This window comes from Leptosomus discolor, chromosome 1 (genome assembly GCF_034619465.1).
Source record: "Leptosomus discolor isolate bLepDis1 chromosome 1, bLepDis1.hap2, whole genome shotgun sequence".
NCBI lineage: Eukaryota > Metazoa > Chordata > Aves > Leptosomiformes > Leptosomidae > Leptosomus > Leptosomus discolor.
This window is the reverse complement of record NC_141391.1, coordinates 217723635-217834149: the sequence shown is the minus strand read 5'-3', so window position 1 is coordinate 217834149 and position 110515 is coordinate 217723635. Positions and strand designations below refer to the sequence as shown.

General features: G+C 54.8%; 4 protein-coding genes across 5 annotated transcripts; 1 reads left to right on the top strand and 3 right to left on the bottom strand.

The window, feature by feature from the left end:
- Nucleotides 1-11352: 11352 nt before the first annotated feature.
- Nucleotides 11353-63193, bottom strand: UBE2H (ubiquitin conjugating enzyme E2 H). Of its 2 annotated transcripts, XM_086481175.1 has the most exons (7): nt 63113-63193; nt 35402-35478; nt 34643-34717; nt 23670-23709; nt 22923-22975; nt 18979-19107; nt 11353-12828 (listed from the first exon to the last, which is right to left on the bottom strand). In XM_086481175.1, exons 1-7 carry the CDS (start codon nt 63163-63165, stop codon nt 12704-12706), a joined length of 552 nt encoding a protein of 183 aa, XP_086337301.1. In that variant the 5' UTR covers nt 63166-63193; the 3' UTR covers nt 11353-12703. The 2 variants fall into 2 exon arrangements, with proteins under 2 accessions (XP_086337301.1, XP_086337305.1); XM_086481179.1 differs by lacking the exons at nt 22923-22975; nt 23670-23709.
- Nucleotides 63194-65963: 2770 nt separating this feature from the next.
- Nucleotides 65964-75350, bottom strand: ZC3HC1 (zinc finger C3HC-type containing 1). Its single transcript, XM_086475179.1, has 10 exons — nt 75229-75350; nt 73871-73982; nt 73547-73697; nt 71589-71672; nt 71024-71151; nt 69438-69592; nt 68403-68628; nt 67725-67931; nt 67319-67528; nt 65964-66437 (listed from the first exon to the last, which is right to left on the bottom strand). The coding sequence occupies exons 1-10, from the start codon at nt 75348-75350 to the stop codon at nt 66369-66371; spliced, it is 1464 nt and encodes a 487-aa protein (XP_086331305.1). The 3' UTR covers nt 65964-66368.
- Nucleotides 75351-75793: 443 nt separating this feature from the next.
- Nucleotides 75794-98324, top strand: KLHDC10 (kelch domain containing 10). The gene is made up of 9 exons (XM_086475169.1): nt 75794-75905; nt 90803-91024; nt 91540-91694; nt 92521-92669; nt 93384-93468; nt 94346-94412; nt 95023-95070; nt 96768-96907; nt 98083-98324. The coding sequence occupies exons 1-9, from the start codon at nt 75794-75796 to the stop codon at nt 98290-98292; spliced, it is 1188 nt and encodes a 395-aa protein (XP_086331295.1). The 3' UTR covers nt 98293-98324.
- A 5183-nt stretch (nt 98325-103507) lies between these two features.
- LOC104349153 (uncharacterized) lies at nt 103508-108811 on the bottom strand. The gene is made up of 20 exons (XM_086475156.1): nt 108751-108811; nt 108299-108445; nt 108096-108217; nt 107871-107979; nt 107665-107781; nt 107416-107483; nt 107187-107324; nt 106869-107054; nt 106657-106759; nt 106424-106565; nt 106147-106330; nt 105919-106018; nt 105710-105828; nt 105535-105572; nt 105214-105326; nt 104972-105120; nt 104694-104788; nt 104325-104403; nt 103948-104056; nt 103508-103581 (listed from the first exon to the last, which is right to left on the bottom strand). The coding sequence occupies exons 1-20, from the start codon at nt 108809-108811 to the stop codon at nt 103508-103510; spliced, it is 2253 nt and encodes a 750-aa protein (XP_086331282.1).
- Nucleotides 108812-110515: the final 1704 nt, after the last annotated feature.

Sequence of the window (110515 nt, the reverse complement as noted above, 5' to 3'; positions counted from 1 at the left end):
ATCCGGCCATTCCCTGCGCCCCCCCCCCCCCCCAACCCCCAAAGCCTGCGGGGTGCCGCATCCCACCCAGCTTGGGGGTTGGCAGCTTTGGGGGTGTCCGTGTCTCCCCCCTCCCCGACTTATCCCCATCCCTCTGCCTCCGCCCAAGGCCACTGCGGCAGCCCAGGGCCCGGCCGGCCCCGGTGCTGAGCCTGCCCCTCTGCGGAGCCGCCGCACCCCGGCTCATGACGTTGGGAGCTGCCGCATTGCGGATGCTGCCCCCCCCACCCTCCCCCCCCCCCCACGGGGCTCCCCCGCACCCCCCCCCCCCCCCGGCCCCGCTCCTGGCAACCCCCTCCAAGGGCTCCGGCGGGCTCTGCCGCAAGGCCCGAGACCTTCGGCACGGGGATGTGGGGGTCGCCTGGTCGCCGAGCCCCGTTTTGGGGCCCAGCGGGGCAAAACCCCACCCCCGACCCCAAAAGGCCACCGGCATCACCTGGGGATGCTCGTGGCACCAGCGGCACCAAGATGGTGCTCGGCCGCTGTCTCTGCCACGCCAGGGGACGGGGACCGTGGTGGCTCAGGGCCGTGGCCACTGCCGATGCCTTTCCCACCATGGGGTGTGGTGGGGGGGTGGGCGCTCGACACCCCAATTCGTGGGGCCGCAGGTCCCCCCGCCGTGGGCATCGCCAGCGGGCGGCGGAGGAGAGCCTGGGTGGGGACGGGGATGGGAAGGGGATGGGAAAGGGATGGGAATGGGGACAGGGATAAGTGGAGATGGTGATGGGATGGGGACAAGGAGAGGAAGAAGATGGAGACAGAGATGGGGATGGGAGCAAGGACAAGGAGAAGGGGACAGAGACAGGGATGGGGACAGAGATGGGGTGGAGATGGGGATGGGGGACAGGGATGGAGATGGGAATGGGGATGGAGACTGGGAAGGGGATGGGGACAGAGACAGCAATGGGGATGGGGACGGGAATGCAGTCAGGGACAGAGATGAGGATGAGGATGGGGCTTGGGATAGGGACAGGGATGGAGACAGAGACGAGGACGGGATCAGGGACAGCGACGGAGCTGCCGTCTGCAGCCGAGAGCCCCGTTTCGGGGCTAAACCCGGCAGATTTGTGCCACAGCCCCGGAGACACTCGCCATGGCCCTGTCGGCTGCCCCAGCGCCTGGGGGAGCCCCTCCCCCCTCGCCCCACAGCATCCCCCAGCCCGCGGTAGGACCCCACCCTGTCCCCTCCGACTGACATTTCGGTGTCCCCAAGCAGAACTGGGGAAACGCCTGACCCCCCCCCAGCCCTCCGGGGGCTCCCTCTACCCTCCGCAGCACCGGCAGTGGACAGGAGGGGGCTTACCCCGGCGGGTGGGGGGCATGGACACCCCCCTCCCAAGCGGCACACCCCCCCATGGTGGGGTGTCCCCCTCGGCCGGGCTTTCGTTACGGGCACTATTTGGTGACACCGGAGCCGCCATCGGGGCTGCAAAGCGGCGACACATCGCAGCGGGGGGTGAGGTGGCTGTGGGGTTCACCCCTGAACCCCAAAATACTCCCCCCAGGCCGAGGGGCGCCTGCGGGCGCTGGGGCCGGACCCCCCATTTCGTTGTCACCCGCTACGCCCCAGTGAGACGCGATCGCTGCGACTCTCCCCGCCCGCCCCCCCCCCCTCGACGGCAGAGGTTTGGGGGGACCCCGGGAAGGATAGGGGGCCTGGGGGGGGGGGTGTGAAGGGGAGGATGAAGTGGGGAGGGGGGCTCAGCACGAGTTGGGGGACACACACACGTCGAGGAAAAGAAGGGAGAGGAGGGACACGCCGCCCCGGGGCCGAATCCTGCGGGGGGCAGAGCGGGGGGGGGGGGGGGGAATCGGAGGGAAGGGGGTGGCCAAAGCAGCGGAGGGGGTGTCCCTGAGCCCCGGGGGGGGGCCCTAACCGAACTCGACCCCCCCTCCTTACCCCCCGTCCCGGGGCCGAGGCGGCCGCACTTACCTCTGCTCCGGGCGCTGCCTCGGCTCCGGGCGGCCAAAGCGGGACCCGACGGGGGCGGGGGGGGGGGGGGGAAACGACGGACACGGGACCCCCCCCCAAACACCACACCACACACCCCCCCCCCCAAAACCCCCGGGGGTGACGGGGGGGTGTCCCCACCGCCGCCCGCCGCCCCGGCTCTCGCCCAAGTGGCGGGGAGCGGCGGCGGCGGCGGCCTTAGCCCGGCCGGGGGGACCCCCCCTGCGGCTCCCAATTGGCCCAGGTGCCCCGGAAGGTGGAGCCGGGCCCGGGAAAGAGGGAGGGGGGGGTTGAGGGGGGTGGGGGGGGGGGGCCGGGCTCACCTTGGGCCACCCCCGCCCCACACACACATAGAGACACACACACACACCCCGTACCCCCCAACCCCCGCGGCTCCCCCCCCTCCAAACTCCCTTCCCGTTTGCCATTGGGGGGGGGCTGGTGGTGGGACCCTCCAGCGTCCCCTTAAAGAGGGAGGGGGGGCTCTAAGACAAGCTGAGAGGACACACACACACACACCCCCCACACCCCTCCCCACACGCACAAACCGCCCCCCCCCCCCCCCCCCCCCCCGCTCCCTCCCGCCATCCTTCCCTTCCCTTAATGGGGTGGGGAGGCGGCGCCCGCCCATCCCCGCGGCCTCCGGGCGGGCGGCTCCGCTGCCGGGCGGGCAAAGGCCGGGAGAAAGGCTGAAACCCCCCCCCCCATTCCAAACCGGCCGTTCTTTCTCCTTCATGGGGGGGGATTTTTATAAGCCGGGTCCGACCCGCCCCGGGGCCGCCGTCGGGGCCGTTCACCGGCTGTCGGACACCGGACACCGGGAGGCGGCAGCGCGATCGCGCACCTGAACCGCCCCGTCGCCGCCGATCCGGTTTCCCGCTCCCTAAACAGCCCCCCCCCCCCCCCCCCCCCCCGCTCCCTCCCCGGGGCTTGGAGGAGGGGGGGGGACACACACGGAAAACGATCCTGATCATCCCCCCCCCGCGAACCGCAACCCGAGAGGCGGCTCCGCGCCCGCAGCTGCCGCCGCCCGCCCCGAGGGGACGGGGATGGGCGACGGGGATGGAACGGAGGGGGGGGGGTGGGGGTGGGGGGTAGGGGGGGAGCACGACCCCGCTGTAGGTTGAGGGGGTGAAGGGGTGGGGGTGGAGGGGGTCATGGCTCCCCGGTTGTCCCCCGAGGTGATGGAGGGGGTCCCCCATCGCAGCCCGCCCCAGCCCTGGAGCCACGGGGATGGCCCGTAGCGGTGCAGCCGCCCCCCCCCCCCCTCCCCCTCCGCTCCCCAAAATCACATCCAACCCCCACCCCCAAATTAAAAAATATCCCCCCCATTTAAACATACCCCCCCCCGCCCCAAATCACACACAAACAACACCCTCACAGACCCAAATCGTATATAGAAACATATATATGTATATGGGGGGGGGGGGGGGGGGGTGTCACTGCAGCCCCACACACACACCCCCTGCCCCAAAAGTGCTGTGCTGTACTGGGCTCCAGTGCAGCAAACCAGCCCGACCAGTTTGGGGCCAGGCTGCCCGTTGGGACCAGGATCGGGTTGCCGCAGGCTGCCGGGATGGAGGGTGGGAGAAGCCGGTTGGTGCCTCCCGGATTTTTTTTTTTTTTTGGGGGGGGGGGGTGTCAAACCCTCTGGGAAGAGGCGTTTTGGGCCTGTGAAGCGTGTAGGGGGGGGGATGTCGGTGGGGAGCAGCCCCCCAAGAGAGATGGGAGGAAACGGGGAGGGACAAGGGGAGGAGGAGAGGGCTGGTATGGGAGCGAGGGTGCTGGATTTTGGGGTGACAATCCAGGATGGGGCTGAGCTCGGCCCTGGGGATGGATTTGGGATGCTGGTGGCACCCTGGGGTGGTGCGGGAGAAAGGAGGGACCCTGGGTAATTCCCCCGGGATGGTTCCCAAACCCTGAGGTGGTCCCCAAGTGGGGACAAACTCTGGATGCTGTTCAAGGGCCCAGGGTGGTCCTCAAGCAGGGAGGCACCCCAGACGGTTCCGAAGACCTGGGATGGTCCCCAAAAGCCTGGGATAGTCCCCAAGAACCCCAAGAACCCAGGGTGGTCCTCAAGCAGGGAGGCACACCAGATGGTTCCAAAGACCTGGGATGGTCCCCAAGAGCCTGAGGTAGTCCTCAAGCATGGAGGCACCCTGGACGGTTCCCAAGAGACCGGGATGGCTCACCCCTGAGCCTCTGGGATGGTCCCTAAGAAGGGAGGTACCTTGTATGGTTCCCCAGAGCCCAGTATCACCCTTGAGATCCTGATCTGGTCTTAGCAGGGAGGCACCTTGGACAGTCTCCAGGTGCAAGGCTTGTCCTCAAGAGCCCAGGATGGTCCTAGAGACTCCAGGATGGTTCCTGAGCCTCTGAGATGGTCCCCAAGAAGGGAAGAACCCCAGGTAGTCCCCAAGAACCTGGGATGGTCCCTGAAACCCTGGGGTGGTCCCCAAGCAGGGAGGCACCTCGGATGGTCCCCATGCCCAGGGATGGTCCCTGAGACCCCAGGACGGTCCCCAAGCCAGGAGGCACCTTGATGGCCTGCATGGTGCCAACCCAAGCGCAGCATGAGGCCTCTTGGCGCCGGGCTCATGCCTCTCCCCAGCACCATCAATATTTTGGCTCCACGAAGGTACGGCCGAAATTTCATCGAGGCCTCAGCCCGTGTAAACCGAGCGGAGCAAATGGCCTCGTTTAAAAATTTACATCGTCTTCTTTTGTTCCTCAACCGAATATTTAATGCGGATGGACCTGGAAGAGCCCCTGGAAAGGTGGAGGGGGGGGGGGGGGGGGCGGTGTCGGGCAAAGTCTCCCTGCCAGCGCTGAGAGGCGGCGGCGCTCGGTGCGGGGGGCTCGGCCGGGGCTGGGTTTCTTTCCACGGCTCCTCGCTGGGCTCAGATGGGGATGGAAATGATAATGCAATATTGATGTGGAGGGATGAGGGAGCGAAACCGAAGTACATTAGCCGAGGAGCCCTCCCCGGCATGTTTTATGGCCCCGGTGAGGCTGGCGCTGGCAAAGCCCACCCCCCCCCCCGCCCCGAGATTCCAGCTTAAAAATGGGGTTGAAGCCCAGGGATGGGGAGATGGTCAGCAATGCTCATCCCGCTGGGGGTCACCCCGAGGTGGGATGCGCAGGGATGAGCATCCCGCCTTGGTGGGTCAAACCACCCCCAGCTTTGTGGGGGATCTTGGTCTGGGGTGGGCGAGGGGTGAAGCGGCTGGGTTTGGCATCACCGTGGTCAGCTGGGGAGAGGAAAGCTTGGGGAGAAGGAAAGGAGTTTGGGAAAAAAGAGCTAAAAATTGGGAAGGAGGGAAGCAAGGAAGAAGAATCCCTGGCTGCAAACGGGTCAGCACCACCGGTTATGGGGAAAACGGAGACATCTCTCAGCAAACGTGCGCCGAGCTGTGAACCTTCGCTGCAGGACCACTCCTGGTCACCTGGGGCGTGGCAGGGGTGCCGGGGTCCTTTTTGGGCAGGTCCCACTTGGCAGCACGGCCACAGCTCCAGCCCCACCATGCTCATGCTCCAGCACATGTGTTAACCGTGCCCCGGCCTGATGCATTGGCCCGGCACGCACAGCGCCAGCCTGAGCCGGCATTCGGGGCCCACATGAAGCAAAGAGGGAGCGAGACCCTTCCCCAAACCGGCCTCTGTCCCTCCTGCCCTCCCTGAGGGGTGCAGGTGGTTCAAGGGGGGGGGGCCCAGCCCCGCTGCGGGGGGTCAGGCACAGCCATCTCCCGCCGGAGCATCATGCATTAATAATGGCCACCGATCCGCCGGCGCTGACGGCATTTCTTCCAGCCGGGAGGAACAATTCGGGCCGTAACCGGAGCCGGCGCGAGGCAGGCAGAGCAGGCTCAGGTGTCCCCCGTGGCCCTCGGGGTCACCGCAAGTGGCCCGTCTCGGTGCCCACTTAGGGCTCGGAGCTGCACGTCGTGTGTGTGTGTGTGTGTCCCCCCTGCCCAGAGTTGGTGGCCTGGGCCAAGCTGCAGCGCTGGCATCCCTTGGGGTCGCATCCGGATGGGTGCGCAGCACCCCTCAGCCTGGCCTGTCCCCAAGGTCCTTTGGGTCCTTGAGGGGGACAAGGAGAAGTTCCCATGATAGAAGATCCCAGCACCCGGCACAAGGACAAAGCTGGGAGGGGAGGGAACGCCCTGCTCACCCCACAAGCAGCCCTGGCACCGGAGCCCTCAGCCCCTGCCAGCGCTGGCTTGTCCCCTTCTGTCACAGGGGATGTGTGGCCATGGGGATGGCACCCAGAGCCCCACAGGGATGGCACCCCAGGCCCTGTGGTGATGGCAACCAGAGTCCCTTGAGGCTAGCACCCATGGCTCCATGGGGATGGCACCCAGAGCCCCAAAGGGATGGCACCCAGAGCCCCACAGGGATGGCACCCAAAGCTCTGTGGGGATGGCAACCAGAGCACCACAGGGATGGCACCCAAAGGTTTGTGGGGATGGCAACCAGAACCCCACAGGGATAGCACCCAGACCTCCATGGAGATGGCACCCAAGGCCCTGTGATGAAGGTACCCAAAGCTACTTGGGCGCAGCACTCAGATCCCCAAGGGGAAGGTACTCAGAGCTCCATGGGGATGTCACCCAGAGCCCTGTGGGGATGGCACTCAAGGCCTTGTGGTGATGGCACCCGAAGCACCGTGGGGATGGAACCCAGAGTCCCACAGGGAAGGCCCCCAGTGCCCCTTGAGGATGGCACCCAAAGCTCCTTGGGCATGGCACCCAAAGCACTATGGGGATAGCACCCAAAGTTCTGTGAGGATGGCACCCAGAACACCATGGGGTTGGTACCCAAAGTTCTGTGAGGATGGCACCCAGAACAGCATGGGGTTGGTACCCAAAACTCTGTGAGGATGGCACCCAGACCCCACAGGGATAGCACCCAAAGCTCTGTGAGGATGGCACCCAGAACATCATGGGGTTGGTACCCAAAACTCTGTGAGGATGGCACCCAAAGCACCACGTGGATGGCACCCAGGAGCCCCATGGGGATGGCACCCAAAGCTCTGTGAGGATGGCACCCAGAGCCCCATGGGGTTGGCACCCAAAGCTCTGTGAGGATGGCACCCAGAGCCCCATGGCATTGGCAGCCAAAGCACCACGGGGATAGCACCCAGAGCCTCACGGGGATGGCACCCAAAGCTCTGCAAGGATGGCACCCAGAGCCCGGGGGGGTCCCTGGGCTCAGGGCTTTGCCCTTTGATGCCCTTCGCCATCGACACAGACGGGGCAGAGCAGGGTGAGGCCTCTGGGTGCTCCCGGGAGCACCGAGCAGCACCCACCGCCAGCTATGGGTCCCTGTCCCCCCACGTCACGCCAGCACCGAGCCCCTCGAGCAGCACCCATGTCCCGGGGCGCCGTGGGAGCTCAGGCCAGGCCAAGCCGAGCCCAAAACCCCGAGGGAGCATCCTGGGACAGCGGGTGGGCACTTGGCACCCTGGGGACAGCGGGGACAGAGCAGCGATGGAGCCACAGCCATGGGACAGGGAGGGCACCCAGCAGCCGGACCAGCTCTGTGCTGTTACTGGGCAGAGTGGGAGGCTACTGGTGTGGCACGGGGGCCACCTGCTGGGCGGAGGGGACAGTGCCACCCCCGGCTGGCCCTAAAAGCCCCCCCTAAATGGGGGGGGGGGGGGGCACACAGGGGGGGGCGGGTATAGGGCTGTCCCCTCTCCCCTGCTGCGTCCCCAGGGGAAGGGGCAGAGCCGGGAGGGCTGGTGGCCCCAGGAGGTGGCACTGGGACGGTGCGTGTGTCGTGTGTGTGTGTGTGTGTGTGTCCCCAGCATCACCCGGGGGTGCTGAGGGCTGCCAGGCTGGGTGCTGGCAGCAGGTGGCACTAGGTGGCACTGGCACGACATGGACCGGCCGCCCAGTTCCCGAGCTGGGTCCTGGGGGGGGGGGGTGTGGTGGTGGGGGGGGGTGACAAAGAGCCCCGGCTGGAGCAAGGGGAGGGGGTGGGAAGGAGGAGGATGGAGAGGTCGGGTCTTGCTCAGCTCCAGCAGCTTTGGGACAGCAGCTGCAGCAAGAGTGAGGACAAGCCACACTCTTGTCACCGTCCCCGGCCCACCCGCAGCCCCAAAAAGCCAGCTGGGAGGTTCCTTCACCTGCTCCCACTCCCCGTCACAGCCCCTGTGCACGTCACCCCAATCCCCAAGGTCGCATCCAGCCAAAAAAAAAAAAAAAGGACGCGCCACGACGCAGAAAACAGCCACCTCTGTCACAACTACCAGCCCAGGCCCCCAAAAGGCTCCCACGACGGCCGTGGCATTTCGGGCAGAGTTACCTGTAACGACTTGTCCTGCTGCGAGAAGAGACCTTGAAAGAAACCCACCCGAGGAAGGGAAGGATGGATGCCCTGCAGCTGCACCGAACGCTCATTTCCAGCGCAAGACCCCAAAACTCAGCTTCGGTGCCCCGGCTGTGGTCAACCCGGCGCAGAAGGAGGAGCCGGGTACCCCAAGCACGATCATCGGCGCGGTGGGTGCGTGCAAAAACCTCTGCTTCCACCTCCAGCAGATTCTCTCCAGGCAGAAGGTGCGCCGGGGCAGCTTTGACCGGGAGCAGACGGGCCACGGGGGAAGTCGTGGTAGGACGCAGAGCCAACGCCGCAAGGTCCGGGGTCTTCCCTGCAAGACCAAGCTCTCAGCGATCAAGCACCAGCCAAGCTTCAAGGTATATACATATTTTATTTTAAAAAAAGTTTACAGTTCTTTAATTATACACAACTATCGGAGAGGTTATACTCTTAGAGAAGAGGCATTTTGTCAGGGTGGCAGATGTGCCCACTACATCAACAAATGCAAGGGGGGGGGAATAAAAAGAGGAGAAAAAAGAAAAAAAAAAATAAAATAAAGAGCCGAAACAAAGGGCAAAACACCCCTGATCTCTTCAAGTATCACACAATAGGTACCAAACACAGGCAGTAAAATCATGGCCATTTCTCATGCTGCAAACACCCCTGCGAAAGTGCCAGCAGAACTTGGACGAGAGGGAAAAAAATAAAAAGCAGCGAAAAAAAAATAAGAGAAAATTGTCAAACACCTCCCGGCCTTCCCGATGGTCTGCGAGGAGGGTCCCTGCCGATGGATGACGCCCGCCAGGCGGGGATGGGAAGGGGGAGCCCCATCCCTCCGGCACGTGTGGAGGGATGTAAAGAAGAGAGAGATGGGTTGGGGTTCAACCACGGACACGGGGGAGGCAGGAGGACAAGCCCGTGCCACCCCGGGCTGATGGCAAAGCTCCGCTCCAGCCTGTCGCCACGCCAGCGTCCTTCTGGGTCCACCAAACCGACCCGTGGGTCGGGAAAAATTCGGCACGGAGGGTCAGGGCCCGGCCCCGAGTGCCGCGGCCACTCGGCTTCTCACGCCACGGAGACCAACCTCCGCGGCAGGAGGAGAGGCGGCGGGAAGAGAAGCCCAAAGGAGGTTTCCAGAACAGCGCCAAGGGGTTGGGGCAAGTTTTGGCAGAGCGGGAACCCACCACGGGCTGGCTGAGAAATTCCCCTCACCCCGCCAGAGCACAAGGTGCCACCACCGCTGTTTTCCGAAGAAGGAAAACCAACAAAAAGCCTGAAGACGACCAAAAAAAAAAAAAAACCAACCCAAAAAAGAGCTATCTTGCTTCAGTATGGCTCCACCTTTTCTTCCAGACAACGTAGGCGCAGTTTTATTTACAAACTGTTTGGGGAGGAAGTTTCTTTTGGGAGGGAGATTTGGAAAAACAACAACAAAACGGTGAAAAAGGATGGGGGGGGGGGTGGGGGAAGAAGGAGAGGGGTGCAAGGGGGCCAGGAGCAGGCGGCCCCGACCCACCGAGCCCGCCTCATCCCCCCCGAAGCATCTGCCATCCAGGACAGACAGGTTTTGTTTTTTTTTTTTTTTGAGGAGCAGCATTTTGGCAGCCGGGTTTTCCACCGCCGCTGCCGGGCACGGGGCGACCCTCCACGCCGGGGCGGGGGGGTTTGCCACAGCTCGGGAGCGCGGGGAAGAGCCGGGGACAGGCGATTTGGGAGCCACCACCACCACCTCATGCCTGGGGCAGGAGTTGGCCCTGGCAAACTGCAGCTTTACTGGTATTGTTTTTTTGGGGGGGGGGGGGTGGGGGGGATCCCCGTGTAGCAGAACACGCGTTTCACAAAAGGAGGGGGGAAGCGTGCGAGCGGTTTGGTGCACGAAATCCACGTTAGGGGAAGAAAAACCTGCAAAGGAAGGGGGATGAGGTAATTAGAACACTATTTTTATACAATATTGAAAAAATACAAATTTTTATTGTGATTTTCTTTTTTTTTTTTTTTTGGCTTTTTCTTCTTTTTTTTTCTTTTTTTTTTTTTTTTTTCTTCTTTTTAAATCTTTTAAACTGATATCACCACCCAGCACTTAACTCTACTCCTAAGTAGCACCTACAGTAAAGGTTATAGCACAAGCAAACTGCTAGGTCAGCAGGTAAGCAAGTTAAACAGTGCCAGCAAAACGTGGCCCCTCCCTCCCCAAAGTAATGAGAAAAAACAGCGTGCTAGATAAGAGTTAAGTACACCATTACATGTTAAATAGTTAATATTACCCTTCCGACAAGCCACAAATGCTAGATAGAGAACTTCAGCACAGTCACTAGCCACAGCCCTAACATCACTGCTTTAAAATAAAAAGGGGAAAAGGAGAGGAAAAACCTTTGCTTCATGCCCGTCATTGACAGAAAGGAAATTCTTTGTGTGTTTTTATGAAGGAAAACCATGCTAAAGCAAAAGGGTACTTCACGAGTTGTGTTTGTTGTTTTGTTTCCAAAAGAAAAGAGGAAAAACCAAAACCAAACCAACCAAACCAACACGAACTGATTGTGCTTTATGAATTAGAAACGGGATTGTAACCTCCCAACCCCCCGCGCCTCAAAAACTCGGTGGCTTTTCTAAAGGAAAAAAAAAAAAAAAAAGAAACCAAACCAACCAACCCCTTTTGGGAACGTGACAAAGGTACCAGTCTGACATTCAAAACTCCGCTTGAGGGGTGCTCAGGGTGGGTGGGTTTTTCCCCCCATGGGCTGTCCTGTAGGTCGCGCCACAAATTAAAAGCATCTCGCCCAAAGCCCTCCGAAAACCCCAAAAGAACACGGCAGGAAAGATCCAGCTGTAAAAATCCATCGTTGTTCGACTCTCCAACGCCCAGCTAGCCCAGCTGGAGCACACCAGCATCCCAGGCAGACGCTGACCACGTGCGATCTCACCGCGTTCAAACCGACCAACGCAAACCTCAGCTTGCGGAAAGACACCCGGAGAAAGCAAACCTTTCGCCTCAGAAGCATCCTCCAAAGGAAACGGAAACAACCCAAAGCAGATGCACTTGCTTCCTCGATCGGTGCTTTTAGGCTTTTTTTTGGTTTAACTCATCTCAAATTTTTCCAGATCATACTCTTTGTTAATTTTTTTTACGGCATTTTATTCCTGTTGCGCACACACAAGTAGATGGCTGCCAAGCTGGTGCAGAAGGGGGAAGGGAAGAAAAAAAAAAAAAAAAGGAAAAAAAAAAATAAAGGAAAATAAAATCGGTGCCGATGGGTTCGTGGCCTACAGCCAACGGGCCAACCTTCGTGGATCTGAAGCTCTCAGCAAGGCTAATCCATCTGGTCAGAGGACCCTCTTTGGAGATGGAGCGTGTTTGCGAGGTGTTTAACCATACTTGAAGCAAGAGAGAGGAGAGGGGGAAATAAAAAAAAAAAAAAAGGCAAACTCGATGCCATTAAAGGGCAACAGTTTCCAAACTATGACAAAGGGAGAGTTTGACTTCAGATGTGCTCCAGCTAAATCAAAGCACTGTTCAGAGAGCATCGTTCGTGGGGGTTTTGTTGGGGGGGGTTTTGTGTTGAGGTTGTTTTTTTTTTTTTCTTTTTCCTCCTGAAAAGGGAACAGCTCGGAATCCAGACCAAGGAAGTGAATAAACATCCAGATGAAGGCTCTCAAAAGTCCCAAAAGCGAAGAGACCAGTGGTTGTCAGTCCCCACAGTTCAGAAGGGCAGGCAGGAGTCCACGTATAAAAACGGACTTAAAATCCAAGTCAAAATTTTTAAGCTTCAATGCTCTGAATAGCTCCATGCATTTGTATTGTTTGTTTTCATCTTTTTTTTTTTCTTTTTTTTTTTTTTCTTTTGTTTTAAATGTGACTCCACATAAAATACGATCAGCAAGGTTGACCTGAAGGAGCACCTTTTATTCCACTGTCTGCTCTACACGGTTAGTCTATCATCCCCCAAATTTCACGCTTTGAGAAAAAAAAACCACGCTGTTCCACGTCAGCATCCAAGGTGGCGTCTTTGGAAACATCGCTAAGAAAGCAAACCTCTTTTTTTTTTTTTTTCTTTTTTCTTTTCTGCTAACTCCCTACCTACCAGGGCAGCTGGTTTAGCTGACAGAGTTCAGTAGCACACAAGTTCACTTGGCCAAACGGAATCTGAATGCATGCATTCGGGCTGCATATTGCTACCAAAATGGAATGTGGGAATATGCTATGCACCTCGGGTTCGAGAAATGACCAAGAAAATCAAGATCTAAAGGGTGATATATATATATATATCAATGCTATTATTCATAAAAACCTTGTTTAGTAATAAAAAAAATTGCTTTGTTTAAATATGAATATTATAGTCTGCTTCTCATGGTTAGGAAATTAGAGTCTCTCTGAAAAGCAGGTTGCCTCTTCTACTACAACTCCATATCCTGAGCCTCATCTTCCGAGAAGTCGGACATGGAGCTCTCAGACGAGCTGTCCCCGGTGCCTTCTTCCTGTTCTTTTAGTGCTTCTTCTGTTGCATATTTCTGAATGTATTCTGCATGTGACAGAAAAGAAAAGGCATGTAAGCAGCACATATTCAACAGTCAGAGGACGAGAGAACTGTGACACAGGGGTGGTCGGGTCACATCGCGTGCGGGAAGTCCTCCCGGTTACCGTACTACCAAAGGCAGCATCGTCCAACAGCACATGGAAACAGCTGAGGGAGACCCTAAAGCCCTGCCAGACCCTCTCCAACAAGTACAATCCCGCAGGTCCCACGTCAGCTCGTAGCTGGAAACAACCCAAGCCCTCCCCAGTCTGGTGTATCTCACTTAACGGGGCAGGACCTGCTGCCCAAGTAGGAGCTACCGTGGTGACCTCGAGAACAAGCCTAAAAGCCATTGAGATGTCACCATTCCACAGCCTGAGGCGGGAAGATCTGAGAGTTTAAACCGACAGCACAGAGCAACCACCCCTGAAGCCAAGCTGAGAGCCAGACTAAACTTCCAGGCTAAACTCTGCGTTAAGCACAGGGTGAAGAAGGATGGCGAGAGAAAGCAGAGCAGGAGACTGGCTGCTGCAGGAAGAGCTGCACTGTTGTTTTTGAAATTTATTCAAATAAAAAGCAAAAGCTCCCTCCTCCAGCCCTAAAACAAACACGGGTCTGCCCCAGGCTCTGTTTTTCAAAGCGCAGCTCTTGCAACCTGCTCCAGGGCAGGCAGCAGCCACAGGATTAGCCGAGAAAAACCCGCAGGGAGCCGGGCCACCGTGCTGCAGGTCACCGACCGAACCAGTACCTCACAGCAGGGTCCAAATCACACGGGCTCTGGGCACCCAGATCAACACCTCGAACTTCAGCCAGGAGCAAGCAGGAACACTGGTGGACTGGGATTCCGGCAGGCAGGCGGAGTAACCGCTGCCAAGCGCGGCTTGCGAGGCTTCCACGGTCACCTCCGCGCAGAGGGCGGGAGCAAAAAGGCCACACGAAGGGGATCGGACCAGTCAGACCCAGTCTGGCAACCCCCTTCCTTCCTTCGTGGCTGCAGTGTCCCCTCCGAGAGCCGAGGAGGGGCTGGTGTCCCCAGCAGGGAGGCCGCCTGGAGCAGGGAAAGCCTGTTCCTGCAGGATGGAGCTGGGGGGGAACGCCGGGCACAGAACCGGGCTAAAGAAGGGGTGCTCAGCCTCAACTTCAAGCCTTCCTCTTCTTTATCTCCCCTTTTCCACCTCACCAGAGAAAGCAGCCTCATAGCATGACAAAGTGATGTCACCTCAGCATCCCGCCAGCACCTCCTCCGCACCGCAGGTCAGGCGCCTCGGGGAGGAGAGGGGCGGTCTTCCCACGCTGCCGTTGGGGAATCTCCGTTGCAACAATCATTCTCTTTCCAGCTAGGAAGGTATTAAAATACACCAAAGCCTCCTCCAAACAGCAGTGTTAAAAAAAAACTGAAGGAAGGAGGAATACCACCATCCCCTCGTGCTCAAAGAGGAGCCCCCGTGCTGAACTGTCAACGCCACGGCCCAGTCCCAGCCCCGCGGCTATCCCAGCTCTGTGGTTCTTTAATTCCTCCCAGGGATCGAGGTCCACCAGGAGCACTTCTCCTCTGGAAGCACAGACCAACTGCTTTTTACTCCTCACCGTATCAGCAGGGGGCTGCCCTGACAAAGCTGCAGGAGGACACATCTGATGCCAGATAAGTGCTACAACCCTGGTTTTAAAGACTTGCTCTGCAGAGCCTGGCTGTTCTTACAGCCCTCCCTCCTTCCCTCTGCACCCCCACCCTTCAGCCTCCTGGAAGGGACAATACTCTGCAAGAAGTTTCCATCATCATGGGGTGGTTTTTTTTCCTCCCCTCCGTGTTTCTGGAGCTGACGTAGGGACGCCGAGCCCAAACGCGTTACTCCGGGTTCAGGAGTACAGCGACACAGAGCCACCCCGAGCCAACACCGCACGGAGAAGTCCCCAGGATGGAGCAGCTGGTGGCCTTGGCAGAGCTGCTCCGCCCTGGAAAAGCTGCGAGAGGTGGCTGGAAGGTGCTTCTGAGCCCAGGGAGCTCCAGCTCCTCCATCTAGTGGCGCAGGCAGCTTCGGTCTGGCTGGTTAACAGCCGTCATTCTGCTCGCTCCGACTGCGGAAGCGGCCGCTCCAATCTGGTTTGCAAGAACTCGTTAAGAACCGATAAAGCACGTAAACAGCGGGAAGCACGGAGCGCCCAAGGTCTCGGATCGCCCTCAGGCTGCCACAGAAAAGCACCCCTGGGCTCCATCCTCGGGTCCCGGCCACCCAGAACCTTCCCTTCTTGGAAGGTGCTTGCCCGTGGCACCGTGGAGCCTAGGTCCTGCCTGTCCTGGAGAAGAGGAGGTGCAGAGTCTGGGGCAGGGCACCATCTGCCAAGAGAGACGGACACACTGCAAAGTGAGAAGAATTGGTGCGACAGACCTAACTGTTCAAAGACGAGAGGGCGCAGCTGAATGAGGGACCCAAAAAAGCAGCGTGACTTCTGAGAACTTCCACGGGAAGGTGGGCTGGCAGTAGCGGACCAGCAGGGCTAAGGAGACGGGATGACGACATGACATGTTCTTGTAGCAGCTCCTCCCTTCCCCTAGCCTTCCAAGAATTCACGTCCCTCGGGAAAAGGGGGGTTTACCCAGGTAAGTTGTTATTCTTGCGCAACCCGGCAAAGGGAACCCAAGTTCCTTCGCTGAAGGACTTTGGATGTCCATGGATGACACCTCAGAAATTCATTCCCTCTACGCTTACCCCAAAACCCAGCTAAACAACTGCTGGGGCTGCCCTGGGAGTCCCCAAACACAGCAGCCACAAGCCCGTGACCACGGCAGGACAGGAGGCCAGCAGCACTTCTTCACTGACTTCAAGTGCTCTCGGGGCCACTGGAGATCCGGACACGGCAGTCACTGTTTCTTACTGTTGGAAAGGGCTTGCTTGAGCCTAAGCTAAACCACAGCTTGAAGCATTTCAAACCTAAAATGCCATCTTCTACCCAGAAAAGCTGCCAAGCCCCTGGGCTGCGTTTTCCTGAAGGTTTTATCTGGGAAAGGTCGAGCTTCTGGGCTGAATGTTGTATTGAACGTGGATCTTCAGTCTCTTAAGGGAAGGAAACGGCAACATCTAAATAATACTGGCAAACCATCTTCCACAGAAGCCTGTCCACATCAAGGAGGGAAAGCCTTGATGCACCCACTCTTACCAGGGTAACGCCGCTCCGATTCATCTGGTTTTAAACCCTGGAGCAACAAGAACAAGCTGTGGTTGTGCCCTGTGGCTGGGACGTGCCTCTGAGCCATACTGGTGCTTCAAAGGACTCTACTGGAACTTCAGAGCTGGCACGTGGGAGAACTGCTCCCAGAGATGTCCTCTGCTCCCTCAGCCTGCCCCTCAGCACCCTGCAGCTGCTGTTACTCACCCCCCTCACGCTCCCAAAAGAAGCTTTCATATTACATCTACCAAAGAGAAGGAAAAAGCAGCACACGTGGGAGCTGAGCACCAATTCCCAACAGTTCCACACAAGCAAATGTTGAGCCATTTTTGCCTATCTGAAGCCCACCCTCTGGTGCTCTTCCAGCGACCAGGCCAGACACCACGGACTGTCAGGGCGATTTTAAAGGAGCCCTTGGCTCTGGGCCCATGAAATACTTCATTCACCTGAAGGATCTAACGCCAAGAACCACAGTCTCGAGCTGTATACTGGTACTATTAGTGGATTTGTACAAATTCCACGATAAACGCTTATCTGTTTGGGCCTCACACCAAGACTCACAGGAGCTACAAATCTTGGGCCACATCTTTAAGCCCACGCCCATCCCTTCACTGCCACCATGTCAAACGACTGTTCCGTGCGCTCATAACTAAAAAATGAGGAAAAGCAGCAATAAATTATGGATCTGCACTACTGAGTTTCCCAGAGCAGAGAAGCTGCTACAATCCAATGCACCAATTTTAACATGTCCAAGGCTATTTTTAAATACGCTACAAAATGAGGAATGACGGTGTTTAGCTCTGTCTTATACTTGTCACGCAAGCCTGGGAAGAGACAGCAGAATACTCTCGGGTACGTGGAACACGAGACATGTTGCAAGCACTTAAAACTCCTTCCAGATCATCTTCACAGCCTGTACCTGGCTATCAGGATGGAAACGAGGGAGCAGACTATCCCATTTAGCCTCCCTGAGGGATGTCCTCAGATCTTCCTGGAAGCACCTGCTGCTGGCCAGCATCTGTTTGTTTGTTTGGGATTGGGTTTTTCCCTGCCCCCCCCCCCCCCCCAGGGTGTATCTTTTTATTCCTGTTTCATTAAAGCGCAGAGGACACCCAAAGTGTCCCTCATGTTGGGCCTGGAGATTTTATCTGACAAATCATTTTGCCTGGAAGCTTTGTCATACCGAAAAACAAAAGGCAGTGGACTTGAGGATGCCGAGCGGGCCAGATCTGCAGGGTTAGTTCTTACCATCCTGTCACGCGGCTGTCAGAGGAGTCAAGCAAAGGGGGTTGAATAACTCGGCATTTAAATCACAGCTTTGCTTGGCCTCATTTGTAGTCCCGCCCTCCAACAAAAAATTGCAGCGGATGAAGAGCCATTTCGCGTCAGAACAAACGTGACTCGAGGTTTAACCGCGCCCGGAGTGACGTGGCAGAGCCGACGGAAGGGCTCCACCACCAAACCCCACGCCTTGCTGGGATACCCGTGCCCTCCGAACACAAGCGAGCTCCCACAACGCTCCGTTAGGAGAGCTGCTACACCGCCTCACGCCGGGAAGGCGATCAGATCACGCCGCTCACGGAGGCTCTCCTCGTTGACCAGGCCCTGTGAACCTTTCTGGCAGGGCTCCCACGGACAAACAAGTCTTAGGGTTATTCAGTAACCAAAAAAGAAAAAAAAAAAAAAGAAAAAAAAAAGTAAAATCAGGTGGTCACAGCCTCTTAAAAAACTTTGTTGAAGATCAAATCTGGGCCAAAAGCTGTAAATTTCCCACCACTGGGCCAAATGCTGATTGTGCTTCACTGGATCAGGGGAGAAATAAAGTCCGTGGCTTTGCCGTCGGCCTGTTGCACCAGGAAACGGCGCCCTGCTCCTGTCTGCAGGCAGCTGATTCCAGGGAAGGCAGAGTGCAAATTTAAAGTGCCATTCTGATTATTTTATTTTTTTTTTTTTACCTGGTTTCTTACGTTTGCAGGACTAATTCAATTTATCTCTCGCTCGCCAGCTTGCTAGGACAGTCCTCCTATCGCCAGGCTTATCCACAGTATTTGAGAGTCCTTCCTTGAGATCCCAGGAGGTACTGACTTCATTCCTCAGCTTGGTAGACCTTCCTTGTCTGACATCCTTCCAGGAGCAGACTCACCAGCACTCACCTACCCTCCACAGCCACTGTTAATGTTTAGCCCGGGCTCCCCTGGCCGAGCTACACGCCTGTGACCACATCCTGCTCACACAGAACACAGGATAAATCACTCCCTCCCTCTCTGAAGGCACCTTGGACACATCAAGCTCCTAACCCTATTGGGTCCCCTAGGTTAAACTCCTCCAATTCGTTCCCTCTCTCAAGACACACCTTCGAGACCATCTGCCCTCGTTACACCCTGCCAGACTTTACTAATTGGTCTTAAATGGCAGCCCCTGAACCAGGCACAGCACTCGCAAGCCTCGGCTTACCTAGGAAGCAGCAAGGAACGATTTACTCGGCATTTACTGAAAATTCCTGTTCTGTCACAGTACAAAAGCCCTGTCTGCAACAGCGTCACCGATTCCTTGACGGCTGCTCCCAGACCCCTTTCACAGAACTGCTAACCAGCCACTGTCTACCCAGCAACTCTGCAACTGGACGCTCCCGCTCCAGTTTAGCGGTTTTCCTCGTCCCTCCTTCGGCCGCGCGCCTTTTCTTCTGCATCTTTTCTTCGTTCTCTCAAAATCACGTTGAATCTTAACCCAGTTTGCTTAGAGCCTTCCCAGCTTGGGGCCTGCTAATGGTTTGAAACCCTCGCCCCACGTACTGCACACACCACAGCAGCAGTTCATCCGCCCCTTTACTTCAGGCTACCCCCCCCCCCCCCCATTTAAAACAAACAGGGACCCTGTAATGGGAAGGAATGGGCATCGACACACAAACGTGCAGCCAAGAGAGTCCCCGTTCCCCCAGGGTGGCATCACAGCCACGTCACTCATTCCACAAGACGTTATTTACTCCCTTACCTTTAATTTTCTGTTTGTACTCTTCTGGTCGGTGGAGGTACATGGCTGCAGCGTCACCATTTAGAGGATCTATAGGGTTAGGATAGGCCAGCAGCTGGGGCAGGAACGATTCAAATATATTGGTGAGATCTGCAAGCGAAAGACACGGTTGTTCACGGCCACAGACCCTCAGTCTGATTCATCACCCCGCAAGTGGAACAGCAGGCACAAAGCTTGAAGGGCAGATGTACTGAAAATGGGGGCACAAGTTAAAATAAAGGAAAGTTAAAAGAAAGGAAACTGCTCCAGGGAAAGGACCTACACGGCTGATAAGAGAGCTGCTGCTGGAGGTAAGCTGCAGCTCCTCAGCTAACTGCACAAGCTACTCGACATCCCGGCGACGTAGATACAGATATCTGGGGGTTAAGCAAAAAAGTGGAAGGACACAATTGTTTCCCATCGAGGCTCAGCCCTGGCTTAAGGAAAAAAAAAGGAAAAAAGCAAAAGAAACAGCGCTGTGCTTCACCCCCCACTGAATTCTCCTCCTATTTCTGCCTCCCTCCATTGCCATCTTTAATTGTCTTACGCTCCATGACTAAACTGACATATCTCAAGCATAAAACATCTTCCCAAGTGGTTTAGATGATCGTGTTAATAGAAAGAGCAACCAACAAGTCCCTCCTCCGACTCAAAACAATCCGCAGAATGTGACAAGCTCCCGTTAACACCTTGGTGCCAGTTGGCATCCATCACTAAATAACCCACAACAGGGAACATACTTCTGGTGGCGATGAGTAATTGTGGATACACGAAACCCTCTTCCCACAGCCCTGAGACGACAAGTACCACACTTCAGCGGTGGGGGTGTTCAGGAACAAGCCTTGTGTCATCATTTCTCCTCGGGAGGGGCTTCAGCAGGACCAGGCACGCCCACACAGAGCGGAGACTAAACCCCCGGTGCGCCAGGTTTCGCTTTAGCCACTGGAGAGCTGCTGATACAGGCAGAGCAGAATTCGTTGCGTGGGGTTTTCCGTTGGGTTTTGCCTGTGAATGTTCCACACATCTTTTAAGGGGATCCCCCTTTCCTCCCTAATTAAACAGAGTGCTTCTTTTCCTGGTGACAGAGAAATCCTGCCGATGGACGAGCATCACCAGTCCCCTCTAACACGGATCAAGGAGGAGCTGTTGGCAGGGAAGCTCCCCAGGATCCCCCACGTGAGCAGTGTAGCCATCTCGACCTGCCTCTTAGAGGAACAAGGTCCCATGTGTGACCATCCCTGAGCCCAGCCACCACCGAGTTGCTAAATCCAACCACATCTGACAGCGGGCAAGGACCTGAGAGCCATCCACTTTCTACAAGAGTCTTCAAAAACGGGTGGGCAGGTAGCGGGGAAGAGATCTCCAAGCGCACTCCCTGTGCTAATGGGTACTCTGGCTCTGGCCACAGAAAACCAGGCTCCAACTCCACCACCAGCGAAGATACAGCTTCAGCAGAGCTGCACCGTCGGTCCAGGCAGATCTTGGCCATTGCCCCATGTTACCACCTCTGCAGATCCACCAATATTCTTCATAATTTCTGCTGCGGGAGTGGCTTGCCCTTGGTAAACCAGTTCAACCTCCTAGGGACTGGGTTCAGACAGTGTCAGCAAGAAGTTGACTTTAGTCGGTGAAACCACCTGCTCTTGGGTCAAGTCTCTCCACGGAGCAGGCTGAGACCAAGGACCTCTTTGTGGCCATTCGACAACTAAAGTTTCACGTAGGCTGAGCAAGCAGAGCCCTAGAAGGCCACCGTGGCTCACACTGCAGGGATTTGATGTTATTTGTGTCTTTAAGAGGCCTCAGGAATTTCCCCCTTCTTTCAAACCCCCAAAAGCAGCATTGGTCTAGCAGGAACTAGTTGAACATGTGCACGAACCCTAACCACTAGCGCTAATGACTTGCTACTTCATTAGGGAAGGCGAAGGAACCTAACCACGAGGCCTTCATGAATTTATTGGTAGCTATTCCGGGTCTCTTCCACCTTAGTCGCTCCTCGAATTAGCTGACCCATATCCTCTGCCAGCGCAGGAGCGCTCTGGTGTAAAGGGGTGACGCTCCAAACACCACAGCTCCGCCGAGAGGCACCCGGAAATATTATTTCCCCCTTTTCATTTCACGTTCAGGAACGGGCCACCTCCTTATTTCACCTAAGGAGGCAAAGCCCTGGAAGCCGCGAGGCGACGCAGGCACTCCTGTGTCTGATGACGGCTGAGCGAGGGGGGCAGAGCGAAGGCAGTCACCCCAGCGTCCTCCCTTTGCAGCAAGAGGCCTGTCCAACGACGCGCTTCCTACCGCCAAGTTTCACCAGGTGCTGTGGAAGGTGCTCTGGGCACAACACACCCCCGATACCTCCCAGTTGCCTGACACCGATGGCTGGTATCGCAAGGAAAAAGGCAGAAGGCTTCTCCAAGCTTGCTGCTACTAATACACCACAAGCACAGCACACACCAAGCTGTTTTCTCCACCTTTAGGAGCAGCAACGATGACAGAAATACAGCAGCACTCGTTAGGAAACCTCTCACGGCAAGCCTTCCTATGAAATTGTTTGGAAATAGTGCAGCAACCCCGCCGGGGCCGTCTGGGAGAGCGGGCTGCGGAACAGGGAGGCTCTCCCTGCGCGCCTCCCGAAGCAAAACCCAGAGCACAAAACCCCGCGCCGCCGTTACGCTGGAGCGATTTTCTTTTGTCCAGCCCTGCCCACGATCTGCAGGTGGCATTTCAGGCTGTGGAACAGCAGCACCCGCTGCACTGAGCTGGATTCTGCTGCCGACTGAACCATGCAGGTTCGTCCCCCGCGGAGGGCTGGGTTTGCTAACGCCGCTTTAACGCCTCCGCCGCGCCTCAGATCCTCCCAGGACACAAGAGCATCCTCTTCCTCCCTCAGCAACACCGCCTGGGTCAGGGCTAAGCTGATCTCTCCTCCCAAAACCACGTGAAGAGTACGCCACGCATCTACCACACGAGGACTTCAGGCGTTCTGATGAGGAGTGAAGTTCAACAAGTTGCTATAGCGATTTCCCACCCAGGATTCACCAAGTCTGGTGATTTCCTTACAAATTGTGCTGGCGAGGAACGTGAAGCAGCTTGTCTCTCTAGCAACTGCTTCAAAGCATAGGTAAAACCAGGTTTTCATCAAAGAACATGAAGGATTTGATGGGCACCCTCCCCCTGAATACTCTTCCGCAAAGCGCCATCGGAACATTCGAAGAAGTTCACGTTTTTAAAACGCAGCCAACCCAGACTAGATCCTCAGCTCTATTCCTTTTAGCCACTTCAGCTTTCCCCAAAGGCATTTTTAACGGGTCTTCAGCTACCAGCTGAGCTTTTTATCTCTAAAAACGAGAGGTCACAGCCAGAAACGACCTAACGGGAAAGCCAAAAGGTTCTGCAGCGAGCAGCGCGGTCATCGGACGCCACACCGCCTCCCAGCCTGCACTGAAGCGACGCTGCCACGACAAACGGGAACGGTTTCTGGTGCCATCTTCTGTAGAAGTGGGATCACAGCCCCGTGCACAAAGAACACCCAGCTTGAACGCACGTACAAAACACGGGTGGGGTAGCCAGAACTCTGTTTCCCCTCAGATACAGTCCCTCCTCTCTTTCAACGCTGAATCATGGCGGGGTGCTGTTGTGCAGTTGCCAGACAACACCAAGCAAGGGACTGAGCGATCCTTTGTGAGGTTTAGGGACTATTTTCACGCCTCTGGCATAAAAACAGGTCGCCAAAGTATTTTCACATGAAAATCCTATTGTTCACGTGATCTTGGCTCAGTGAAGAGTCTAAAACTTCAGTAAAAAAAAAACCCAAACAACAACAAAACCCCCCCAAATGGCCCAAGATCATCTGTCTCCAGCAAGCTGCATTATGTTAACACGCCAAATACGGACGTTCACGTGCCCAGCTTTCAGGGAAGTGCCAAACTCACCGTAGAGAGCTGTCCAAGTTTGATTGATTACATCTAGACATACAGTTCCTGACCTGAAACATATGGAAAGGATGGAATTAAACACAGTCACACTCAAAAATACGCCAGGGATTTAATATAACCTACCCTCTCCCTTCCCCTGCCCTGCCTCTGCCCCGCTGTTCCAGATAAGCTGTGGTTTACCTCTGTCTTGTGGTTAATGGAGGGGCAGCCTTTAACTACATGAACCTTCATATTCTGCACAAAAGAGAGTAAATTGGAGCCTTTAGTGAATTAGTTGGTCCTTATGGGGCTCTGCTGGAGAGACTGAAGCAGAGGGGGCTCCCCTTAACTGAAAAAAAAAACCAACCCCGTGGCAGAACATCTTCTGGTTTGAAGAATTTTACAGAGACCTGAACTTCAGCTAAAGAGGGAGCTACGGCTTAGCCAACGCTGCTCCTCGTGTCTAGAAAGCCGGCACAAGGCCAACGAGGAGGGGGATTGGCAACCTTGAATTCTCTGCAAATGAAGCGTGCTGCAACACAAAGACCACATCTGCAAGAGTCTGCAGCTCTCCAGTCCTGCCCACAGCCTGACCCACTCCTGAAAGTCAACTTACGGTAACATCTACTTCTCTCAAATCCCCCACTCTGGACTCTTAGGTTGATGAAAGCAGGATTCAACTCACCAGCGCGTTATCATGAAGCCAAAACACAGCAACAATTAGACAAACTCCTTAGAAAAACCACACGCTAGGGATTTACTTACGCTTCGTCAATGTTGGGGTGGAAAATTTTATTCATGAAGCCTGCAAAAGAGACACACGGGTAAATAGCAGAAAACAGCCAAAGATTATTTTTTTCTTTTTACAGGAGAAGTCTGGAATTTACTGAACAAGGACTCAGCTGACTAGTTTCAAAGAAAACCCAGCCTTAGCTATATATAGCTATGTAACCTTTAAAATAGGCAGGCAACATTCTGACCCTAGGGTCCTCGTCCGTTCCCTCGAAATTCAGCAAAACCCTCTGCTTACACCGCAAAGCTTTTGTGGTTCAGTATTGCCTTGAAAAGAACTGCCCAGCAGCACAAGCGAGCACCCACGTCTGATGAAGTGTTTTTAAAAGCTGCAAGATCCTCTTGAATAAACACTAGCCACAGAACTTAAGCTCAACATTTGCTTTATGATCAGTTTGGGGATTTTTTTTTTATGTCTCCCAACAAAGATTTTGTAGGAACTTGAAGCTGCAACATCAGCTGTAAGTCATTCAGGGGCAGAGACCGGTGCAGTGAACTAATACTTCAAGTTTTGCATCAATACAGCAATTAATTCATCAGTTGGTGCTTCTGGTCTCCTAGAAAACACCTCAGATGCGAGGTCTTGAATGAGAAAGCTTGTCGTGGCTTTGTCCACATTCCAGACTTCTAGATACGACAGGGCTTTTTTTGTTCCAACTTGCAGATTAAATTGTTTAAAAAAAAAAAAAAAAAATCCTGTGGTTTCATGACTTACAACATCACAGCAGAAGATGTCTCATGCTTTAAGGACTGTATCTGGTAGAGGTAAGCCACGCTTCACAGCTGCCTACTTCAACTTCAAGCTCAAGACAAATGGCACCTCAAAACCACTCCCCTCTTCTCCCACAAAGAGAGAGATACTAAAGGAATTAAACCCCACCATATTTGGCACCATAACCTGTGTAGAAGTAGAGCACATCCACCCCAAAAGCAAAGTGTTTCAGATGATGGCGGTGAGAGGATGCAGAATTCAGCTACCAAGCTCTTCCCTTTCCACAGGAGGAACCCTGGGTGTGGGACACGTCCCCAGCACAGAACAGATACAAACCCGGGTGTGGGACACGTCCCCAGCACAGAACAGATACAAACCCGGGTGTGGGACACGTCCCCAGCACAGAACAGATACAAACCCGGGTTTTCACCTCATTTCACTGCCAAACGGATGGAGGATTCCCATATGCTTCTGCTGGCTTGGCTGAACCCTTTGGGCTCTGCCCAGAAGGGCTGCTGCACCCCTTGTTTCCGTACCAGGTTAAGCTGCTTCCGAATCTTAACACTGGTTTGGTTTTTTTTTCAGAACTTAAATTAAAACCTTCTTTCCTCTGCTGTCCCACCACCCCGCAGCCCCTAGGATATTGAGGCAATCCATTTAAAAAGCTCCTTCCAGGACTCAAAACACACAGCAGTTTTCTCTCCAGAGCAGCCCAAAGAGCGAAGGAACACGTCCCCTGTTCGCCGTTCAGCAAAGCCCCTGCCTTCACCACCTTCCTCAAGCCGCTCCAGGCGAGACCCCGCAGCAGTGCTGATGGATCATCCCTGCCCAAACAAGGAGTGACCGTGACTTGACTGACAGCATGCTTCCCATCTGGGGTAAGAGCTGACATATGGATTTAGCTCCTTTTCTTTCCATGTATTATGACACAAATACAAGTTCATATTTACTCTTACTGCTTGGATTTTGCATAAATACAACACGAGGCTGAAACGACGTCCGAAGCCAGGACAACCTCTAAAAGAAGAGCCGAGAACAACTCCACGGTAACAAGTGTCTTTCAGGAATACCCTGCCATGATTTAGCTTGAAAGACTGAAGCAGACTTAAAAAGGGAAGCTGTAGTTCCATCAAATATTTACGTTATGGCAGCTCTCACAGGTTTAAATCAGGTCACGGATCCATTATGCCAGCGCTGGAGAGCTGCAGCGAGCACCGATCCTGATTCTAAACCATCCCTCTCTTAAAGGGGGCAGGGGGAAGTGAGGTCTCTGATAAAGCAGAAGAGAAGAGAGGATGGGGGAAGACACCAGGTAACAAGAATAGGACGGTTAACGCATAGACCTGCTGAATTAAACACTCTTTGTTCTGGTATCTGGGAGACAGACTGGCTCTCTTTAACCCAGCAGGACGCAAGCATCCCTCTGCCTTCCCTTATTTTGGTTTTCTGATCATCTCACCTATTTCCTAGGGCCTTCTACCACAGCCACCCCTCGCTGGTTGGCCAAGGCTGTGCTGCAAACCCACCTGTAAGGTTTTGGTCAACTCTTCATTCACAGACTTCAGCAATTTAAGCTGCCCTCGATATCCGGGGAAACAAGATTAGGTTGTCTGCTCAAGCAGCTCCTGGGCTAGAGATTTGTAATTCTTCTCTGTCATCTCTGCATTCACCCGGGCAAGGAACAATCCCTTCTTTCACATTGTCCTTGGCCTCGAGCTTTACAAATTAAACAGTTGTTCTTTAAGAAGGGACACGAGCAGCCTCTCCCTGCACTCCTCGCTTCCTAGGTTGGCGATTTCTTGCAATTCTTCAAGGTCCCCCCAGTCTCATCCTCCTACAGACACAAACTGCCCAGGCCTCGAGCAGCTCTGTTCACATCTTTCTTTTTCCTAACCCAGAAATAAGCTCAGACTACGACCTCCTCCTTTATTTCAAATGTAAAGTCACTTGCAGCGACAAAGCACTAACAGCGCTCCAATAACACTGCCTCGCTCTGTATTTACTTTTACAAATACAAAAGACAAACCAAGCATAAACATCCACGTAAAAATGAATTTCCAATTTAAAGAGGAAGCTAGGAGCAAAAAAAACCCAAACCTCCCAAGCCAGCCCAAACACGGGGGCAGGTTTACAGCCGTAGCGTTGAACACAGCACACCCCACTGCTCCAGGTGAGCACACCACGAAGAGTGCCAAGGGCCAGGCTCTTGATTTCGGGTTCTCACCGTGGCCTGGAGCATGAAACCAAGGTCTCAGCCTGAGCAGCCATGATTCCGTGTGCTGGGCTGGATGTAAACGCTTCCCACTTTAAAACAATATTCATGCTGAACGCTGGAAAAGCCCAGGCTTGGGAGGAATGTGAGCAGCAGAGCGGCTGCAGTCCACCCTTCCCATACAGAGACACTGAGGCCCGGAATTGCCTTTAAAGGCCAAGCAGGCCTGCCTAAAACCTGTATGGACAAAAAGCCTTTGGGTGATAACGGAAAAAATCCCCTGTGCATCCACAAAAGAGTTGCACAACAGAAAGGGACGCATCTGTGCCGATACTGGAAGACGCCGAGACCAATATGCAGATGCTGACCTTCAAAAACGCTGGTATTTCAGCAATAGCCCTGGAGTAATCACTCCTGGGGTTGACAAAAATCTTTGGAGAGAGACACATTCTTAAATTAAAACCCAGCTCACTGAAAGGCTGTCAGTCTTCCTTGGTGCTGCAAACACGGGAACATTCGTAAAGCCCCAGCAGCTGGACGTACGCCAGCATGAAATGAAGTTCTCTCACAGACCAGCCGTGGATGGGGCCGAACACCCAGGGCGCTGACTCGCAGTTGGGTGGAAGCAGTTGCTCCGAGGAGCTGAACGCACTCTCCAGGTGAGCCAAACCACGGCGGAGAACCAGGGAGGAATTCCAGACTTACGTGGACGTCAACATCTCTCTACAGTTCCCGGGAAACGACTAGAAGGCGCTGCCAGAACCAACGGGCTGTCGTGAGCTGCTTTGCCAGCAAGTTCTCCAAACACCTGGATAACTTGGTGAACACTGGGGCTTCCCAAGGGACCCCTGTGGAGCCATTAGGCAGAAAGGTCCTGCACGAGGTTGTTCCCCATCGATCGCTCCCCTATCACTACGCCAACAGGGCTGGACTGTGAGTTAGGACGGGTCCCCTCCCTCGGTACAGCCCCCATACAATCACAGAATGGTTTGGGTTGGAAGGGACCTTAAAGATCACCCAGTTCCAACCCCCCTGCCATGAACAGGGACACTTTCCACTAGACCAGGTCGCCCACCTACCATTCAAGCAGAAAGGACTCAAAACTTGGAGATCAGAGGGATCAGAAACCTGGGCTGGAGCCTGCCTCCCCTCTCTTTCCACAGCTCCAGCTACACAACGCCGGCCCGCAGCAGCAGAAAGCTTTCTGCGCTCCTCGGCGGTGCTTCTCCGAGCCAGAAACCAGTTGCAAGCCAACACGTGGCCCGTTGCTTATCTGAGCTCAAAGTACAGCCAGCTTGGATGGTAGGTTAGGCCAGAGGGCCCCAAAAGTGACTTCTTTTTTCCACCCTGCTTCAGCAGGCAGGCAGGAAGGAGGAGAAGCAGCGTGCCAGCCAACCCCGGCACATCCCAGCCAACCCCGGCACATCCCAGCCAACCCCGGCACATCCCAGCCAACCCCGGCACATCCCAGCCAACCCCGGCACATCCCAGCCAACCCCGGCACATCCCAGCCAACCCCGGCACATCCCAGCCTCCCGGCTTCGCCTCTTCTTCCTCAGCGGGGAGTCAGCCGCGTGGCCGACCCGCACCAGCGAGAAAGGCAAGGGGACTTGCCACCAGCTCTGGGGAACGTGCCAGAGGAGCCGGTTTATAGCCGCTTACCCCTCCCAACCTCGCCACTGCGTGCCCACGGGGCGGCTCTCCTGGCTCACAAAGCAAGGCCAGCTGGGCGCTTCTCCACCTGACCCACCACCGTGAGGGCAGCCGCGCACCACCGCGGTGCCGAAGAAGCGGCCGAGAGGAGAAGCGCGTGTAACCGCTCCCGACTCTTCATCACGGCAACGCCGGCAAGCCTCAAAGTTTTATTTTGAAGGAGAGATCAAGGCCAAGTCAGGAAACCGTTCGGACTGCCTGGCTGGTGAGGTGGGAGGGTCGTTACAGCCTCTCTGAAGCAGGATGCAGCGAGTTTTAAATACCCCACCAAATCAAGGGGGCTTGGGTGACCACCCCAGGCTGAGGGCAGACCTGTGCGCGCAGAGATGACGGTGCATAAGCGAAAGAGCTGATGCGCAGCACGGAGAAGTCAAGAGCGGTGTTTTTCCTCTGCCTTTTTTAACCACTGGACAACCGACCCAACGGAAAAAGATCTCCCAAGCACTCACACGGTGTTGCCAAACGGCCAGATAAGATTGGGCTAAACGTTAAGTTTAGCCCAAACACCCAAAAGCCTGCAGGGGAACATGCATTTGTTTCTTTTATTTTCAAAACCACACTGCACTCATTTCGGAGACGGCCTTCTCGTGTAACTGAACACGAGCCTGCCACACACCACAGGCTGAGAAACCGTGGTAGGCGATGGGGGAGAGGGCGTGAGAGCAAGACCTCTGCCCCAGTCCTCAGCTTAGTACCTCTTCCCCTCTGCAGACAGGGACAACTGGTTTAGCACGTGGCTGTTCCCCATTTGAAGGGCATAGGATCTGCCCGCCTCGGAGGTGCACACCTTGCCCAGCGCTCTCAGGTCAAAAAGCTCTCGCTGGCAAAGGCAATCATTTCTTTTTTTTTTTTTTTTAATGAAATTTGGAGGTTAGGAGCCCATTCCGAGCACTCCTGACCGAGTCAAAGGTAACGCTGCGCGCTCACCGCAGAGGCATTCGCCGTGCAACGCCAGCTTGCCAACAGCAGAGCAGTTCTCTATGACCATACTCAAATTCTAGTAGCTTTTCAAAACAATACCACAACCAACCCCGCGGCAGCTTCACGAGGGAAAGATCAGGACAGAAAAATACGGCTGTAGCTGACCAAAACCAGCGGCAGAGCTACAAAATCTGGACCTGCTGCTCAGAGCGGTCCTTCTTGGAAGCAGAAAAGCAGTATCCACAAGCTTACAGGGCCGGTGCTACGCAGCAACCTCTGGAAAAACACGCAGAGCTAGCACAAAGCAATTGCCCAATATCAGTTCACTTCATTGCTTAGGTGCTCCGTCACCTGATGCCCGGGCTTCAGAGACTGGCACAGCAGCAGCGAATCTGTGCCAAGCCCGCCTGAAAACACCAACCCCGCCTGAAAACACCAACCCCATTTTGTCAGCCCGTTCCCATTCTCCGACTGTAGCGGGGAATCTGCGGAGGGTGCACAGTCGTGCGTCAGAGCAGGCTGGAGACAAGGCTACGAGTTACCTTTAGGCGTCTTGTCTTTCCCCTTAGACAAAGCCAAGCGTATCTGAACGAACAAGCATCTTCACATCGCTTATAGGGCCGAATGAGGATCAACACGCACATGCAGGGAAGAGCAAGCTCAGAACGGTCACAGGCGATAAGTGACTCATGAAATTCTAAGTAGCAAAGCGTAAGGCAATCCAGAGAGGAGCCGAAAGTAAAAATAGCAGCTGCAGCTACAAAAGGAAAAATAAGCACAGGCCAGGAGAGATCTGTTAAATCCTGGCTGCAGCTAAACGCTGCTCCGTTCCTCTGCTGCCACAACGTCTTGTTACACACATACACGCACACCCCTCCATAGGTTTCGCGTACGTACGAGGCATTTTGTTTTGCAAAACACTGAGGAGAAAAGGTGAAGCATAAATGCAAGATAACCGGGCCAGGGATGGAAGGAAAAATGAGCACTGTGTCTAAACCTACAGAAGTTATTTGAGAAATGGAGGCTCTGAGCGTATCGTACGCAAACTTTGCAGCTGTGACATTTGATTATTAAGAAACCAGAGTGACTCAGTGCCAGCCTAATATTCTCTGCAGATTTTAGCAATAACATAAATGCCACGGTGCTTCCAGGTAAGAGCCCAAGCTCCCAGGTTCACATGTTTCTACTGCTCCTATCATCTAAGCAGGGCAGGACATTCACACTCCGCGCTTCCTCCCATGTTTACGGCATCAAAGAGCATTAATCTCCGGCTCTTGGCAGGCGTACGGACTGATGAAAAACATACAAAATCTGCACAAAGTGTTCTCGTGACTCGGGAGCTCAAAGCAGTACTGAAAGTACTTCGCTACTCCCCTCTGAAAAAGCAGGAACAGACTCGGCAGAAAGTTCCCCTGAAGATACTAAATCCCAGAGGGAAGGGGAAAGGAGCGAAGCAGTGCCAGCAGAGTTACTGAAATCATAAACAGCTCAAAACACATTGTCTAGGAGACAGCAAAAATGGAACCAAACATCCAGCAGGGGAGTGCTTCGGGTCCTCATAAGCACGCAGGGATATTTACATTAATTGCCAAAAGCACTAAGAGCAGCAGCACTCGCGAGCTTCAGAAAGCAACTGGGTATTTTTCAAGACTTGGTTTTGTTCTGACAAACGGCTTAAGTTCAGGAGGTTTGTTTCCGCCCTGAAGACGGGGATATCTAAGGATCCCAGGCTGAGTTAGTTCACCTCAAGGGGACCCCTCGAGCCCAGAGCCAGCACGACAGCCCTACGCCCGGCTCCGTTGAGCTTTGTGTTCTTCTGGGATGTGCATTTCCCTTTTTACTTTAGGTTGTACAGCTCTTGTCAGGAAAAACCATCCTGCACCTCTACGGGATCTGTCTGATCACACGGCAAAGACCAAGCAAGGAACAGGCAATGCCAGAAATCCTGGAAAGGTCCTGCAGGACATGACACCACACTGGAAGCTCTCCCAGGAACTGCTCTTCTCACACAGATCTGAGGATGGTTTAGGTCTTTAAGCAGAGGCACTTACCCGCATTGTCAGTCACCGTCCCTGGGGCGGCATCATTTAATAGACTACAGCCACAACTACCGACCTGAGAAGGGCAGGAAATAAATGCCACACATATTTGAGAAGGGAGCTGTGGGTGGGACAAGGGAGCAAAGATTTGGCAGGAGAAGAGCCACCACACGGAGTGAAAGCTGCTGCTAGAGCCCCTCAAAGGCGAAAAGGACCACCACCCCTTTAGGGTTTAAGAAAAGGTCCGCACCTTTCCCCACGCCAAAATCTGGAACCCACTTTAAAACCCTTTCCTCTTCAGGTTTGCCAGTCGGCACTTTAGAAGAGAACACCAAGCTCCCCTGTACCTTATACTCAGAGCCACGCTGGGATAAAAGCAATTTGAACAGATCAGAAAGCAACTATTAGCAGTCACTTTTCAGAAGCGGCTTTCGAGAACGCACGGATATGCTTCAAGCCATCATGTTATTTGCTGCAAAAAGCCCATGCCATGTTCAAGACTGCATTAAGTTCTTCTAAGATGGAAAGAAAATTTTAGCCTACAGTACTAGAGGAACAAGGAAAGCTGCAAGGACAGCAGTTTTGCTTTCAGCTTCAGCACAAAAGTGCAATTTATTAAAGGAAAAGAAACGGCTGGATTCTATACTTTACACACGCCAGAGACTTACACAGACAATTTGAACTCTGCATGTCACCACCCCAGCGGGAGCTACGCGGTGCTGAGAACAGAAGGGCTGCAAACAAGCTACATGTGTGCTCTAGATGACCTTCTGCCCATTTACAGGCTCCACCATCTCCGAAATCCTTCACTTCCACCTCTTTACAGATCAGAGATGGCCACGGCAAATGTCTTCCCTACTAATTCCTTCCCCCGTGTTATCCAGAGCTCAAGCTGGCTGAGGACCGCTGGGTTAGGACACCCGTGCTCCCGGGAACAGGCAGCCCTGGGAGAGAACAGGATCTCGTCTCCTTTCCAAGCTTGTGAACGCTCCCGGTTCGGCTGGGACGAAGCCTTGCTCCGGAGCCCTCCGCAGTGCCCCAAACCCAGCGCTATCAGGCACTGCACACCCGCGCTGCCTCCGAGAGCAGCGGCGCGGAGATCGGGCCGGCCCAAAGGAAGGGACCCAGACGTCACTCAGCCCGGGCTGGCCAGATAAGCTGGGCTGGGGCAGCAGAAATGGGAACCAGACAAAGAAAAATAAACCTCTTCCTGCGGCCTGGTGGGAGCTTCCCTGGGTCCTAGCGCTCTCCTTGGCTTTTCCACTCCCCAGCTCTTCCCTCCCCGCAGCAGAGCTGAGCCCCGCTTTGCTAAGCCAGCTCTTGTCCAGCATCTTGTCTGCCTCGCCCAGGAGGTAACCTGCGCTCCCAGCAGGCAGCAAGGCAGGCCCTTGGAGCAAGAGGCAGCTTTTTGGGGAGCTCGGCGAGAGAAGCGGTGGTTTTCAGCCGCTCAAAGACGCTCATAGGGCCGGGGAAGCACGCCGGAAGGCACAACGAGTAAGACAGTCGCGACACAGCGGGTACGAGCGAGCTGGCGGGTGGAAAGGAAGACGGCAAAAGCAACACTAGAAGGGACGAAGCAACCTGAGCCAAAAAGAACCCCCTCCACACCCCCACACCCCCCCCCCCCCAGCCCTCTCCCCAAGCTCACAAGGGGAAAGGCCATCCTCGTGGTGTCAGTTCTGAAAATACAGCTGGGCCAACTCCAGTCCCAGGCTGCCTTTTACTCCCGCCTGTCCCAACTAGCACGAAGCAGCCTCCAAGCCAAACCACCCAAAGGTCACACCTACCACCTTCCACGCCACTCACCTGAGCCTAAATCAACAGCACCACGAATATACAAGAGCCTGGCCAACGTTTAGGTGCGTTGGCTTCAGAGGCTACTGGAAAGAAAGTCGGGTTTTGCTTTAAGCTAGCAACCTTGATTTCTGATACACACAGGAGAGAGAAAAATAACCTTGAGTAGACTAGAACCAAAGCAATTAACAAGGAAACTGGGTTTTACGCACTTTCCAAGCGCTGTCTGTAGCCAGCCCAATGTTTAAGATCGCCAACACGACAGTACCCTGATCTGCTTCGGTTCGTGGCACTGGAGAAGCGGGGAGGGAAAAATGCCGGGCACCAAATAACAACCCGGGCATCTCGTAAACAGTCTCTAACCTAAGAGGTTTATAGCAAGTTTCAGAGCTGACTCGAGAGGAATGAGAAAAGGGTTCACACAGCTGCAGCCACACTGCACCCTTACTCAGTTGTGCGCACATCTCTGGCGTTAAGGGTTCAACAGAAACACACAAGAGGTAAAGGACGGCGTAAAACCAGCGTCGCTCTTTCCCAAAAGGCAAGGTTCACCATTTGGAACGAGACAGCTTATTTCTCACACCAGAGAGAAAGATCTTAAATAGAAGGCACTCCTGGTGTAAGGGTCTATTTTAAGAAAGCGGCCAATACTTAGCAACTCCAAATCAGGATGTTGATATTGGAAGGGACCCATCTTGTCCAACCCATATCGTGAAGTTTCCACATCAGCTCTCCTCAGGCAATTTTCTCCATTCTTCAGAGTGCCCCGGTGGCTTGAGCCGCAAGCACACCCTTCTGGCGTGTTACCAGCACTTATTTCACAAGCTCAGAAGAGAGACATTGGAACTCGATGCATCTGCTCCAGTTTTCCAAGCAATATTGGCGATTTTATTTATAGCTTAAGCGACTGGAATAAAGTTTGGTACCAAAAGACATCCAGGTTAGACCCAAGGACAGAGACAGGATGGCTACAGTCTAAAGAACATTTCCTGATCGAACTTCCTATTTGCTCTCAAAGATCAAACACGGCTGACCAGTCTAGCCCACTGCAGTTTCTCTGGTGATAGGTCCCTGCTTCTGTGTTCTTCCACATATGCATCGCTTCGTCCAAGGGGACAGAGGCTTCAGCTCCACTTTCGGACAAGAGGTTCACCCCAAGACCGTGACCACGCACTGTGGTCTCTGCTCTCCATACTAAACGAGTCATTTCATATAAAACAGGCTCCAGCACTCGCTGCGATATCCTGCACCTCACCCATGAATGGAGAGAGGATTAAAAAACCCAGGTGGTAGAGAGACACAGTTCACCAACACACGAACGTGTGACCAAGCCACATTTCCAGCTCCCAGCCCTTCCGCCAAAAGACCAAACTTCCTCTCTGCTTGGCACATGCCATCTGGAAGTCTGCGGTCGAAGCGTTCTGCAGACTTGAAGCCAAGACCTTATGAGTGCACCAAGGGTTGCTGCAACTTCACCTGCAACAGTGCTGCAAGCAGCAACATCTCTCCTAAATAAACAGTACCACGATTTTGACTGAAAGTGATTTTTGGTTACCTATAGACGGGGATTTGAAGGGGTATTTGTCAGGAAGGTCGACTCTAACTTTCCATACTCCACCTTCATATGGTGCTGCAACGAAAGAAATGCAGGTATTAGACACTTCATCACTCAGGAGAGAATAAATAGAACTACAGCATTAAGCAAAACACATCTTTGGAAGAATACTTCGTTCCATCAGGGGGTAAGATTTCACATCAAACCTCCTACGGTAAAAGCCTTTTTCCTGCGCTGCCTGACAAGAAATACATGATTTTAACCGATACTGCAGCACATCTCAGCACAAAGACACAAGAGCCTTATTCAAAACACAGACTTTAGAATAATCTACTTACCTTTAGAGATGTTACTAAATTAAGGCACGCTGGAGACCTGACTGGTGATCTAGTCCCTAGAAAAGCCTTCCTAATTACAAACTCTGCGAAAATTCAGGTGACTGATGCAAAACTTACGAGCCAGGTCTAGAAAAGCTAAGCACCAACGAGAGCGGGCTGAAGGCCACAGCAGGGGGCTTAGTCGTCCCGAGGCGGCAGCCAGCTCTGCTCAGCTCCAAGGGAGGTGGTTCACCCGCACGAACGCTCACAGCTGGATTTCACCCCGCCCTCGAGAGCGGCCTTCAGACACTGCTACCCTTTGATTTCTCACCCCCACTGACATTTGCTCATCTCCTTCCCCTCCAGCAGCATGTGTCATTTCACCGTTCCCCACCACGAGCCATTAGTTTGTTTTTGTAGAAGGGCTGGGTCGTATACTTACTTCCTTGTGGTCCATAAAACTTCACAACAAATTCGTTGAGTCCTCCTAAGATTGTGACTTCGTGTTTGCTCTCAATACTGATACGTTGAGTCAAGGAAAAACATTTAGTCCAGGAAACGAAACGCACGTACTCAGATACAGGTGACTTGCTAGAAGCCTGTCGAACCAAATAGTTTAAACCCAAATATTCTAAATATTCTGCACCATGCAATTTAAGCGCCTTGACACATCTAAGTGACCACACCACCACGACGACGTCAGTAAAAGCCAGTGCTACAACCGAAGAATCCCTTCCCCCTGCACTGAGCAATCTTGAGATGATGCCTCCCTTCCCCTCAGAGCTGCTCAGTGTTCTCCATCTACCCCTGCACAGCGTAAGCCCTGACTGAAGAAAACGCCGAGTCCCCGTCAGCAACGTATTTGGGAACATATTCGGGCTGTGGAGGGGAGATAAAAATCTAAATCCAGCAAGAGAGCTCCAAAACCTCACCGCACCGAGGCGCCAACACCAGAGGCGAGGCCAGGACTCGGAGAGACCTCTCCCCTTGCCAGCGCTCGGGAGATGAGCCTCAAAGCAGAAAGTCACCCTTGCCCACCACCCGCGCTCAACGTTTATCCTCCTGCCCAGATGAGAGGAGCAGAACTCGCCCCAGTCCCTGCTCTGACAAACGCGAGAGCTGATGAATTCAATTTTCCTTGGCTGCCTTCGGCGCTGTCAGATGGCCTCCCACAGCTACAATGCAAATTACGGCGCTCTCACGTTAATTTGACTTGCAAGACCAAAAAAAAAAAAAAAACTCTGGAGAGACGGCAGAAGGGCGAGATTATGAGGCACTGTTAGAGTGTGAAAAGAACAACTGGATTTCTCCACATTTAAAAGAAAGAATCAAAGCGCCAGTGCTTTGGGAAGAAGGGAATACAAACGGAAAGGCAAGAAATCTTCATTTCAAGTAAGGCTCGGTTAAGACAATTAGCGGTGATGTCTCAGCACCCAAGCTTGCTGAAGAATTCTGCTATAAATCAGGGTTAATGGATTGTGAATAATATCCTACAGCAATTACCTTTAATCAATAATCTTCATATGAATTACGAGGGAACCATCAGAAAAGAAAAAAACAGAGCAGGAGAAAAAAAAAAAAAAATCAAAAGGTTTATTCCCACCTGAACTTCAGACTGCTGCAGCTCCGCGCCGCAGAGGCTGCCCCCGTTTGAGGGAAGGCGGCAAGAGCGCCGAATAGCTCACAGAAGATCCTCCACATCGCCGCAGCCAACTTGGCAGAAACGCTCCGGCTCAGAGGATCTGAAGCCAGGTTCCCTTTTACAACCCAGATTTCTCACTCTGATGCAAAAGGCTTTCTACTGTCAGGGCACAAAACTTGCCCAGGAAGCTCTCCACCTCGCAGCAATTACGCAGAATCCCCCCCCCTCCTTGCTCCTTCACGGCACTGAGCAAACAGGCACCTCTGTGCCCAGCCACACACATTATACGCTCACTTCAATATTCCTGACCCACCAGGAACGCAGCTGCCTGGGACCTACCACCAGGAACAAGGAATTCCCAGCTCAGACCTACCCCCAGTCTCACATTACGACCCACGAAGCCTGCGCCACGGCTTCGAGAGAAGAGGCTCCCGCATCCAGAAGCGCCAATTCAACCCCGGGCGTCCTCGTACGCAGGAGCTGCAAGTCCCATCTGCGGGGTCAGGATTTATTACAGTTCCTCAAGTACAATGGCTCCCAGATTGGACAGAGTTTTCCCACAGTGCCAGCTCCAAAAGAATTTGGATGCAATAACCCTCTTCCCCTCGTTCTCAGGGGGAGGGAGAAAAGTTTATAGCGGTTTATTTTGGCTCAAGAGTTTTCTCGGTTCAGCATAAGCTGCTCTGCCCTACAGTGAAATGGCAAGTCGCTCGCTGCACCTGGCGGCCACCCAAGAGCGGCTCACAAAGGGCAGATCGATGCCTGACTGTCCCGAGCGCAAGTGATTTCTCTCCTAAAAGCCATCTCAGGTTTGCAGAGCAGCTTAGCACCCAAGTATGGCAGCTTGCTTCGGACCTGACGTGAAGGGACACTTGTCACCAGCCCTTTTCGTGTCACCCAGTACCATGACAGTAAGTTTTAAACACAGGCTCGACTGAGTTTAAAATTCCTTTGAAAAACACACGCAGTCATCTAAGGGATAACTATTTTGGGTTCAGAAACGAGCTCTTACACAAACCCACCGTGTATGATGATGCCCAAGAGTGAAACGTTTAATACTGCAGTATGTTAACACTTACAGCAGCTCGGCGGATCAGGTTAAATACAAATGGTTTTACTTAGGACTAAATCAAGTCCCACTTAATAAAAAACAGCTCTCCCAGCCTGATCTTCAGAGCGAGCTCCTGAGCAGCTGCAGCTTATGTGCTCTTCGGCTCCACAAGCTCTTACCGACCATAAATTAAAGCAGAGCTTTCTGCACTCAGACTCAGCTCTAGTGCTCCCAAGTTCAAAAAAAAAACCCCAACTATTAGTAAGTAACGTGGTGCCATATTTGGTTATTGTCCCTGTTGTGGCAAGGACCTAAAATTCCAACAAAAAACCCCAGCGAGTGAGTTAGGCTCATGAAAAGGTTACATGCCAGGATGCGGATGCTGGGTTTGGGAACAACCGCCTTGTTTATTAACAGGGCACAAGAGTCTGAGGACAGGCTGAAAATAAAGCGAATTTCAGCAATAAAGCCCTTGTCATGACACAGGGGAAAGCTCTGGAAATGCATTAGCAGAACTGAGGAAGCTGGGGAAACCCTCTTTCCTGGGCACCAGGTGAATTCCACGTCATCCCCCACCTTCCAACCCAAGTGAGGTGAACCATCTTCCCTTTCCCCTCTCCACCAGGTTTCCTCTGAAAGGTAGAGATGCCCAGGAATTCAAAATCTTGAAATTCCCCCTACCAAAATGATGGAGAGCATTCGTGGGAGAAGTGCATGGAGCAATTACAGGAAGAACACCTAGGCCCTAGGAGCTCTTTCCATCTCCAGCAAGTCTTCAGAAAAGGAAACATTTATTGCACGAGCTGGGACTCCAGGAAGACCGGGAACCTGAGGCAGACCTCAAGGCTTCTCCATCCCACAAAGCCCTACCAGGGAACCCTCTAGGCACAAAGGAAAAGCCTGTGGGAACAGAAGGGACCTGACACAGTCAGAGGACTCTCTGGAGCACGTCCCCAGAGAAAGCTCCACCACGGCTCACAGCAACATATCTCAGAGTAAAGAACACAGGCTCTGACCCAACTATTTTCTCAGCTCAGACAGATTTTTTTTTCCCCCCCCATAAGGCAGAAGTCTCACAACTAAACCCCAAATGAATCCCATTCCAAACACGCCAGCAGTTAATCAGCCACCTCAGATCCAAAAATAAAGAGTTGCCAGTTTGGAGACCCACGAGACTTAAGGAACCCAGTTGTGCCTAGGGCACAACGAACCTCCCCTCCTGCATCCAGAGCTAGATGGTGCCTGGTGCCGCATCCTGCAGCGAGCCCAAATAGCTCCCAGGAAGGAGAAACACTCCAGCAAACCGAGTACAGCTTCAGGAAGCTCCAGGAAAAAAGCATGGAGAATTTGGAGTCAGGTTTCCACAAATTAAGGTGACCAGACTGTTTCACAGCAGCCCCTGCGCGTTTCTCCCAGGAAAGCTACGCTCGCATCCAGGATTCCCTTCCGCCTCTTTCAGCAGCTACTGAACGTAAACCTGCGCAGAGAGCGAGCGCTCAGGACTTCAAACACGCAGTCAGCACTTACGGGGAAGACCACAACCCCCTCACCTTGTTTGAGACTGCTCCGTCCAGACGGATTCCTCTGTGCCCACGCTCGCCCTCGCCGCACTTCTCATTATTCAGATTTATAAAGAGAACGAGCACTGCACGGATAAAGACTTCAACGTTCTCGATTCTAACGGTAATCCAGTGGTTCATACTGGTACGAGCAGTCTGCCTTGTTTCCACAACTGGGCACACGGCTACACCGTGTGTATATGGGGTCAAGACGATAGAGCTACAAAACCAGCCTGGAACAACACATCATATGCGCTCAAACGTTTAACAAAAAGACAACCAAATCCCTTTCAAGACTCCCAGCTTGCCCCTACCAGGCTAGGTGACTTATGGCCTTGCTGCTTTTATCTCCTTACCATCTCAGTACACCAATTTGACTTTGTGTCAAATATAGCCAGCGTAAAAGTCAAGAGAAAAAGAGCAAGATGTGGATACAAGTCAGGTTTCTAACAGATAAGAAGTTCAAAAGCTTTACCTTAACACCACAGAAACCAGAAGGGAGCCCTGAGGACCCGAAGATAAAATTATCTTCGTCCCGAGACTATTAAGAGAATTTTAATGACAGTAAGTGTTGAAAATATTTAGATGATGATATGGAAAGCAAACTTATTTTCAAATATCAGTTCAGAAAGGGTTGCTAGGAGAGAGACAGAAGGGAATTTTTCTGCAGCTGATTACAGACTCCCTATATAGTGCCTGAAATGCGCCAGAAGCGCAAAGGCCAACCGCGCCACGTATTAGCATTACAGTAACATCCACAGCCCCCTATCAAGATCAAGGCTCTATTGTTCAGGGTTGAGCTCGTAGGAAATTGTTTCTTTGGTCAGAATGAAAAGTGATTTAAAGCATTTTGCCCATTCTGCACCGGGACAAAAAAAAAAAACCCACAAAACCTTTCAGATCTGGAAGAGCGAGAGACTGCCTGACCATCAGTCAGAAAGAGTGGCCACTGTGGATTTGCCTGTTCCAGGGTCGAGTTCCCACTCCCTCATCCTTCCACGGGGCCACCCACCACCGTTAGGGCTGGATCTCCCCTGCAGTAATTTAAAAAAAAAAAAAAAATTTGTTAGGATTGACTTCACACCCAGACCTCCCAAAATCCCAGATGAACATCGCAGCCAACAGATGGCTAGTCTGTTTGCAGGGTTGAGTGGCTTTTTCCTGGCAAACATTTAGCCTGGAAAGAAAAAAAATAAAATAAAAATCAAATCCCTTAAGTTCCTTTAAAATTAACAGAAGTTAGAAGCTTGGGCAAATCAGGTTTCCAGCTAAAAATATTTCACTGAAAATATTTTCGCCAGCCTAGCGATCCAAACGGCCGCGAGCAGCCTGCCCCAGAGGCGGACAGAGCGGAAAGCTGGAAGGCCCCAGGGAAAACTAAAGTTGTCTATTTATCCACGCGCATCTCCACACCCGTGGCAGACCGGCTGATGGTGATTACCAGAAAGCAAGTCCCTGCTTCCTAAGGATCTCTGCCCTGCCCTCTCTTACTTCCAGAGACCTGTCTACAGGTATCCTTCCTGAAGGACCTCACTGGAGAGGACATCCTGAATCCGAGGGAAAATCATAAGACCACACCTATGTGTATTTAAAAAAAAAAAGCTCTGCCACCTAAGCAGTTGAGAACCCATCTCCCACAAAAATAACTCGCCATATTTTGTGACAAAGGGTGTTGTAAAAATAAAATACAGTTGATTTTTTTTTTTCCCCCCTTTGCAAAGAGCTTTGCAGGCAGCGAGTGCCGCCACACCACCCGTGCGCTGGAAGCCGCTCGCGGTACAGACCGCACCGCTCTGCTGGTTCGAGGCATCGGAGGCGTGAACTCTCCTGGAGTATTTGCAGAGTTTTGCAATATAAATATATACAAATACCCTCTAATACGGGGACTGAGGGTTCTTCGTGTTTATTTTCTTACAAAAGCGAACGACTTCCACTCCAAGAAACACTTCCAAACCCGCGCTTATCTGCGAGGAGCCCCACGATTTAGCAGCGGTACCGGTTACACGGACACGCGGGCAGCAAAAGGGCAAGTTCAGCTCCGTCGCCTCCCTGCCTCCAAGCCTTCGCAGGCTGCCTTGCCTCCTCTAAACCCCCTGCCTTTATCTGGCACAAGCTACCCCAGGTGCCAGTGGCGCACGTGAAACCACAGCCGGCACCGCGACTTTGATGCTTTAAGCACCGGGAATATTTATTCTTATTTTCCCCCAAGTAAAAGTCCCTGCCCTTTGCTCACATTTAACTCTCTTCACGCTTCTCTGTCTATCCCTCCAGCGCACCAGAAGAAAGGACGCTTAGTCAGAAACGAGAAAGGTTATAAAGGAAAAAAACCCAACCAAGCTCTCGCGCTTTCTTCGAGCAGCGAGAGGCAGCACTTTTTAGTCACCCTGTTTCTTGCACGCTTCTTGAGAACTCCAGGCTAAACCCACTCCGATTATTAAAATCCATCGGTTTTCCCCCAAGCTAGTTATTCTCCTTGCCACAGGGCACCGCCCACAGTTTCCAGCTTCAAGCAAAGGGGGTTTCTAGCCCCAGAAATGGGTTCGTTATTTGCCGAGGACGTCGTGTCGCACAATTGCTGGTGTTGGTATCCAGCGGTCTGCCCCAGCCCCAAGAAGGGAGGACACCGCTGGGGCGAGCTGGAGCTCGTCTTCACATCCCTGGGGCAAACCTCCATCTTCCTCTGTCTGAACTGGGCTTGCCCAATTTGCTTCAAAAGACGCAAAACTCCCTTAAATCCTACCACGTAAAGAACAGCAAGTCACCGGCAGGCCGTCGTGGAAAGCTCTGAAGCTCACCCAACCCTCCACCCTGCTCACCCCTGAGGCCAGCGAACCGGGGACTGCATTACAGAGGTGGTTTCACTCATTGCAAGATGATGCCTGGTTATGATCACACCCAAAAACGCTCTGGAAGTGAGGGAACAGCGAGTGAATAACTGAACAGCAGCCTGCGCTTGGTCGCTGAGGTTTTATTGCACACAAGCGTTTTCTTGTTAGAAAGGCACCTTTGCTTTGAAGAAAAACCCCTCACTCGCCGCCTCTTTACCAGATTTTAACCGACCAAGATGAGAAATCACACAAGACAGAGGATTCTTAAGCTATTCTGCACGCACCCTTCACAATCTCACATCAAGGCTGGCAAATTCCCCCAAGGTAAGCACCCTAGTCACCAGCAACCCCACCAAAAGGCACCTTCCAAGCGCAGCCACGTGTACTGAAAGGCACCTCCTGAGAAGGAACTGCTGCTCCAGCAAACCCCCCCAGTCTGCCTTGCTTTCTTTGGAGCTCCTGGCCACTCTCCACTAAACTTTGTGCCAAGAAACTGGAATAATACAGAGAAGGTAGAAGGAAAAGCCAGCTCGCCCCAGAAGACACTTTGCACACGAGTTGCCTGCTAGGAACCAATTAGAAACTAAGTCAGCATTTTTCCTACGCTTCCAGGCTTCAAATCCGATCTTCCCTCACCAGAAGTGAAGGGAACTACCACAAAAAGACAACAAAGTACACCTCACACCATGCTGGATCGAGTAATACCGCCCTTTTCCTTCAAAAGCAAAATTAATTCATTGCCCTCCCCGACTCTGTGCCGTTCCCTTGAAAAGTTTCAACTTGTTTAGAGAAAGAGATAGACAGATACATTATTTTTTTTTTGCTGTAGGGAAAACAGATTGGAACAAACTTGCTCAAAACTGTGCTCTCAAGCTTCCGCTGGATGGGTCACCGCTTAATTGCGGCGGTGGCACCAAGAGCTCCTTCCCCATCAGATTAGACGGGAACACAATCAGTGTCGCTCTGACAGCGGATAACGAGCGCTGTAGGCCCGCGGTGCTAATTGCTGCGCAATTCATTTGCATTTACAGACAAGGAAGAACACGACAGGTACAAGCATCAGCCCAGGTACCGGCAGCCAAGCACAATTCGGGATGAGAACACGTACGGGCCCAGGGTGACACACGGCAGCAGAGCTTTGCTGGCGAGACGACCGTGTGTCACTGCTACACGTGGTGCTGGTCAGCCCCAGGAGCAGCACGCTGGAAGGAAATGGCTTGAAACCACTTAAAACCGTGGCCCACACATGAGGAAGGCCTCCTACCAGGAAGGACTAGGGAGGAAGACTGTGCAGAGCCACGAGGCAGGAGCGTAAGGCCCTGGGCTTCTCGGAGAGAACCAGAAAGGCAAAAATATCCCCACAATACGATTACGTTGGTCTCCTCTGACCCGATGCTGGAGCCTCCCAGAAGAGTTCCCCGCAAGCTGCTCACCCGGTGGGAACAAGGCAGAAATAATCGGGGAACCTCGCGGTCTCAGCCAGCCACCGAGCCAGAAGCCACAGAACTCACTGCAGCGGCATTTACGGCCAGCCAGGAGGGAAAGCAAAGGCAGATCCAGAAGCATCGAAGACGACAGCAGTAGTAGGTGACATGGGCCACACACCCATCTCCAAGCTAAACCACGAGATACAACATTTGCATCGCTACAGCTTCCATCAAGGAGTCTGTTACCATGGTGACTGTACATACGGAGTATTCCACGTACGAACAATAAACTTCTCACAAGTGAGAAATTTCAAGCGTGTTTTAAGTGAAACATCAGAAGGAGAAAACACAACCATTTCTCTTTCCAGTTCCACGGGTACAGTTGATTTCCTCTTCGTGAGGACTCAAGTGCCAAAATGTTTCTGAACGAGGAACCGCGGTTGTGAAACCCCAGAATTGAGAGCGTGACCCCAAATGCGTGCCAGACCCGACACCAAGCCTAAGATTTAAGTGTGTTTGGGGGGGCTGTGCCCCATCACACGATTTACAAGAACGCACCCAGTCTGTTAAGAGCAAAACACCTTTCATGTTGTCCGCCCAGTTGGAATACGTCACTAATTTAGACTTCCCAAAGACACATGTTATTTTAAGATGTGGCCTTTTCCCTCAAGTGAAGTTTGTCGGGGGTTTCCGCGGACTTTATTGAAAGGCTTTTTCACTCCAAGAAACCTACGCAGTCATTTAGAAACCGCAAGCGTCTCAAACCACCTCAGCGGCAGCGACACAAACCGCCCCCCCCCAAACGTACAACCAACCATCTCCGCAGGCTGCAAAGCCCTTGGGACGCGACGTGTTTGTAGTCCAAGCAGACAGATGCAGAGAAGGTCAGCAGCTGAGCTTTGGCAGGAGGTTTTATTTAGGGGAAAAAAAAAAAATAAAAAAAAAAAATCTAGAAGTATCTCCAGTTCTTGATTTTAAAGAAGGTAAAGGTTTAATGGGGGGAAGGAGAAAGTGTCAAAGCAAGTATTTTCACTCTAGCAAATTCAGAGTTATATTCTGTGGAACATAAGCTTAATTTTAAGACGCTTTGGCACAGAGCAGTTACCAGTTCTGGAGCCACAGCCTCCATCCTCCTTGCTCCCCTTTACCAGGATCTTTTCCTGCCTACAAGGGATAAAGAATTGGGTGTCAGAGACTCACCGAGGGGCTGCTGATCCCCTGCATTGGCTACAGCGGCCTCGTAACACCGCGCTGAGAAAGTGTTAAATACGGGAAAACTGTGAACGGTTTTAATAAAGACTTCACACCGGGATGTCTCTTCACCAAAAGTCCTGAAGTCCTCTCTGAAAGAGGCTTTGCACAAACTCAAGCTCCAACTATTAAAACACCCAAGGGGGAGGAAGCAGATTGGAAACCCTGTCTGGGATCCCGCTCCCTTGAAATCGGGGTATCGTACCACGACTGCCCTCCATGGCCCGCCAGGAACGGCATTCAGGGGGATTTTTCCCTTTTTTTTGTGTGTGGGTGGGTACAGGCACAACAGCGGTGAGGCTCACCAGGAAGTGCTGGTTAAGCACAACCCCCCTGGCAACACACCAAGAGCTGGTCCGTGTGATAAGCGTACGCGACGAGAGCAAGACGGCGAGTTGCTCGGGCGGCCTTCCCAACCGGCACAAAAGGGTTGGGCACGTATCGCCCCCGCCTGCCTTAACACCGGGCCGATGGGAGAGGTTTGCTTTGCCGACCTTCGCCACAAACCCAACGGAGCCAAGAGCTGGAACAGAATATCTGAAACATCAGAACAAACGACAAGACGGAGCTGCTCCGTAAGCACCTCTTACACCGAGGATACCGAGCTCTACAGCGCGGCGGTGGTCCGCAGAGCTCCTTCCAACCCCAGAGCACACGGTCATACTTCCTGACGGAGCTCATGCTCACTGAGGCCACCTCTGCACTGGGTTTGTGGGGTTTTTTTTAAAGAATTTTGTAAACTGCAGTCTTCAGAACGGAGACAGCCACAACCATTTGAAACGGCAGCTAGAGCAAGCTGTGCTTCAACTGCAAACGAGACTCAAGAGCGAGCATCGAAGCAGACAGTGAAAATTAAGCAGCGCTGGTCCTCACAAAGCTTCTTCAACTTTAAGCATTCAACAGCAATTAATGTCCTGAGCTTATGTGCTTAACATCAAAAACCCTAGCAGCGAACTGTCACCCGTACAGGGGTTCTCTGTACCACCCAGAAAGGCAGTAAGGTCTCTCAAAGACATTTTGGCAATTATTTCTCCCGCTGAAGAACTGGGCACAACTGGCATTCGTTCGTTATGGAATACTTTCCTACTCGAACCAGAAGCTCCAGCATTTCTGAGCTTCCCGGAGGAGAGCTGTTATCTGCCAGTCCTCAAAGAAACGAGCTTTGAAACAAATCTCGGAAACCACTGGTATTTCTACAGCACGGGTGTAGGAAATAAAAGCAAACTGAATTTGGAAATTAAGCTAGAGATTAGTACAATTCCCTTAATCTAAACTAACACAGGAGAACAGTCACCAGGAGGGTTCAATCCAGACTCCCCACCGCCTGTAACAGCCCAGTTTGAAATAACACACAGTGCTCAACCGATACAGGTGCTTGTTTCAGGGTGGAGCACACCCCGAGGCACCTGCGGATTTCTGTTCCTCTCAAACCACTTTACTAGACTCGGGGCTTTTTCAAGAACAAGTTAAATTCTGCAGGCAATGCGCAGACCCCTTCACTAGCAGGTGGAAAGTCATCACCCCTGGGCTGTCCCCCTCTTGCCTAGGCAAAGGGGCTTACGCTGATGTGCTCATCAACAGGACGCTGTCGTTAACAAGTCTGCAGATACGGCACCCACACCTTCGGAGGGCGCATCCAAAATCGGCGATGGGGGACCTAAGGGCAGCATCTCTTCCACAGATCACTTGCAAAACCACGAGGATCAGATTTGTCCTCTTCTCTGTGCTACAGCAAGGAGCCAGAACTTCTGGCAACATCAGATTTGCTTCTCTCCTCCTCCTCGGTTTTGTTAAAAGGCACCTCAGGAACAATGTTTTAAAGGAACAGCTCAGACAGGATTTTAGACATAATGTTGTTGGGTTTTTTTAAACCCAAACAAATGACCTTAAGGACAAAGCGAGTGACTCCGTATCTGAATCAGAGAACCGGTGAGGTGACACCAACCACGACCAGAGTTTCCAACGCAGACCATACACTGCTTCCTCTCAAACCAAAGCAGGAAAAAAAAGTGATTTAGGAACATGCACCTTTCAGACCTTGGTGACACACAGCAACCGAAGCTTAGAGACACTGTTTTCCTTCTTTCTAGGTCACCTGCCACACAAAGAGAAGACACCAAACAGCCCCACGTACCAGGAAACCCCCGTTTTGCTAAAAGAAAAGGTGTAGGAGCTTCCTGCATGCCACAGCTCTGTGCACAAATGCCTACAACAATCCCATAGGCCGCTGTCATCGCTATTAAATCAATTCTCCCCTTTATTCTCACCACGTAACGAGAGCAGTGGCGCACTGTAGCCTATTCAGTGCTTCCTCAACAGAGCCCACAAACGAATCCAACGTCTCGGCGCCGGCTGTAAACAGACAGGACGCACCGGGGCAAGTGGTTTCGCCCCGGGGCAAGTGGTTTCGCCCCGGGGCAAGTGGTTTCGCCCCGGGGCAAGTGGTTTCGCCCCGGGGCAAGTGGTTTCGCCCCGGGGCAAGTGGTTTCGCCCCGGGGCAAGTGGTTTCGCCCCGGGGCAAGTGGTTTCGCCCCGGGGCAAGTGGTTTCGCCCCGGGGCAAGTGGTTTCGCCCCAGCTTTATTTTGTTCAGTCCACTCGGCCGTCTGTACTTAAAGGTTCACTTTACACAGAAGGGTCTGTCGCCCAGCTTTCTACCTACTCCAGGTCAGGTTGGCTTATGCTGTACGTATCAGTCTTGAGAAAATACCGGCAGAGAGACGTTTCCAAGGTTCGGCAGAGGGTCAATAGGTGCTGTTCCCACCCAACAAGCCACTAACTCTAACCGCGAACACGGCACGGCTTTGTCGCTTCACCCCCAAACCGCCTGTCAAAAGTTCACCTCGTTACCAGCCAGAAATCAGGCCGGTGCTTCCGTCAGCCTCAGCAATCCCTCTCGCATCCAGCTCCTGCCATCGCCTTTTGCACCACGACGCTAAACGCTCGCCTGCCAACAAGCATTTGTAAGTCTCAAGTGCTTCCGAGGGGTTTTTGGCTTCTCCCAAAGGATTAACCACGCAGGGTTTTCCTGAAGTTTAAGGTATAAAGATACATTGTGCTCGAGAGGAAGACATGAAAGAGCCATACTCGGAGGCCAACAATGATCCCCACAGCAGCTTCCTCGCGCAACGGAAAGGCAAGCTTCGGGGACGTGGCAGAAAGGCTGCCAAGGAAGGAGCCAAACAAAGCGTCGGGGGCTTTGTTTGGCGATGTGAATGCACCAGCAGGCCGGAGCTCGCCAGCCACCAACAAAACCGCGGCGAGGCAGAGCCGGGGTGGCACTGGCGCCCAGAACGGAGGGTGCCCTCCCCCTGGGACACCCGCCACGCTGCATTCAGTCATGTCAAATACCTTTTTTTCTTTTTTTTTGTTCTTTTTCCAGACTTTGAAGACCAGGCCTTCGCTCAGCAGCTGTACCAGAAGCAAGACCAAGTCGTCCAGGCTACGTCTCAAGCGCCACGGCTTTCTCTCGCCACGCAACGCCTCCAATCTCAGCGTCTCCCGGGAAGGCGGGCGTTCGTTAGAGCCGCTCCGGCACGAGCGACACCGTCACAATCAGAGGAAGGGGAAAAAGGTAGGGTTTGGGGGTGGTTTGTGTTTTTTTTTTTTCAAAACATGACCAGCACAACAGCAGAGGGTGTTGCTAGAACACAGGAACACACCGTCCTCGGCGCTGTGGCCAGGCAGTTTCCTCCGAAGCAACGTCTGAGCAGCGCGGATGGAAGGGCTGGAGAGAAACTCGGCAGTTTCCCTGGAAGGTGCTCTCACCGCTGGCCATGGTAAAGCTCTTCGAAGCCAAGCTTCCTACCCAGCAGAAGCACCACCTCCGCTCGGAGCTGGAGTCAGAAGCTCCTCGTCCCCCAGCCCTTTGGCTTCTGATCCAAGAGCTTGTTCTAGCACATCTGCTCAGGCTTAATTATCCCCCTTCCCTCTCAACTCCCTAACGAGAGGCACATCAGTTATCCGAAGACAGAGCCCAGGGGAGTTTTTACAAATTAGCCATCCCGGTTTAAGTCCACGCATTTCTGATAGCTGCAGGAGGAATACTTGCCTCAAGGTTTCCTGCAGGAATAACAATCCCTGAAGTTTCTTAGGTGGATCAGACAGAAAAGCAAGCAGTCAATTTGAGACAGAACTTGGTCATCGAGTTTGTCACTGGAATACAAGCCACACTATCAATATAAATGCTGCTCAGACCACTGCTATTCCCAGCTTTCGGACGGTGTTACTGAGCTTTGGAGAGCAAAGGCAGCGCTTTCTTATAATTAGTCAAATTCAGCTGAAACAGAAGATTCCTTGACATCATCCGTTCAGATCACCATTATAGAAGGGACAAAGGAACACTCCTGCAACTGCACTAAAAACTAATTAACACAGTTTAGTCGTTAGCGGGTGCAGCTGCCTGAAAAGTGGGATTTTGTCACCGAGTTTGAAGTATCTCCTCCTTCAGAGATGAGCTGAAAAAAACCCCCAAAGCTCACCCACTACAGAACAAAAAGCCGAGCGCTGACCTCCGCCAGATGCTCTGAATTACAGGTGACCTCCAGCAGACCCAGCGAGAGTTTCAAAGACACACATTTATCGCAGCCGCCTTTAATAAATCAGAATTAAGCAGACTTGACACACTTTAAGACACTTTTGATGACAATATTACTAATCCACAGAAAACCCCCAATTAACCAGCGTGCTACTACAAATAAAGAGAATCCCGAGACGACCAAGGAAGTTAAAATAAAGGACAGCTTGGAAGCGCAGAGCCAGCCTTGAAATTTCCCCTTGTACTGTCCCAGTGACTTATTTCACCCCCCCCTTTACTCATCTCTGCCATCTTGACCATTTTAACACAGATACAGGGCTGGAAAGAAAGGAGGTGGGAACATTCTCTACTTGAGATGTATTTTAAAGTTAATAAGAAAAGCGCTTCCCCCTTTGCTCCGGAGCACAAGCTGTTCCCATCCCCACGCCAGCGCAGATCTACGGCAGCAACCAGAGTGCAGCAATCCCCAGCTTTTGGGCTGCAGAGGCAACCAAAAACTGGACAAGCTTGTCCTCTTGGCCACCTGGAAGCACTGTCAACCCAGAGGGGCCTCAAGCCCGTCAGCCACAAGGTGAGAAGCTCCACGTCCTACCACTAGTTCAGCAAACTGCTCGCGCTCTTCCCTACAGCTCCACACCTGCTTCCCAGGGTGTTCTTCAGGAATCCGGCAAACAAACCTCAGTGGCGTGATTAAAAAGCAGCAGCAGCCAGGGATTTCACCCCTCGTCTTCAGCAGAGGTAGGACGGGTTGCAGGGCACAGCCCAAGCAGGCAGCCCGCAAATAGGGACCGGGCAGGAAGCTGGATACAAAGCCTCACACTGCTGGCTCATATGCTAAATTTAGCCCAGTCTGGTAATGACCTAAAACCAGTTGATGTGGGTTTCTGTGACGCGCGTGGCGGCCTGGTCAGCTCCAGTCAGCTCCTACGAGAAGAACGTGCACGCTGCGAAGTGCTGACGCCAATTTGGGGGCCTTTGGGAGAACCAAACGGTGGGCAAGGAGTTATCCATTCACGCCCACGCCCAACAGCCTGGAGCCAAGCGGTTTCAGCTTCTGATCCATCCTGTATCTTGCTGAAGAATGAGGGGAACGTTTCCCCCCACCCCCGGTGTTTCACATGCTCTTGGCCACAATTTTTCTGTATTAAGGGCAACAAGAGAAAACCAACGCCAGCGACCACGCACACTTATTCGCAGGAGCACGTAACCTGCCAGCTCAGGACCGTCTTTAAGGGGCTTTTTGGCTGTTTGAAGCACCTTGGAAAGGAGAGTAAAAGCCTTCAGCATCGTAGCACCATACACCTGAGGGCGCAGCCTTTCCCTGGGTGCTCAGCAACAGATCCCCTATATGCTATTTGAAAAACAAACCAAAGTCTACAGACGGTTATGAAGTTCATCGGTCTTCAGACTTGCTTCTTGTGCCTTCTAAGGCTGCAGAAAACCAGTGAGAGCTGCACACAGGATATCCTCCAGTGTCCTAATTACACTGAACTTCAGGTGGCAGTGAAGAAGCCTGTGACTTTGAAAGCCACCGAGAGGCACAGAGGACAGTTTAAGGATTCACTCGCTACTGAGCTGTACATATTCTGAACCACTTTAAAAAAAAAAAAACAACCCCACACTAATGCAACTCCTGACCCTGAAGAATCCCACTGCAACCCAGCCGCAGCGAGCAGAAAGCCCTTGCAAACGGGTAAACTGGAGTCCAAAAAAAGAAGAAACGGCATCCAATGCAATATTCATCAGCAGACAACTAAAACTCTTGGCTCTAACAAGACAGAGACGCTGGTTCAGACTCAAACGAGCTGGTTATAGCTCAAGCTGTTCTCATACACGATCTCCGCTAACACAACCAGCTCCAGAGAGAAACTAACGGAGGGAACCAGTGTGTAAGGCCCCGCAGCCACGTGTGCAACACTGAGAAAGAGGCACCAGCAGCACCTGGGCTCTCTCGAGGCACCTTTGCACGACAAACTCCAACCACCTCCGCTGGAATCCCCGGAAAACACCTCTCTTGCTATGACCAAACAGGTGTAACAGGCAAAGCTTCTTCGCTTAACCCCAAATCTTTTCCCGACGCATCACGCTGAAGCGACGAAAGATTTTTCTTCTTACGGCGAAGTGACATTGAAAAAGCTACAGCAGGTGAGCGCAAAGGGACAATTTCAGAAGTCACCGTGAAGGTGAGCCAAGGGACCGGACCCGAGGATCTGCACAAACCCACGATGCGCCTGCAGGAACCGACACGAAGCAGCTCAGGGAGAGGAGCTCCCCCATCGCCACTTGATCGCTCTGAATCCCAACACGAGAATCTAAGCTTCAAGCACGCCGAGCATCCAACACACCCCTCTCCTGAACAACCTAGACTCTAAATCCGTAAAAATGAGTTTAGCAACAGAGGATGGGCGGATGGTTTAATCGTCCGGCGGTCAACGAGCTTTGCAGGACTGAACATCAAGTCCATCTCAGTGGGCCAGCGAATTTTCCTGTTTCTTTCAGAGAGGCACGGTTGTGACACGCTTTTAAATGCAAAATAGTGCCTTCCCGTGGATGTAAGGGCTTCACATTCCGAGCACATTACTGCCAATCGTTCCAATTTTACCATATTTCCTGTTTCATTCGGCAAGGCGCAAGTCTCCGTATTACGCTGGGGCAAGTCAAGGAGTGACCAGTAACTAAGACAGGGCTGGCAGTTTAAATGACTGGCTGAAACCACGGGGGTGTATTTCTTCGGTCTGGCACTTAACCACAACCAGGGTTTTGAGATCCCCGCCCCGCGCCAGTCGCTAGCGCCGTGGCTCTCCTGCACGTGCAACACGTGCAAAGTCAGCAGAGCGCGGCCATCTACCAGCGAAATCTCCTCCTTGACCCAAACAAGGCAAGTATTTAAACTTACCTTTTCATGGCAACCTTCTGGTCACACTGCCGACATCAAAGAAAAGAAAACACGGCAGAAACCATGAAGTATTAAAAAAATAAAATGGATTATGACTAACTTATCGCTTCCTCAGCCGCTGCAAGCCCGCCTGTTTAAATCCAAGACCTCGGAGCTTTACACGGACGACAGGAGCTCATTATGGTGTCCCCAGCTTTTAAAAAAAAAAAAACAACCCGTGAAGCAGCACTAGCCAGTCGCTCCCGTCAGCCACGAGCAGGCTGAGTTCACACCTCCTCGCATACCTTCCCTTTCAAGGAACGCAGACGCCGCTACTGAGTTACAAGGATCTGATTTCTGACATCTCAACTTCTCAACCGAGCATCGACCCCCCTCCCAGTCTCTCAAAGCCACATTCTCCTCTCGGGATCTAAGCTTACCCCAATAACCGTGCACGGATTCCTCCCCTAGGCCAGGAGTATTAAGTTACCTACAATGCCAGGCCTGTTAAACAAAACGCCGATCATTTACCTTCCTTATTTTCACTGCTTCCCTCATTTCACAACCGACACAGTGGCAGGTTGAAAGCCTTAAAAAATAAAAAAGAAAAGAAAAAAAGTAGGAGGTGGCTTCGGTAGCATGGAGGAGTAAGTCAGCATAACCATGCTGAGTCACATCACAGTTAGATTTGACATTTCCAGGCTAAGCGCTTCGCTCCTAGAAGGGCTGTTTCTTTATTTCAGCCTTGTTTACTTTACGATCCTGTCACACAAACGAGAGGAATTACGAAGTCAGGCCATCACCAAAACTTTTGCAGGCATCAGTCCACGGCGTGTTCTCACCCAAGCGAGCTGCAGCTGCCGCAGCCGAGCGCGGAAGCGGACGCTTTCCCCAGGCATCGCGCCGCTGGGGACCCATCTCTCACGCAGAGCACGAGCTCAGCACGGAAGCAGCCCGGTTACGGCGGGGTTGAGAACTTGTTGGCTTTGGAGATCGGAGGGGGAAGGTCAGCGAGTTTGAATTAACGGCGTTAGATGGAAAAAAACCATAAGCAGGTCCATTTGCCTTCAGCAGAAAGGAGAGTGTAACAGAGCATTAGCTTCCACCAGCTTCCCCTGAGGAAGCAGCTTTCATTGAATGTATTATCAGGGAGAAACTTCTCCCTAATCCTAAAAAGAAAGAAGAAGAAAAAAGAAGGAAAAAAAAAAAAAACAAGGACTTTCGCCAAACAAAACGGCTTGGGGGGGAACAGGCAGGCAAGTTTCGGACTTCAGCGATCACCAACTCCATGCCACGTTCTGCTCCTCCAGGTTTCAAAAGCACCAGGTTCCTCTCAGCGTAGATCACAGCTCTCCCAAGGCTGATGTTGTGTTCTAAAAAAGTCAACAGCCCCCCCTTCCCCCACCCCAAATGCGCTTAAAAGCCCAACCTGGTGCTTTTGAAAATAAAATAAAGATCTGGCTTCAAACCATTCACACTTGACCGAGCAAGACTGAAAGGAGCAGCTTCATCTGCCCCTAAAACCAAGATGAGCCTTAACTCTTCAGCCACGTCCACGCTGGTGACCGAATCGCTCCGTAGCCCAGGTTTAACAGACCATTTCGATCTAGAAACGCCTTTAAGAGCAAAACTGTTTTCAACCTCTGCTCAGACCTCAGCAGACAACCTGGGTTCACGTCCCCACCCAGCTGCCCTGCTGCAGAAGAAGGGGTGTCTCAGCAGACATCCCCCCCTGCTCCGACGCGTCGCTTCGCAGCTCCAGAGCCCGCCTGGTCCCGCCGCCTTCAAGACAAAACAAAGCCACACAGGCCAACCCCGAAATGCTGAAGTGATTAAGTTAATAATTCATCTCTCTCTTCAACTTTGCATCTATTCATCCGCCACGCCAGAGGTTAGTCAGGGACACGCAGGCCTGCTTTAGCGCCGCACACCGCTTTCCACCTCGTTCGCGTTGGTAACTGCGTGAAGCACCCGGTCCGAACCTAAATCCTGTTTGATTTTCATCAAAATCTCAGACTTTACAGACTGCCAGAGCCTCTCCAGTGCTTGAGCTTACTGTCCTACCTTGCTCAGGGGCTGGGAGCCGGCAGACTGGACATTATTCATCCTCTCTCAATACCATTCATTCATTATGCATCCCACTACCTCATCCCCTCTTGTTCACCTCCGTTCGAATATAGTCTGTCCCAATACCGTCATTATAAAAGGTCCACAGACGACTGAGTAGAAACAATCAGCCGCTACACGGCGACTACCCAGGCAGTCGGGAAGGCAGCAAGGATTTGCACATCTATAATTTACATGCCAAGTCCCCCCCCACCGCTCTCGCAGGAGAGAGCGCTCAAGGCCAGGTGAAAAGCCCACTGGAATTCGGGAATAATGCAAAATTTATCTAACAATCAACTGTCAGCTTTTAACCTCCACCTTTCACAGGGGATGATAAATGCCTCCAGGGTTAAGCTTCCCTAAAGGGCAGCAACCGTCATAAATGCGGAGTTTTCCTAATGAAAACATTAACACAAATTTAAAACGTGCATTTTTCAGGGAGCATCACCAAAAAAACCCATAAAAATTAAAGCCAGCTACATCCAGACAGCGCAAAACGCTTCAGAATAATCCACCCAGTCACTCTATTTGTAGAATCACAAAGAAAATATTTCATGCTGCTTTCTTCTAGCGTTTAGTCCAAGGCAAGAGCGCACCAGCGAAATGCAATCATTTCTGGAAAGCAGCATTTGACCCCCCGAAAACAATCAAAAGGGGCTATCCTAAAAATCCCTTCCTCCCACCGAGTCACTAATAGCTGGAAGTCTACACCACCTCCTGTGCTTCCCTGTATGGGGATCACACAGAATAGACAGTCATGCTCTGGAATTCGCAGTTTAAAAGGAATTAAGAGTCAACAGACGACCACAGATCGGGTTAAAAATGGTACAGGCAGATCCAGCCCTCTACCTGCCTCGAAACACCTAATGCCAAGAAAACGGACTGTGAGTGATTTGGCTTCTCTTGGAAGGCTGAATCAATTTGCTCCAGGGAATAGGTCCAATGATTTAAGTCTAGAGGACAGCTCTTGGAAGCTGCAACGGTAACAAGAAAAAAACTAAAATAAAAATAGTAGCTTAGTCCCAAATCCAGTACCAGCCCCAGTTTGCAGAGAATCCTTAATGGCTACACAAGCCCAGTGAAATCACCTCTTTCCAAGAGACTAAATCCACCCTCAGCCTCAGACAGATCATTATCAGAGAGGCTGATGAGCTGGAAGAAGATGGAAGACGAGGAGATCGCCTGCAGTGGTCATAAAGCCACAGGGACCGAGCAGGGACAGGAGAGGGAAGAGCAAAGACCACGCGGGGATCGCCCTAGCGATGAGTGAGCGAGGGCTTGTACCGCTCTGCGGCGGCCGACCGGTGTTCAAAGCGTATCAGCGTCAAGGAACAAACAATTCTGAACACCCCAAGATGGGGAAAAAAAAAAAAAGGAATAAAACATTAGTAGGGGGGGGGGGAGGAAATAAAATAAGTGAGAAGCACACGGTCCTGCCAGCAATAAAACGAACTCGGCCCGTTTCCCTGGGCTGCAGGAGAAGATCCATCATGTGGGGCGGTTCCTAACGGGTTCGGCCGCAAGCCCCCTGCTAGAATCGACCGGCACCGGCCCACGGGCTGCGTGACCCGGTGGAACGCCGAGGTGGCAAGGTCGCCTGATCCTTCAGTCACGCGAGCTCTATTTTGGTGAAGAAAAACAAAGAGCCACGCTCTACGTTCATTATTCCAGAAATACACGGACCAAATCCACAGGGAAATGGAGGGAGTGAAAGGAAGGGAAGCTGAATGCACACAATAAGACACACAATGAAACGCTGAACTCCTATACGCACACCCACATATGTCATTCACATCCAATATTAAAAAAAAAAAAAAAAAATAGATGTTATTCAGCAATCTCTCATTTTTGCTGCCAGAATAACACCCAGGACAGCAGGAAAACAAAGCAGAAGATTCAGACACCTCTCCCTCGGCATCGCATCACCTCTCATTTAAGCAGACAGTAAAACGAAGAGCTGTTTGGCCGGGAACCCGCTCCATACGGGAGCCTGGCGCTTTAACTGCGGGCACTTTCCTGCCTTAACAACAACTTGTTATGTGTTTATCCTGGTTATGACTCCGATTAAATCACGGTTTAAGAAGGGCACCAAGTACCAACAGGTGCCGAGAACATTAAGTTACACTGCAACCAGCAATCGCTCCACGCCGGGGCGGTTTCAGAGGCACCCTTCCCTTCCGAACAGCCCGACTCCTGCTGCTTTACCTGGCTTGGAGGGGGGAAAAAGAAAAAAAGCAAACAATCGAGGAGAAAAGTCTATCAGGATTCTTGATTTAAGCGCTCCTTTGCTTTTACTTGAAACAGGGCACAGGACGGGGAAGGGCACAGGACGGGGAAGGGCACAGGACGGGGAAGGGCACAGGACGGGGAAGGGCACAGGACGGGGAAGGGCACAGGACGGGGAAGGGCACAGGACGGGGAAGGGCACAGGACGGGGAAGGGCACAGGACGGGGAAGGGCACAGGACGGGGAAGGGCACAGGACGGGGAAGGGCACAGGACGGGGAAGGGCACAGGACGGGGAAGGGCACAGGACGGGGAAGGGCACAGGACGGGGAAGGGCACAGGACGGGGAAGGGCACAGGACGGGGAAGGGCACAGGACGGGGAAGGGCACAGGACGGGGAAGGGCACAGGACGGGGAAGGGCACAGGACGGGGAAGGGCACAGGACGGGGAAGGGCACAGGACGGGGAAGGGCACAGGACGGGGAAGGGCACAGGACGGGGAAGGGCACAGGACGGGGAAGGGCACAGGACGGGGAAGGGCACAGGACGGGGAAGGGCACAGGACGGGGAAGGGCACAGGACGGGGAAGGGCACAGGACGGGGAAGGGCACAGGGCTCCAAGAACAGGATCCTTCCCAAGAAGCGAGCGCCTGCACCGTGAGCTGCCCCTTTGGGAGGGGGGGCAGGATGGCTGGGCACCACCTCGGGCAGCCCCCGTCGGCCTCCAGCATCTCCCCCTCGCTGCCACCGCCTTCTCCCAGAGCGATCCCGTGGTGAGGTGCGAGCTCCAGGAGCGCCCAAACCCTCCGGAGGCGGCACTGGGCACCCTGCAGGATTTACTCCCTCTGCTTCCAGATGAACAGTCTGCTCGGCCTGCTCCAGGTACAACAGGCAGGCACAAGGTAAGACAGCAATTAAGCACGTCTTCGAAGGAGCAATTAAGTAATGCTCTAAAAACAAAGTGAGAAAACACGCTGAAAGCGCACACCTCTGCTTTCCACAAGCTCAGGAGAGGAAGGCAGCAGCACAACGTGGAGCACCTCCTCCTGCTTGCCGCCCAGGTAGCAACAAAGCAAGCGTCCAGCGACCTCAAAGCTCTTCTAAGATTGTTTTTTGTTTTTTTTTTTTATAAAAAAAAGAACAGACTTTTAATGCCAGCGCACAGCGATAACCAGAACCAGGACAAAACACAAGCTGTACTTACACGGCGATTAAATGTAATATTTCCCTGGCAAATGAAACAATGCAGAGCCTCATCAGGGGGCATCTTCTCCTTAATCCTACATACGAAGACTTTAACGGGGTTTGCAAGATTCCCAGCCATGCTCCAAGCTAACGTTACGGGCTGCCGCTGCCGAGCAATGCTGAACATGTGGGAGGGCGCTCCGCGAGACGCGTTTCCAAAAGCTTGCCGGGATTGTAAGATAAGTCATGATAACACTTAAAAACAATCACCTACTACAAAGGCAAGCCTGCCTAGATCACAGTAGAGCGTCACTAGGCCAGACAGAAGAAACACCAAGCACGCCCTTCCAGACACAGCAGCCAGAAGGAGAGCAGGGACACCATTTTACACCGTTTCCCTGAAATCCCGCGTGCGCTTTTGGGTTTTTTAAACGGCTAACTCCAAAGCAGCAGCCTCCACGATTGGTTTAACCAGCCCTGAGTAATCTAACGCCAGTTTAGCCTCAAGAACTGGGCACCATAAGCGTAATGCTAAAGCTGACTCTGCGGCGCTGTTCAGCATACCAAAATCACCACTCTGAGACGAAGAAACAGTTAAAATTACCCAAATGCAGAGCAACACAAAGGCTTTATTTTTCTTATTTTAAAGAGGGCCGGGATGTCAAGCTAGACCCAAGCGCTCTGCTCCAAGCTGTCTTAACCAAATTCATATTCTACGGTTCCATCTCAACGACCATCGCAATTAAACGATTAAGCAGGTGCACGGCGCTTTCAGGTCCGTCCGACGAGCCCCAGCTTCAATAGCCTCCGCGAGCAAACTGACAAGGCAACAATGGAAGAGTGAACTTCCAGTCCCAGCCAAGAGCCCGTCCTTTCAGCGGGGGGGGGGGGGGGGTAAAAAGAAATCCAGCCGCCGGCAAAGACGGCGCGTTCAGCTCTAAAGGCAGCAAGACGACACCCTTGAAAGTCGTCATTTAGGCCACAAAGATGATTTTTTAATTTTTTTTTTTTCCCCCCTCCAGTTGGTTTGGTTTTGGCAGAACGACCCGTGGAGTTCAAGTTCTCCTGAAGGCAGGTAGCACCACGGATTGAACTGGATTTTGTTTACAAGCCACCACCCGGGCCGGCATTTCTGACCGCTTCGGGGGAAGCGGGGGGCTCTCCCGGTTCTAAAACGGGGCCGTCGCCGCATCTTTGTGTGTTTTGAAGTACCACCACGCGATTCCCCTCCTCCCTGGAGACCTCATTAAAACACAGCACCAGAAGCAGAGCAGAAAGGAGCGTAGCGTGACATTTTAAAATTTACATTCCGACCCGTAAAAGTTTCCAGAAATGTCTATGCTTTTAAAAAAAAAACCAAACAAAGCACCACAAAAAAAAAAAACCAAAACAAACAACACCAAACCACCACCAAACCCTACCAAAACAAGACATTCCAGCGCACATGCTCTTCCCCCTGGGGACAGGCCAAAGAGAACAAAGCCACGTGACCCCTCCTCTTGCTCAACGCGACTCTTGGAAGGTGTTCAAGTCGGATGATAAGTGCGGTGTAAGCCTATAATGAACATAAAAAGGAATTTAGCCCAAATGTAAACCGTGTCCTACCCTTTACCTCAGCCGATCTCACCGGAGCAAACACGGGGAGTTTGGCGATTACAAAATACTCCGCAGGCAAACTAAGGAGCTTGGTGCCTTTTATTCTCCTCGACTCAGGATGAGCCTAAAATTAGAAGGCAGCGCAACGCTCCGTGTCTTACGCTCCCCGGCGGCTCCGACGCACGTTACCAACGTTCAGCTCTAAACTGGTCGGAACGGGGAGATTCAAATGAAGCTGGGCGCTATTTGTAATTCCTTTCATGCACGCCACAGGGTGACACTTCCCTTTTTTTCCAGCTCCGACGCTTAAAAATAGAGCTCGGGGACTACAACCCAGCCAGGAGCATCTACCCCACAAAAGGAGGAAAATAAATCAGCGCAAAATAAACTCCCCGTCCGAGGGGGAGGCTGCCAACAGCTCGCCCTGCAGCGCCTGCCTCGCTCCCCGGCACAGAACAATAAACCCCGGCTTGGAATCGCCGCGGCCGGCGGCGAATGGCGCGGGGTGGGGGGGGGTGGGGGGGGTAGGGGGGTGGGAGCTGCGGGGTGCTGGGGTGCGTCTCCCCAAAAGAGGGGGTAAACCCGAGGGCTTGGGGCACCCCATCAGCTGCCGCCTCGCTCCGCCCCGGCCTTGGTTTCCGGGTAGTAACAGAGCAGCCAATCCGCAGAGTTGCGCGCTCTGCCCGAGGCCTCTCGCCTGCAAACGGGGCTCCAAGGCCGCCAGCTCGCCCCAAAGATTGGGGGGGGGAAGGAACCACCAGGGGGTGGGATCCCCCACTTTAGCACCCTCCAACACTCCCCCCCCCCCCCCAAGTTGGAGGGGTGCTACCTGGAGAAGCCTGGCCTTGAGCTTGAGCGATTCCCTGTGGGATACCCCTGCGCTTCCTTGGGTCGCCGAGGCGTTTTGGGGGGGGGGGGTACGGAGCCTTCCTGCAAAGCCACGCTCGCAGGTGGGGTGCAGGCAGCGTGTGTGTGTGTCCCCCGCTCTGTGGGTACACAAGTCACCCAGGAAACTTCAGCGAGCGTGGGGGGAGGCAGTAGCCCCCCCCCAGCCCCCCCAGGAGGGGAGGAAGGCAGCGGGGCTCCCCGCTGCAGGCCCTTCCCCGGCGTTTGCCCAAGGTTGCGATCGGGAGAGAAACAACGAGTGACTCAGAGTTTCAGCACATAATCGTCCAGGCGATGATTAAACATCAGTTCGACACATTAACGCGCAGGCAGAGAGAGCGAGCGAGCGAGCTCTGCCCTCCCTCCAGCCCCAGAGAGCCGAGCAACCTCTCCCCTTCCCCGCTCACAAAGAGGCATCCACAAAAGGACACGGACGTGTTAGGATTGAAAATAGGAATCATAAAAAGACCCCACTCGGCTCCTAAACCTGTCAGAGCAGGAGAAGGCAGCAGCGTTATTCACTCCGGCCATCACCCCCTCCCTACTCAAAAAGGTAGCCCCTTGGCAGGCCATAAATCCACGCCATTCTTCTCCATCGGAGAGACGAAAAGGGGCTGAAAAGGGAAACCGTAATGAAAATGGCAGCAAAAAGGGGGAATAATAAAAAAAAATAAAATAAACCCAACGAGAAAACCCTACACAACAACAAAACCCTCGAGCCCCGGGGAGGAGCAGCCTTCAAGCACATTCCTTCAGATGAGCCCTCTCTCTCTCTCCTTTGGTCACCACCAAAACCTTCCTCACTCCCACATCTGGAACGAGACCCTTGTTTCTCGATCAGCTTCCAGAGAGGAAGATTTTCCCCAAGGGAAGCGTCCCGGGAGCCTGGGCCTAGCGAGCTGCGCTCACCCCGGGGCAGGCGAGGCGAGTCGGGCAGACAAACAAAAAAAGGCTGGGGAGGGAGGAGTGGTGAGGAGAGTCATCTGACACATCCAACTTCCTAAGTTTGTTGTCCGCAGGAGACCGACCGCTCTAACCCTCACCCCCTCGCAACACCGGGAAGGTTGCGCCGACAATAACAAGAGCTTTTGCTTTTGGAAAAACCTCGGGTTTCTTTTGTCAGGGGGGGTGGGAGAGAAAGAAAGCAGAGCGGAAACTACCCAGCGTTGGGAGGAATGCCAGATATTCGGGGCTTTCTACCTACCACCCCACGGCCCGGCCACCGCGAGAAATACAGAGCGAGCGAAGCCACTTCAGAAAAACCTGCTCTTTGTCTCCTAAAATGCTGGAGATGCTGGCTACAAACCGAACAAAAAGGGGAGGGAAAAAAAAAAAGAAAGAAAGAAAAAAAAAAAAGAGAGGGGGGAGGGGAAAGAAGCAGCAGATCAGGTTGGGCCTCGGCCCCTCTCCGGCCCAAACCTCTTTCCAGACTATCCCTAAGAAAGATTTTTATTTCCCCCCCCCCCCCCCAGCTGGAATTCCCAAACCCTTCTCCCGGTGCGATTGAGCATCGATCGCAATCGGCGTTCGGCAGAGCATGACATGTGTGTAACTTTAAACCCCCGGATAAAAATAGCTCCGATTCAAGCACGATCGGTAGTCATTTCCTATTTGCTTAAAAAACAGGGCAGAAAAAAAAAAAAAAATATATATATATATACACGAAGAGCAGCTTTGTAGAGAGAAACGCGCAGGCTGAACGTCAAACAGAAGTTTCCTTCGATAAGCCACCCTCACGCCGCAAACAGGAGCGGTGCCGCTCCTCCCCCCCTCCAAAAAAAAAAAAAAAACCCCAAAAAAACCCACCACAAAATCCAAGTAAGTTTGTTTATCTCTCTCTAGAAACTAAATCAGGCCCGTTTCTCGCCCCCCCCCCCCCCCCCCCCTCGCCCCCACCGAGTTAGAGCCGCCAGCCCCGAGCCCTGCTGAGGGAGGTCAGGCACGTTCGGTCAGCAGAGCTGAAAAACATTTCAGCCCCCCTCGTCATTTCTACCCCCTCGCCGCCACCTTGTAAACAAAAAAACTATTAATAAAACAATCCTAGAACCGAATTCCCAACGATATTTTTTTTTCCCCAACGCCACCCACACTCCAGACAAGAGAAGGGGAAAAAAAAAAAAAGGATTCGCCACCCTGTAAAGGGCCAAGAATAAAAATAAGGAGGAAAAATATAAACAGATCGATCACGGAAGGAAGGAAGCAGGGGGGGGGAAATAAAAATAATAAAGCTTAACCCAACCTGGAGCGTTACATAAACGGGACCTCTCGCAAGATGGGCTACAGGCCCCAGAGCCCTTTGCCCACCCTCTCACCCCCCCCATCGTCATCTGCTGCCAGCCAGGCCCCGTCGGAGCGCCCCCCCCCCCCCCCCCCCGCCGTTCCCCCCAAAAATTAAATCCCTAAGCCGGCACCAGAAGCTTCGTGAACCGCAGGCTGAAACCTGGGAGTAAATAATAATAAACACCACAAAAGCCTTTCTTTGGGCTGCGGCTGCTGGAGCTGCTCTCCCCTTCCTCACCCTCCCCCGGCGGCTGGGCCGCAGGCCAGGGCACGAAAAGGGAGAGGGGGGCGCAGGGCACCCAGTCTAGGGGGGGGCCTTCACCAAGGGGGGGGGACACGACAGACACCTGCGGGGACACCCTCAGGGCACCCCAGCTGGTGGCTGTCAAGCCACAGAGGGGGAGAAGCCCCCGCCCCAAAATAAGGGATGGGTGAGGCCTTCCCCCCCCCCTCCCCCCCCCAGTAAGGGGAGGCCCTCACTCCGCGGAGGGGGGGGGGGGGGGGGGCAGGTCCAAGGGCCAGGTCTGAGGAGAGGCCTAGGCCTGGCCTCGGAAAGGGGCGCTGCCGCCGCCCGGGGGGGGGCGGTGAGGGGAGCGACACCGGAGGGGGGTGGTTCCCGGTGCCCCGCCGGTGCAGGCCCGGCTCACCCCCCGGGACTGCCGGCGGAGGAGGTGGGGTGGGGGTTTAGGAGGGGTGCGGGAAGGATACAGCTTGACCACGTCGGTGTCCATCCGCCTCTTGCCCGGGCTGGGGGAGGACATGTTGGCCGCGGCCGCCCCCGCTGCTCCGGGCGGGCTGTCAGCGCCGCCGCCGCCGCGGACCGGGGACGCCCGGCACCGGGAAGAAAAGGGGGGGAGGGGGGGGAGCGGGGGGGCGCCGGGCTCCGAGCCGCTGGGACCCCCCCTCGCCGCTGTCGCTGTCTCGGTCGCCGCCGCCGCTGGTCTCTCCCTGTGGTGGTGGTGCCGGTGCCGCCGCCGCCGCCGGTGCCGGTGCCGCCGCACGGGGCCCCCCCGCGCCGCCTCGCGCTCCCTCAGCCGCGAGCCCCGCTCCGGTCGCCTCTGCCGGAGCCTCTCTCTGGACCCCTGACGTCACCCACAGTGACCTCACCGCCCCGCAACGCTCCTATTGGTTGCGCCGGGAACGCCGCGCAGGCCCCTCCTCCCCTCCGCCCGCCGCAGGGCACGCCGGGAGTTGTAGTGTAGTGAGGGGGAGGGCGTGTTGGAGGGGCCGCCGGTTCGAGACCCCGCCGGGGCCCAGCGCAGGGGTCGCCGTCCGGTACGACGTCAGAGTGGGGTGGGCAGCGTCACCCGGGGAAAGCCACCGTTCGAGCCAAACGCCCCCCCTCCCCCCCCCCCCGCATTACAAACCGTGGCAGATGGCCAGGCCTCGCGGCACGAGTCACCGCACTGGCTTTTCGGTGCGACACCAGCAAAGCATTTCCCGGTGCCTCAGTTTACCCAACCGGATAGGGGAGGCACCCGCCAGCGCCCCGGAGGTGACAGCGGGGTGCGTGACGATGCCGCTAATGGGTGTCTCTCAAGCCGGCGGGGCTCTGGTGTGGCAATCCCACGGCCAGGGCGGATATCCTGCGTTCCTGACCCCAGCATCACCCCAAAATTTGCCCCAACGCTTCCTCCCCGTGCAGGGAGGAGACGCAGCTGAGGAACCCCGAAAAGTCCGAGCAAAGGGGTAACCTCACCCCACCAGTGGGTGGGTGGGTGGGCGCACGGGTGGGTGATTTCCTCCCTTTAATGCCCCTACGCGCCCCTCCAGCCCCGAGTCGGGCTGGGGCAGGGGGTAACGCACTGAGGGGGGGGGGGGTCAGATCCACAGCCCAGGTGAGCTGTGCTGGGGGATTTGGGGGAGACAAAGAGGAATGGGGTTATATTTGAGCAGGGCAGGGGGAGAGGTTGGGAGGAGGGTCCCCCATTTTCCCAGCCTCGATGCACCCTGACCGGTTCCCGGCAACTGGGAGAACAGGAGGGAGAATCTCAGGATTTTCCCTCAATTTCTTTAAATCCTTGTATTCCACCTGTGCAATACTACAGTTTTGCAACAGGAATAATTTGAGGGTAATGGGGACAATGATAACAGCCTTTTGGGATGCCTTAAGACCACTCTTGCAGCACCCAGACCCCTACGTGTGGGTACACAGCGGGTTTGGGGGACCCTCTGAGCCCTCCCGGGTCTGAAAATTGGCGTGCATGGGCACGGGTGGTGGCTGGCCTTGTCCGTCCCAGCATGGGGACATTGTCCTCCCCATCACAGGTGCACCCCACGGTTGGTGGGGTGGTTCCCGGACCGTGGCAGGGATGGGCAAAGTGGAATCGGAGCTGGGGGGGGGGGGGAGGGAAGTGGGGTGTCAGCAGCCACAGGGAACGGGGGAGACGTGGGGAGTAGATGTTTGGGCACCTGAAGGAGGGGCTTCTCCCTGCCCTGCTGCAGAGCCCAGCCCATCCTCACCCCTCTGGGGCTGGGGGTACCCAGAGTGTGTGTGGAGGGGGGGGGGTGTGACACCCCCATCTCCACCCCAAACCCCAGGCCAGCACGGCCATGGGGTGAAGCAGCTCCTCGTTAGAGCCACCCAATTTGGACCCTCTTCACAAAGGAAGGTGACTCACCCAAACTCAAGCCCATGCCCTGCTGCTCCCCAGCGGGGGCTTCCTGCCAGCACCCACCCAAAAAGCTGGCAGGCAAGGGGCGTCTCTCAGAAGACAACCCGGGGTGGGCAGGCGCACCCACAAGTTTTGGGGTTCAGGGAAAGCAGGGATTCTCAAGGCTACCCAAGGCACAGGGTGGCCAGAAAATGCCCCGAAGGGGATGGGGCAAGCTGCGACGCAGAAGAAACCCCAGAGTTGGGACTGGGGAAACTGAGGCAGGGGCTCCTCCTCCAAAGGGGGCTCCTTTGCTCCCAAAAAATCCCAGGGAATGACACGTCCCTGTGCCTTCATCCACATCCGTGTGGCTGTGGCAGACCCGGGGTGAGGATGAGGAGGTCCAGCTGGGCCTGGGTTGTCTGCAGAGTCTCAGCCCTCCCCCAAAGCCCCTTTCCCAACATCCTCGAGGATGGAGACAAAAGATTAGAGTCTCCCTTCTTGGCTTTTTCTCCCCCTTCCACAGAGACCAGTCCCTCCCCAGCACCCAGCCTTGTGGCCCTGAGTCATGGGAAGCTCTAACCCACCTCTTCCCAAATTTTGGCTGCATCTCAGCCTCCCCTGCACTCGGCCTCGGTGACTTATCACCCCGGAGAGGCTGTTGGCCCCCAACTAAATCTCCTTTGGGCAGCTGATTGCTGGGGTAGACGCTGGCAGGCACAGGAGTACAAGGCCAGGGGCATCTCTGCACCTACGGGGGCTGAGGCAACGGCAAAGAGCCCGCAGCAGGCAGGGGAGACAGCGAAACGAAGAGCGGGAAACAGCAGAGGGAGGCAGCTGGACACTGATCCCACAAAGACGAGCATCCCGAGGGATAGAGGAGCCACTTGTTAAGACCAGAGTTCATCCCACCCCGGAGAAGAAGCGTCACACTCGCAGTAAGGAAAAAAAAAAACACCCCAAAAAAACCCCAAAAAGTGAAATGTTTATTCCCACCTGGCATCACCTCCCTGCACTGCTGGTGGCAGGTCACGGCTGGACAAGAGAGTCACCCTCACGAGGTGACGACGTCTCCTCGTTCGCCCCGCGCGCCTGCGGCACGTCCTGGCTCCAGACGGGGCTGTCGAAGCCCTCGGGGCCGAGGGTTACAGCAGCGATTTGGGAAGGCAGGGGGCTTCCATGAAGGCAGTCGGGGAGCAGGGGGGGTCCCAGCAGCTGCTGGGGGCTTCGTTTGGCGTGGACCCTCCTCGGCATCCCCTCCTTGGGGGCACGGAGCTGCCATGGGAGCAACTGCGAAGCAGATCTCTGCCAGACCAACGCCATGCCCCGGGCCGCCAACCAGGCAGCAGTTCCCAGAGGCAGCGGCCGGTTCAGGAGGAATTCAGGCTCTCCCACTGCCGGAAAATGCGGAATACCTTGCAGGACTTCACCGAGAGACTCTGAGAGAGAGGGGAGCAAAGCAACAAGCGGAGGTTAAGGCACTGCAACGGGACCTGCAACCCGCCTACAAAGCACATGAGGGGAAACAGCGGCAAAAAAACCCCATCTGAAACATCCTAATTATCTGCCAGGACATTTGCTCCTCTTCTTCATCAGCCCTATTTACCAAAAAAGCAGCGAAGAGCAAGGTGACTGCAAGCAAGAAGCAGGACGGGACTCCAACCAGAGGGTCTCAAGCCTCTGACTTGCGTCTGGTCCCACAGGACTGGCTGGGGCTTTCCCTGATCCCAGCCAGAAGGGACCAGCCTGTCGGGGACACACCTCACACGAAATCCCCAAGACAAATGCTGACTGTTCCACCAGTCCCTGCAGCTCAGCCCCAAAGCAGGAGGGGGGCAGCTGGCAGGAGGAAGCCAGGGAGGCAGCAGCAGGTACTGGCTGCCCCACAGCTGCTCGGGGAGGGGGGCTGTGGCCTCAGCTCTGCTCCTCGGGCTCGACAAACCCACCGGTTCGTGGGGGCTCGTGGCTGCAGGGCGGCCGCAGAGAGGGCTGGGAGCTCTCTATCAGGCCACGAAATGAAACTGGATCTTGGGCAGCGCTGAGCTGCTCGGGAAAGGCTGTTATTTATAGTAGCCCTCGAGCAGATCCGCGCCCAACGCAGCGCTGTCACGGCTGAGACCCGGCTGAGAGGCTGTCAGCACCGTCAGAGGGGGAACGCTGAGGCTCTGCGGGCGCACGCTTAGTCCTCGCCACCCAGCTTGGCTTTGCATTCAGCCCAGACGAAGCCCATTCACCCCAAATCCCACCCACAGGCTTTCAGCCCTCGGGAAAGCTGGGGCAAGCAGCGTTTTGGGGGGGGTCAGGGCTCCCACAGGCTCACCACAGGCTCGGTCTCAGGCACTCTGTCGCGCTTTCTGGTGGCGAGGAGCGTGTTCAGCACCACTCGCCAGCCCGGCGCTGCCTTCGCGGGCTCCTTCTCCGTCTGGGTCGTGGTATCCTCCAGGGCTTCCCCTCCCTCCACCGCGTTGACCCAAGGGCACCAGTCACGATGCTGAGAGCTGGGGTCAAAGAAGCTCCTCAAAGAAGTGTCCTGGGGGAGGGGAGGAGGTGACAGTGAAGGAGGACAGCAACAGCGTGGTTTAAAACAGACTCCAACGACACGATAAAACCTTGTCCGCGCCTAAACACCAGCCCTGAGCTGGCTACAGGGACCACGCTGGTCCCTGGATCAGGAGCCCCCTGCCCAGATCCCTCTCCTCCCCACCCAGGCACGTGGGGTCCCTCACCGAGCTGCTGGAAGAGCAGAGCCGTGCCCGCTTGGCTCTGCGGAGAGGACTGGATGGCACCTCCACGTTTTCCCCCTGCCCCATGCTGCGGGTGACGGGGCGGCTCCTCGGAGCAGGGCTGGCCACCTCCACGTCACACCGGTCCATGGGGACGGGAGAGTCCCAACCCCGCGGGCGAGAGATGACCGGGGACGGGCTCTTCTCGTGCTGCCAGTGGGGAAAGAACAAGGAATGAAGAGAGCTCCTCTGGTCACCAGCATGTCCTCCTCCTGAAGGGGACAGGGAGGCCCCGCCCAGCTCAAACAAGAGATCAAAGCCTTCTCAGCCATCCTGGCAGGAGCTGTGCCCCCTTCCCTGCACATCAGCAGCATCTCAGGGGTGTCTAGTGGGACAGGAGCGAAGGCAGCTCCTGATTCAGAGCACCTCGAGTTAGACAAGCTCCAGGACGCCGAGCGGAAAGGTCCTTTTTGTGCCCTCCTCCAGGAGGGCTGAGGGAGGGGAGGACAGGGAGCTGCCAAGGGCAAAGGCGGCAGCAACCCGCTCCCGTTGGACGGGGCCTACAGCTGGAGACACGCCACCAAGATGAGCCTCTTTCAAGGGCAAAGGCAGCGGGCGGCACCCAACCTCCACCCCTCGTCCCCCGCGCGCCCCTGTAGCACCCAAGCCACCGGGCCATACCTGCTCGGAGCCCGGAGGGAGCACGTCTTGGCTCCGCGTGAGCATCCTGCGTGGAGAGGTGGGCACGAGCGGGCAGCGCTCGGCGGGCGCCAGCGGGGCGCTGCTAGGGCTGCAGGAGTCCAGCTCCGGCCCCGCAGCCTCCAGCTGGTGAAAGCCCCACAGTCCCACCTTCCTCATGCAGCGGGAGCAGGTGATCACCGAGAGGTGGACGGAGCCGGACGCGGCGCTGCGGGGAGAGAGCCAAGTCACAAGGGGGGGGGGGGTCGGGGATGAGCCTGGGCCCCCTTCCCCCTCCAAAAAAAATCACAGCTTTCAGAACAGAGGCAGGTATTTGGCAGAGTCTCAGTCGCAGCCACCAAGCCATCAGAAGCCCTGGGCTGAAGGTACAGACTTACCGGGTTTGTAGGCCCTAAGAAGTAAAACGGGTCCGTTAAAACCCATCTACAGCGTGGATTTGAACTGGCTCGGTTATGGTTTGGCAGGAGCACGCTCAGTCCTGCCACATCAGCGGAGAGTGGCCCCATCCTCAGCCCTGAACTGCCCAGCCACAGCAGCAACTCCGCTCTTCCCCACCTTAAGCCCCTTTTTCCAGTAAGAGATTGCTTCCCCAAGCTGCCTCAGGCACAAACCCCGCGGCTGCTCTGCTCGCAGCACACCCTTGGGGAAGCTGCAAACCTTCAGGTCACAAACCTTCCCTCCCTTCCCACAGGCCTGACGAGCAAGGACAGCGTTACTGAGGGTGACGTTTCAGGGATGGACTTCAGCAGCTAAAGCAGCAACGAGCCAGGCAACTGACAGCTCCGTTGTTTCAGACTCTCGTCTCAGGGAGACACCAATTTTAGATTAGGTAGCTTTGCACCGGGGGTTCTGGAAGTCCATCAGCTTTAATGGCTGGAGATAGTAATAAAATAGTGAAAAGAGGGGATGCTGAACGTTCCACGGGAGGGACACACGCATTCCTCCAGCCTCTGAGAGGTTTCACCAGCAACCCCAAAGCGTGGCAGACACCGGTATCACTCTTAAACCACCACCCACCTGCAAGTCCAGCCACACAGCGCCAGGATGCAGGCAGGAACGTGCACCGGCAGGATTTCCGTGGCCAACTTCAGCGGTTTCTCTCCCTCCGTTTTGTGCTCTAGCTCCTCCCCGATCAGGTGGAGGAGCAGACTGACCTTCTCCTCCGTTAGGGACTGGGGGAGAGAGAAAGGTGACAGAGCTGGCAGGCAGAGGCAGTCTGACAAAACACACCGCTGCCACTCACAAACCACGTCCCACGTGGAGAAAAATCCCTTTTTCACTCCCCAAAAGGGCTGGGTGCACGAGCAAACCCCCTTCTACTCTGGTTAAAGCGCCATACAGGGCAGCGGCTTCCTCCTGCCTTGCCTCTGTTGGCCTCACCCCGCTGCGTGGACTCGGTTCAAGCACCCTTTGCTCCCCCGAGCGCGCGTGGCGACGGCAGAGCCGGTGGCAGCTCTGCCCCTCAGGGCGAGCACAGCCCCTTTTCCGTCCCTCCGAACCCAGGGAGGGGCAGCAGGGGAGGGGGGGGGGGGTGTTGGCCCCTGCTCAGCCAAACCACGAGGGCTTCTGGGGCCGCGGCTGAAGACACAGGGAGGAAAGTGAGGCCCTGAAGGCTCTGGCGGGCTCCAGACCCCGCTGCTCAGCAGCCAGCTGGGGAGGCGGGTGGGGGGAACGCGATACACCCGGCGGTTTTGTGCTGTCTCTTCTCAGGGGGGGCTCTGCCGGCTTTCCCAGCTCAGCCAGCCCGCGGTGGCAACCGCGCGCCACCTCTGCGGTTTCCGCTGACCGGCTGCAGAGTTCCCCCGCTCCCCCACAGCTTCTCACTGCCCAGAGCCATCTGTCTGCTGGCGAGCAAGTGCCCAACCAGCCAGACTCGGCCGGAGCAGAGCAAGACCCGGCCAGCTCACACAAAGAGGCAACCTCACGCTCGCTCCTGGCTGCGGCTGCGCTCCAGCCTCTTGGGCTGTAGATCCTGCTCTTCCCTCTTCGCACGAGAGGCCCCCTGTACTGGGCTCCCTCACCTTCACAGGCCTCTGCTCACCCCTCTGCTGCGGGGCAGCCTCTGGCTCCCCAAAATCCCAACCCCACCTAACGCAAGGATTGTCTCCCTTCTTGCGGGATCCCGGCTAAAGGAGCGACTCACGGCGCTGCTGCGCCTCATGGAGGGCTTGGTGGTAACGAACGGGGGGGGGGGGGGGGGGGGGAGCTGCCAGGAAGATCTCCTGGAGCGGCCTGTGGGACCCCAAAATCCCTTCTGGTGGGCCCCAGGGAGCACCGTGCCCGCCGGGAAAGGTGCAGAGCGGGAACTGGACGCTACAGCCCGCTTCCCACCGGCAACGCCGCGGTGCCATGAGCCAGCTGGCGTGGCAGGCGAGCCTTTCCAAACCCCCTTTTACACACCTCCAGAAACACCAGGTGAAACCACCAGGCAGGGAGCGTCTGAGGGGAAAGCCAAGGCGATGACAGACCATTCACACACGCAAGCTGAAGTCTCCAAATCCAATCTCACAACGGTTTTGGTCAGGGTTTGCCCAGCGCAGGCGCGACTGGCGTCGTCCCCGGGGACTCAAACGCACCCGATTTTGGTTGGGATGGGAACTCACCATGTTTTTCATGTCTTCTGGTCTGAGGGAGGGCAGCTGCAGCTCCAGCTGACACAGGCTCTGGAAGCGGTCCAGGAAGTCCTGGAGAAGGGCTCTGGGCTCATCCACCAGCAACACGGCAAAGCGATCTGGGGGAAAGCAAAGGCGGGAGGCCTGAGCTGGGCCACCAGCCTTCTCACCCCCTTACTTAGCCCACAGCACAACAGAGTCCAGCCAAGGTCACCCAGTAACGGCCTCTTTGCTGTTAAAAGCAAAGCTGAGCACAGCCTCTTCCCTTCGCCACCACCCTCCCTCACGCAGCGGAGCTCTGAGGACAAAAATCTAACCCCCCTTTGAGCATCCCATGTCACCCAGCCTCCCCTGTATCCTCCCAGTTCCAACCCCAACTGCATTTGAACTGCCCTGGAGGCACACAGAGGCTGAGACTCAAGATCTGAGGCTCCAGCCACGGCTCAGTTGTTTATTTGCCGAGGCTGCTCAGAGGCATCGCTCTGCCACTGCGTATTTCAGCTTCTCCACCGGGGATTGGGATCCTGGATGGGCACTAGGGCTCGGAGACACCAACCTGGGCAAGGGCTGTCGGGCCAGAAGCAGAACTTCTCGTGAGCGGTGCACAAGGCCTTCTTCAGCTCCACGCAGCGCTCCTTGTCTGCAAGGCAAAGCTCCCTCCCAGTCCCCTGCGGAGCCAGCTCCTCGGGGGAAAAGCTGGGAAAACCAACCCAAGGAGAGGAAGGCACCGGGCTGGGAGGGCTCCCATTCACCTCAGGTGACAGATGCCACCTGAGGCTGTAGGTGGCAGAGCCTGAAGCTCTCAACCTCGGGCTCATCTCCCCACCAAAAGGAGCTGCTGCACCTCCAGCCTCCCCGCAGGCAACCACAGAGCAGCGAAGGCAGGCTGGCTCCAGGGGTTATCGCCACACCAGCGGTTCCGCTGCCCTGCGGCCAAAATCTCCTCCCCTTCCCAGGCCCAGCCGGCCCTGCTGCACGGCAGAGCAGCAGAGACACGGCTCAAACCAACCCCTGGCAGAGGAACCGCCTGCTCTTGCCTGTTTTCCCTCCTGGGCTGCTGCGAGAGCCCAGCTAACTCCCCTGACCCCTCCACCCTGGCTGCAGGAGCCAAATCACAGCCACGTCTGGAAATCAAGCTTCCCCCCAAAAGATTCGGTACTTAATTTGACTTATTCACACCTTTCAGAGCCAAATCATTTCTTTTTCTTCAATATATTTTCGAAGCCCTTCTTCCAACCTCCGATTATTTTAGATTTTCCCGATCCAGTGTGATTACCAACAGAATAATTAGGCCAAGGTTTATTTAAAAGAGATAGTCTGACCAAACAGCGGATGCCAGTATTCAGTGACCCGAAAGGAAACGCTCATCCAGCTCCCCACGACCCACACTGCAGCTGCCAGACATCAGGGCTGCGCCCTCCGCCCCCTTCCAGACACCAAGAGAAGCGACTTGCAATCCCAAAAAATCGAGAAGCAGAGAGGAACACTTATTCGGGGTGGGGTAACCAACACCTTTCTGCAGAGGAGAGCTGCAGGGCAAGGGAAGGGAAGGGCTGGGCAGGTGACAAAGCACAGCCCATCGCTGCCGCGCTCCCAGCCCAGCGTGGTCCAAGGTGGGAGAGATGGGAGCTGCTGGTGCTCCCTGCCTGCACCTCACAGGGCAGGGGGCTGAGTAAGGGCAACAGAAAGGGGAGGTTCACTGCTGGTAGTCCTGTAGTTTAAAGAGGGCAGGGGAGGAGATTATTAACTACATTGAACGGGACCCCCTGAAAGGACTGACTTGGTGACCAACAGCTCACGTCAGAAAAGTTTAGTGGAGGATCAGGGCAGCAGACTGAAGAGTCAGGAAACCGAATTTTAAGAAAAAAAAAAGGATATTAAGGTGAAGAATGCGTCCAGAGGGCAACAAAGCTGGTGAAAGGGCTAGAAGGCACGTCCTGCGAGGAGTCTGCGTTTGGCTGGTTCACAGAGGGGGACAAGGGGTGACCCCGCTGCACTCTACAGCTTCCCCAGGAGGGGGAGCGCAGAGGGAGGAGCTGATCTCTTCTCCCTGGGCCCCTGTGATAGGACGTGGAACGGCTCAAAGCCCCCTCAGGGCAGGTTCAGGCTTGTATTCGGGAGTTTTTCTTCCCCAAGGGGGTGGTCACGCATTGGAACAGGCTGCCCAGGGAGGCGGGGGGTGCCCCAAGCCTGGCAGTGCTCAAGAGGCCTTTGGACAACGCCCTTAATAACATGCTTTAATGTTTGGTCAGCCCTGAAGTGGTCAAGCAGTTGGACTAGACTATCCCTTCCAGCTGGAGCTATTCCATTCTAACCCACCCCTGACGACAGAAGCAGGAAGTTTTACCTTTAACTAAAAGGAAATCTATTCAACGTGCACTTTATTTTCAAAACCCACCACCCAGCACCTCCCAGGACAAGACCAGGGAAGTTCTTGACACACCTAATGAGGCACAGACACCCCCAAACCCTACAGCCCACCCCCCCGTACCTGCCAGGCACCGGCTTACGTACACTTGTTGAAGTCGAAGGCGAGCTGCAGGCTCACGCAGAGGAAGGCCTGGCAGCTGGAGCACTTCAGCATGTCGCACTCCACGTTGGTCCAGCCGTACTTGGCACAAACCAGGGGAGAGAGCTCGTGGGGTTTGCCCGCCCACTTCAGCGGGTGCTCACGTTAAGGATAAAACCCAATAAATTGACCAGGCAAAGCTTTGGTCAGGGTTTATTTGGCCAAAGAAGAAAAGCTTCTGAAAAGATAGAGCCCGCGGGGAAGCCAGGGAGAGGGGGACAGCGAAACAGGGTGGGGGACAGCTGGAAGCTCAGCGTCAGAAAGGATATGGTGAAGGTTTCTACTCTGCTGAAATAGGCTTCCTTGCTGGCGGACTCCAAGGAGAGAGCATCCATTGGAGAAGATCCATTAGCCGATTCCGACCAGTCCAACGTGTCCTTCCTAAAAGGAGCAGCCACGCGTCAGCCAGCGAAGCATCCCAGAGAGATTTCATTAATAAAAAACACACAGACCACTTCCTATCCTCCCCTCCTTCACACTTATCCCTACATCAACCCCTTCTCCACAGCCCCCAAGTCCCAACCTTTAGTTACTTTACTAATAAGCCAATTAATAAAACAATAATACAACAAGCCAAGCTGCTCAGTAAACATTTCACAACTGATAGCAGCGGCAGACGGGGATTTGACGTGACAAGGAGGAGACAGGAACTTGTTCTCTGAGCCTGAAGAAGGCAGATCGATGACTGGGGCACGTTGCTGAAGTTGGGGACACCCCCCAGCCCCCGACACCAGCATCCACAGCCAGAACGTGGGCCCCTGGGGCCGAAACACTAGCCCTGTGGCAAGCACTGCCCTTTGGCTGCCCCCCAACACCCCTCCACGGGCCAAAATTCAGGGATGATTGAACTGTGACTCTGAGGGTGACCACAGCTGCTCAGCTTTAGTAGGATACCCCCAAAGCTCAGCCATCCACCCCCCACCCCCCCACCCCCCCCCCCCGCACCTCCCAGATCCTCCAGTGCCTCCCAGTAACTCTCAGTGGCCCCTCAGGGGGTGACCCCACACTTTTTGGGTCAGAGGCCTGGTACGTGGCCAGTTCAGCTCACTCAGACCGCGGGGACACCTGAACGCCACAGGTCACTTCCCTGCCCCTGCCTTCCCAGTGCCTCCCAGTGCACACCAGTGCCTCCCGCTGCCCACTACTGCCTCCCAGTGTTCCAGTATCTCTGTTTCCGCTACTGCCTCCCCGTGCCTCTTAGTTCCTCCAGTACTCCCAATGCCACCAGTACGACCTCACAGTGCTTCCTAGTCCCTCCCACTGCTCCTCAGTCCCACCAGTACCGTCTCCCACTGCTCCTCAGTCTCACCAGTACCGTCTCCCAGCGCCCCTCACTTCCCAGCGCCTCCCCCCGTGCTTCCCAGTCCCTCCCAGGACACCCCAGCACCCTCTTTTCCCAGTACCCCTCCCCTCATTATAACTCCCACTACCTTCCAGTGCTCTCCCGCACCCCTTCCCCCAACGACTCCTGCCGTCTCACAGGACCCCTCAGCATCTCCCAGCGCCCCCCCCCCCCCCAATAACGTCGAGGCCTCCCCAACCCCCCTCCCGCCGAGGCCACACGGCCGGGCCGCCCCCCTGCCCCCCTCAGGCCCGGTGCCAGCGAGGCCCCACCGCTCCCCCTCACCCATCGGAGCCGGCGCCCTCCGGGGCGATGCCACCGTCGATAAGGTCGCGGATCTGCTGGGGGGTGACGGCTGGCGGCCTCCCCCGGCCCCCCACGGCCGCCCCGGCGCTGGGCGCCGCCATCTTGGTCCCTCACTTCGTCCCGGCCCGGGGAGGGGGGACGGGAAACGAGGCCGCGTAGAACCGTTCCGGCCCCGCCGTGGGGCTCGCCATGCCCTCACGCAAGTCCCGCACAGTCTCCTTGGCCCCACGGAGGGTTACCGGGGCGCTGCCGCCTCCACCGCGGGGTCCCACGTCCCTCCCCGGGCCCCCACGCCCCGGGTGCTGCACTCCCACCCTCCCCGCTTTCGGCGCTCTATTGCTCCAGCCTGCCCCCGCAGCGATCGATTGCTCAGCCCTCAACAGTCTCGCCGCAGCCTTCCCCCCCTCCACCTGCTAAGAAGCCCGCGTTTCATAGGCCGCGGCTGTAGAAGCTCGCCGTTGATTGGCCCGCGGCGGGGGCGGGGGGCCTTGCCGCTGGCCGCCGCCGCCGCCTGGGCTCGCCCTGAGGAGGGGCGGACGGGGCCATGTCGGCGGCGGACGGGGCCAGGGAAGGCGTCAGGGAGGGCGCGGCGGGTGGCGACGGCGGCGGCGTCCTCAACCGCTTCGTGCAGCTGCTGGGCAGGCCGCGGTCGGCGGGTGAGTTAGCGACCGGTTCCGGGGGGGGGGGGTGGGGTGGGGGGTGTGACCCCGTCGCCAAGGCCCCCGGGGTGTCGAGGACCGGGGCACCCCAGTCCCCAAGGCCCTGAGGGGACGGATACGCCGCAGTTGGGTGGGGTTTCCCCCCGGCCCTGCGGCTCTGGGATGTTTTGGGGGGGAGCTGGGTACCCCCATGGACTCGGCATGGGGCGGGGGGGGGGCACCCCGTCCCCAAGGCCCAGAGGGGGTGGGGGGTCTTCCCGTCCCATCGGCTCCGGGATACAGGGGCCCACAGTTACGCGTGGGGGCGGTTATTCTTTTGCAAAAGGTCTTAGAGTGCTGAAGGGGACCCACAGTTTTAAGGGGTGGAGGGGGGGTCACCCCACTCGCACGACCCTGGGGGATGGCGGTTCTTCCCTCCCCATTCTGGCGGTCTCAGAGCATTGGGGGGTGCTTCCCCATCGCGTGGACGTGGGATGTGAGGGAGGGGACAGGGTACCCCGGGGTGGAGATCAGCCCCACCGCAGTGATTCGGGATGGGCCCGACGTGTCACCCATGGTAATACCCACCCCACCCTCCCCAATCCCAATGTATCAGGTTGTTAGGGTGGGAGGGCCCACAGTGCTGGGAAAGGGGATCCTGGAATGGGGGATCTTGGCATTTGGGGGTCCAGGCTATCAGCAGGCCCTGGGTGAGATGTCAGCCCAGTCCTGTGCCCTGGGAATGGTGGTTCTTTCTCTTTTCCACCTTCCTTCTGGCAGTGATGGGGTTGGGGGTTTACCCCACCCCAACAGCCCCAGCATATTAGGGGGAGAAGACTGGGGTTACCCCACAGTCACAGGATTGGCGAGATCACCCCCATCCCAACAGTTCTGCAATAGTGAGAGGGAACGTGAGGAACCCCGTGGGTTGGGGGGGGGGGGGTATTCCCAGTTGGTTTGGGGTATCCCTCCCGTTTATCTCCATAGCACCCCCTGCCCTCAAGGCCCACATGGTACTGGGGTGCTGCCACCCAGGAGGTAGGTACCCCAGGCCCAAAGCATCCTTTTCTGCTGCCCCTGGCCCCCGCCACTCAGGTCCCTCCGTGGGGGAAGTGAAGCCCCTTGCTGCCTCGGGGGTGGGAGCCTGTGCTCGGCGTGTTTGGAGCACCAGGGTCCATGTTTCTATCCCTGTGAAACCGGTCACGATCTGGATCTGCAGCAAGGACGCCTTCGAGCCTCGTGCAAGACTGCTGTGAATTTGCCAAGTGGCTCCACACCTTCTGTTTTTGGGCAAATTCTCAGCCAGGTTTCCTTCCTTCTGTGCTAAGGGCCTTTTTCAGTAACAGACCTGATGATCTTCCTGTTCCTCAATTTTAACCGTTGGCTGGAGTGAACTGGTAGCACATCCTTCTGATATAGCTGTCATAATCCCTGTTTTGGCTACAAATGTGGGATCCTGCCCTGTGCCACCTGCCCAAGGGCAGATGCTGCAGCCTTGGGGACAAGTTACCCCCCGCTCAGCTCAGCCTTAGCACTGAAGTCCAGCCTTAACAAACCCGAAGCTGACTGTGGATCTGTTACCTGATGGAAAAGCCCCGTTTGAGTCGATTGCTGGAGTTTTCTCCTCCTCTGACACCTGTTCGTGTCCTATTTATAGAGCTCCAGCCGCAGCCCTTGCGTAACGGTGGAGCTGGAGGAATATTTTTTCCCTCCTTCTTCCATTTCCTCCAGCCAGGTTTGTCCTCTCACCTCCCCGTTCTCTTTCAGAGTTTCCAGGAGGCATTCCTTCCTTTTCCCCACCGTTCAATGCCCTAGACTCTTTCCATAAAGCACGCCATCTCCTTTTAATCCCGTTTTTAGAAGTCATGAAAGAGCTCGTGGCACGCTTTGGCATTGGGTGTGTTCCCTACATCCCTCCCTGCGGAGCTGTTTTGCTCCTGCTAAGCCGTGTGTGGTTTGAAGTAGACCTGGGCTGTCTCTTGGTTAAACAGGGGAGCGTGGGCCTTGGTTTAGGTGCCGCTTTTGTCACGCTCTCCTTTTCCAGCAACTTTTAGAAAAGGTTTCTAACTTTTGTCGCCATTTTCACGCTGGAGAACTTCGTTTGCACGGGGAAATGATAACCAAAGGTAAACAGGCAGGTAGGGGGAGCTGGTGCCAGGGTTGGGCTGCTCTGTTTGCTTTCTCAAGCGAGAGTTTCTCAATAGGGGCATTTCTCAAGCAGCGCTACAAAAGTCTCGTTGATGGCTTAACAGCTCAAAAAAAAAAAAAAAAAAAAAGGCAATTTGTGTTTTTGCTGCCTCGTGATGGGTAAAGTCTTCAAACCTCTAAAATTGTATGTTGGATCAGCGAAAGGAAGAAGCTATTTTTAGGTGTTTGTCACTTTAGAAAGATCAAAAAATGTCGGATATAGGTGGTGTGCGGTTTGTTCTCCTCGTTGGCAAACTTCCTGCCCACATGTAGATTTTCTCAGTGTTTTCATCAGACTCCTGGGGTTAAGTGGATAGAAAGAATCTGGAGACCTAAATATATCTTTCCTTCTCCCATGCTCAGCATTTATGCTCTTGTGTTGAGCTATAATTTTCCCAGTGTGCCTGTCACAGTAGGTTGTGGGTTTTTTGTATGGAGAGGTTCAGAGTTTCTAGTATGTATTTAAAAAAAAACCCCAAACAACAGAAACCCCAAATATCCTGAACCCCTTTGTGTCATGTCGGAGAGCAAGGTGAAAGCCATTTGTTTGAAGACATGTGATACCTTAATTAATGGACATGTGATACCTTAATTAACGTGATAACCTTACAGAGGCCTGGCCAGGCTGGAAGAGTGGGCAAGCGAGAGCAGTATGAAGTTTAGCACAGACAAAATGCCAACTCTTGCACTGGGATGACATCCCAGGAGCCCAGTACAGGCTGGGATCTGTGTGGCTTGGAGAGCAGCCTGGCAGAGAGGGACCTGGGGGTCCCGGTGGGCAGCAGCAAAGGCAAAGCGGGTCCTGGGCTGCATCCCCAGGGGCGTTACTGGCTGTCACGGGTTGAGGCTGGGCCGGCCACTCACGAGTGACAGACCCTCTCTGTTAACCCCTCTGCCCTCCCAGAAGGGAAAAGGAGAGAGAACAAGGGAGAGAGACTTTAGGGTTTGGAAAAGAAAACTGAAACAGCTTTAATGGAACAGTATCAATAAAAGAAAAGATAAGAATAAGGAAATAACGAAATATACACAATATGTACAAATAGATACAAACCCAACACCAAACCCAACTCCCCCCACCCCGATGACGACCCGTCCCCCCCACGCTGCAGGGCTGGCACTGGGGCAGTCCCAGGCCGGACTGGGCAGCCGATGGAACCGGGTGCAGGAGCTGGACTCAGGCCCTGGATTCAGGGACGCACGGGGCGGGATGGACGACAGAAGGACAGACAGAGCCCTCCTCAGGTGTCGCCACCGAAGAAGAGAGATGGACCCTGGGGACCCCTCAGCTTTGCACTGACCGTGCCGTCCGTGGGGTGGAACACTCGGTGGGTCAGGTTTGGGTCCCCTGGCCGGTTCGCTCCTCCCTGCAGGGGCGGCCTTTTTCGGGCTGGGGACCCTTTTCCCTCCCGGCACCCCAACACGGGGTACAAGACTCAGCAGTGGCCTTGGTGGCTCCAAGAACAAGGACAAGCCAGGGCCTCTCTGCAGCCCATCCCTTGGTGCTGGCTGTGACCATCAGGGGGTGGCACTGCTGGAGCAGTCGCTGGCTGGAAACAACGTGCTGCTGGTTCAGAAAGGGCCGTTAGTTAGAGGAGTTAGTTAAAGCACTAAAACAGAATTCGTTCTGATTTAGCCCAAACCAGGACACTCGCTGAGAGAGCTGGGATCAACCCACTCTACCCAGTGCTTGTCAGGCCGACCCTGGGTTATTGTGTCCAGTTCTGGTCCCCACAAGTCAGGAAAGACACAGTCAGAGTGGAGAGGGTCCAAAGGAGATGGTCAATGGGCTGGAGAACCTACCTGTGAGGAAAGGCTGAAGGAGTCTGGTCTCTTCTCCCTGGAGAAGAAGAGGCTCAGGCAGAATCTCATCATGGTTTTCCAGTACTTAGAGGGCAGCCCCGAACGGGACGGTGGGTCTTTCTTCACAAGGAGCCACATGGAGAAGACGAGGGGTATGAGTTGCACTGGGAGACGTTTCATCTCAATATAAGAAACCCCCTCGCTGGAGGGTTTCAAGATGCAGCTGGAGAGGGTGCTGGGTGATCTCATCTCGGCTCTCTTTGCCACGAGAGGTTGGACCAGACGATCTTTCCAGGTCGTTTCCGACGTGGGTTGTTCTGTCATTCTCGTTTTCCAGATTTCCTTTATTTTCCTTTTACAGGTTTTAAAAAAAACAAAACCAAACAACCCAAGGAACACTCAATTTTAGAGGTGCAAAATCTGTAACATGGAGATTTCTGGGACAAACGTTTCCTCCTTTGCTCTGGTTTCTCAACAAGGACAGGTCATAAGGACTCTTTATTCTATTCTCTGCTCTGGGCAGCTGTCTGGTGTGTGACAATCCCATTCCTGTTCCACTGATGACGGGAAATGCTGGCAGTCAAGTGCACGTTTGTAGAAATGTTTGAAGTACGTGATTGCTGCAGGTTTGAAAACAAAAGCCTCCAAGAAGCAGGATGAAGGAGCAAACCTGTTCTGGACGTTGATCTGAACCCGAAAGCTCTCACAGCTGGACGTGAGAATGATTGTTCTCCTAGAAATGCTTCTTTGGAGACTTCAGATCTTTGAAAGGCTCCTGGCCGGTGGCCTGTGGGTTGGGTTTGGCATCCTTGGCTGGATCCTCTGGCCTCAGCCCTGGGCAGAGGCGTCATTCAGGCGTCGGGGACCCACGTGCAGGCGCTTTCTCTCGCCTGGGTACTTTTTGGGCACGGGCAGCCCTGCTACACGGAAAGGAGCTGCGTGAGCTGGGGAGGCTGAGTGCAGCTGGGTGAATGAACGGGTTTTCAGCCTTGTCCTCGGCTGCGTGTTCACATCCTGCTGAGCCAAACGTTTGTAAGGGGTTTGTAGGTTAAAAACTCTAATTGCAGGAGTTACAAACGTGTTTTCTCTGGCTAAGATGAAGCTTTGAAGACTGGAGTCAAAGCCAATATTGACTTGTCCTGTTCTCTCTCCCAAGAGCTAGCAGCGCTTTGGCTTCAGCCCTCGGCCTAAACATCCTTCAGAAGTCTTGCAGAAATCCTAAACGGAAGGGGAGATACCGAAACCTGCTATTCCGGATGTTGAAAAAACAGATAGGAGAGAAAATAGTGCTGATACCATCTTTAGAAAGCCTTAAGAAGCAGCAAAGCAGTTGCTGTTCACCACGGGTATGTCTCTTTGAAAAGATGGGAACCAAAAGCCACGTTGTATTTGTTACCTTCACGTCCTGTAGTTCTTTAGTTTGTATTTCCAAAAAGAGTGCTTGAAATAGGAATTAGATTGCTAGTAGTGACGTTGTGGCGTAATATATGCCACGTGGCATGGCGTTGCACTGGGATTAGTAGGACTGAAGAACACAAGTTCATGGAAAAAGCCAGTATGTTTGGGGCAAGCCTTGTGAGCAGAAGACCCTACACCCCGGTGACAGGACAAAGTCGATGTGGTTGTGACTCGGCGCCCGTGCCGTTCCTTTTCCCGTTATCCTCGACAAGAATAACTTCACGAAACTCAAAATGAGGAAATGGAGACCGTAGGCAGCAGACCTGCCTGAACTTCACGGAGGCAGAAGGAGGCAAAACTCTGAGGCCAAAGCATCTCGCCGTAGGGTACAAAAGACCTGTCCCAAACTAGTCTGTTCTTCTAAATGAAGAACAACCCAGGAATCGTAGCGAGGACTTGGCAGCCGTTGTCCTTTCACCCTCTGTTCTGTACGTAGGTGATCCCGGCCGGATCAGCTGGATATCCTTGGTGCTTGTGGGGATGCACAGCCAGAACCAGCTTATTGGAATAGTTTGTACAATAAAATCACCCTCCCCTCCCGCAGGAGCTCACGCTGCGTTTTGTCGCGCTGACTTGTTGCACCCTCTGCTTTGCCAATGCCCCTCCGGTGGATGTCGTGATTGAAGCAGTTTGAGGAAAAAAAAAGGGAGCGTGTAAAGGGCAGTGCTGGGGCTGCTGTTCTGGGAGGCGTTTGGGGCTACGCCTGGGTATCTGTTGGTTACACTCCAGGAATAAAGAAAACCATGCTTTGCTGGAGGAGAGGGAAAGAAGGTGTAATAAAGAATGGCTAACTAGCTTTTAGAAAACTGGCTTTTAGAAAAGAACTGCTGCCCAGCCTTTAGAGACGGGGAGGGAGGCTGATTTGTACCAACCCTTGTGCACAGATCCATCGTGGACTAACTAACACACGCTGTAAAGATAAGAATGAAGCAGAATCCGCCCAGCGAAGGACGCCCGGTGGGATCCTCCAGTCAGACTGTGGGGCTCAAGGAACACAAAGGGCTGAGCAGGAGAGACAGGGAGGGCAGCGAGCGAGAGCTGGTGCTGCCGTTTGGAAAAGCCCCAGGATGGTGCAGGGCAGGCGCCACAGGGCGAGTTCGAAAGTTCAACCCTGAGGAAGACTCGGACCTTCATCCCCAACGACCACCAAGGACCCCCAATGGGGGCGTAACTTGGGCGGACTGAGGCGGGACGATGGGAGGAACTTACATTAACGAATTCCTGGAAATAATTAGAATAACCCAACCTTTTCTTAGAAATGTAATGAATGAACGTGAAAGCTGTAGATATAAGGCAAGAATCCCGATGCTTGGGCGCGCAGGGATGGAAGGAGCCATCCCCCGTGCTGCCCAGCGCCGCAGGAAAGAATCCCTGCTGGATAACACCGAGTTGTTAGTGAGTTTTCTCGGCTTCAAAGGGCTTGGTTTAAAATACTTTAGCCCAGTCTTCAAATCCACACATAAAGTGGATTCATGGCTGCGATTAGTTTCCATCAGTAAATAGGAAAAAAGCAAATAGTCCTGTAGTTCTAGGAGGAAGATCTCTCTAGATGTAAGTCTTAAACCAGAACGAAAATCCCGGGTATTAAAACCACCAGGGCTTTGATTGCCCCCAGGAATCTGGTTTTTCAAGCAAGGCTGAGTTTGTCTGTCGTAGCCTGGCAGAAGGCGATCCTTGCTTTTATTCCGCTGCCAGCCCGGAATGTTTAAACGAGACGAGATCCTCCACGTTGATCTGTTTCAGGTTGCCTGATGTGCGTGGCCACCTCTAATCCGTCAAAAATCAGAAGAAAGTTTTGTTCAGGGAGTGAACTGGGAGCTTGCACAGCGTTAGCTGGCGAGTGCTGCCACGAAAGCTTGAATCCAGAGGCTTTCTGTCTGCGCCACGGGGCGGCTGCCTCCCCTTGCTCTGTCTTGTATAATATTGCTCGAGGAACTACAGGTAGAGCAGCGTTTAATCTTGAATTTTCCAAAGCCGAGAGTTACTCAGTGGAAGTGTGTGGTCCCCTCGGCCGGGCTGCTCGGGATCCCGCCTGCCGTGTGGAGCGCGCGTGGCAGAGGACAACGCAGCTGCCCCGCTGGGCGTGGCGAGCGCTGCTGGCTCTTGCTGGGACCAGTTTTGGTCAGTCTGTGCGTTACTGGTGACCTGGCGTTGGGTTGTGCAGCGTGGTTGAGGTGATGGTGCTTTAAATAGCTCTAAAAAGGGTGTGTGCTGTTGGTTGTAAACTTCTGGGTGAGCTTACAGTTGAGCTGCCCTCATCTTAATGAGTGATGGTTTGTGTATTTGTTTATCAGTAGGAATCTGTAAGCTTTTCTGTGCCATTATTGCCTGATTTGCAAATATTTAAAGAACTTTGAGGCTCGCTGTGCTGATAAGAAATAAGCTGCACGTGCAAAGTGGTTTTTTCCACATGTGTCTTGGTTGGAAGAGACCCAACGTGGTTGCTTGTCCTGGAGATTCGGGGATCTTGGCAACTTTTATTGGATGAACTTCTTTTTCTGAAGGTCAGAAGCTGAGTGTTTCTTCTGACCTTGAATCCCACCTGCGTGTGGAAACCCTGAACTCGAGACCAGGCGTCTTTTTTAACTCGGGTCGCCTGTGGGAGTTGATCTTGAGTGTGTACGTCTGCTGGGAGGCTGATACCACCTGAATACATTTCACTGATTTCCCTGAGTGTCCAGGAAGGTTTGTTTTACTGGAGGGAAAAAACCTCTGCCCTGAGCAACCCCCTCCCTGCTGCACCAAACTCTGAGCTTCCAGGTGCTGGAGCATCCCCTGGCTGCATCTGCTGCTTTTCCTTTGCTTTTTGGCTGCTTAAACATGAGCTGGGCAGGAGGGGAAGGGAAAAACAGGGATTTGGTGCTTCTGTGGAGAAAGCCACGTGCTATAAGGTTAATAAGAGATTCTTGGGGCCATATGTGGCCCCAAGATTTGAGTGAAACCTTCCACGTTGGCCTTTAATTATGGTTTTTGGCTTTGAGGATTGTTTTCTGTGTAGGGAATAAACGGTTTTCCCTAATTTCTGTTGCCTTTGTCTTATGTGCTTTCTTTTTTGTGAATGGCAAGGTCTTTTAAATGGCCAGATGGACAAGCAATAAAATGGGTGCGTGAGACGAGCAAGCAGTAGCTGGGGAAACAATTCACAAGTGCTTGGACTGCTCCGTTGTTAGGATCTTTCTGCAAATCAGTCATCTGGCGTGGGGCAAGCGGCGTGTCAAAACAGTGTAGCTGTGCTCCGGTATCAGACGGGTTGTGAGTGACCCTTTAAGGCTGAAAGAATAAAGAGGCAAAGCTTAAAGATTAAGATTTTAAGGTTTAAAAACTTTAATCGACACCTACGGCTTGGAGTCTGCTGATTCGGCTGTGCAAAAGGATGGTTTTTAGCAAGCGCCGGGACGCGGCAGAGTTTAGAAGCGAGGCATCCTGAAGCTGGAAAGTCATCGCAGCTGCAGCTCCCAGGGAGTAACCCCCGGGGAAGGGGGCTGTGTTTGCAAGAGGAGCGTGTTTATTTAGTCCTGCTCCTGCCATTTCTGCTGGCTGCAGCCAAATCTCTTTCTGGGAGCTGTGGCGGCAAAAGAGCTTGACCTGTTTCCATTCCCAGAGTTGCTTTTTAAAGGGGGGGTTAGCAGTTTCACTCCCCTCATCTTCTTTGCTCCCAAAGGATGTAGAAATCTTTTTTTTTTTTTTCCTGCTGCAGGTTGCTTTGGCTACTGCTCAGCCTCATACCCGGCCCTGGTGAGGGATGATACGGGGGTCATTCTTCTTTTCCTTCCTGCTGACAGGTTTCTGAGCAGAGGGTGGGACAGCCCAGACCCTTGGCCTCGAAGGGGAGGCAGCAGTGGTGGATTTACCGCCTCGGGAGAACAGCGCTGCCTTGGTTTGCTGCGAACTGGTAACCAGGCGCGGTGGCGATGAGGGAAAATTCCCTTAGAAAGAGAACTTAAATTCTGCAGAACCTGGGGGCATAGGCAGACCTCACTCTCTGCCAAGAGCTTCTCGTTGATTAATAGATGTGGGGGGTTCTCTGGCAGCGTGGGCATGATAAGAAGAAGGATGGTTTCAGGCCAGCTCTCAAAACAACTCATATTCAGCTCTTTCATTGTTTATTTTTATTTTTAAGAAATGAATTCAGCTAATTAGAGCTTTTCCCCCCCCTCTTGTTTAAAAATAAAAAGGCCAGCTGGCTAGCTTACTGCCTCGAATAGCAGGTACTCCCCTCTTGTTTAACCTAGCCAGCGAGATGATGCCAGCGGTTTGGTTTCCCTGCAGTCATGAAAGGCAGGATAATCGAATGGAAAGAAAACGCCTTTGTTCTTCGAAACTTGTCTTTGTGCTGCTCTGTTTGAAGCGCCTCTCGCCTTCCATTTGTGCTGCCTGTGATTCAGGGCAACCACTTGCTGCTTCGCAGCTTCGTTTTCTCCTATAACTTTACTATTAAAGCTGTTGAAAAGCGGTAGAGAAATCCAGTGGACTCGAGCGTAGCTGTTGACACACGCTGTGGTTCCAGGCATGCTGGTAGCATTTAATCTGCTCAATAACTTCAAGTAATCTGCTGATGCCGGGGGATTTTTGTGGTGGTTGGTTTGTTTTTCTCCAGGCCTTCCATAGATTTCTGTCGCTGTCAAGGCCCCCGCCCCCCCAGTTGGAATTTGATAAACTTTTAAGCTGATGTTAGTCAGGATAGGAACGGTATTTCTGCACCAGCAGGCGCCCTGCAGCTTCCTCCTCCTCCTAAGAGGGACATTTTGAATGGGAGGCTTGTGGGACACCATGCAGGACCATTACGCTTTCTCCTCCAAAATCATTTCTTTGAATTTTCTTTTTCTTTTCTCTGTTTTCACCTCCTGCTTGCCCCAGACCTATTCTGTGTTCAGAGTGTTTGGAGAGGTAGGGAACGAACATCTCATGGCTTGGTTGCTGGGCTGTGTCACATCGGGACCCTCGGGGACAGATATTCCTGCCGCCTTTTTGCTTACTCTCCTAGTACTGCCTCTTGCAGGAGAGGTATTCAATTAGGAATCCACTTTACCGAAGTCAATCTGGGCCATCCGAGCAGCTCCCTCTGAAGTCACTCCGTGAATCGCTTGAAAAGGGTGAATTGAAGAGGGCGTTAACAGGGCGGCGCGTGGCCAGCGAGCAAGTTTCTGTCCGGTAGCTTAGTCGTAAATTGGGACATCCCTGTCGTGACATTCTTAGTCTCTGAAAGATTTATTGTTCCCTTTTCTGCCTTCAGGAGCAAGGAAAAGCGGTCTCGTTGTGAATGCACCTTCCATCCTTCCTTCCTGCTCCGCTTTGGAGTCTTAAACTGGGAGAAGCGAGTGCTTTCCACCTTATATCCATCCACTTTAAAGCCCTTTTCCATAACGAGCTTTACAGCCTCTTTCCCACAGATGGGTCTCGGTACATCGTGCTGCTCCTTTCCACGTCCAGCGTCCAAGAATTGGTGCGGCTTTTCGCGGGGACGGCGCTGGGCTTCGCCTGGTGTTGGGCGCTCCTTTAGGCTGCGGCGGGTTGAGCTTTTGGGGAGCTGGGCATCGCTGACTAGAGGAGGAAGCTGGCAAACCCTTGGGGGTTCCCATCTTCCTGCACCCTCTGAAGTTTGCCCTTGTGTCATAGGCTGCGAACGGCTGGGGCGAAGAACAGATCCCCGGCTTGCATGAGGAGTTGCGGTAAGAGGTGAATCATCTGATAAAACATAATTAAATGGAAATGCGGCTCTTTATTGGAGGTGCGAGTCACAGAGCTTCTCTGCTGAAGAAACTAACCTGAATTAACTCTTAAATAGATCCAGCTTTTACAAGTCTCTTCTTTAAGGGAGGAATCTTCTCCTAAACCTTTCTTCTGAAGTGAATTCAGGTCACTTCGATTCTGAATAGAAGTTTGGTGACAATTTAACTCAGTTCAACGTTGTTCAGCTCATTGATACATTCGCGAGTGCTTGCGTAGGTGGCGCAGAAGATGTGCTGGGTAATTTCCTTCCCGGTTTTATGGGTAGGTATGTCATCTTCTCTGGGCCTCTGCGAGCGGGAGGATCTAGTCCACTGAGACAAATGGGTCAGTGAAGAGCCAAGCTTATAAACAGCAGGCTGGAAACAGGAAGCCTTTGGAGAGAAGTCGGTCCTTGCACGTGGAACATGGTGTTGAGCAAGCGCAATTGGGGTCTGCTGGAACAGAGAGAAAATCCGTTCTTCTCGAGCACAGCGAGGTGATAGTGCTTGTGTTGGTAGCTACAAGGGTTGGCCTTGAGTTTTTGGAAACCTTGCTCTGGTTGGCATTTCCAGCCTTCCTTTCCTCGGGAGCCACCACCGCGTAGCAGGCACAGTGGAAGGAAGCATTTCGGCCGCTCTTTTTGGTGTTCAGCTTGACCCTGAGGACAGTGGATTTCCCCTGAGCAGCTGAGTTGTGAATGTGTGACCAGGGACAGGCATCGTTGCTGCTGCTAGTTCTGCCCTGAGGATCGCTAAGTTCTGACAAAGGACAGTTACTGAGTGAGTGTTGAGTTGAAAAAGGTGTTCCTGTGGCACTCAGAGCCCTTGAGTTGTTGGTGAGAGTAGGGGGGACAGGCGGGGAAGTAGCGGCAGATGTGGAGGAGCCACGTGGGAAGGGTGATCCTTTCTTGGTTGGTATCTGTTTGACACCAGCTCCGGCTTCTGACGCCCTTTCTGCGTCTGGAATATACCTTGGAAAACATTGTCTTTTAAAGATAGGGGATGGGTTTCCAGGTAACTGGGAAGAGGTGAAACCGGCTGGGCTGCGCCTGGGCTTTCTGTACCCATCTTGCTATCTGCACATCCAACGTTGATCCCTGGCTGTCGAAATGTAACTGTTCTGGGGCTTTATGGCCAAGTCAGGGGTCTTCCCTTTTTAATTTTGAGAGGCGAGCGGCAGAGGCGGCCTCCTTGGTTTTGCTTTTTAATTTCTTGTCTTTGAATGATGCCTCTGACTCCTTCGTCTGTTGGCTTTATATAAAACTCAGCCTTATTCTCCTCTGTTCCCTCTGGAAAATTCTCACGGCAAGAATGACAGCTAGAGGGAAATAGGATCTATAGTTAAGATTTGAACTCCTAATTCCCTAACACCTTGTAAATTCAACGGGTGATTGAATTAAATCCTCACGCCCCTGCAAAACGTGTGCATCAGTGCTCCCAGTCTTCGCTGCGGTTAAGCTCCCATTTCAGTTCCTTCAGGTCTTCCTGGAGACCTTCAGGGCAAACACAGGAGAAGAAACGAGCAGGAGGAGCTCCCTTTGGCCGGGCACAGCTTGGCTAGGATAGCCTCTGCGGGCTGCAGCGAGGCACGGGCCCTTCTCAAGCACCGTTTGGTTTGCAGGTATTCAGGATCAGAGGAATTGCTGTCTCGAAGCATCTCTGATTATGAGTCTGAAGGATTGATTGTAAATACCTTCATGGTCAGTGTGTTAAAAAATGAATCCATCTCTCTGGATTGTTTCAGAGTTTAAAATAAAAAAGCCCCAAGGGACGGATGTCTCTTTCCCTTGGTGAATCACCTCTAAAGCGTGTCCTCTTTGTTTTACCAGTTTAGACCAGCACTGAGGCCGGTAGCTTGCTGGCTGCCGCTATTAGTACACGTAATTCCCACCCCTCCTGTGTGCCAGTGCCCGCGCCACGCCGGCTGCCCGATGGCACTGCGCTGTCTCAGTAGCCGGGCCAAAGACTACAGATTTTTCCCTTCACTCCTTAACTTTCTTCCCCTCTCTTTCAGCCCGTGCTTATTAGTTTTCTAAGTGGGGATTGCTGCGAGACACAATTATTACTGGAAACAACCCGAATCTGTCACAACTGAGCCGCAAGGAGTTTGTCTGAACCCTGTAGAGCAGCTTAATTTTGGACGAGAGTTGGAGCTTAAAGCACCAGCAAACAGGGAACGGGCTTAAGCAAAGCTGCTTGTGCCGAGTTAAAATTCATTTTGCAGTCTGGACAAATCATTTATTTCACCTTTCCTGCAAGAAGGATGCTCGAGGCCTCATTTGTTATTGCTCCACATGTCTGATTCGCTGCCGGGAGTTGTAACAGGCTCTAAGAAGAAAACACGAAGGGTCCTAATTAGATGCTTCCCTGGGTCCTGTTCCATCCTAAAAGGTCGTAAAAGAGCTGTGAGAGCAGGTGGGTGGTGAAGATCGCGGGGTTGTTGGGGTGAGGGCCCTTCGGGGATCTTCTTTTGATGGTTCTTTTGGTTTGCTCTTCGTTGCCAACCGAACCAAAGCGGGCCTGTCTCGAGGTGCAACAAGCAGAGGATGTGCTTGAGGGACGACGGTTACACGTTGAAATGGTACATTTTAGGGAACTATTGTGTGACCTCCTTCTCAAGATGAAGCTTTCTGTCACCAAAACACTGCTGTATCACATAGAAAAAAAGTACTTTTGAAGCCTTCTTGGTTTAGGCAGCTTGAGATGTTCTCCAGGTGTCTCACATCCAGCTCCTTTGTTCAGAGACCCGATGGTTTCCTTGTCCTTTCACCTTTCTCGTTCATTATGTGATCCTGTGTCTCATCAAAGAACAACCTCCACCCCTGGCACTCTCTGGCCCTTGCTGTGCGTCAGGTTTGAGCAAGCTCGGAATTGCTTTGTGGTCGCTTGTCAGCTGCGACTTCAGCTCCTGTTGTCCCACAGGAAGATCGCTGGGTAGATCTTCCTGGACCAAATCAAATCTTTTTTTTATTGTCTGTTCCAGTCGAGGTCTGAGCTTGAACTGTCCTCCCCACTCTTATTTCCTTCTAGGGAAGAGGGTGGGTAGGCAGAGGGCTTCTTTTTGGGAAGGGCTGTGTCTGGTGGTTTTTGGGAAGGGCTGTGTCTGGTGGTTGTCAAGCTTAACCTGTAGGATCTCAGATGGGTTCCCTGCTGCGCCCCCTCCCAGTGCAAATGCCTTTATCTATGAGCGGACTTTGACTTGCCGTGTCAGACCTGCGTCGCTTAACGTTTAGGAAGCCCAGGGGGTGTCCAAGGTGGAGGAGCCTCCTTGAGATACAAGGTCCCAGGAGCAAAAGGGAAGAAACAGAGAGAAGGTTTGTGTAGGAGGGAGGGCAAATTGTTACTTTTCTTCCTTGTTCCCACCAGGCAGCTTTAAATATAAACGTTTTGGAGCTGTTTCCTGAGTGAAAGCTGCCACACAGAATGAGAGAAGGGGGAGCTGGTATCTCAGAAGTAGCTTTGATGGAAGGATTGCCACGTGGAGGGATTTGACATCAACCTGCAGGCAGGGCTCCTTAGGTGTGGTTCAGGGGCTAGAGTGGATGTGAACGAGCAGAGGCTGTCCCCGTTCCTGCTCGGAGAAGCGGATCTGTCGTTACAGAGCCGTTTCCTCCTGGCTGCAGACGTCCTTCCCTGTGGCTCGACGTCAGCCGCTCTTGTCGGGGGAGCACCGCAGCGGTTGCAGTCCTGACCCTCGGACACAAGCTCAGCTCCTCTGCCAAGGTTTCACTGAAGCTGCTTGACCTTCTCCTTTTGCCGTAGGCCATCGATCTCCACCAGCAAGAAGCGGCCATCGTTGCGTGGCGGATAACGCCAACCTGTATGTGTTTGGAGGCTACAATCCTGACTACGATGAGTCCGGCGGGCCAGAGAACGAAGACTACCCGCTCTTCAGGGAGCTCTGGCGATACAACTTTGCCACAGATACCTGGCACCAAATGGGCACTGAAGGCTACATGCCCAGGGAACTAGCCTCCATGTCACGTACGTATGGAAACTCAACTCATATGGGCCAGCTCCCGAAGTTCTTTTCTTCGGTGTCTCCGGTGGGATGCAAAACCGGGCGAGAACTGGGAAATCTGGGTCCTGTTTCCAACTTTTCTGCAAGCAGGCCTGGAGTTGGGGTTGGGGTTGGGATTTTTCTTTCTCCTTTTGCTTGGGCTGGGGCCGAGGGAAGGAAAAATCCAAGAGGAGGTCTGCAGGTATGTGACTGCTGCGCTTTCAGCGGCTAGGGGCTCCGTGCAATCAGACATCTCAAAACACCTAAAAATAGATCTCTTTGTTCACTAGCCATTTTTAAAAGCAGGCCTTTGGTTACCATGGTTTTAGCTTGCATTCTTTCTCTTTTAGAGCATTTTCCAAGCCATAAATGCGTAGCGTGGATTGGAAGGTATTTGAACAATATTGAACCCTCTCTGCCTGCTGTCTCCGGAGCAGAGTCGTCCTGGTTTACTGCATCTCGCAGCAACAAGTGTCTCTGCTCTGTCTCCCTCTCCTAGTTGTATTGCACGGCAACAACCTGCTTGTGTTCGGGGGCACCGGGATCCCCTTTGGGGAGAGCAACGGCAACGACGTCCACGTCTGCAACGTCAAGTACAAACGATGGGCCCTGCTCAGCTGCCGGGGAAAGAAACCCAATCGGATCTACGGCCAGGTACGAAGGGCGGCCCTTGCTGAGGCCCTTTGGGTGTTTGCTGCGCCGTGTGTCACAGAAAAAGGGCCAGAGCACGGAGATCTCTTCTCTGGTGGTAACCAGAGTTGTTCTCTGCGTACAGCAGTGTAAGGGAAGGCAGGTATCGTTCATAAAGAAACAGAACCATCTTGGTTCTTTGAGATTTCAAAAGAAAGGAGAAGGTTCCTCGTGGTTAGAAAAGCCAAAAATTTGTTAACTAAATGCCAGACGCGGTTGAATGAAAAAGTGTGTCTGATTTGAGGAGCTTACATCTCTGCTTCCACCTTAGCCTGCAACGGGGACTGGAGCCTGCACCACCTTGGCCGTTTCAGTAGGCTGCTGGGCCACGTGCTCTTGAGTTGTGCAGGCTGTCTCTGTTGTTTGGTCTGACTTACCCGCTGTGCTTGGGGCTTTCTCTGTTAACACTTAGTCCTGCTGGCTGAGAACTGGTTTATAAGGTTCTCTGTAACGATATCTGTAGCGTGGAAGAGATTCAGGGTTAACTGTGCTTTGGTTTTAGCTCCTGGGAGCCCCTGCTGCACAGATCTGTCTCGTCTCATGCCTGAAATTCAGCAGCTCCCATTCTAGGTCTTCATCTTGTGACCAGGGAGTTACTTTCTTTTCCTGCAGACCCCCCCCCCCGACATCTTTTGTGTTTCCCTTCATGGTTCTGCTGAACACCTCATTTCCTAAGCTGTAGGTAGAGCTTTGCAAGCAGAGTCTTGCTTTGGGAGAGCAGGAATTCTCTCTTTTTCAGACACTGATGTCACACATCCTTTCTGACTGCTTTCTCTCCGTTCCCTTCCAGGCCATGGCCATCATCAATGGTTGCCTCTACGTGTTTGGAGGAACAACTGGGTACATCTACAGTACCGACCTACATAAGCTAGACCTCAACACTAGGGAGTGGATCCAGCTGAAACCAAACAATATGTCCTGTGACATGCCAGAGGAGAGGTGAGAAGCTGGACAGTCTGGGGGGAGTTTTTACACTTGGTTACCACCTTTTTGGACGGGGTTCTGGGCACGGGTAGAGCAGTGTTTGCAGCTGGGAACCTCGCACAACCGGTGCTCCGGCTCTCTGGCGTGCAGGGAGGGTGTAGGGTGGGGTGGGGAGCCCTTGCTGGGACATTGATCTGAACCGTGTGGTGCCAGAACAGAGCTGGGGACTTGGGGCAGCTGGTGAGCGCGGAGGAGGGGAAGAGGCTCCAGTTGATCCCTGTCCCTTGTCCTATTCTGTAGCGAGGCGAGGAGGAAGGAGGGCTGGGAGGTCACGCAGTGGCCATCCTAGTGAGAGAAGAGTCTGGAATATCGATGGCCGTCACGGTGCTCCATAAATCATTGGACTTAAGTTCCCTGGTGCTCTGCTCTCAGAAAATATCTTTCCAGTTTCCAGGGCGCTGCTTAGATTGCTCGTGAAAGCTCCCACATCACAGAATCACGGAGTGTTAGGGGTTGGAAGGGACCTCGAAAGATCCCCTAACCCAACCCCCTTGCCAGAGCAGGACCACCCAGAGCAGGTCACACGGGTCACACGTCTTCCAAAGCGTAGTCAGGCCGGGGCTGTCTGCTTGGACCACTCAAACCTGATTGTGTTTTCCAGAAGGCTCTTGTGGTTGCTCACTTGCACGAGTTGCTTGTGCCGCTGAATGTCCTTCTTTGCCCCTTCAGGTACAGACATGAAATTGCACACGATGGTCAACGGATTTATATCTTGGGAGGTGGAACTTCCTGGACAGCTTATTCCTTAGATAAGGTAAGGTGATCAGAAACCTTGAGCGCTTGCCTGGATAGGAAATTGTCTGCAGGAAAGTGTAACCAGCACCATCTCTTCATCTGGCTTTGCCTGGAGAGCTTGGTAAAAAAAAATAGACAACTAGAAGCAGGTCGTTCTCCTATTTCTTTTAAAACCTGGGGTTGCCACAAACGTGTCCTTCTGGCTTCCAGGTGGTCACCCAGTGACCGTAGCGGTCTGCAAAACAGCGTCATTTCTGTAGACCTGTTATCAACGATTCTCACTTAAAAACACTTGTGACATCTTCCTAAACGTTGTGTTTGTGCCAAAACAGGAAAGTGCCAAAGGAAGGAATTCCTTGGCGTTAAATTCAGATATTGATATGATGACTCTCTTCTTGTCTTCTCCCTTAATCATGTGCTTTGATCTCCTTTCTTGTGGTAAACGCTTTTCTCCAATTTGGGAGGGAAGAGTGAATTCGTCTTGAACGCCAAAATGATCCATGAGGAGGCTTTAAATAGCGCTCCGCTTCCAAAAAAAAAGTGGGAACTGCAGCAGTTAACATGACTTCTTACCTCTCCGTTCCCTGCTTTTTCTGCAGGATGAGTTGGGTGTTTCTAAACCCTTTTGAGAACGGGAGGGTGTGGGTTTTCCTTCTTTTTCTTCAGCTGCGGGGCTCGAATAGCAAAGCCGGAGAGGAAAGCTTTAGTAAGCTGGTACGCGTGGAAGGTGGTTTGATACCTGCTTAGTCACTGGCTGTGATTAGCTATTTTTGGGTTTACACTTAATGAAAAGGAGGTGTTATTTATAGTGGCTCCCCGGGTCAGAGCCTGCGACTGCGTCATCGTAGCGCCGGGAGAGCCGGGGGGGAACTCACGGCTCCTCTTTGTCCCTCCAGATCCACGCGTACAACCTTGAAACCAACACCTGGGAGGAAATCGCCACGAAACCTCATGAAAAAGTTGGTGAGTCTGGGATTGCCCGTGGGCCTCCCCTGTAAACCAGAGAGTGGCCGAGATGCTCGAAGGTGCCACTTGCCGGCGGGCCGAAGGCCTCTCTCGTGACCTTGTTGTTCAGTACGTGCCTTAACGCTGGCTTCGAGGTCCTTCGAGCTTTAGCAGTGAGGACTAACCTGCCTGAAGCATCTTGAGGGGCCTGGCTTCTCTCCCTCGCTGGGTGGGAAAGGCGAGAGTGGCTGGCTCTCCTCCCGGAAGAAGATGCGTCTCCGCTCCCTCTGCGGGACCACGTGCTGGCCTGGTTGGCAGCAGGGGTTTCCCTGAAACCCTGTAGGCCCTTGGCTGCTGCTTTTCCCCAAGCCAGAGGTGAGAGTCTGTGGGGGATGAGATTCCAGCACATTTCTTCCTTTCGCTGGAGGGGAACTAGGAGTCAAACGTGGAACAGCTGCTTGCTAAATGAGAGGTGTTCTACCTGTGATTGTAGGAAAGCAGAAGCCCCTTATACACGAAACAAGTGACTCCTCTCCATGGTTGTATGTTTAGATATAATCACCGCTTGCCCAAGCACTTTAAAGCAACTATAATTGACGCTCTTGGGTTTTTTTTTTGTTCTCCTCAGGCTTCCCAGCAGCCAGAAGATGCCATAGTTGCGTTCAGATAAAAAACGGTAAGATCTGCCTCTTGAAAAACGGGTGTGTCTTCCACAACCTAGCAGTGACAAGCCCATCCTTCCAGCCTGGGAGATGCTGGCCTCCAGTGTTGGAGGGAACTGCAGGGCACACGTGTCTTTTTTCTGGAAGAGGAGTTCTCGTTGCTCTCTGGAATTCCGCAGTATTTTAGGCAGCACGTGAATCTCCTTTGGACGTGCGAGCGCTTCAGTGTGAGATGTTTTAGCCTCGAGTGTCCATGATGCTTTGCAGCTTCTTGGTTGCAAGCTCACCAACGGGTATCAGTGATGCTCGAGCTACAGCTCGGGGACTAACCTGTTAGCTTTACAGTCCACTGTGAAGAGCAAAGTGCTGGAAGCCAAGTTCTTTAGAGACAAAATTGTTCCAGGGATTACTTTGCTAGTGGGTGTTGGAAATCCAAGAGGCTCACGGGGAGTGGATTATGAGGCAGTAGCAGAGTCAGCACCTGAGTCTTCCTGTTCTCGGCAAAGCGAGGGCAGTTTTATGTGTCCGGAGCTGCACGGAGCTTCGTAGAGCCCTTTTGTTCTTCGCTTTGATCCTCCAGATGTTCTTGCTGTGAATCCCTTGCACGGCGCCGCGTGAGGCACAGCTTAGAGGAGGCTCTGCCTGTGCAATCCGTACCCAATTGCCCACAATTCTGAAGGGTAGCAGGTTCCTTCACCTAGGTTTGGGCCTCTCCCGTAGCCTCGTCGTCCTCCAAGAACGCATTCCCCTGAACTTGGTCAAACCCAAATTGCTCATAACGGACTGAGGAGGCAGTTACAATATTGATCCTTTCCAAACCTCTTCAGATCGATGACTGAACGCTGTGTGTTAAAGGGTGCTGAGCCTTGCAGAAGAGCGACAACGCCTGATTCTGTTTCTTAGGAGCACTAATTGTGCCAGTGAAAGGAAAGCAGGAGCTGGGACCTGCTTCCAGTCACCTTCAGCAGCAGAATTTTGCTGCAGTGCAGGCCTCAAATTGAGAACTTGGGCAAAGCTGTGAGCAGGGACCTACCTCTGGCAGGCGGCAGGACGAGGAGCCGGGGCTGGGGCTGCTCCCCGTGGGTTTGAAACCACTAGAATCTGATCAAACCTGGGTGCCTGTGAACTCAGGTGAGCTGGGGCTTAGTACAGCTTCTTAAAGCGGGAGTTGCACTGCACTCCTGCTTCTCAGCAGCGTTTAGGGCCTTCACGAGAGGGCCTTTGGTGTACAAAGGAGGCTGATGAGAAAGGTGGAGAGAAACATTTTGCCAAGGCCTGTAGTGACGGGACAAGGGGTGATGGTTCTAAACTGAAAGAGGGGAGGTTTCGACTGGGCGTAAGGAAGAAATGTTTTACCATGAGGGTGGTGAGACCCTGGAGCAGGTTGCCCAGAGAGGTGGTGGATGCCCCATCATTGGAAATGCTCAAGGCCAGGCTGGATGGGGCTGGGAGCAACCTGGTCCGGTGGGAGGTGTCCCTGCCCGTGGCAGGGGGTTGGACTCGGTGAGTTTTAACGCTCCCTTCCAACCCAAAGCGTTCTGTGGTTCTGTAAGTGGCCTCTGTGGGTATGAACACTGTGGTGGAACTGGTTTGGGAGTTACTGAGAGTTCACCTTGAGGTAAAATAAACGGAGGTGATCGTTGGCTTCAACCACGGCACGTCCTGCAGCTGCTGAAGGGCCCGTAAGCACCGTGGGTTTCCTCTCTTGCAGATGTGTTCGTTTGCGGGGGCTACAACGGAGAAGTGATTCTGGGAGACGTCTGGAAGCTGAATCTCCAAACTTTCCAGTGGGTCAAGCTCCCAGCTGCCATGCCAGAACCAGTGTATTTTCACTGTGCTGCTGTCACGCCGGTGAGTGACTCAGTCCTTCCCTACGGAGTAGCTGAAGTTCAGGCTGTTCGCCCAAGGCCTCTGACGTTTGTGTGGGCTGCAAAGAGAGCCTGAACTGGTGTTCCTGAGGAGGCGAGCTCCACGGGAGGCAGCATCTTTAGGGAGGCTGAGGGCTGGTGGGAGGTCACTGCATTGACTCCTTTTACCCCCGCTGCTGTTGGAGGAACTCGCTGCCTTCTGCTTTCGGAAAGCAGCGATGTGGAATTTTAGTTTTTCAGCTGCATCAGCTCCTAGGAGTAATTCCGTGTGTGAGCTGCGATTCCTGTTTGGAAAAGGAAAGAAAAAAACCAAACCCACGAATCAAACCCACAAATACTCCCCCAGGTAACCTGGTTTTAACCTACTGAGAACAGTAGGAACATTGGCAGGTGAGCAGCCCTCTGGAAACCGCCGCTAAACGGGAAGGTTGGGATTGCTGGAGCCTCTTGGCACAGCTAGAAGCTTTACGGACCTGTGGCTGAGGAGCAGCAGGCAGCAAGAAGTGCATTTAGCTGTGGCTTCAGCCTCCTTCAGCTGATTGTCGCCTTAGGGGCGGCGTGTGAGGGCAGAGATCGGGCTCTTTTGTGATAAAAGCAGGTGTCACCTGGTTTGGAGGCTGTTACAAATGCAGCTGCTTCTGGGAAGCTGTAAGGCCTGATAAAGGTGTTTCCCAGGCAGCTCAGTGACTGCAGGGGGGTGCCTGGACAGCAGGAATGCCCTTTTTTTCTTCCTGTATATTGAAAAAATGCCACTTGTGAAATAAGTCAGCAGCTGATTTTCCCATCTCTCTGCGTTGGTGTCATCCCCGGGGCAGGGTTGTGCGGAGCCAGCAGCGGGAATGCAGCGTGTCTTTGTGTCTTTAGTTTAAACAAAAATACATTCCTTTTAGCTGAAACCTAAGCGTGGTTCTATACTAATTTATTAACACTTTGCCACACTCCTAAAACGGATTTCTCGGGGTAGAATTCACCTAAAATACAGAGCAAAGCCCTTGAAGCTGGGTGACTGGCTCGGGCAGTGACACTTCTGGCACATCAATCTCTGTGGTGAACCAGCTGGGGAGTCAAATCCCGCTTTTCCTGGCGGTGGGGCTCCTTCTGGTGTGCCAGTCCGAGCTGTGCCCCCTGTAACTCCCCTCTCCCCCTTCTCCTCTCTAGGCCGGCTGCATGTACGTTCACGGCGGGGTGGTCAACATCCACGAAAACAAACGGACTGGCTCGCTGTTCAAAATGTGGCTGGTCGTACCCAGCCTGCTGGAACTGTCGTGGGAGAAGCTCCTGGAATATTTCCCTCACCTAGCAACTCTCTCCAGATCTCAGCTCTTGCACCTCGGACTGACGCAGGGACTCGTTGAGCGACTAAAATGAGACCACCCTCTCACGCGCCTGCCCGAGGAGCCCCCTCCCACCCCCCCCCACCCCCCTATTTATGGATACAGTGGATGGTCTTGCTAAGAACGTGGAGGAACCTGCTCAACGCCTTACTCAGCAAATACATCGATGCCTTTCTACTTTTAAGTTGTTGAAAACCCGCTTTTTATTTATGGATCTCGAAATGACACCGTTCATCGATACTCCCTGCGACTAATCCCTAACATCCAGCCATCCAGCTCTCGTCGGCACGTGCTTGCAGCTGAATTGGGGAGGGGTGGGGGGGGGGGGGTGGGGGGCAGCTTTGCAAATGAATATCTGAGCCCCTGCTTCCACGTGGCGCCCTCAGCTCGGTGCTTCTCACCAGCCGTCGCTACCGGAGGACGCCCGGCGCGGAGCGGCAGCCGGCCTGGCCTTTCGCTTTGGGTAACGCTCATCCCCCTAACGCCCCGCTGAGCTCTCCCTCTCTAAAAACCCCAAAACCTCCTTCTGCTTGAAGGCTTTGCATGTGTTTCAGGGGCATGTTCCCGCCTCTTGGAGCTTCGGAAGACGGCTGGAACGTCGCACGGGGCAGCGAGGGAAGCTTTGCCTGCGCAGCTTTTCGGGTGCAGTGATTTGAAACACCCCACCACCCCCCCCCCGCCTCCCCGGGTCTGTGTTCCTCACCTTTTCATATTGAAAGGTTTGCTTGGAAGACTGGTTGAAAGTTGCCACTTAATGGACTACTGTGTAGTTTACTCGGGGTGGTGAGGGGAGGGAAGAAAGGGTTTGGCTGGATCTTTTTTTTTTTTTTAACCCTTTCTGCTCGCTTCGCGCTCTGGACAAGCTAACGGCGAATTTCGGAGCTGCCTTTTAACCTGCAGCAGGTGAGGGTGAGGGCCACCCGTGCCAGCTCAATTCCTGGCTACCAGCATCTAACTAACACGTACCTGTCGGCTTTTTGTTTTCCTTCCTCCCACCCCTGCCACGGTGGCCTCGTTCTAGTTAGCCTCACGCTGCCCTGGAGGTGGAGGGGGGGGGCGTTAGCGCTGCGTGGGGGTTTGGCATGGATCCTCGGGAACGCGCGGATTGCTCATCCCAGGCAACACAGCATCGAGAAAAAGGGGAGAGGGACCGCCTCTCCCTGCTGCTGTGAGGGAGTGGGCATCGCTGCACGGGCGGGAGGGGAAGGGATGTCCGTCTGCCTCTTGCCTCGCTGTGAAATCCGCTCCGGAGCCCACGTGTAAGAGGCCGTCGAGCTCTGAGCCGCTCCCCGGGGCTGGTGTCGGGTCTGTGCAAAACCCTTTTCGTTTGAAGATCATTTTTAAGTGCCTTTTTTTCTTTCTTTCTTTTTAAATCACCTTTTCCTGCTACCTTCCCCTTCCATCATCAAAGGCTGGGGTTAGACTGTGGGGTTTTAGTTTCTTTTTAAGAGATTGCATTTATGTTTAAATAAACCATAGCCTTGTCTCCATGATGTTCATCTGAACAGCATTGGCTGGTCGCTGCTACCCCTCGTAGGGAACACACCCCCACCCCGGTCAGTTAAGCGTTGCCCCGACATTAAGCTTCCCCTGTTCTTGGGGACAGATTTTTTTTATCGCCTCCTCTAGCCTTAGGTGCTGCTTTCTTTTAATTTTTTTCCCCAAAGCCCAGAAAAATAAAGGTTGGGCATCATAGCTGAAGCGTTCTCTGGTGCTTTGGACCACGGAAACTGGTGGCAGCTCTGTTGTGTCTGTCCCCTGTTGTTGTACCTTCGTGAGACTCGCAGAGCAGAGGGCAAAGCTGGACACCCCGGCTGCGCTGGGGGGCAGAAAGCTTTTGCTCTTGGAGGGTATTCCCATCCTATTTCAACCCCTTCCAAGCCTCCCTGGCTGCTTGCTGCAGCATCCCAGTGCTCCTGGCTCAGGAGTTGAACCCAGACCCTGCTGGCAGCTGTGGGCTGGGGGAGGGTGACCTGCTCCCCTGCCCCTGGCTTGTGCTGTCCTCTTCTGCAGGACCATGGTGGGTCAATGGACCTTTTTTGCCAGCTCCCTCTTCTGGCCTGAGCTGGGTGGCTCTTACCTTTTACAGAGGCTGAACAGCTGCCCTTAATCTTTGCTTTCTGGCCTCCAGTTCTGCTGGGACCTTTGTATAGGAATAATCTCTGCTGGTTCTTCCTTGACCTGCTTTAAAGAGCATCTCCCATCCTCACCAAGGCAATGTGAAAACCATCCAAGCCTGGATCTCTGATCCAGCAGATTTCTTAAGTCTTCCTTGCTCAGGCAGGCAGGAGCTTTGCCCCTGATGGGCACAGGGGGGAAAAGGAAAGGTGGTGGGTGTTAATCTGGAGCACATCTGGCCTCACCCCAGCTCCAGACCAACACCTTTAACACTGGCACTTAATCGTAGCTTCAGATCCTCACGTGGAACATGTCCAGCCACCCAGGCAGGAGGGTGGAGTGAGGTGGGGGTCAGTCCCTTCTCCCAAATAACAAGCAACAGGAGAAGAGGAAACATCCTCAAGTGGCCCCAGGGGAGGTTTAGATTGGACATTAGGAAAAAGATCTTAACTGAAAGGGGGAATCGAGCGCTGGACCAGGGAAGTCAAACGTTGCCCAGGGACATGGTGGAGTCACCACCCCTGGAGGGATTTAAAAGACGGGTAGACGTGGTGCTGAGGGACACAGGTCAGTGGTGGACTTGGCAGTGCTGGGTTAAGGGTTGGACTTGATGATCTTAAAGGTCTTTTTCCAACCTAAACGATTCTGATTCCATACAGCCCTTGCCATCCCTGTGACCCACCCACGCGCTGCGGGGTCACCCAAACCCCTTCTGCTGGCTTGGACGGCTGAAGGTGCAAGTCCAGAGCCCACTCATGCCCTCCACCCACAGCCTTGAGCTGGTTTCACCCCTCCAGCCTAGCTGGGCTGTGTCCCCAGCCCCCAGGACTTGGGGTGCAACAGCCAAGAGTGCTACGAAAGAGAGGACCAGGGGATAAAAGCAGCTACAAGCGTCGTCCACTGCTGGGAGCCTCTCCCCTCCCAGTAACCTGAGGTGGCTGCTCTTTGAAAAAATTACTTATTTTAAGCCCTGCAAAGCTCCCTGCTCCCTTTTGAAGGTTTGCTGGAGTTGCTGCCTGTCTACTGCCCATCGAGGATTTGAAGGGTAAAAGCTTCTCCCTGGCTCGTGGCGGCAGAGGCTTCGCTCTGGGACGCGGTTGGAAGGCTGAAGGGCTCCAGGCTTTTCTTGCTCCATCTCCTGCTTGCCTCCCCCCTCCAGCCCCAGGACTGGTTCTCTCTTTTTAAGGGCAAGTTAACCCCCCCCCTCTGTGCAATACCCTGCTCAAAAGCAGAGCAGAACTTCTGTGCCCAGGCAGGGCCAGTTCCCTAAGGGAGAGGGAAGGGACTTGGCCTCTGCAGCAACCGATGGAGAGGAGTTAAGAACCTCCACGCTGCTGCCCAGGATGGGGACAGGACACCCCCAGACAGAGACAGCCATCTCCAAATGGGGTTTTGTGGGACAGCCCTGCTTGCCTTCACCCCACGACTTAACCCCTGCTCCCAGCAGAGCAGCCCTGGGCAACGTGGGACCTCTTTGGGGCTTCCTTGGAGCCACCAGTGGCTACTGCTGGGCTTGTCCTGCTGCAGAGCAGGGCCTTGGGGAAGAGACCCACAGGGCTGGCCTTACCCCACTCTCCCAAACACAAAGGCTGGATGTGACTCCAGGAGAGGTCCCAACCATCCCTCCCCCCAGGCTGGAGGTTTTCCATTTAGCCTCAGGTGGGATGTAAGCGAACCTGCTCAGCACCATCGTCTCCCACCCTCCCATCCCACCCTTTTTCCAGCTCTTGCTGCCCCACAGCTGCCATCCACCAACTCGCCCAGGAATCTTCCCAAACAGCTGTATCAACAACAGCAGGAGTGTCCATACTGATGCTATACTAGAAAAACAAACCAAAAAAAAAAGGCAGGATTATGAATTGCTTCCTTTGGGAAGGAGAGGGGGGTCCCAGGCCCCTGCCCGCCTTCCTCAGGGCTGTTTGAAGTCTAGTCCTGTTTCTCCAGCAACTGTGGGACCTTTCCAAGCCCAACGCTCACACCACAGGCAGCAAGCGGCGCTTCCCTCCCCGGGTTTTATGTCCCTGTGGGGCTGGAGAGGGAGAAGGGGCAGAGGAGCCACGCTGCCTGTATTTATCCATCTCTCAGTGGTTTGCTTCTGGGTTTTGTTTTGTTTGTTTGTTTTTGTAAAGCTCTGATAATAAATCAGTCTAAGCCACCCACTTTGTCCTCTCACCTCACCTTCTGCGAAGGGAAACGTCAGGGAGGGAGATGAGCCAGTCCCACCTCGTACCCTGCAAACGGCACCAGGAGCAGCCCTGACCCTTCTCGGGAGCCTGCTCAAGACCTCTGAGCAAGGGTGAGCCAGGACACCCGGGCAAGACCAGGCTGGAAACAGGAGCTGGAGTTTAGGGAAAGCTGGAACCCACAGCCCGCCCCACTGCTGGCTCCGTCCCGGCGCCACCGGGGTGGATCTCCCCTGCCACTTGCTCTGGTGCTGTGACAGAGGACAGCGAGCGCCAGCTGAGCCACTGCTGGTGCCCAGCACCCGCCAGCCTTGGTGGGCACCAAGGAGCCATCACCCCAAGCCCATCACTAACCTGGGTGGCAGGCACAGAGGGACACGGAGAGGTAGCTGAAGGCTTGTTTGAGGAGAAACCAGCTTGTTTCTGATTTGTACAAAACTGCTTTAATGACAAAAACAGCTGAGAAACACCTTTTGGTGCGTTTTTAGTACCATCAAGAAGCCCTGCGTGATCCCCAGACCCGAGTCCCTTCCAGGCCCGGGATCACTCCCTGCCTGGAAGGGCGAGAGGCTCTTCTCAGGCACCTTCTCCCCGTGCAGCATGTCCCAGGGGAGGGGTCTGTCCTTGAGACCACACAGAAATCCCCTTCAAGGCCCCTCCACGAAGGACAACTTTCCTTCCAGCCACGCAAGCGTGGGCTGGAAATACCTCTGTGAAGTGCTCTGGCATCGAGACACCTTCTTGGGTCAGGAGTGCTTCTGTTGCCACCACCCTTCCCATCGCTGAAGCCCCACTGGCACTCCACTGGGGGAGCCAGGCAGCAGCAGGAGCTTCAGCCAACAACGCTTCCAGACTGGAGCCAGCCCAGCCGAGTCCCTGAGACACTGGATAACGCCTTGACGGGCGCCAAACCCAAGGAGAGGGTTGGAGAAAGCAGAGTCCAAGCCTTCAGCAACCACTGGGCGATGGGGCGAAGAAATACACAGCCAGGAGGATGAAGTAGACCATCACCAACACCGTGCCTAGGGCAGAAAGAGGAGGTTGGAGGGGGTTACTCCCTGGAGCAAGGAGGGAGGTTGCTTTTAAGACCTTCTGGTGTTGTCTAGACTAGCCCACTGTAGAGGACTTTCGTGGTCCTCTGCAAAAGTCTCCACCAAAAGGGTGAAAAAGGAGCAATTGCCCCTTGGAGCTGCTGTGGGGTGGCAGCTCCAGCACCTCCAAGATGGTCAACCAAGCCCCACCCCCACCCCCCGAATTGTTCAAGCCACCACATGGCGAGAGCTGGAGCAAGCAGGGGGACCCCAGGGCTGTCTCCAGGACCCCCACCCCATCGGCACAGGGAAGGTGGGACACCAAGTCCCCCAGCAGCCTCATGGGCAAGGGGTCACCTTGGAAGTAGTCGCATTTGCCGTCCATGAAGATGTAGTTCATGAGCACCACGCTGAACATGCTGGCGTAGACGTGGAGGTCACTGAAGACAAGCGTGAAGTTGGTTGGCTGTGAGGCAGAGAGGACTGGGTTTATGGCCAACCAGGACTACCCCCCACCCACTTGCACGTCACCCCTTGAACCCCCCACCCCCTCCGCCACACGTCCCTAGGGCTGGGGACAGCATCAGCCAAGGTAGGAGACATCTGACCCCACTTTCCCCTGCACTGAGCAGAGGAGAGGAGCTAACGGGGACAGTTGCCAGGTCTCATGGAGCGCTGAGTGTCCCCCACCCCGCTGCAGGAGGTCACCCAGGGGCTGTCCTGGGGCTACTCACGTAGAAGATGGTGAAGAGCACCAGGATGGGGATCTGGAGCATGCAGACCTGGACGGCAATGCAGTTCCCAATCTCGATGCTGGGGAGGACAAAGGACTTAAGAGCAGCCAAGCACCAGGTCTCCAGCAGCCCTGGGGTCACTCAGCTTGGGGTAAGAACAAACCCATTTCGGGGAGCCAAATAACGGAGCCCAGCCTGGTTCTGGCCTCATTTTTTGGGTGGCTTTAAGTTCTCTTGAGGGCAAACCCCCATGGATCTGACCCACCCACCACCGTTAAGCTGGGCAGCCCATCATCACCATTAAGGCACGGTTATGGGGACCGTGCTGGAGGAGGACACCCCAAAAACCCACCCTTGGAGCCATCTCACCTCAAGCTCAGGTTGTTCTGCAGGGCGAACTGGATGCCGTTGACAATCTCCGGCAGCTCAGGGACCATCGCCAGCACGGTGACGCCGATGAAGTACTACAGGGAAGAGGGGACGTCAGTGCACGTGTATGGGCTGATCCTGAGCACAGGCGAGCCCTGGGCAACCAAGCTCAGGGCTCAAACTGGAGCCAGGGCCAGCTCCCATCCCTGGAGAGCACATCTCGGTCCCCAGGGCCACCCAAAACTGGCTCACCACCCCGCCCCCATCCCCACGCTCACCTGCGAGATGGTGGAGTTGGTGAGGATGGGGCTGATGTGCTCCGTGGCCAGGTCAGCACAGGCTGACATGCAGAGGGTGGAGAGCAAGAGGATGACCAGGGCCCGCCAGCGAGACCAGTGGACCACGGCGCTGTGGTGGTGGCCAGGCACTGGGGGAAGAGCAGAGACGCGGTGGGCCACCCCGGGGTGGTGAGAAGAGCCAGCCCTGCAGCCAGGGCATCGCGTGGTTTGGGGACACTCACTGTGACAGTCGCTGATGTGGATGTCGTAGATGTGGGAGTGAGTTTTCAGGGTGAAGAAGAGGCCGATGAGGTAGGCGGCAGGGAGCAGGAGGGACACTGTGTACACCAGGGGTCTGTGGGACATGGGTGACACGTTCAGTGCCACTGAGGTCCGGCACAGAGACCCCAGGGGGGTCCCTTGCACCGGCTGGGGATGGAAGAGATGAAGGTGGAGGATTGGAGCCTTTCAGGGGGGCTGGGAGGGACGTGGGACCATGACCGAACCCAGGAGGTGCCACCCCAACGTGGGACAACGCTGTCCCCACCCCAGCAGACACTCACTGGACATGACTGTAGTAGAGGGTGCCGTTGTTCCCCATCTGCAGAGAGACGACGCCTGTCAACGGGGATGCAGGGGACAAGGGACAGCCCCGCTGCCACTGCCAAGAGCGGGAGCTGGGAGGGCTTAGAGCGTCCCCAGCTCCGAACCCCAACGGTTGGGGGGGTCCCCACTCACCAGGTCAAAGTGACAGTTGTGGCAGAGGTAGTGGCCCAGCGGGTTCTGGGTGACGTTGTGGCACTCGCCGCACACCAGCTTCCCATACACCTTGGAGAAGAGCGTTGGGGCAAAGACACCTGCGGGGATGGAGGGACGTGGCACGGGCGCCCATGCTGGTGGGACAGTCCCCCCCTCCAGAACATGGGGACACCCCCTCCCCAGCTCACCTCCCACGGAGAGGAAGAGCAGGGCCGAGCTGACGCCTGCCGACCGGCTGTTGAACCGTTGCTCCTGGTGCCGGATGCCCCCGATCACCATGCACAGACCCTGGGGGATGGAGAAAGACACCCCCCCCCAAAAAAAAAAGTCCTCATCAGTGCTTTGCCCACAGCGTCCTCCCAGCTCTCTGCAGAGACCGGGTGCTCTTGGGCCATGAGTGGGCCACCCCATCTCACCGGGACGAAGAGGACGCAGCCCACCAGCGTCCCCGTCAACGCCGACTTGACAATCTCGGCGTAGCAGCGGTTGCCCTCGCGGGAGCCCTTGATGAGGGCCGTGATGTAGAAGGTGAGCTCCGTGATGGAGCCGAACGTGGCGTTCACCACCGCTCCCACCGCGAAGTTGCTCTGGGCCGAGATGCTGGAGGAGGAGGAGGAGGAGGGTGGCAGCAGGGCTGGCAGATGTCCACACCTTGCCACCAAGCGTGTGTGTGTCCCCCCCGTCACCGCTCACCTGGCGATGGCCATCCCGATGTAGTAGGAGAGAGGCATGATGGAGAGCAGGGCCAACGTGAACTTGACGGGGGAACTGGTCAGGTGGTTGTGGCTGTCCACGTAGCCCAGCACCAGCGTCACCAGCACCAGCGGCAGCAGGTCTGGGGTGGCCAGTCAAGGAGAGGACCGAGGTGGGGTGGGATTTGGGGCCAGCCCTCCCACCCCCTTCCCCTCCAGCCCGCAGAAGGATACTGACAGCGAAGACGTTGATGCCATCCACAGCATATTTGTAGTAGTAGGGGTTGACGGCGCGGTAGCAGCATAGGATCACCTCCCCCTCCAGCGGCACCTCCGTCTGCCGATGGACAAGTGGGTGACACTGCTCTGGGCACCCCCCCCCCAACCCCAAAATCCACCCTGGAGCAGGGTGTGAGACCCTCACCTCCCCCCCCAAAGACACCCACCATCCTCAGGCGCCGGATGAGCACCCGCTCCGGGGGCAGCAGCAGGACGCGGGTGGCAGTGCGGGCGCTCAGCTTGGCCACGGGGATGAGGACAACCAGGAGCCACGCGGTGACGCACACCAGCCCGTGGGCCAGTGCCAGCATCGGGTAGCCCAGGCACAGCCACACCACGGTGCCGGCATGCCGCTGCAAGCGGATGGCAGCCTTTAGGGTTTGCCCCCCAAAACACCACCCCACCCCCCTCCAGAGGACAATGGAGGGCTCCTGGCTTGCCCAAGCTCAGGAGAGGGGTGTCACTGCGTCCAGCACGGGGCTCACCCAGTATTTGGCATCCGCCCAGCACCACGGGCGCCAGCGGCGCGGCACAGAGCCGCCGAGCAAGGCTGAGCTCTCCCCGGCGCTGCCGGCCTCCGCGCCGGCCTCGCACGCACCCAGCGCCTGGCGGGATTTGGGGACCTGGGGGAGACAGAAGGTGTCAGGGTGCGGCATGGGACACCCCAACCCCTCGCCCCCGCCGTGGGGGTCCCGATTCAGGGCATGCCATTACCTCCACTTTCTGGATCACTTTGCCAAAGGGCCAGAGGAAATACCCGGCCAGGTCCCAGCAGAGCCGCCCTGCGGGGACACGAGCATCCGCTCTGTTGGGGACACACATGTCCCCTCCAGCTACAGGGTCACCCCACAGAGAAGGGACCCAGGAGACCCCAGCACCCCTTGGTGCTCTGTCAGGCTCAGCCAGGAGACCCACGGCTCACCCAGCCCTTCACATGGGGGGGGTCCCAGATTTGGGACTCACCATAAGGAGCCCCCACAACGGTGACAAACATCACGGCAGCCACAAGGATGTAGAGGAACGAGAGCCACCAGCCAAAGAGCAGCAGGTAGAGGACATTCCCACACGTCACCGTGGGCCCTGCAGGAGAGGAGACACCAGATGGGACCGTTGTCACCTGGGCCATCCCAAATCCATGCTGCCACCATGCTGTCCCTAAGGCCACCCACCTCCAGAGCCCCGAATGACATTGAGGTCAGAGTAGAGCTCCTTGACGATCTCCGAGCGGTCCTCCCAGGGCCGCGCTGTCACGTGGCTCTTCCACTTCTTGAAGCCAAACTGCAGAGATTTGGGTTGGTTTTTTTTTTTTTTGAGGGGGGGTGGAGAAAAAGAAAACACTTTACAGCCATCCAGGAGCACCCCTGGGCGCCCCCACACATGACACAGGCACCCACCTTGTAGTTGTTGGAGAGCTTGTTGGCCTCCACGGCGTTTTCGGCCGTCAGGGTGGTTTTCACCACGCAGCTCTCGCAGACCTCGTCCGAATGCTGCTGGCAGCAGGACAGGGAGGACACGGCTGCGGGCGAGATGGAGGATGACGTCGGGTGTGGGACCCCCTCGGGCACCCTGTATCCCACCCGTCCCATGGCTGACCTACCTGGGGGGACGCGGGGACGGTGCAGGTGGCAGCCCAGGTCACCCAGGTCACCCTGCACGTTGTTGATGGCGGCGCAGTGCCGGTCGCAGAGGGAGCCCCGGCGGGGGCCGTCGCTGTCCCCCCGGGGTTCGGTGGCCTTGGGGACATCTGGGGTGAGGGGACTGGTGTCACACTGGTGCTGTATCCTGCCTGGGCTCAGCACCGCAGGACACCCAGGTGCGGCCACGCCGGAGGGGGGGGGGGGGGGGTGTCACTCTGGTCCCCAAACCCCACAGGGGACACAGAGAGTTCCCAGGGTGGTACCCAGGGGATGCTGGGGAGGGGGGGACCCCACCGGTAATCGGGACTGGGAGAAGGGGAACTCTCCCCTCCCCTCCCCTCCCGGTGTGAGGATGCTCACGAGGAGGAACCCCCCCCCCGGTACCTTCCCACCCCCGCACCCCCCCGCTCACCGGGCGCATCCTGCGTGCAGCAGCGGCGGCGGCAGCAGCCGGGGTCGCTCTCGCTGGCCATGGCGGGGGCGGTAACGGTGCCGGGAGCGGCGAGGGGGTGTCGGTCCACCCCGGCCCGCCGGTATTTAACGGGAGGTGCCGGGCATGCGCGGGGCGCGCCCCCGGGAGCCGCCCCCCTTCGTACCGGGAGGGGCCGGGACCGACCCGCCTCCGTCGGGGGCTGGGGTGGGCGGAGTGCGCGGTGTACCGGGGTGCGCGGTGTACCGGGGTGCGCGGGGCTGGAGGGTACGGAGGCCGGGATGCGCAGAGATCCGGGGTGCGCGGTGTATGGGGGTACACAGGGGCGGGGGTGTACAGGGGTCCGGGGTGCGCGGGGACCGGGGTTGCGCGGGGATGTGGGGTACGCGGTATATCGGGGTGTGCGGGAACTAAGGTGCGTGATGCATGGTGATGCACACGGACCAGGGCACGCGGTGTATCGGGGTGCACAGAGCCGGGGATGCACAGGAATCGGGTTTTTCGGGGTGCATGGTGTATCGGGGTGCACGAGGATGCGGGGTGCCGGGGGCTGGAGCATGCAGGAACCGGGGTGCGTGGTGTATTGGGGTGCACGGGGGTGCAGGGTGCACAGGAGCCAGAGTGTGTGGGGTATCGGGGTGCACGGGGTTGCAGGGCGCACAGGAACCGGGGTGCACGCTCTGTCGGGGTGCATGGGGGTGCGGGGTGCCCGGGGCTGGGGCATGCAGGAACGGGGGGCGTGGTGTATTGGGGTGCAGGATGCAGGGGAACCGGGGTGTGGGGGGTATCGGGGTGCACGGGTGGGCGGGGTGCACAGGAACCGGGGTGCATGCTCTGTCGGGGTGCATGGGGGTGCGGGGTGCCCGGGGCTGGGGCATGCAGGAATGGGTGTGTGTGGTGTATCGGGGTGCATGGGGGTGCAGCGTGCACAGGAGCCAGGGTGCATGCTCTGTCGGGGTGCAAGGGAATATGGGGTGCCTGTGGCTGGGGCATGCAGGAATGTGTGTGCGTGGTGTATTGGGGTGCAGGGTGCACAGGAACCGGGGTGTGTGGGGTATCGGGGTGCACGGGGGGGCAGGGTGCACAGGAACCAGGGTGCACACTCTGTCGGGGTGCATGGGGGTGCGGGGTGCCCAGGGCTGGGGCATGCAGGAACCGGGGTGCGTGGTGTATTGGGGTGCACGGGGGTGCAGGGTGCACAGGAACCAGGGTCTGTGGGGTATTGGGGTGCACGGGGTTGCAGGGTGCACAGGAACCGGGGTGCACGCTCTGTCGGGGTGCATGGGGGTGCGGGGTGCCCCGGGCTGGGGCATGCAGGAACGGGGTGCGTGGTGTATTGGGGTGCAGGGTGCACAGGAACTGGGGTATGTGGGGTATCGGGGTGCACGGGGGGGCAGCGTGCACAGGAGCCAGGGTGCGTGCTCTGTCGGGGTGCATGGGGGTGCCTGCGGCTGGGGCATGCAGGCCTGGGGGTTTTCAGGGATGTGGGGTGCACAGGAACTGGGGTGCATAGGCGATGGAGTGTGCGGTGTATCAGGGTGCACGGAGACGCACGGGGCAGGGCCATGCAGGAACGGGGCTCTGCGGTGTATTGGGGTGCATGGGGACCAGGGGGCGCGGTGTATTGGGGTACACAAGGACCAGGGTGTGTGGTATATCGGTGTGAACAGGGATCGGGGTACGGGGAATTCTGGGGTGTGCAGAGCTCCGGGGTTCACGGTGCATGACAGCGCACGGGGCTCTGCGC

Excerpts from the sequence above, each read along its gene's own strand:
- LOC104349153 (XM_086475156.1), bottom strand. The coding sequence starts at position 108,811 with ATGGCCAGCGAGAGCGACCCCGGCTGCTGCCGCCGCCGCTGCTGCACG. Across the intron at positions 107,980-108,095 it reads AGCTCTCCAACAACTACAAG|TTTGGCTTCAAGAAGTGGAA; the intron begins GTGGGTGCCTGT and ends AAATCTCTGCAG. Across the intron at positions 105,573-105,709 it reads ACAACTGTCACTTTGACCTG|ATGGGGAACAACGGCACCCT; the intron begins GTGAGTGGGGAC and ends GTCTCTCTGCAG.
- KLHDC10 (XM_086475169.1), top strand. The coding sequence starts at position 75,794 with ATGTCGGCGGCGGACGGGGCCAGGGAAGGCGTCAGGGAGGGCGCGGCG. Across the intron at positions 92,670-93,383 it reads TGTGACATGCCAGAGGAGAG|GTACAGACATGAAATTGCAC; the intron begins GTGAGAAGCTGG and ends TTGCCCCTTCAG. Across the intron at positions 94,413-95,022 it reads GAAACCTCATGAAAAAGTTG|GCTTCCCAGCAGCCAGAAGA; the intron begins GTGAGTCTGGGA and ends TGTTCTCCTCAG.
- UBE2H (XM_086481175.1), bottom strand. The coding sequence starts at position 63,165 with ATGTCCTCCCCCAGCCCGGGCAAGAGGCGGATGGACACCGACGTGGTC. Across the intron at positions 35,479-63,112 it reads GACACCGACGTGGTCAAGCT|TATTGAGAGCAAACACGAAG; the intron begins GTATCCTTCCCG and ends TCAACGTATCAG. Across the intron at positions 34,718-35,401 it reads GTTTTATGGACCACAAGGAA|CACCATATGAAGGTGGAGTA; the intron begins GTAAGTATACGA and ends CTTTCGTTGCAG.
- ZC3HC1 (XM_086475179.1), bottom strand. The coding sequence starts at position 75,350 with ATGGCGGCGCCCAGCGCCGGGGCGGCCGTGGGGGGCCGGGGGAGGCCG. Across the intron at positions 73,983-75,228 it reads GAGGGCGCCGGCTCCGATGG|GAAGGACACGTTGGACTGGT; the intron begins GTGAGGGGGAGC and ends TGCTCCTTTTAG. Across the intron at positions 71,152-71,588 it reads GCCCGACAGCCCTTGCCCAG|ATCGCTTTGCCGTGTTGCTG; the intron begins GTTGGTGTCTCC and ends GCTTTCCCCCAG.